This window comes from Capra hircus, chromosome 25 (genome assembly GCF_001704415.2).
Source record: "Capra hircus breed San Clemente chromosome 25, ASM170441v1, whole genome shotgun sequence".
Lineage (NCBI taxonomy): Eukaryota > Metazoa > Chordata > Mammalia > Artiodactyla > Bovidae > Capra > Capra hircus.
Genome location: NC_030832.1, coordinates 19,790,208 through 19,902,296, shown reverse-complemented (window position 1 = coordinate 19,902,296; position 112,089 = coordinate 19,790,208). Strand labels below are relative to the sequence as shown.

General features: G+C 46.8%; 2 protein-coding genes and 1 non-coding gene across 5 annotated transcripts; 1 reads left to right on the top strand and 2 right to left on the bottom strand.

Moving 5' to 3' along the window:
* On the bottom strand, positions 5,553 to 73,648 carry EEF2K (eukaryotic elongation factor 2 kinase). 3 transcript variants are annotated; one of them, XM_018040608.1, is made up of 18 exons: positions 73,521 to 73,648; positions 56,552 to 56,864; positions 40,510 to 40,610; positions 37,588 to 37,648; positions 36,655 to 36,692; positions 36,162 to 36,333; positions 31,767 to 31,916; positions 31,408 to 31,540; positions 31,055 to 31,182; positions 30,161 to 30,359; positions 28,126 to 28,193; positions 23,300 to 23,377; positions 22,416 to 22,478; positions 20,941 to 21,075; positions 20,642 to 20,830; positions 14,174 to 14,298; positions 10,103 to 10,281; positions 5,553 to 8,864 (listed from the first exon to the last, which is right to left on the bottom strand). In XM_018040608.1, exons 2-18 carry the CDS (start codon positions 56,786 to 56,788, stop codon positions 8,755 to 8,757), a joined length of 2,166 nt encoding a protein of 721 aa, XP_017896097.1. In that variant the 5' UTR covers positions 56,789 to 56,864; positions 73,521 to 73,648; the 3' UTR covers positions 5,553 to 8,754. The 3 variants fall into 3 exon arrangements, with proteins under 3 accessions (XP_017896097.1, XP_017896094.1, XP_017896095.1); XM_018040605.1 differs by having other exon boundaries at positions 30,161 to 30,362; positions 73,521 to 73,647; XM_018040606.1 differs by lacking the exon at positions 73,521 to 73,648 and adding an exon at positions 57,041 to 57,183 and having other exon boundaries at positions 30,161 to 30,362.
* On the top strand, positions 85,890 to 85,971 carry TRNAL-UAG. The gene has a single exon. It is a non-coding gene; the product is annotated as a tRNA-Leu (tRNA).
* Positions 91,091 to 110,797, bottom strand: SDR42E2 (short chain dehydrogenase/reductase family 42E, member 2). Its single transcript, XM_013974992.2, has 11 exons — positions 110,079 to 110,797; positions 109,502 to 109,597; positions 108,272 to 108,329; positions 107,486 to 107,604; positions 106,741 to 106,816; positions 102,816 to 102,898; positions 100,875 to 101,012; positions 100,282 to 100,347; positions 98,611 to 98,674; positions 96,449 to 96,522; positions 91,091 to 91,940 (listed from the first exon to the last, which is right to left on the bottom strand). The coding sequence occupies exons 1-11, from the start codon at positions 110,601 to 110,603 to the stop codon at positions 91,701 to 91,703; spliced, it is 1,539 nt and encodes a 512-aa protein (XP_013830446.2). The 5' UTR covers positions 110,604 to 110,797; the 3' UTR covers positions 91,091 to 91,700.

Below are 112,089 nucleotides of genomic sequence, written 5' to 3'. Positions count from 1 at the left end.
GAGCAAGCGTCTTTTAATTTCATGGCATACATTCTTACTTTGATGATTTTATCAAAGTTGTCCTTGTATATGATATTAATTCTATAAGGCATGTTATCAAAATGAATAGTATGCCTACCCCTTCCACTCCAGGCAACCACTCTCAACTTTTAGCTGATTCTTGTGGTGTTTATCTCCATATGTCTAAACGACGTACTTGTATTGCTGCTTTCTTTTTTTCTGTTTTAGGCATTTCCTATTGACTTCCTACTAAGGAAGATAAGAATTTAACCTTAATCACCTGACTTCTGCCATCACAAACAGCTCAACCCTCCTGAAAGAATCATACTACACTTTCATTTGAACAATAATCAGTACATGCTACTCACTAAGCTTAAGCTTAACTATGTTCTCAACTATGATTATTTTTCCTCTTCTGGAAAATATTGTTTATCTTATTCTTAATAACTGCCTTTCAAAAAATTTACCTTTCTATGAATTCATTCATAACTCAACTTCAAACTGTCCATCCTTGACACACAGAATCAAGAGGTGCTCTATTGCTTCAAATTTTTGAAGGCATTTCTCCCACAGCCTCCTGAGAGATGCCCTAAACTCTGGCTCTTCACCCTCATGTAGGGGCTGACTTTGCCCCATTCTTAGTCTGGAACCCATGCCTTCCTTATTTCCCCCACAGTGGCTCTCTTTTGATAGAACAACTCTTTCAGTGTCTTCTGGAGAAAGAGTACTCAAGAGATTACTTTTTTGCAGATTTACACATCTGAAATATCTTTATTTGACCTTTATGCTTGCTTAATAGTTTGGGCATATGATTCTCCATTAAAGAATATTTTCCCCACAATTTAAAAGGCATCAACTTCCAACTTCCAGTGTTACTATTGCATTGTCTGATGTTATTCTGATTCTAAGTCATTTGTATGAAAATTTTTCTTTCCCTCTGGAAATTTCCAGTGTCTTTTCCTTGCCCTCAGTGTTCTGAAATTTCAGGAAGATGAATCTTGGTATAGGTGTAATTTTATCCATTGTGTTAGATACTTAACGGGGCCTCTTGTTCTAGAGACACATTCTTCAGTCCCAAGGAATGTTCTCAACATTTAAAAAAGATTCTCTCAGGGATTTAATTCCCTGGCAGTCCCATGGTTAAGACTCTGCACTTCCACTGCAGGGGCAAGGGTTTGCTCTCTGGTCAGGGAACTAAGATCCCACAGGCTGTATGGCTGAAATTTGGTGTTGGATAAGACTCTTGAGAGTCTCTTGGACTGCAAGGAGATCAAACTAGTCAATCCTCAAGGAAATCAGTCCTGAATATTCTTTGGAAGGACTGATGCTGAAGCTGAAGTCCAGTACTTTGGCTATCTGGTGTGAAGAACTGACTCGTTAGAAAAGACCTTGATGCTGGGAAAGACTGAAGGCAGGAGGAGAAGGGGATGACAGAGGATGAGATGGTTGGATGGCATCACCAACTCAATGGATCTGAGTTTGAGCAAGCTCCAGGAGCTGGTGATGGACAGGGAAGCCTGGCATGCTGCAGTGCTGAGGTTGGACACGACTGAGCCACTGAACTGAACTGAACTGATGCTGCATGGTGTAGCCCCCAAAGATTCTCTCCTCTCTACTGTCTCTGCTCTAACTTGGGCTCCTAAAATATCTTTTTTTTTTTTTTTAAGCCAGGCCACGTGGGAGCTTAATTCCCTGACCAGGGATCAAACCTCTGTCCCCTGCTTTAGAAGCTCAGAGTCTTAAACACTGGATTGCCAGGGAAATGCTATCTTTTGTTTTATTTTAATTAAGGCTACATTTCTTTTTTCCAATAGATACTACTAGTATTACTCTTTAGAATTAATTTCATTTATAACTGAGAAAACTAAAATTGCGCATGAAGTCAGAAAGATAAGTATATAGGGAGAAAAAGAGATGGATTCTTCAGATGACTCATAAAAGCATTGGGGGGAGAAACACACCTGGTCATAACCAGACTTTTGAGTTCCTTTCAGTGATACTTTCTTTTTTTGGTGATCTTAAATATTAATAAGTATGTCTGTTACTGAGTCCAAGCTCGCCAATGAGTTGGAGATGAGGTGTTGAGGCAAGGAACACAACTTTATTCAGGAAGCCAGCAGACTGAGAAGAGGGCAAACTATTGTCTCAAAATAACCATCTTGTTGGGGTCTGGATGCCAGGTGATTTTATAGATCGGGGGAGGTGAGGAAGAAAAGTAAAAGGCCATTAATCTTGCAAATATCTCCTGGAATAGCAAGCCTTGGGGAGGAAATGTGTTCATTTCTTCCTTCCTGTAGCCATCCACAGATGGACAGTGTCCTGAACAGAGGCACTTTGGTTCAATATTCAGGCAGAGGAGCAGGGGTCCCAGAGGCAGGCTATTTCATAAAAACAGCGTCCTTTTAGTGAACACAAGCAATGGGAAGCAAAGGTTAAAGTAAAAGAAACAGATCCAACATGGAGTCAGTTCTTTCCAGTAACGTCAAGATAGAAGAGAAACCAAATCTTTTTGGAAACTTCATTGTATTACAGTGAAAGCAATTTCTCACTTCTAAATGATTTGCATATTGGTAGAACCGAGTTAAACTTCTTTACATTTTAATCTACATGCTGAACATAATTCAGTAAAAATGATATTTATATCTACACGTATGCTTAATTTCTATTAAAAGCCTATATGAAATTTTCAGCTATGAAACTAGGATCCTAGAATCCTGTCCCCAGATTTTAAAAAGCCAAGGAGAGATCCTTAAAAGGTTACACATACATAATCTCAGGCTGTTCTTAGCTGATTTATCCACAAAGCAAAAATGGTTAAGAATTATAACTGTTTCACTGAGGAATAGTTGTGCAGCCCAGCATGCGTGTTCCTCTGGCTTCTAGAATTTCCTCTCCTATTCTTCAGCATTTTTATTCTTTGGTTTCACTTCCTGGGAAATTTCCTCTACTTCATTTTCCAGACCTTCTATTAAGTTACTAATTTCTGTACGTTATATTCAGTTTACAAGAACTCTTTTACTGTGTGAGTTCTTAGAATCCCATCTTGTTCTTTTTGCATGGATGCAATAATTTATCTAAGGATATTGATAGTTTTTTTATTAAAGTTTTCTTCTCTAGGCATATTGTTTCCTCAAAGATGCTGTTTTCTGTTGGTTCTGTTTGTTGTATGAAATACCTTCTGTATATACGGATCTTTGGGTGGTTGTTCAAGTTTAAGAATGGGGCTCTAATATGTTGTCTGGGAATTTCTGTGTGGTTGTGGGTGGGACTTGATGGGTGAGACTTTTTTTGTGAGGTGCTCTGGCCAGCCTGTTTTGTTAGAGGGAAGTACTTTAAGTCTTTTATCTTAGGCTGCTAAGATTTACAGGAAATTTTTCCAGTTGTCTGCCCTCCATGAGGAGGGACAGGGTCAGCTGGCAGTGTGCCTGGGAGCACAGGGGCAAAGAAGGCTGGTGGACACTCTACAACAACACAGAAACTTCCACAACCCTCCTTTCAGAACAGCAGTCTTGATAGGGCCAGAGTAAATGAACAAAGTAGGTCATTAAATAGTTAATCCCACTAGAGAATTGTAAGTAAAGAAAAAGTATGGGGAGACCCCTGTAAGTTGATGATTACTCAAGAAAGTAGGTGTGCTTAACCACAAAACCAAGCAGGCTTGTTTAGCAACAGAATCATGCAGAAGTATGAGACACACCCCCAAACAATGAAACAACGGGTACATGGGACCAACATCCTGCCCACTGGAGCTCAGACATGCTCTCTACACACATAAAAAATGTTTGGGCCTTCCCTGGTGGTCTAGTGGTTGAGAGTGCCTGCCAGCGCAGGGTACACAGGTTTGATCCCTGGTCAGGGAAGATGCCACACGCCATGGAGGCACTAAGCCCAAACACAACTACTGAGCCAATGGTCTAGAGCCCATGAGCCGAGCCCATATGCCCCAACTACTGAAGGCTGTGTACCTATGCTCTGCAACAAAAGAAGTCAGGACAATGAGAAGCTGGCGTACCACAAAGAAGAGTAGCCCCTGCTCATCACAACTAGAGAAAGCCTGCATGCAGCAACAAAAACCCAGCATAGTTAAAAAGAAATAAATCTTTTTTTTTTAAATGCCAGTAATTTATGGAAAGGTGACATTTCAAAGACCCTCATTGTGCTGAGACCTGAAATAATTTTTCCATAATGCTATGATAGTGAGTCTGAGTGAACTCCAGGAGTTGGTGATGGACAGGGAGGCCTGGTGTGCTGCGATTCATGGGGTCACAAAGTTGGACACGACTGAGCGACGGAACTGAACTGAACTGAACTGAATGATAGTCCCAGCTTGACCACGCAGGGATAAGAAAACTCCTCTGCCCAACCTGGGAGGGGCTGATGATGGAAGAATGAGGAAGAAGGTCTTTTTCCTTCCCCGCTTTTTCTTTTGATTATAAACTGTAGCCCACTAAGTTCTCAGGGTGGCACTCTCTTGCCGGCCTGCTTATCAGGCTCGCAGGCATCCTATTTTAATGTCACTTTCTATCACTTTGCTTCTCACTGAATTCTTTCTGTGCTGAGACACAAAGGACTGGAGCTCCTCGGAGCCCCCTCAAAGTGCCACCTAGCAGTTCAGCCTCTCTGCTCTAGCTGGTGTCCTAGGCTTCTGCAGGGTGATGAAGGAGCAGCTGGCTGGCTACACAGGGGAGATGAGAGGGTCTAGAGGTCTGATGCTTTAAGTCTTCCAACTGAACCTACATTTTTAGCACCATTTCCCTCCCACCTTCCAGAGGCTCCTGGTGCCTATTGCTTATCGTTTCGGAGGTGTCTTCAGTAATGAAAATGTGGTTCTCAGATTTCTCTACAGCTGACCTAGGATCCAGCTTTCTTGGGCCTGCTAATTCACAGTCCATCTCCCTTCCAGCATCCAGTATTTTGTTGTTGTTGATGTCTCCTCTTCATCCTCATGGGCTTACGCCATTAAGAAAATTTCTTTCCTGTCATTTTAGTTGGGACTTAAGAGCAAATGGACCAAAACATGTGTGCTCAATATACCATGCAGAGTTATGCTAATGTTCAAATTTCTTAATATTCTTAAAATTTTTAAAGAAATTCTCATTGAATTTCTTAAAAAGCAATTAGCTTGAAACCAAATGATCATGCAAATAAGCAACATTTTTTTCAAGTTTTAGATCACATCTATCACATGCATTTTCTTTGAAACTGATGACAACTCTATTGGTAAAAATTATTGTTTTCTAAGTCAGAAAAATAAAAAAAAGAGAGGGGTACATCCTTTATATAAAGCAAATGGAAAACGTATGTGTCAAATCTGGAAGGTTTTTGGTAAGAATTTATTAGAAATATTAAAAATTGAGAAAACGTGCATTTAAAAATCCAATTATCAGCAACTTAAAAACCTGGAAAACGGGGCAACATTGAGCCCACAATCCCCATGGAGACAACCATCTGAAGCTGAATCTGAGCTGCTCCTTTCAGGTGGGACTAAGGCCTCCAATCCACTCTGTCTCCACTCAGCTCCTTCACTCATCTGTTACCAGAAGACACTTGAATTTGAGACCAGAAAGAAAGAAATCACTTTATTTGGAACGGCAAAATTGATCTTAATACATATGCAAAAATAGATCTATAATACAAGCCACTTCTCTGGGTCCCACCCAGTGTCCACCTTGTCTAGGTTAAATGGTTACCTCAGAGATTAGAAAAAATGAGTAACAGGCACAATTGCAGAGAATATGCATATTTTGTCTCCTTCCCCTTGCCCCAATCTGCACATACTTGTGTAAACATTTTGTTGATTTGTAAAACATGTCTAGTACTGCAAACGTGCTGGGATGAAAGGAAAGGAAGTCATTAAAATAGCAACAACAGGAAGTTACCTGGCTTGATTCATCAAGGTTGCATTTGATGATAAATTCCCACAGGGCCTCAGGTGAGGAGGGAATAAGGACATCCAGCTGCACTGGGGCTTAAGGATTTTTTTTTTTCTACTTCCATCCATAAAGCCTACTTTTTTTTTCTTGTTAAACCTATAGCAAAACTGAGAGACATTACACTCCAGTTCATTCCAGTTTAATTTTAAATTTTATTCCCAGGATCCTCTAAGAGTAGCTCTCAGATCCTGGCTTCAGCTTAGCCTCTACTCAGCAGGATATTTGGAAAGAGTCTACCTTTCAGAATCTTGGATTTTCCATCTGTGATTGAAGATACTGATTATATCCTTGACTCTCCTCACCTCCTGGACCTCCACCTGCTTCTTGTACTTGAAGATAGTCTCTGATGTCTTCCCAGTTGGGCTGGAATGTCCTGAGGTTTTTTGCTTTTTGGATGCCCAGCATTTGTGAAAAAAGAAGATGCCCTAGCCAATTTTAGAAGGCACAGAACTATCTTTTGAAGGTGGAGTAAGTCCTGTTGGTTCAGAAAGATTTGTGTCTTGCAGATCACTTCGCTCTCACTGGTCCTTAAAGAAGCATTTGATTAGCTGTAGTACATTCAGGCCGTTCCAGTCTCCTACAGGAGAAGGGGACCACCTGCTGACATTAAAGCCATATGGATGGGTGGAATTGCACAGGTGACCAAGCCATTCCAGACAGGCTGGAGGAACCAGAGCCACAAACACTCCATTTTTTATGAATTTACTGAGTGCTTACTTGGTGCCAAGGCACTGTGTTTTTAAGCATTAGAGACTGAAGAAAAACTGAGGTGACGGCTCAGCTTCAGGGTTTAATATAGTAACTCTTAGTCAGGATTAGAGCAGGGGCTGGCAAACTATAGCCCAGGCAGGCTGTTTTTGTCAATAAAGTTTTATTGGAACACCAGCTACACTCATTCCTTTAGGTATCATTCACCAATGTTTCTGCACTACAACGGCAAGGCTGCACAGTTGCAACAGAGACCATAAGGCCCACCAAGCCTAAAATATTTACTATCTGGCCCTTTAGAAAAAAGTTGCCAATCCCTGTGTTACAGAAAAGCACTGACATGTAACTAAGAAATGAGACAGGTGGTCAGGGAACGTAAGTGATTTGCATAATAAAATCTCAGAGAGCGAGAAGATTGGTTGAACTAACAACAGCAACAACAAAAGCATCAGTTAATGAGGTTTGATAACTTTGAAAAGTCAAAATAAAGTTGCTTCTAGCTTACATTTAACAAATGCAAATTAACTATATGCACTGGTTTAAAACACACAAACAACTTAAGGCAAGCCAACTACTTGATTTGTGCAAACAGCAAAAGGGTAATTAGTTCCAGCTTTTGGAGGAAACTGGTTATGGTGAATCCAAATACAAAAACAGGGGTACCTGTCATTTATAGGTAATCCAAAGGACTTTTCAAGGGTAATTTTGACTCTGCTTGATTTTTCCGTTAGGGCACACTCTTAACTTTGGAACCAAATACATGCAGAGGGTCATGGCTCCACAGTACTTAACACTAACATGCTGAAGGACCTGTCTTAATGAACTGGTTTGTATGTTACGCTGTTTTTGTTTTTTTTTTTTATGTTTTGATTTTTAAACAAAGAGATGTTGCTTTAGCACTTGGGGTTGATCAAAGCAGTCTGTTTTCTTTGCTATTTGAAACATCAGTTGAAATCACACTGATGTTAAATCTGCAATCCTTCTAAAGAGAACACTCATTAAATACAGATAGCCATAGCCTGGCCCTGGGGAAACCACTGGAATTAATGAGTGTTTATAGTTCTTGCCCTCTCATTCTCCAACAGCTTAAACAAATCTCAAGGGACTGCTGCTGAAAGCATCCTACTGCAAACGACAGGAAAATCAGCCAAGCTTCAAGCAGAAAATGCCGAGGATGGGGGTTGGGAGCAGATTCTTCGTAAGAACGTCAGATGCTAAGAAAATACAGAGGAATACTGTACAAGGGGTACTTCAGTCATATTGTGGATGCTGCCACTGAGATGCAGAGTGCATGTCTGCTTGGAGGAAAGGCTTCAACCTTCCAAGCCGCAGCCCTTACACGTAAAAGCTTTGAGGTGCACCCACTTCCTCACGAGCTGAGGCAGGAATCAGAGGTAGTAAAAGTGTGCATATAGAAATCAAACCTGTTTTGTAAAGCCCATTGTGGAAAACACACTTCAGAATGTAATTTGGCTGTATTCCACAAAATCAGTTGCATTTCAGGAAGGAAATTAAAAGATAAAGAGGACAGTGTGTGGGCCCTCCCCCATGGCAGAAGGGGGCCTGGGAGATGTACAGTCTCACACACACCAAAAAATGCCACACATATTCTTCCAAATGCTCTCAGAAAGACGGCTTTGCTCTAAGACATGACAATACACACCTCATGGAAAGTTAACACGCAGCTCTGCTCTTTCCTACCTCATCCTGACTCAGGAAACAGGCTCTGTGGGCCTGAGATTTCAGCCCAGCCTGAAAAGGCTTGACGAGCAATGCTTTAATATTTTCCATCCCGGGCAGAAAAGATACATTTTCTTACATCTCATGACAAACAACAACAACAATAACCACAACAAAACACAGAAAAAGAACCTCAGAAAGATACATTGGTTCATTAGGCTGCTTTTTCAATCCCCAGTGCCCTAGGGGACAGCTGCAGTGTCTCCACTGGTAGCAAAGACATTTTCCAGAATTGAAAAATAGCATACAAAAGTTGATTTACTAAAAACATCTGCCCGCTCCAGCCCCCAAACAACCCTAAATAAAAGTCTTTTTCTTTCCCCCTCTCCTAGCCCTGTAACTTGGGGCTGGCTGGCAGTGGCTTTTCCCAGCGTTATTCCTCCATCTGGGCCCAGGCCTCCTCTGCTTTCTCGTAGTACTGGTTGGCCAGCCGGCCCTTCATGGCTTCTATCGCTGCCTCGGCTGCCTGGGTGTACAAGTCACCTGAAAGAAAGCAAAGGAGGGCACAGGGAGGTGAAGAGCCTGTTGTTTTTGCTGCCCGGTATCCCCGACCCTGCTCCAGGAAGATCACACCGAGGTTACTCCTTCTGGCCTATCCCTGCACATAACCTGGGTGGGGCTCTGAGTGTGCATGTGATCCAAGCCGGGTCAATCAAAGTACCTTCCCTGTTCTTCACCAGGCCATAGGGACTGGTCAGGACTTAGGCACAGCCACCCAGAGTGAGCCACCCAGTAAGCACAGTGATTGGCTTAGGGGCCGTGGGTGATTCCAGCTGAGTCACTGAGAATCAGGCTGAGGACTTCTATTGGACAAATTGGGGCTATATGAAAGTGGAAGGGATAAAGTATCTAGATGGGTTTAGCCACCAAATGAATTTGTGGAGAACATATAAAAACACTTGGTTTTCAGTGCTTTTGGATTTAGAGTTTCAAATAAAAGATTATAGAATTACAGTATTAGTTGCTTGATTTTGTTATACTACCTTAAAAAAACTTTTAAACTTAGCCTCACCCTATACCTGCAAAACCAGGAGTTCAGTATGTCTATCATGTTATTTAATATATGTAATGTGCATTAACTTATGAGTGAATGAACAAAATGTAGTATCTATAAAATGGAATATTATTCGGCAATAACAAGGAATGAAGTACTGACCATGCTACAACAAGAATGAACCCTGAAAGAAGGAAAACACAAAAGGCCACATACTGTGATCCCAGTTATATGAAATGACCAGAACAGGTAAATCTATACTTTAGGTTACTGGTCGCCAGGAACAGCAGGAAGGGGAAATAGGGAGTCACTGCTAATAGGTACCAGGTTTCTTTCTGGCATGATGGAAATGTTCTGGAATTAGGTAGTGGTGATGATGGCGTAACACTGTGAACATACTAAAAACCACAGAACTATACACTTTAAAATGGTGAATTTTATGAAAATGTCAGCTCAACTTTTGCACTGCAAACAAACCTCCCAAATTTCTAACATGTGACTATCAAAAGGTTCATCTGCATACCAACTTCATATAGAAACCCTTTCTAAGCATCATATGGGTAGCCAGCCTTGCACAATACAGGACCAGTATGAATCTTTCTCCCAGCCAGAATGGAAAGAAGAGACTCAGTCTTGCGTCTTGTTGTGATTCCCAATGAGAGAGGAATCATGTCTCTTTCATTATCCAGCCCTGTCCCACCCCAGGGTCAGGTCTGCCAGGCGCTACCTGATCTCTGTGGGTCCTTCTCCAGCCCGCAGCCGCCTGTGAACAGCATCTCCGCCTCCCTGGCCAGCAGCATGTACCGGGGTTCGTCTTGCATCCCATCATACTCCCCACCCTCATCACAGTCAGTTGTCTCCAGGGCAGTGTTGTACCAGTGGAGAGCCTCTGGCCAGCTCTGGGACCTTGCCAGGAGATACAGAGGAAAAGAGGAAGTTACCATGGCAACAGGGCAGGAAGGAGGAGGCCCATCAGCAGGAGAGGCAAGTCAGGGATCACAGTGCGGCCACCACCTATGCTTCAGGACCCATAGTATCCAACGCCACCACATCTAAGGGCTGTCATTCACATTGTAGATCTATATATTTATTACAATAGCGGTTAAGTAGTTTTCCCTAACAAAAGTGGTATAGTACAATAAGTTTCCAACAGATGGAAGTCGAGCATCTTGAGGAAGGGGAACATTTTTCTAGTCTGCATAAAATCACCCTGCAGGAATTCCCTGTCAGTCCCAGTTAGGACTTGGTGCTTTCACTGCCATGGCCTGGGTTCAATCCCTGGTTGGGGAACTAAGATCCCACAAGCTGCACAGGGTGGCCAAAAAAAAAAACAAACACCCAAAAAACAAAAAAAAAACTACCCTATGGGTTTGCATTAGCAGTGGGTGGTGTCCCATCCAATTTGCCCTATAACTCATGCAGGAGAAGAGGTGGGTGGGATACCCTTCACCAAAGCCCCCAGAACCTTCTGACAGCAGTCATTCAGCTCTTTCTTTCTCTGCCTCTGCTGGCCAGCTCTGGCTTTCCTCCAGAAAATGGAGGGCTTATTCCAGAACAGCTGACTTCCCCCGTCTGACTCTGCCCTTCACTCTCAATTATTTCTCCTAGGGCCACACAGTGGTCTAACCCCCAAAGGCAGACACAAGTTCCAACCCAATCTGAGCAAAACAAAATAAAGAGTAAACATGGCAGTGGGCTCTTTTCCTTGGGGTGTACTAATGCATATTACCAAACACGCGAGTAACTACAGGACATCAGGAAAGAGCAAAGAGAGACGCAGAAAGAAGGTCTACATGCCCCATGAAATGTTCCTGGAGCTACAGCTGTGTATATATATACACACATATATGGACCTGGCGTCACCCTCCAGTCTTAGCTCCTATCAGCCATGCCAGACTCGCTGGGTCACTCTCCCCTCCTCGGCCCTGCCAGCTCCTGTCCGCCCTTCGGCTTTTGCACCTGCTGCTCCCTTTGCTTAGAACATCCTTCCTTGAACTCTTCCCATAGCTGGCTCCTCATCTCTCCAACCTCAGCTCAGCTTCTTCAGAGACGCTGGCCCCAAATACTCGATTTCTTTCCATTACCTCAAACTGTCATTCTCCTGTTTACTTATTCACTTGTTTATTATGTTTTTCCCAGGTAGAATGTAAGCTCTAGGAAGGCAGGGACCGTGTCTGTTTTATTCACGGCTGCATTCCCAGGGCCTGGCAAACAGCACAGACTCTGTAAGTGTCTGCTGAAGCGGCTGGCTGGGATGGTGTCAGGAGATAATCTTGACTCCATTTTATAAAGAAAGGAAGTTGTTTGAAAATTATTTGTGGCACATCCAGAAGACTGGGGTTTGAACAGTGGATTGGCAATCACTAAACTAGCTGATCTCAATTCTTTCAGCTTTGGCCCTCTCTGGTCTTGAAAGGCAAGGCAGAACTGCTTCCAACACATTAAATGTAAAAGAAGGGAAAAGGCCTAGTCTCTCCCAACGCACCCCACCCAACTCCACACCCACTGGTTAGTATGTCCACCCTGCCTTGAAATTTCCAATGACTTTTCCTTCTGCTATGAGATAGTAACTTCTGAGGGGGTCAAAACCCCTTAAATGCAAATAGCTGACTCTCATTTATGCTCCCTGAATGGAAGAGGCTGGGGCTGCTTGGAACGAGGAAGAAGAGTGAGAGAATGACTTTGGAAGATGTTACGGAAGAAAATCTTGATTGATTTAACCACACAAATATTAAAACCCAGCAAGTTCCCAGACTCAATAGTCAGTGGGCACTGTGTGGCACCTATTCTCCCTGCTGCCCCAAATCTATGGAAGCCATCTCTGAAAAAAGGTTTTAAGTCAACTCATTTACCAAAGAGCTAACAGCCTTAAAAAAAAAATTTTTTTTTACAGGGAATTCCCTGATGGTTCAATGGTCGGACTTTATGCTTCAACTGCAAAGGGCATGGGTTTGATCCCTGATTGGGGAACTAAGATCCCACATTCCACAAGGCCAAAATATATATATGTGCTGTGCGTAGTCCTCAGTTGTGTCCAACTCTTTGTGACCCTATGGGCTGTAGCCCTTCAGGCTCCTCTTTCCCTGGGGATTCTCCAGGCAAGAATACTAGAGTGGATTGCCATGCCCTTCTCCAGAGGATATTCCAGACCCAGGGACTGAACCCTGGTCTCTTGCATTGCAGGCAGATTCCTTACCATTTGAGCTACAGGGAAGTCTCAATGGGCATCACAGATGTTGGCATTTGATTTTGGACAAAATCATTTCCTGTCTGTTTTGTTTACCTCCCCTCCACGCCAGTGACTCTGAGCCCCTAAGAAGCAGGCTAATGTACAGTCCACTGGAGAAGAGATGAGAAGACCTAAGTTTTGGCCCTGCTACTTACTGGCTACTTAACTGCAGACAAGCCCCTTCACTTCTTAGAACCACACATCCATAAAATAAGCCCCTAAATGCTGCCCAGTCTGTGTCAAAGAGATGTGTTGATTCTTTCATTCAAACAACTACTGAGCCAGGCCCTGTGCTAAGCACTGGCACTGAACAGATGCAGGAAACCCAATTCTAGTTCTCAGTGAAATAAAATCACAGATATGAAAGCGCACCCAAATATAAGGAGTATTACAGTTACAGCAGGTAGCTGACACGTTTGCAGGATATGTAACTCAGACATTTTAGACCCTGAGAGCTTGACATGACAGAGCCACAGTCTTGACTTTGCTTCTAAACTCAGTGAGGGAGATGAAAACACAACCCACATAGGAGGCAAGTGCCACGCTGCCCCAATCCTGGAGGTTTGGACACTGTCCCTTCCAGAAAGCCACAGGTACCTGAGAAGAAACGGGGAAGCTGAGATCCACTGGGAGCCAGTGAGCAACAGGTCCTACTAAGAATTGAATTCCCTCAACCGTTCTCTGCTCCTGGACTTCTGGGACCTCCCACCAGCCAAGCCAAAGACCCAAGATGAAGCTGCCATTCTCCTCTCTTGCCACCGGAGAACCCAATCCTGGCATCTCTGCCAGAGGCATAAGGGAAAAGCTGTTAACACCTGTAGGGTTGTAGCTGTCAGAGATTTCAAAAAAGTGAGAAAAAAAAAAAAAGAATCAAAGTGTTAGTTGCTCAGTCTTGTCTGACTCTTTGAGACCCCATGGACTGCAGTCCGCCAGGCTTCTCTGTCCATAGAATTCTCCAAGCAAGGATACTGGAGTGGGTAGCCATTCCCTTCTCCAGGGGATTTTCCTGACCCAGGGACCGAACCTGGGTCTCCTGCATTGCAGGCAGATTCTTTACCATCTGAGCCACCAGGGAAGCCCAAATCACTCTGGAAAACTCACACCAGGACTGAACTTCCCCTTCCCTCCACTCCCTCTTAGAAGTGAAAACAGTAAAAACAAAAATAGGAAGAGTCAATTAAAATCACCCCTAATCCCATCATCTAGAGACAACTGGCTCTGGACCTGATGCTACATATCCCTTCAGACCCTTTCTCAGACAAATCTTTACATAAAATGGCTAAGATGCCATTTCTCTCTCTCTTTATGTGCCAGTGAAATTACAGGCATCATCTCATTTAACCCTCACACAAGCACACATTACCGCCCTAGGGTGCAGGTGCTATGGGTATTCTGACTTGACACGATGAATAAACTGAGGTCAGGGAGGTAGGCCTACTTGCCCACGGTCACAGGGCTGGTACTCGGGGGAGGCACACCTGGAGCCCGGGTCTGTTCTGATTCCAGAGGGGAGGCTCCCACCTGCACCCCAGGTTCCCACCAGCTCCACCTGAGCCACGGCCACAGTACCTGTCAGGGCTGAGGTTCTGGCCAGTGTCAAAGGCTCGCGCCACCAGAATCATGCACTGCCTGTCACCAGCTTCGGCTGCCTTCAGTAAGTAATCAAATCCTTTGGTTTTGTTCGCTTCTGTCTCCTGTTAATACAAACCAAAGAGGGGGAGAGAGAAAAGTGAGCTGTGAGGGGCTGCCAGAATCTCATACGTCAATCTTTTCTCTGTTTCTTGAATTGAGAGCTTCAGGTTGGGGCTGCTGTAGAACTGCACATTGTGAGAAAGAGAACAGGGCTTACCCTGCTGCAAAGAGCTCTCTGGCGGTTCCCATCAGGCAGGGAGAAATGGAAGCTTAGTCCACTCCTACCTCCTACTTCTGCCAGAGACCACATCATGTATCCACTTCCAACAGGGGCTCCTGGCTTCCAATTCTTTTAAATTTTTTAGCAACTTTATCGAGATATAATTCATATAACAACTCATTCATTTAAAGTGTACAACCCTCGTAGCTCAGACGGTAGCTTTACCTGCCTACAATGCAGAAGACCCGGGTTCAATCCCGGGGTCAGGAAGATCCTCTGGAGAAGGAAATGGCACCCCACTCCAGTACTCTTGCCTGGAAAATCCCATGGATGGAGGAGCATGGTAGGCCACAGTCCATGGGGTCGCAAAGAGTCGGACACGACTGAGCGATGTCACTCACTCACAGATTGTGCAACCACCACCATAATCAATTTCAGAATATTTTCATTAAGTCAAAAAGAAATCAAAACACCATACCCTTTAACTATTACCTCCCAATTATTCCCCATCCACCCCTACCCAGCCCTGGACAACCACTAATCTACATTCTGTTTCTAGCGATTTCCCTATTCTGGGCATTTTATATAAATGCAATCATATAACAAGTAGTCTTTTGTGCCTGGCTTTTTGCGCTTGGCATAAGGTTTTCAAAGTTCATTTCATACAGCTTCTATCAGTGTTTCATTCTCACTTACGGCCAAAAAAACATTTCATTGTATGAAGATACCATGATTTGTTCATCTGTTCATAAGTCATCAGGTGATGGGCATTTGGCTTGCTTTCATTTTATAGCTATTCTCTATGAACACTGTGTACAAACTTTTGTGTGGATGTATGTATCTATTTTGGGGGGTCATATACCCAGGAGTGGGCTTCCTGGTGGCTCAGTTGGTAAATATCTGCCTGCAATGTGGGAGATCTGGGTTCAATCCCTGGGTTGGGAAGATCCCCTGGAGGAGGGTACGGCAACCCACTCCAGTACTCTTGCCTGGAGAATCTCTGTGGACAGAGGAGCCTGGCGGGCTACAGTCCGTGGGGTCGCAAAGAGTGGAACATGACTGAGCAACTAAGCACACACAGCACGGAGTGGGGAAGCCCAGGTGGCACAGAAGTAAAGAATCTGCCTGCCAATGTAGGAGGCACAAGGGATGCAGGTTTGATTCCTAGATCGGGGAGATCCCCTGGGGTAGTCAAATGCTTGGCATCTGACTCCAGTATTCTTGCCTAGAAAATGCCATGAACAGAGAAGCCTGGCAGGCTACAGACCAGAGGGTTGCAAAGAGTTGGACACAACTGAGCAAGTGAACATGCATACACAGACCTAGGAGTAGAACTTCCGGGTCACATATGACTCTATGTTTAGCCTTTTGAGGAGCTGACCGTTTCCCACAGTGGCTACACCAGTGTATATTCCCATCTGCTTTTATTATGCTTCTCCAAGATCTATCCAGAGAGAGAGTTTAAGCTCAAGTTGGTCATATTACGCTATCAAAGCTGCTCTAGGACTTCTTATCTCACTTGGAGACAAATACAAAGCTCTCCTATCAGTCTATAAGGCCCTTCTCAACCTTCAGGCTTCAGGAAGTGTGGCAGGGACTACCAGTTGTCCCCCATATCCATTGAAAGTGAAAGTGAAGTCGCTCAGTCGTGTCCGACTCTTTGGGACCCCATGGACTATAGCCCATCAGGCTCATCCGTCCATGGGATTTTCCAGGCAAGAGTGCTGGAGTGGATTGCCATTTCCTTCTCCAGGGGATCTTCCCGACCCAGGAATTGAACTCAGGTCTCCGGCATTGCAGGCAGATGCTTTACCATCTGAGCCACCAGGGAAGCTCCTTATCCCCTGTCATATTTTTGCTGGCACATGGCTCACCAGCTAAAAACTACATTTCCCAGCCTCCCTTGCACCTGGAATCAGTCTCTTAATAACAAGTGGCCTATCCATAGGGACTTCCCTGGCAGTCTGGTGGTTAAGACTGTGCTTTCACTGCAGAGGGGACAGGTTCAGTCAGGGAGTCGGTCAGTTCAGTTGCTCAGTCGTGTCCCCATGGACTTCAGCATGTCAGGCTTTCCTGCCCATCACCAGCTCCTGGAGCTTGCTCAAACTCATGTCCATAGAGTCAGTGATGCCAGGATGTTCAGTCAGGGAACTAATATCCAAGAAAGGAGGCCTATCCACTTACTCATTCCCTGTCATATTATCCCATCTCTCACTTAAGAACAATACTTGGCACAGGAAGTACTCAATAAAGGTCAGTTATTTTTACTTCTGTTGGAAATATTTTCATTTGTTAATTATGACCTGTATTTACATTCTTTTCCATCTGAAAGGTTGGCTGTTGTCAAAAATAACCTAGGACACTGCCCAGAGTATAGGAGCGCTCAGAAGTATGTGCTGGATGAGTGAGCTTTCCAGGTGGTGCTAGTGGTAAAGAACCCTCCCGCCACCACAGGTAAACATAAGAGTCAAGGGTTCGATCCCTGGGTCGGGAAGATCCTCTGGAGGAGGGAATGGCAACCCACTCCGGTATTCTTGCCTGGAGAATCCTATGGACAGAGGAGCCTGGCAGGCTGCAGTACATAAGGTCACACAGAGATGGACATGACTGAAGCAACTTAGCATGCACTTAGCATGGATGAGTGAATGTCTTAGCAAGATAATACAAAAAGGTCCAATGGGGGCTGTCAGGAAAGTGGGAGACGGGCTAGCAGCTTTTCAGGGCACTTGCCCATGTTTTTTTGGCTGCCAGAGCCGGTCCTAGAGAGAAAGGCCTTTGAGATGGCTTCAGATAAGAAAACTGAAATAGCTTCTACATCCCTTTACAAAGGGGCTTGGGTGTGACTGGTGTAAATAGCCTGAGATCATAAGAAGAGTTACCAGGGAGTCTCAGAGAGAAGGTCTCCCCAGGCCTGGCCCCTCACCACTCATTCTGGGCCTCGGCATTCCTTTATTTAGACCTCAGACACTTCTAAGTGTCCTCTCTGCGCCAGATGCTGGCAGAACAGGCGACTGGAGCTGGCTCTACAAGCTCGTGAAAAATGATGTGAAAGCAAACCAGTCATAAAACACAGGGCTGCTGCTGCTGCTGCTAAATTGCTTTAGTCATGTCCGACTCTTTGCGACCCCATGGACTGTAGCCCACCAGGCTCCTCCGTCTATGGGATTTTCCAGGCAAGAGTATTGGAGTGGGTTCATAAAACACAGACTTTATTAAAAATTAAATTATGTTAATTTACAGTTAGATGAAAGGTGACAAACACCCAAAGCTCATCACTTCCTAATTATTTTAGTCTGCTTTACTGTTATCTGTGCTCTTGAGGTTATTAATATCCATTGCAGGGCTTCCCAAACTCAGCACTAATGACATTTTAGACGGGAAAATTCTGTTGTGTGGGGACTGGCCTGTGTGCTGTAGATATTTGGCAGCATCCCTGGTCTCTGTCCACTAGAAGCCAGCCGAACTTCCAGAGCTGTGACAACCAAAGTTATCTCCTGACACTGCTAAGCATTCCATGGAAAAGCAGGAAGCAAAGATGCCTGATTGAGAGCCACTGGCCTATGGAATCTGCATAGTGGAAATGCTATATAATGGGAATGCCATGCATTCCTTCCAACTCCGTGCTCACTGATGTCATGGTAGTACCTGGACATTGGCCACAGTGGGAGCATTTACACCAAGAGATGGCAAAAATATTAATAGTGCAGATTTATTTAAAAGTATGCTGTGTCTGTAGCCATTACATTGCGACGAGTGAAAGAAACTGGAGTCTCTTCGATATTTAAACTATCATCTGATTCAGCAAAGGGGTCTTGCTCATGTCCACAGCAAATAAATGAAGCTCCAACTCTGACAAAGAGCTTGCTTATTTCACTTCCATTTTACTCACTAAAGTAAGTGAAATTATCAACCAGTATCCACGTTACAACTTTACTCCTTCATCAACCACAACCAGAGGGAGGCTACAGATATGAGCACCACAAAAATTAGTGAAAGAATTCTGTGAGGATAAATTGACCATATGGAATTCACAATAGAATATTTTTTATTATTGTTTGTAAACTGTATGCTCCACTTTCTTTTATCACTAACTGTCTAATAAGCTTACACACATATATGAACAAACATTCCATCCCCACCTGCAAGAACCAGTCATTAAGCATTTGCCAGCATACCACTGGCTAAATGAGATATGTTCAATCCAGCCCTCAGGGAGCATGGAGACTAGAGAATGAGGGACAATTCATCTACCTGTCAAAACCCCCTCCCCTCAACCAAACTTGCTCTTTCACCATCTAAAACAGGAAATAAAAACGGGGCTTCCCTGGTGGTCCAGTAGTTAAGAATCTGCCTTGCAATGGAAGGGACACTCGTTCGATCTCTGGTCAAGGAAGATTCCACATGCCGCAGAGCAACTAAGCCTGCAACCCACAAGTACTGAGCCCATGTGCCATAACTACTGCAGCCCGCACGCCCTAGAGCCTGTGCTCCACAAGAGAAGCTACCATAATGAGAAGCCTGCACACCCCAAAGAAGAGTAGCCCCCACTCACCGCAGGTAGAGAAAGCCTGCGTGCAGCAATGGAGACCCACCATAGCCAAAAACTAAAACAAAGAAATAAATAAATGTATCTTTTAAAAAGCCTTTGAGTTATCCCTGTGCATGCATGCTCAGTTCCTTAGTCGTGACCAACTCTTTGCAACTCTCTGGACTGTAGCATGCAGGGTCTTTCCAAATAGACAGATTTAATTAGTTAAGATGAGGTCATACTGGAGTAGGGTGGGCCCTAAACTCCACAGGACTGTCGTCTTCATAAGAAAAGAGACACAGACACACAGACACACAGACAAAAGGCCATGTGAAGATGGAAACAGACTGGAGTGATGCGCCCATAGTCCAAAGAAGACCCCAGATCGCCTCTCCCCACCAGAAGCTAGAAAATCATGGGTATGTCGACACCTGATTTTGGACTTTGGCATCTAGAACCGTGAGAGAATGAATTTTTGCTGTTTTAGGCCACCTAGTTGGTGGTTATCCCTTATGAGAGTTCTAGGAAACGAATACCCTCTTGGAATTACATGTGAGGATGAAAAGATGGAGGAAAAGGTAGGAGGGGGCTTTTTCACTGTAAACTTTTCTATATTAAAGAACAATTTTAGCCACAGGGCTGTCTTCCCATACACTCTTCCAGTCTGAGACCCACGACCCTCTGGGCCATGGTCAGGCCCACAGAGAGGGCCTGGTACCCTGTGCCCATGACAAGCCCAGGCTCATCCAGCCACAAGCCCACCCTACATGACCGAGAGGATGGGGACAGATAGCTGGGAGCACACGCACACCAAGGGCCTCTCACCTTCTCCAAGGACAGAATCACACTCCCTAGGCCTGGTCAGGTCCTGTCCACTGTGCTCACAGAGCAGGGAGGCCAAGAGGGAGAAGACACCCTCATGGATTCCTATCACACCTGTCCTGTCTGGGCCCCCTCTCCGGCCTCATCTCTTCACCTCCTCTTCACACCCCATGCTCCAGCTACACTGATGGCCTCCTGTCCTCCAAACTCCACCCTGGCTGTCTCCCCAGGACCTAGACCCACGCTGTTCCCTCTGCACACACTGCTCCTCCCGCCCTGTGCCTGGCTGACTCCACTGGGTCTTCAGGTCTACCTTAGGGATCACTTCTTTCATTCGTTCCACAAATGAATGCTGAATATGGAGTCTGTGCCAGGTCTGTTCTAGCCACTAGGGAAAAACAATCAGGAAACCCCAGCTAAGGCCCTTCCCTCATTTGTTTGGAGCAGCATCTTCTGCTTCTCCCATCGCACCAGATTGTAATTGCCTGGGAACATGACTGTCATCTTTACTCAGTCCCCAAGGCCAGAGACCAATTCTATTGGTGTCAGCTAACTTGGAAGTGCCGGGGCCCAAACTGATGCTCAGGAAATTTCCCGGGCATAAACCCAGGGAGGGAAGGGTGATGGGTTGACTTGACTCCTCTGTCCATGGGATTCTCCAGGGAAAAATACTGGAGTGGGTTGCCATTTCCTTCTCCAGTGGATCTTCCTGACTCGGGGATCGAACCTGGATCTCCTGCACTGCAGGCAGATTCTTTATCATCTGAGCCACCAGGGAAGCTCACAAACCCAGAGAAGGAAGGGTGATGGGTTGACTGAGCCCCCACCCACTCACCTTCAGAGAGACATCTGCCAGGATGTGGTGGGGCAGCTGCGAGTACATGAGTCCCAGGCCCACGATGGCCTCCAGCTCGCCCAGGTCGGCTGCATGCTCCAGGTGGAAGACTGCCGACTCCCGGTCCCACTCCTCGTCCTTCTCACAGAAGCGGCCGGCCTCGTGGTAGCGCACCATGGCCAGATGGACCTGCCATATGGATGGCGGGTGGGCCTGGCTGCCTGCAGGTCGCAGCCACAGCCCAGGCCCCCCTGCCAGCTGGGGAAGCTCCGGGTTTAGTGCAGAGAGCATCACCATACCTTCCCCAAAATGGACTTCCCGATTTTCTTCTCGAGGTCCAGAGCGTTGAGCCTCTGCACTTCCAGGGCCACAGCTGAAGGTCTCGGCAGGTGGAGGCGGGAGGAGTTGAAGAGATTCCACTTCTCCACACAGACCTGGGGAGGAGCGGGCACTTACAGGCCAGAGAAGTGAGGGGCTGGGGATGGACGCACCCTCCCAGCGATGAAAGCCGGCCTGGCAAGTTAGGGGGCGTGGACCCATGTGGTATCAAGTTTCCTTGGACAAACGGGGCCTATTTCCACTCTCCCAAATGATGCCAGCTTGTGGGCACTGAGGCAAAGCTGAAGCAACAGGACGCAGAGGCTAGCACCACGCACTGGCAGTCTGGAGAAGGGTCCCCTCACTTAACCATCTGAGTCGGTCGGGGAGGTTCGACCCTGAGCTGCTCCCCACACAAGGCTCCAGAAGAGCCTGACTAGAGCCGGCAGCAAATCCACTGGGCCTTCTCTGCACAAGCCCAGGGTGCCTCTGCTGCTGGGCTGAGAAAACACGCCATGTCTCCCAGCTAAAGACACCCTTGTCCCAAGCTCTCACAGGACAGAGCCAGGCTCCCTGGTGTGTGTATACGTGACTGTGTGTGCACGCATGAGCTAAATATCATACAGTGCCCGGGGCAGCCCCCACAACAAAGAATTACCTAGCCCAGCGGTGCTGTGGTTGAACAGCCCTGACTCCACACCATGCTGCGGCCTTGACCTGATTGACAGGTACCTCGTGGTAAGTAAATATTGCATGTATTGCATGGGAAGTAAATGCCACGTGATAAATAACCTGTGTTCTGGAAGCAGCAAGAGTCAAGCCTGCCCTGGTTATCAGGGAAGGCCTCTGGGGGAGGTGCCACGAGGGTCCAGCCCGGGAGAGCAGACAGGCTTTGAGGAGATATACCCACAGAGGAGGAAGGACCTTGCAGGTGGAAGAGACTTGCCTTAGCAAAGGCTGGAGGGCCAGAGGTTCAAAGTGTGGCTCAGAGTCAGCTAGAGAAGAGGGTTCCCAAAGCTGGTCTTTCCCACACTTCCCTGATGATAATCACCTGAGCTGCTGCTTAGATCTATTAGCCGGGTAACCTGGGGAGAGTTGCTTAAGACCCTCATTTTCTCATATGTCAAAAGGGGATGAATAGGGTTAGCCTGTCTCACTGGGTGGCTGCAAGAAGCGTTCATAAATTAATGTACACTGGAAGGAGCTGAGGGGTGTGGCCTCCAGGACGGGCCATCCTAATCTTTAATCCTCCCTGCAGATCCCTCAGCACCCCACCCAGGGCAGGAGCTCGAAAAGTGTTTGCCAAAGGGATTGGCTCCTTTGCAAAATCTTCTTTTAGGAGACGTATGAATTTCCCGGGCAGGCAGAAATGACGTGACACGAAGGGGGAGAAACAGAAAGACAGCCTGGAAAAGATAAGCAGCAGCCACAACGAGGATTCCTGGGTGTGCATTACCCGTCCGGAGCTGCCCAGGCTGTCTTCATCCGACTCGTACCTCCGGTTACCGTTTGAGTGGCCCTAATGGAGGCAGAGATTAGAGTGATCCAAACAGCGGCCCTTCCTTCCAAGAGCTGCTTCCTGGGGAACTGGCCCAGCCCTCCCAGGGGGCCCTCCTCAAGGAACTGGCCTGGCTTCCCCCCAAGGAAGCTGGCACATTTGCCAAGCAGAGAGGATGCTGGGAGACAGGCGGGACTGATGCGCTGGCCTCACATGCGCATAGATGGAATGGATTCAAAGGCACAGGATCCTGGTAGGCAGGCACTGAAAAAACTGGGCCAAGTGCTTCTTCCCTTAGCCAAAGCTCCCATCACCAGTCTATATTCACAGTATCAAAGCTGAGACCAGAGGCTCCCAGCAAGGCTGCCTTGATGCCCATGTTCCATTCTGGCACTGGGCAAAACCTAAGCAGCTGATACTACCTAAAATAGCCCTCACCTGAATGCTGCTGGGAAGACCGCTTAGGGCATTCTCCATTCTCCGGAGCCCTTCCGAGGGACTGCCGGAATCCTGTGCCTTTGAGCTGGGCCCGCCCACCTATACCAGCACCATTCTGGCCCACTGCCCAGCATCCTCTCTGCTTAGCAACCAGAGGTCCCAGCTTCACCATGCGATGTGTCCACCATTTTCAACCTTGTGTCTAATCCCCCATGCCTGTTCCCTTACTAAACTTACTAGTTCCCATTACCTGTTTTATCTTCTGCCCTGCATTTATCTGAAATGATTTATATATTAATTTACTTTATGCTCTTAAGACCCACTCACATTCCCCCCTAGTTCTCTATCCCTCTAGACAACTAGGCAACAGGGGACTCTGTTCTCATTTCCTGGGGGTTCCTTACATGTTCTCTGGGCTCTGGGTCATCCAGGTCACCCCGCTTCTCACTGGGGTATCCACTGTCCCCACTGTTCTCAGAGTCCTGTGGAGAGAAGATGGTCCTACGGTCTCAGAGGTCCTCTGAATATCTGGTGTTGATACCTGGAATCTCATCCATTTGCTCTCTCTCCTTTGCCCCATCTCCTCACTTAACATTCTCTTCCTCCTACTTGTGTTGGCTGGGTAACAAGGGAGCAGTAAGAAATAGTGGCGAAGAATGTGGGCTCTAGACGCAGACTGCCTAGGCTCAAATCCAAGCTTTGTGACTTGCCAGTTGTGACCCTGGACAGTTGCTCAGCCTCTCTTGAGCTTGGTTTCCTGAGCTGTGGGAATTCATGATAGCACCTATATCAAGAGGCTCTGAGGATGAAATGAGGTGTCACACTCAGAATGTGGATCATATTAAGTGCTATTATTAAGTGCCATTTCACAGGCAGAAAAACAAACACTGGTTTAAAGGATAAGATCCAAGGATAAATCCAAAGAATGCTCAAACTACCACACAATTGTACTCATCTCACACACTAGTAAAATAATGCTTAAAATTCTCCAAGCCAGGCTTCAGCAATACGTGAACCGTGAACTTCCAGATGTTCAAGCTGGCTTTAGAAAAGGCAGAGGAACCAGAGATCAAATTGCCAACATCCACTGGATCGTTAAAAAAGCAAGGGAGTTCCAAAAAAACATCTGTTTCTGCTTTATTGACTATGCCAAAACCTTTTGACTGTGTGGATCACAATAAACTTTGGAAAATTCTGAAAGAGATGGGAATATCAGACCACCTGACCTGCCTCTTGAAAAACCTATATGCAGGTCAGGAACCAACAGTTAGAACTTGACATGGAACAACAGACTGGTTCCAAATAGGAAAAGGAGTATGTCAAGGCTTGTCACCCGCTTATTTAACTTCTATGCAGAGTACATCATGAGAAACGCTGGGCTGGAGGAAGCACAAGCTGGAATCAAGATCACCAGGAGAAATATCAATAACCTCAGCTATGCAGATGACACCACCCTTATGGCAGAAAGTGAAGAAGAACTAAAGAGCCTCTTGATGAAAGTGAAAGAGGAGAGTGAAAAAGTTGGCTAAAAGCTCAATATTCAGAAAACTAAGATCATGGCATCTGGTCCCATCACTTCATGGCAAATAGATGGGGAAACAGTGGAAAACAGTGGCTGACTTTATTTTGAGGGGCTCCAAAATCACTGCTGGAGAAGGAAATGGCAACCCACTCCAGTATTCTTGCCTAGAAAATCCCATGGATGTAGGAGCTTGGTGCAGGCTACTGTCCATGGGGTGACAAAGAGTCAGGCACGACTGAGCGACTTCACTTCACTAAAATCACTGCAGATGGTGATTACAGCTATGAAATTAAAAGACGCTTACTCCTTGGAAGGAAAGTTGTGACCAACCTAGACAGCATATTAAAAAGCAGAGACATTACTTTGCCAACAAAGGTCCGTCTTGTCAAGGCTATGGTTTTTCCAAAGGTCATGTATGGATGTGAGAATTGGACTATAATGAATTGGACTTCAGCTGAGCGCTGAAGAATTGATGCTTTTGAACTGTGGTGTTGGAGAAGACTCTTGAGAGTCCCTTGAACTGCAAGGAGATCCAACCAGTCCATCCTAAAGGAGATCAGTCCTGGGTGTTCATTGGAAGGACTGATGTTGAAGCTGAAACTCCAATACTTTGGCCACCTGATGTGAAGAGCTGACTCATCTGAAAAGACCCTGATGCTGGGAAAGATTGAGGGCAGAAGGAGAAGCGGGTGACAGAGGATGAGACGGTTGGATGGCATCACCGACTCAATGGACATGGGTTCGGGTGGACTCCGGGAGTTGGTGGACAGGGAGGCCTGGCGTGCTGCTGTTCATGGGTTCGTAAAGAGTCGGAGACGACTGAGCGACTGAACTGAAAGCCCTCTGCCAAAACTGCACAGGTCAGTTTGGCATATTTTTTATTCTTCTAGATCTGAATTCTGTTGTAAAAAGGAATCTGGTATAATTCAGAATTTCTAAAACCTCAGTCATTTGTCTATCACTGTTGAGTTGTGGTCATATCTGCACGTCACCTGCATCACTGTTCAGCTAAAACTTTTTTTTTTTTCCTTCTTTATTCCACTTAGAGACATTTCAAATGCACCTATAAGAATAGATAATTCTAAAATGAACTCCTGTGCCCCTGTTGCTAAGTTCCAACAGCTCTTAACACTAGGCCTTAGTTACTTTAGATCTCTTATTTCTAAAGGGAATTGAAACTTTTCTGTTAAAATGTAGACTTCTTATAAGTCTCCTCCTGACTCCGTTCTCTTCTTCCTTGAAATAATAAAACTCCTCTCACGAATTCATACTTCTCTTTTACCATTTTTCCTTAAATAAACCATTTTATTTTACTTAATATATTTTTAAAAGCAGCTTGGTATCACTACCATGAATGTAAAACTTGGATCAGTCTCCTAGACAGATGGGAGCCGTGGGACAGACAATGGAATCCTTGGCCTCTGGTCTGGCCAGGAATCTGCTCTACCCCAAGGAGCTGTGTTACCCTAAAAAGGCCTCTGCTCTGGTTTCCAAGCACACCCCAGGCTTCCCACTGCCCTCCCCCAGGCCTTGCTCTCTGTGAGTCAAATAGCTATTCTATTTTTTTTTTAACTATTTCAATTTTTAAAATTGAGATGTAACTTGCAGACAGCTAAACTGAAGTGTTCAGTGTGCTGAATGAAAGGCTATTTTTGAAATCAGATCACAGGCTATACTCAAAAGCTACAGGCAGCCCCCTCCTCGCACCTACTCTCTGCAAGACCTTGGGCTATGTGTCCCATCCTTGGTAACCACCCCTAAGCCAGGCAACAGAGTGCCTTACTCAAACCCCAGCTCTGCACTTGCCAGTTCTGGGACCCTGGGCAAGGCAGCCAACCTCTCCAAAACACAGTGTTCTCATCTGAGAAATGGTGGAGAATAACATGAGGGACAGCAGTATGCAGAGGGTTCAAGGCCAGATGGCCTGGGTTTGAATGCTGGCTCCATCACTGATTGACCAGGAGCAAGGAGCTTACCTTTCTGTGCCCCGGTTTCCCCATCACTAAATCAGGGATAATGAGAGCACTGCCCAAGCAGAGCTGGGGACAAGCAAGTGTCTGAGGCAACAGGTGGGAGGTAGTCTTTTCACCTTGCTAATCTTCTGAACCTTTTCCTTTTCAACCTACTCTGAATTTCTAAAATTCATCCTGATTCTAGAAAGAAAAGTGCAAGTCGCTCAGTCATGTCTGACTCTTTGCGACCCCATGGAATTCAGTCCCTGGAATTCTCCAGGCCAGAATACTGGAATGGGTAGCTGTTCCCTTCTCCAGGGGATCTTCCTAACCCAGCGATCAAATCCGGGTCTTCCACATTGCAGGTGGATTCTTTATCAGCTGAGCCCCAAGGGAAGCCCTAATCCTAATTCTAATTCTATAGTAAAACATAAAAGCTATTCTTAGAGAAGTAGAAACTATTATCTACCTCACAAGTTATGCGAGAATTAAATGATAATTATCTACCAGACTCTTAAAACTGTCTGCCTATAGTGACAATTCCATACGTGCAGCTCTTCCTACTTTCCTCTGTCACTCAAGAACTCTGCAAAGCAGTCAGGGGTGAAGCTGAACCTTCGGAGCTGAGAGGGCAGCTTAAGGTGCTATTGGCCTGTGCAAGTGTGACATTTCTGCAAAGTCTGTTTTAAAAATTCTGATGAACTTCTTTTTTCACATAACTTCTTTTTTTCTTATGTCACATAACAACAGGCATATGTGAATCTACTCTTTCAACTATATATTCTATGAACTCCAAATGCAGAATAATTATTTCTGATGAAAATAAAGGGTTTTGACTGAGATATGCTGCTGCTGCTGCTGCTAAGTTGCTTCAGTCGTGTCCGACTCCCATAGATGGCAGCCCACCAGGCTCCCCCGTCCCAGGGATTCTCCAGGCAAGAACACTGGAGTGGGTTGCCATTTCCTTCTCCAATGCATGAAAGGGAAAAGTGAAAGTGAAGTCGCTCAGTCGTGTTTGACTCTTAGCGACCCCATGGACTGCAGCCCACCAGGCTCCTCCGTCCATGGGATTTTCCAGGCAAGAGTACTGGAGTGGGTGCCACTGCCTTCCCCGTGAGATATGCTAGTAACTGTAAATTATTCACTGGATTTCAAAGACTTGAAAAAAAAAAACAAACCACAACACTTTTATTTCTTTATTTTGGCCCCATCATGCAACACATGGGGTCTTAGTTTCCCAACCAGGGATGGAACCCGTGTCCCCTACGGTAGCGGTGTGGAGTCTTAACTAACCACTGGACTGCCAGGGAAGCCCCTCTAATGAATTTTTTATTTAACACTATAACATATGTTCCTCTGAATGCAAATATGTCATCTACAGTGTCTTACAGCTGAATCATGAAGAGGCTGTAGGAAACCTGTTCTGCTCATCTGACCTGGGAGCGTCACGGCTGCCCGTGCTGTGCATTGCACACTGGACACCCAACATAGCTCCTTCTCCCCCAACACACACACATGGCAAATCAAACCCAGGCCTGAGCCCAGCGTGTACCAGAAGGTCTCACTGGGGCTGATTTGGATTCTCTGCTCTAACCACCTCCGGAAACTGAAATGGACCCTGCTCTTCCCAGAGGCTTCTGCCTGTGCCCCCAAGCAGACCTGGGCTGCCTACCTCTGAATCTGCCGAATCACCCTCAGTTCCCAGAGGAGGGCGTCCACTCCTACCCACCCCTGCTCCCCCAGCCCCTCCACTCACCCGGTGGTTGTCCAGAGGGTCCTGGTCTCGAGGTGCCATGTTATCGAGGTCGCTGAACACAGGCCAATCTGGGCAGGGAGAAGACAGAGCAAGGCAGCAGTTGCACGGCTGCAACAGTTCACAAAGTCCATCTAAGCCGTCTACAGCTGCCACCACACCTTTCTTAGTTTAAATTTATATTTATTTTTGGGGCCACACCACATGGCTTGCAAGATCTTAGTTCCCGGCCCAGAGATGAAGTCCAGGCCCTCGGCAGCGAAAGCACAGAACCCTACAGAAAGCACCATTGAAAGCACCACTGGACCCCTAGGGAGTTTCCAAGCCTTTTTTATTTGACATTTATAAAGTACAAAAACGGGAGATGAATGTTGTTGGCACTTGAGAGGCCACAGTTCTCTGAGAATTTACCCAGACTCTCTACTTGCCAGCTGCCTGTACTTGTCCTGAGCAAGTAGCTTAGCTGCTGTGCTGCCTTGGGGTTTCCGTAAGGCAAATAGTGATACAATTGTGTAACGTACTGATCAGCATCATGTGCTTGACCTATGGTCAGCTGTCAATGAGGTGCAGTTGTGAATGAAAAAAGAGGCATTTGTCCATTTGGGGTACAAATGGGAGAAGCCTTAGATGGTTTAAAACCCAACAGTTTCCTGGCAGATTCCAGTCTTTTATCTCCTGTCCCAAAGTCCCACTAACCAAATCTGGCTTGTCTGCTGTTTTTATGCTTTTTTTAAATAATCTTTTTTTTTTTTTAAGGTATTTGTTTATGTTTGACTGTGCTGGGTCTGTGGCCGTATGTGGGCTCTTTCTCTAGTTGCTACAAGTGGGGGCTACTCTCTGGCTGTGGAGGGAGGGCTTCTCTCTGCAGTGGTTTCTCTCGCTGTGGAGCATGACCTGTAGGGCAATCGGGCTTCAGTAGTTGTGGCCTGTGGGGCTCAGCAGTGGTGGCTAGCAGGCCCTCAGAACACAGGCTCAGTAGGTGTGGTGCACAGGCTCAGCTGCCCCGGGGCATGTGGGATCTTCCTGGACAGGGATCACACTGGCTTCCCTGGCATTGCAAGGTGGGCTCTCAACCACGGGACCACCAGGGAAGCCCTCTTAGATAGTTTTTAAGAAAGTTTTTCATATTTTTAAATGGTTGAAAAAAATTGAACCTACTTTGTAGCGTGAAAATTACATGAAATTTAAAATTCAGCAACCATACAGTTTTTTGGAACACAGCCACACTGATTCGTTTTAAATATTGTCAATGGTCGTGTTTATGTTGCCCACATAGAATAAAATATTTACTCTCTGGCCTTTTAAGAAGGAGTCTGTCAACTCCTGCTCCAGACTATTCCCAAGGCCTTTTGTTGGTGATGTACGGGCTTCTTTAAAAGTTCGTCCTCTTCTGCTCCCCTGGGGCTTCTTTCAGCTGAATAACTGACCAGAGTCCTGCCAGTTCTTCGGCTCAGAACCATGGAGTCAGCCTTGCCTCTCCTCTTTCCTGCTGCTCCCACATCCATATCATAAGTAAAGTCTGTCCATAATATGAGCAAACTCTGTCACTTCAGCTTCAGAAATTATGATTGCTGTTTTTCTCCTGTGACCTAATCACATGATACTAATTGGTTTCTGAACCCTGAACAACCTTCAGATTCCTGCAAAAGCCCTCTTTGGCTGTGACAGACTTTAAGATACTAGTCTTTATTTGCTAATATTTTATTTAGAATTTTTGCCTTGTATATTTATAAGTGAGGTTGGGATAAAAGTTTTCTTTTCTGGTGTTTTATCAAGTTTTGGTGTAAAACTTTTTGCAAATTTCAATCACTCTGAAAAATGTTACCTTGTTTTCTACAATACAGGTGGTTTTTATGGCATTTGGATGGCTGTGTCTTGAAAGTTTATTAAAAGAACTTATCTATAAAGCCATCTGGGCCATCAGTCTCTTTGGTTGGTATGTCTGATTTTCTAACAGAGGTAGAAGCCAGTTTAGCCCTGTTCTACCTGGTGCTTGCCTCCTCCAATCACAATGACCAGGGGCCAAACCATCACTTACGGAGGTGGTCCAGTTTCTGGCTCTGTGGCGTGGCTGAAGACGGCGAGGAAGGGAGAGAGTCAAAGGTCACGTCACTCATGTTGTCATCTCCAGAGTTCTCTGAGAGGCGAAGGAGCAGGGGGGGCCGGCTCCCTGAGAGGGTCCTCACCCGCGGGCTCCCACACTTTTCCTCTGTACCCCTTAAGATGGTCTTGGCTGACTGCTGGAAAATTAACAGGGACATGCACATCACATAGGCACCTTTTGGGAACAAGGGGTTCTTCCTGTTGCCTGTTGGTCCCTCAAAACCTGAGGCCCTTTCAGCCATAGAGACCTTAGGGACTGGCAGAAAATCTAAAAATAATCAGTGGGGGATTAATCTGAAGGCCTCTAAGAAGGGGCATCTGGAACAGGAGCTCAGAGGACTAGCACTCCCAAAGCGATGGCCACCGTTCATGGCCCTGAGCTGGGGGATGTCCTGCAGAATCCCAAGCTGGTGTTTACCAACATGGTCTTATATCTGGTCCACGTACTGGGGGTGGTAATGGGGATACAACAGGGACACAGAGAGGTGTTCAGTGAGCCAAGTTCAAGTCTCATTTGTCAACACATCAGACAAACCACATACCACACACCCCACTCACTATCTGTACACACCTGGTCCCCTCACTGTGGGCAAAAATGGGCCTAAATCAAGCAGATCCCAATTCCTCTATTAGTGGGAATACTCAGGAGGGCTGTGTACACTGGTTCAAAAGGGGTGAGGGACACAGATGGGACTAAGATTCTTCCAGCCACAACACTCTTCAATTAAGCACCGCAGGGCCTGGGCCACCAGCGCACAGGAAGCAGAGTTTTCTGGTCCTGCAGCAGAAGGGCCCAGCCAGTCCACACATGCTCATACTGGGTACCTACCAGCAGCTTGGTGTTCTGATTCACTGCATCCCTCTCTCTTGGGGACAGGTCAAAGGGAGCGAGGCCCATGCTCTTGCAAATCCGGTTGCAGGCATGCGAGTGGAAGAAGAGGGCCATCCCACGGACACCTGAAGACACAGTGGGGGATCTGGAGCATTGCTCTGCTTTGGGATGGGGGCAGGGCAGCGCTGAGCACCCTAAATATGGCAAGGGCCAGACATCCCAGGCTCCCATCTCCACAGTCTAGGGCAGGCCCATATACCACCTTGGCCTGCTTGCCCAGTTGAACAAAAAGCCTGGAAATTTTGCAGGGAATCGTGGTCTCTGAGGCCATGCTGGCTTCCCCGGCCTACCTAGATTTCCATCTCCAAAGTCAGTGCCCCTCTCAGTGTGGATCTGTGGGTCAGTGTAGAGATCACCCACACCCTGGATGTCCACCACAATCAGCTGGTGGCCGGAACGCTCAAACGTGAAGTGGCTGAAGGCCTGTGGGGTGAGAAGGAAAAGGTGACTGCAGAGACGAGGCTGTGGGCTGCGTGGACACCGGCAGGCACTGCTCTGATGGGCTGCGGGACCCCAGCTCTGCCCACGTTGGGGGCCTTTCTCTGTAGGGAGGAGTGTACAGAGGCAAGGACAAAAAAGGAAGCCCTATTGTAATTTGGAGGGGCCCAAGGTCTGCTGAGATGGGACACGGGGCTCTGCAGGGGCCTACCTGCGGCGTTAGGCGCACGTTGTCATCACGGACGAAGCCTGAGTTGGAGTTGTACTTGATGTACTTGCCCTCGATGTAGTGTTCCAGGTGGAACAGCGGCCGGCCCGGTCTCTCCTTCAGCTCTATGACGCACATCTGCATGATGTCCACCTGGCGGGAGGGCGGGAGGAGTCAGGGGAAGGGCAGGGCCCAGCGGGCACCCTCCTCTCATAAGAGGCTGGAGCAGAAAGGCTGAAACTGCTGATTGTCCCCAGAACACATTCTCCTTTTTCTTTAGAATGAAAACCCCTGCTATGGCATGAATGGATCCCTCCAAATTTCATCTGTTGAAATCTCAAGGCTCACAGGTGATGGTATTAAGGAGGTGGGGCCTTTGGGAGGTGATAGGGTCAGGAGAGAAAAGCTCTTGTGAATGGGATTAGTGCCCTGAAAAGAGAGACCTCAGAGAGCTCCCTCACTCCATGCAGACTGTGACAGCAAGAAGGTGCCAGCATGACGCTGCAAACCCATTCTCCTGTATTTTGTTACAGCAGCCCAAATGGACTAAGACAATCTGAGTTGTAACACGATGCACAGCCAGCCAGCAGCGATGGCATGGCTTGGCTTCCCTTGCAGCTAGATGTGGCCATGTGACTAAGCCCAGCCAATAGGAAGAGAGCAGCAAGGATGATGCAACTCCAGCCTGCCCTCTCCTTCTCTGGCCTTCCTGAGGCTGTAAGGTGGACATCTGCCAGTGAGCCAGAACTGACCATGCAGTCCAGGACAACTCCTGGCAGATGGCAAACAACAACACAGAAGGAACCAGGCCTCTGGATGACAAGGAGGTGAAGCAGCAGCCCACCCTGAGCCCCATCTAAGTGAGGCTACTCGATGAGATGGAAGGAAAGCATTTTGAGTTAGCACACAGATGTGAGTCTGCCTGCTATGCAACTTAGCCTGCACCTTGTGCTAATACAGAGAACTTGGGCAAGTTATTTCCCCAGTTTGTGCCTCAGTTTCCTCACCAGTGGAATGGGTATAAGGATGAAATCTGTTGGTACAGGAAACAGTCTGCCAAAGTTTGCTGATGTCATTATCATCAGCAGACACAATTCTAGAGTGATACATACCAAACCATAACAATGGTTCTTTCCCTATAAAGGGGAATCACTGGGAACTTAGACATTCTTTGCTAAATTTTGCACCAAGAGTATGTTTAATTTTGTACTCAGAAGAAACTGTGTAAGTACTGTGTATGTTTGCAACGTAGGATAGGGAAGAGCTGCGCCTCTAACTTTGACCTGTTACACAAGGTCACACACATGGTACCTTGTCCCGTTCGAAGCCACCCACAACAGGAGCCACGTCTGTGTTTCCCAAGGAAATGACCACCCGGGAAACTATTTGGCTGAGTCAAGGAAGACAACAGCTGCAGAGGCCAAAGGGGTCCAGAGCTGGGAGCTGAGAACCTCCCCAAACATGGCCTCAGTTCTGAGAACCAGCCAGAGGGGAAGGAGCAGCTGGTTCCCAGCGGATTCGTGTCCCCAAAACCGGCTCTATCCCTACAAGGAAGCATGCTGCAGGGCCACTGGCTTGGCCAGGAGGCAATTGGGAGAGGGTCAGTGGCAGAGACACATCCTCAAGGCGACGGCCAGTTCCTCCTCAAACAACCACATTCCTCTCCCTTCATCAATTCAACCACCTTATTATTCACTGAGCACCTAGGCACTGGGATAGAGCAAATAAGACAGATAAAATCTTTGTCCTCAGGGGAGAGAGGCAACTGAAGTATACATGAATAAATACATGAATAAGACTCTTTCAGATACTGCCAACTGCTCTGAACAAAAGAAACCAAAACAAACAAAATGACATGTCAGAGGGTGCAGCAGTGGAAGGGTTACTTCATCTTCATTTAGGATGGTCTAGCACAGCCTCATAGCTCAGTCGGTAAAGAATCTGCCTGCAATGCAGGAGACCCGGGTTCGAATCTTAAGTCGGGAAGATACCCTGGAGAAGGAAACAGCAATCCACTCCAGTATTCTTACCTGGAAATTCCATGGACAGAGGAGCCTGGTGGGCTACAGTCCATGGGGTCGCAAGAGCTGGACATGACTTAGCAACTAAACCACCACCACCAGCATAGCCTAGCTGAGGAGGTGACATGAGCTGAAACCTGAAATGTAAGGACTGAAGGGATCCAATGATGCAGCCTTGGGGCACAGCCAGTTCAAAGGTCCTGAGGCACTAACAAGCTTAGGGAAGAAGGGAAAAGGGGCCAGGCCTGAGTGCATGGAGTCACAGCCCCTGAGGGTGGGAATGTGGCTTCCTGTGTTCACACCAAGTATGCTTAATCAAGGGCTCTGCAAACACTAGGCACTCAATAAATTCTGCTGGTTGCCTGGAAATACGGCTCTCCTGAGGCACTCAGAAGATGGTACCTTATAGCTAGCAGGTGCACCAACAGTAGGAGAGCTGAGCTGTGAATTTAGGCAGAGCAAAGGCCTAGCTCTATTTTCTAGCTATTTCCTCAAATGCATGCAGGCAACAGGAAATTCTGCTTGGCCTCAGGTCACCAATACCCTGGGGGCTCAAGTGAAGAAGCCAAGAGCAGGGGCTTGGAAAGTCTGAGCTTTCCAGGAATAAGCCCTGGCTCTATCCCTGCCTGTTTGGGCAAGAAACTTTACCCCTTTGTGCCCTAGGTTCCCCAGGGACAGATAAGGAATCCATTCCCCATGCCCTCTCCTGCTTCTTCTTGGGAGACACCAATCTCAGCCCACCTAATCTAACAGGAAAGGAACCATAACCCTGGCTCTAAGGGTGGGTACAAGGCTCAGGCCTGCCCAACTAACTGCATATTCCCGCCTCCTGGCCATCATGATTGGCTCAGTGGGATAGGCATCTAACCTAATCAAGCCAATGAAATCCAGTTCTGAGACTTTCATAGAAACTTATGGGAAAACATGTCATTCCATCAAGGTTGCTAAGAAATAGAAAGGGAGCCTGCAGCTACTGGGGTCAACATGTCACTGCAAGTTGAAAAGCTGCCTAAGTGATGCCAACACAGAAGAACATTGAGGCTAGAGCTGGAGGAAGACTCCCAACAATCTCAATTTGGTCCTGGATCCAGCTGTGTCTGTGTGTATGCATGCTAAGTCACTTCAGTTCAGTTTAGTCGCTCAGTCGTGTCCAACTATTTGCAAACCCATGAACTGCAGTACTCCAGGCCTCCCTGTCCATCACTAACTCCCGGAGTCCACCCAAACCCATGTCCATTGAGTCAGTGATGCCATCCAACCATCTCATCCTCTGTCATCCCGTTCTCCTCCTGCCCTCAATCTTTCCCAGCATTAGGGTCTTTTCAAATGAATCGCTCTTCGCATCAGGTGGCCAAAGTATTGGAGTTTCAGCTTCAACATCAGTCCTTCCAATGAACACCCAGGACTGATCTCCTTTAGGATGGACTGGTTGGATCTCCTTGCAGTCCAAGGGACTCTCAAGAGTCTTCTCCAACATCACAGTTCAAAAGCATCAATTCCTTGGTGCTCAGCCTTCTCTATGGTCCAACTCTCACATCCGTACATGACTACTGGAAAAACCACAGCCTTGACTAGATGGACCTTTGTTGACAAAGTAATGTCTCTGCTTTTTAATATGCTATCTAGGTTGGTCATAACTTTCCTTCCAAGGAGTAAGTCACTTCAGTCATATCCCATTCTTTGCAACCCCATGGACTGTAGCCCACCAGGCTCCTCTGTCCACGGGATTCTCCAGGCAAGAGTACTAGAGTGGGATGCCATGTCCTCCTCCAGGGGATCTTCCCAAACCAGGGATTGAAGCTGGGTCTCTTATGTCTCCTGAATTGGGAGGTAGGTTCTTTACAACTAGTGCCACCTGGGAAGCCCCAGCTGTGCCTGCAGTCAGCCCTATTTCTCAATTATAGGAAGCAATCCAATCCCCTTTAGGATTAAGCCTGTTTGAATGAATTTCTGTCATTTGCAAACAAAAATCCTGACGAATAGACCCCATGTGTAAATGAAATAAAAATATTCCAACTTCCACCAACCTCAGAGCTCTGGGTTTTTTAAATTTTCTTTTTCTCCTATTTTTTGGCCATACTGTGCAAGCATCCAGGATCTTAGTTCCCCAACCAGGGTTTGAACCCACGGCCATTGCAGTGGAAGCATGGTGTTTTAACCACTGGACCACCAGGGAAGTTTCAGAGTTCTGTTTTTAAGAATAAATAACTTTTGGCATACAGAGCACTTGACCTGTCAGGCTCCATAAACAATGGGTTTTATTAGCTGCTGCTAAGACAGAAAAGAAGGGGGCCTGCTGACCAGCACCTCCATTACCCTCAGCTCCAGATCTGGGCTGCGCTGGTGTGGCAATGTGGAAGGCAGGGGCGCCACACACCTGCTTGGGGGGCTTGTGCCGATTATACTCCTCTCCCCAGAGCTTGGCCTCCATCTGTAGACGCACGTCCTCGAAGTACACATCCCTGTCCACGGACTCGATGTAGCGCTTTGCCACGTAGTTGGAGGCCCCCTTCCACTGCTGGGTGTGCAGGAAGTTGGAGAGCTTCTTCCTGAGGGGAGAGGCATCAGGGAGCCTGCCTGATGGGGCTCACTGGGACCCCAGTCCTAGTCCTCAGGATGGGGAGACCCTGCCTGACCTGGCTGACAGAGTCAGGAATAAAATGCAGGAGGTCAGAGGGGCTTCCCCACCCCGCAGCATCCTTCAGAGATCTGGGAAGGGGGCTCAAGGGACAGACTCCCTGTTCTGCCCACACCCATCCCGACAGCCTGGCCCAATGTGTGGTCCAAGAAGAGAATGTCACAGAGTCCCTGCTCTCAGGAGCCTGAGGGCATCTGGGCAGGGCCCCCCAGAGGCAGGCTGAGTCACTTACGTCCTGAAGCACTCCCTCATTGCTCCCCGGCCGAAGGGCTGAAAGACATGACGCAGATATGTACAAACCTCATGGACAAAACGGTGAGCTATACATGCACTGTATGTGTATGGAGCTGCATTTATATAGAGTGCAAAAATAGGGAAACCAACCTCAGGTAACAGAATTCAGAGCAGTGCTTACCCTTGGGAATAAAGGAGAAGTAACTGGGGCTGAGAGGGTCTTCTAGGGGTGCCAGTGATTTTCAGTGTCTTGATATGGGTACTGGTTACACGTGTGTTCCCTTGGTGAAATTCAACAAGCCATACACTTTTCTGAGTGTGCAACACACTACAAAATGCTTCACAAATCAACCCGGCTGCTTCCTATGCAGGAACTTCTCTATTTCCTAGTTGATTCTTTTTTTTTGCAACCTACTGAGTTCATCTTGTTAGATGAACAGTATTAAGTGATGACTTGCAATTTCTGAAAACTGATATACACGTTCACAGTTCATTGATTTTCAACAAGAGTGTCAAGAAGAATCTTTTAATATATATGATCAATATACGAAATGTCCAGAATAGGTAAATAAACACAGACAGAGGTTAAATTAGTGGTTGCCCAGGGCTGGGGAAGATGAGGGAACTGGAGCCTGATTGCGAATGGGTATGTATGAGGTTTTTTCTAGAGATGGTGAAAATGTTCTGGGACTGATCGGGGTGATGGTTGCACAACTCTTGACTATACTAAAAACCACTGAGCTGTGCACTTTAAATAGCTATGTGACATGGTGTGTGAATTATATTCAATAAGGCTGTTACAAAAGATAAAATAAATACACAACAGAGAGTTCCCTAAAGCTTAAAAAAAAAAAAAAAAGGATGTGGAGGAGAGGGAGCGGGCACTGCAGCTGGTCAGCCTGGACCGCACTGGGCTTCAGGCTCTGCTCACCTGAGACGCCATCTTGATTAGGACTTCATCCTCCACCCACTCGCCGGTGACAGCGTTGTACCTGCAGAGACCAGAACCCAGCCCAGGGCGCAGTGTCCATCACCTGATCCTGTCACTCACTGGCTAAAAGCAGACTTTTCTGGGCTTCCTGCTGCTCTCAGGATCAAGCCCACTCTCTACCTACAGGCCCAGCTGACCTCCTGGGTTCAGTCTGTGGACAAGCTCCCTCCTTCCCAAGTTCCCACCACACTGGCCTCCTTCCCTTTCCTCAAAAGCAGCTGTTCCTTCACCACGTCCCCCCCGCACCCCCATGCTACTGCTGGGCTGTGGGTAGGCTACGGCTCCCCCACTGGACTATAACTCCACAAAGACAAGCCATGTCTGTGCTGTGTACTGTAGGGCCTGGTACTGGGCTTGCTTAATAAATGCATGCTGGATGAACAACTGAATAAATAAATTTCTTTATTATAACTGGTCTAGATAATGAATGATGTGTCCCAGGAAGGAAGGCGGCAGCACCCTTGGTCTTGCCACTGTGAGGCCCAGCCCAGGTTGCTGGGCCAGTCTCCTAAAGCCTGTCCCAGTGCAGACAGCAGTGGTGGAGGGTCCTACCTCTGAGTCCAGCCAGGAAAGGGGCTGCTGGCTATACACCCAAGACAGAGAAGCACGGAGAGGGTTCCAGAACATTTCCATCTCTCTCTTTCCCAGGGATCCTCTTTCCCAGAGCAAATCTGCCGCTAGGCCTGGCTGGGCCTTAACAGGTTTGCCTGGTAGAAAGTTCTTCAGTTCAGTAAATCCCAAAAATCTAAAACCTCCCCAGGGCTGAGGTGTTCTCAGCTCTAGCAGATGCCTCCCTCGTCCACCCTTGGTGGAGACAGACTCCAGAACCTCCCAGTTCCTGAGAACAGCCTCCTCAGAGCCTGAAACCTCAACCAGGAGAAACAAGCAGAGGCTTGGCAGGTAAGCTGCCCCAGGCCTGGGGGGTGGGGTAGGGGAGGAAGGCTTGTCAGAGCCGCATACCTGCTGGCAACAAGCTCATGGCAAGTATTGTCTTCAATAAATAATGGCCATCATTATTATTAATTTTATTACCATGTAGGTGCCAAGGTAAAGGAAACAGTCTTCCCTCACTTCCAAGTAGACTGAAAGCTGAGAGGCACCCAGAAGGTGGGGGAGGGTGGAGACATGCAACATGGGAAGGATCTTAGCTGTCCTTCACAACCACTGACCTCATAGAGGACAGAGGCGCTCTAAGTTCACTGAGCGTTCACCGTATGCTGAGTGCTTACACGGAACTCCTCAAGAACCACCACTCAGCCCAGTGAGAGCCATACAAATACTGTGTTCACTTTCCAGATGGAAGAACTGAGGTTCAGAAAGGTGAAATAACCTTCCTGAGAGCCAAGATTCAAACCCAGATCAGTTTCAATTTGACCTTTACACTTAACCAGTCTGGGGACAACTCACATGAATAGGAAATCTGTCCCAGTAAAGGGCCAGCTTGCAGCAGATCTCTCTAAAGACCAGGAGTGGAGGAGGAAGCCTCCAATCTAGAAATCTCTGGTCATTCTGGGCATCAATGTCTGACCTCCCTCTGCTGGTAGTCAGAGCAGTTGAAATCATCAAGTTTAGTTAGGATATCAACACAGTTTGGTGTGGCCCCTGGTCCCTGTTCCTGGGGAGCTTTGGGATACACAGAACTAGCCCAGCATGTGAGTCCTGTTTCCCAAGGGCCTCCCTGTTGGCCTGATGTCCTCAGCCTGGAAGCCACTGGTCACCAACCAGCCACCACACTGCCCTTATAGGCAGGAAGAAACAGAGTTCCCATCCTGGCCTTCTGGGGCACCCACAATACCGAGCTGCTGGAACAGCCCCCAGGGCCTGCTAGGTCACCCTCCAAAATGGGGAAGGGGTGCACGCCAGGCTCTGAGCCATCTCCTCACAAGGTGTGAGCAGGAATATGTTGCAGAAAGGTGGAGAGGACTCCACTGTTTCTGCCTGCCCAGCATCCACTCTTCTTTCTTCTGGTAATAGCAGCCTAGTTTTCCTTTGGGGAACCACCATCCACCATTCTCAGAACATACGGACTGGGTGGAGCTGATTCCCCAGCACTTTCTGGTGTGTGGTATGTGACCTAGACTTGGCTAATCAAAGCAAAGCTCCTGGCACAATGACTGGTTTAGTGTTATAACCAAAGCCAGGCCAATGAGATTCAAATGTTAAAAACTGAGTAAGATTCTTTTCCATTTGGTGAGATGAAACATGGGGCTCCGATGGCCATCAGTACCATTAATGCAAGAGAGTCTATCTGGTGTCAAAGCGAAACGCATCCTTGGAGCACCTGGAATAAGCTATACCTGAAGTCCACATAGATAAGTCAACCATTCCTCTTTGCTTAAGCCACTGTGAACTGGGTTTCTGTCACTTGCATTTGGGCCATTTGTTACTGCAGCGTAGCTCACCCTAGCCTGTTGAATACTGTCTTATAGGAACACTGTGAGGATTAAATAAGATAATGCACAGTGCTTGTCTGTGTATGTGTGTTAGTCGCTCAGTTATGGCCCAACTCCACGACCCCATGGACTGTAGGCCACCAGGCTCCTCTGTCCACGGTATTCTCCAGGCAAGAATACCAGAGTTGGTTGCCATTTCCTCCTCCAGAGGATCTTCCCAACCCAGGGACTGAACTCAGATCTGCTGCATTGCAAGTGGGTTCTTTACCGTCTGAGCCTCCAGGGAAGCCCTGCACGGTGCCTAAACATATGTAAATGCTCAAATATTGACCAATATTATTATTATATTCCCTTTTCCTTGATCTCCAGGGGTACTTAAGCCTCACTGATTACAAGCAGAAAAAGGTCCCAACCCCCAAGGACCCCTAGAGAACTGGGGTCATACAGCACCTGCAGACAAGGAGCTGACCTGTGGCGCGTGGCGCATTCTGTGGCAACGTCTTCCAGGTGGAACTCAGCCCAGGGGTCAGGCATGTGCTTGGCTTTCTCGATTGCATGCTTCCAAGCTTCCTGCAGAAGCAAACGGGAGTGTCAGGCTTCTGGGACAGTGCAGGCCAATTCCTCCCACCACGCGATTTCCCAAGTGTCTCCAGCCTCTTGGGAGGCAGACAGTATTACTCAGTCAGAATTATAATCACCTATTATCCTTGTAGGAACACAGTTCCCAAAAGACCTCACAGGGGCATAGCCTTCCCATGGCCAAAAGTGACCTGCCTCAACTATAAAACTGAAGAAGAAAATGTAATACCCATAAAAAAACACATACTGCTTTGCTTGTTACCAAAGAGTTGAGAATGAAAATCTTATTCCCTACCCCTTTGTTCAGATTGGAAGGCATTTTAACAGCTGATAACCAGGAGTCTGACCAGGATGTGGGAAAATGAGTTCTCAGATACCGTCAGCGGGTATAAACCTCTTCTAAAGGTGGCCTGGCAATGTACTAAAATGGGAAAAAAATGCATTCCTTCATTTTTTTAATTAATTAATTTTTGTTTTTGGCTGTGCTGGGTCTTTGTTGCTGCAAGCAGGGGCTACTCTCTAGTCCTGGTGTGCGGGTTTCTCACTGCAGTGAGTTTTCTTGTTATAGAGCACACGCTCAGTACTTCTGGGGCTCAGGCTTAGTTGCCCTGCAGCATGTGGGATCATCCCGGACCAGGGATCGAACCCCTGTCCCCCGCGTTGGCACACAGATGCTTAACCACTGGGCCACCAGGAGAAGTCCCTATATTCCTTTATTTTGATCCAGCAACCCTATATCTAGGAATGTACCACATAGGAAAACAAACATAGCGACTTCTCTGGTGGCCCAGTGGTTAAGAATCGAATTTGCCTTCCAACGCAAGGGACCGGTTGGGGAACTAAGATTCTACACGCCACAGGGCAACTAAGCCTGCACATCACAACTAGAGAAAGCCTACGCACCACAAGGAAGAGTGTATATGCTGCGACAAAGACCCAGAGAATACAAAAAACAGAAAGAAATACAAACACAAGTGTGCACACTTGTGTACGAGGGGTATTGTGATTGCACCAAACTGAATTCAACCCAAATGTCTGTCTGTGGAGACTGGTTAATACACTTCGACTATATTCATTTAAAATGTTAAATAGCCCTGTGGTGAGAATTCTGGACTCTTACCTGGTCCAATGTCACTTTTTTAAAAATCATAAATACACTCTATAAATCATAAATACAGCCCATTTTACCACCCCCCAAGGAAATTTATAGACAATATAAGCTTCTCAATCTCAAGAGTGTATCAAACTATGCAAAATATACATTGCCTTTTGCATTAACAAAAGGGTAAATTCTCAGTTAACTATGAACAGATTCCCAGGAGACGTTCCAAGGTCCTGGGGTGCAGGACCACTTCTTGTGCAGATCTGCTCTGCGGTTCCAGGGTTTAGCATCCCTGCCCTCCACCCATCCAGTGCCTCAGTGCCTGCCACTGTTGCACTGCCCAAAAACACGTGCCCCCAAATGTTCAAACCCTGTTGAGAACAGGGCCTCTTGAGCACTAACTGGGAAAGATGACCAAAGCACATGATGGAGAGAACACACCGAGTATCAAAAGCATCACAGTATGGCTCCACCTTTTTTTGTTTTAAAAAGCTCATTTTACTGCTTTTATAATCCCAAGGCAGAATCCTTTCCTTGCCCCTCCAAACAAATACTCTGACACTCAAACTGATAGTTATCCCCTCTCCATCTTTCCCTAGAGCTTGAACTTCTGCCTGACAGCCTCTACAGAATCCATGAGACCAAAACTCCCTTCCACGCCACAGGTCTGAGCCACAGGAAGGGGCTGGATACTGTCTGGGCCAGGCAGATTCTAGACCTCCTCTTCCCACAACAGCCTCCCTCAGCCTCCTGGGCCAGCTCTTAGGAGCTCTTCCATGGATTTGGGTTCAAACAGGACAGCTCCCCAGCCATGGCCCCGCCCAAGTTCCACCCCTGGGAGTTGCTCAGAGGACGGGAGGTAGAGGGGCTGAGCTCATCAAGAAACTCATACAGAGGGACTTTCCTGGGGGTCCAGTGGCTAAGAACCCGCCTTGCAATGCAGGGGACATGGTTCAATCCCTGGTAGGGGAACTAAGATCCAACATGCCTCAGAGCAACTAAGCATGTGAGCCCTAACAAAGATCCCACGTTAAGATCCAACACAGCCAAATAAATAAATATTAAAAAAAAAAAGAAACTCGCACACATACAAGTACATACACACACATAGCCCAGGGCCCCCTTACTGTGGCTTTCTAATCTCTGCAAAGTCTAAAAACTTGGAAGCTAATATTTCACACTTAATGAAAACTCTTGGGAAATACAGAAGACAAACAAAATTCAAATTTGCCACAGGCCATCCACTCAGAGCAACTGTTAACATCATCAATGCTTTGGAAATTAGTTCTTTTCCAGATCCCTTACGTGCATTTTAAAATAAAATTGGAATCACACTGCAGATATAATTGACAGCCTTTCAGGAGAGTGTTCTGCATCTTCCTTTTTTCTCCACTTTACACCGGATCTTGGATCCAGTCTTTCCATGTCATACGTGCAGACAGGCTGGGGTGACCTCATTCCCTTCCTTGGTTGTAGGATATAATATAATTGCATAAATGTACCTTAAGGTAGGGCTTCCCTTGTGGCTCAGCTGGTAAAGAATTCGTCTGCAACGTGGGAGACCTTAAGGTATTTCTCAGACCTCAGTTGATGGCTCAGAGAAGGCAATGGCACCCCACTCTAGTACTCTTGCCTGGAAAATGCCATGGATGGAGGAGCCTGATAGGCTGCTGTCTATGGGGTCGCTAAGAGTTGGACATGACTGAAGCGACTTAGCAGCAGCAGCAGTTGATGGCTATTTGGATTCTCTCCAACGATCTCTAGTGTAAACAGTGCTGAAGGGAACATTCACTTCTCTAAATCTCTGCGCTTGTGCAAGAGCTCAGTAGGACATATTTCATGGGAATGCAATTGAGAGATCACATTTAAAATTTAGAAGTTTGGAGTTCTCTTCCAGAAAGATTCTCCTAGGTTATACTCCAAGAAGCGGAGAACAAACCACTCAAATTTTTTGACACAAACATTACATCATGAATTTACAAGTTAGCTGTAACAGCTGCACAGTAATCCACTGCATGGGTTTATTATTATTGACTTAACTGTTCATTCACTTGTGGTTCTCCACAATGAGACGTTGAGCTGGTCACTTATTTTTCGCTCTTATACATAACCTTGCAGCAGACATGTTTACAAGGAAAGCAGTTTCCGGATTTCTGTAATTTAAAAATGTGCCACAGTCCCCTCCTGTATTCCAGCCGCTGTGAACGGCAGGAATGGCCTTCTGATCCCCGCAGCTGCCAAGAAGCCCGCAGAGTTCTGTGTAGTCTGCAGGCTACCCTTCTGGGCACGTCAGGTGCCCTGTCCTCTGCCTGAGACATACAACTTCCCAAATGTACTTCTCTCAACCGGTGACTAAGACATGCCCTAAGCCACCTAAGACAGGCCCCTCAAACAATGAGGATTATCAACAGAAATCACGTGCTGGCTGGGTGCTGTGGCATGAACCAAAAAAAGTCAAAGAAAAAAGTATTTCAGAATTAGAGGGCATGATATGTCACAAGGTCAAAATCACCCTTTTTTAAAAAAAAAAAAAAAAAACAAATCCAGAAAAGAGTCAAGCCAGACCTTACTGGCAACAGGTATGTTTAATGTAACTGACTTTTTTTTTAAGCACAATATAAAAGGTCCTGTACTAAGACTCAGTTCCCTGAGTTCTGGTTCCAGCCCACTGCTGACCCACTGGGGGAACTTCCATCTCCTCATTTACAAAAGACAGGGAAGAATGTTTTGACTACTAGTGGTCAACTTCTTTCCTGTCCCCACCCCGGGGACAGACATGTTCCCACTAGAAATAGTGTCTCACTGAGCCCCAAGTGATCTTTACAGGTGAACAAACTCAGCTGAGCTGAAATCACTGGTCCTGCTTAATCCCATCATGTTAGGAAAAACAGGTGGTAACTGTGGCCTGGGAAGTGAGTGATCTCAGACACTGTGAGTGGAAGCAGGTATCGCCACCTTTGAGGGCCATCTGCTTATGCTAGATGGTTGGCCAGCAATAATGAACATTCTTCATTGACTTCTGACCCACCCGTTTTGATCACCTAGCAGGTGTGTCCAGCTGAGCCGCCCAAAGATGGCTGGTGCTCATAATGCTATGTAACAGGCAAACACTGAGAACACCCTGCTCATCCACAGTGGGATAATCACACACACTTGGCAAAATCCTATGCAGCGTTTAAAAGACGATGGCACTGATAGGGGCAATCTCTAAAAGCTATTGTTTGAGTGGAAAAAAACAAAGTGCCGAATAAAGCAAGCAGTATGACACCCGTTTACTGGTGGAGGAAACCACTAATCAATACCATAGCTTTCTTAGACTCACAGACAGAGATCAGACTTGTGGCTGCCTAGAGGGAGGAGGCGGAGAAGGCAATGGCACCCCACTCCAGTACTCTTTCCTGGGAAATCCTATGGATGGGGGGGCCTGGTAGGCTGCAGTCCACGGGGTTGTGAAGAGTCGGATACGACTGAGCGACTTCACTTTCACTTTTAACTTTCCACTTTCACGCACTGGAGAAGGAAATGGCAACCCACTCCAGTGTTCTTGCCTGGAGAATCCCAGGGACGGGGGAGCGTGGTGGGCTGCTGTCTATGGGGTCACACAGAGTCGGACATGACTGAAGGGACTTAGCAGCAGCAGAGGGAGGAGGGGAGGAGAAGGATGATATGGGACTTTGGGGCTGGCAGATGCAAACTATTACATTTAGAATGGATGAATGACAAAGTCCTACTGTACAGCACAGGGAATTATAGCCAATCTCCCGGGGTAAACCATAACAGAAAAGAATATATATAAAAAAGAATGTATATATGTGTATAACTGAGTCACTTTCCTGTACAGAACTGATTAGCACAACATTGTAAATCAACTGTATTTCAATAAAATATATATATGTGTGTATGCTGCTGCTGCTAAGTCACTTCAGTCATGTCCGACTCTGTGCAACCCCATAGACGGCAGCCCACCAGGCTCCCCCATCCCTGGGATTCTCCAGCCAAGAACACTGCAGTGGGTTGCACTTCCTTCTCCAATGCGTGAAAGTGAAGTCGCTCAGTCGTATCTGACTCTTAGTGACCCTGTGGACTGCAGCCCACCAGGCTCCTCCATCCCTGGGATTCTCCAGGCAACAGTACTGGAGTGGGGTGCCATTGCCTTCTCTGGTGTGTGTGTGTGTGTGTGTATATATATATATATATATATATATATAACTATATGGGCTTCCTTCATAGCTTAGTTGGTAAAGAATCTGCCTGCAATGTAGGAGACCTGGGTTCAATTCCTGGGTCAGGAGGATGCTGTGGAGAAGAAAACGGCAACCCACTGCAGTATTCTTGCCTGGAGAATCCCATGGACAGAGGAGCCTGGCAGGCTACAGTCCATGGGATCACAAGAGTTGGACACAACTAAACCACCACCACCACCGTGTGTGTGTGTGTATATATATATATATATATATATATATATATATATATATATATAATACTATCAGATTTCTAAGGATGGGTATGTCTGTAGATATAAGCAAAAATGTACATTTATATATAAATGTATTTTAAAAGGTCTGAAAATCGTACAGCACAGAGAATATGGCCAATATTTATAATGACTTTAAGTGGAGTATAATCTACAAAAATACTGACTCACACGTTGTACACCTGAAATACAATATTATAAATAAACAATACTTGAATAAAATGTTTAAAATTTAAAAAAAATTTAAAGGTCTGAAAAATTATTTACACTAAGTTGAACAACGGCTATCTCTGGGAATAGAACAGGAATAAGAGGTTGAACAAGGTGAATTTAGCTTCATCTACATTGTTTGCATTTTTTTACCATGAGAATGTCTTCAGGCATTGCAGGTGTACCAAGATCACTGGATTAGATGATCTTAAGGTCCTGACAGCTCTAACATTCTCTAGTTGCAAAGATCCTAAAACTCAGCTGAGTGGACTAATTACTCTTACATAAAACAGAGGCCTAGGGGTTTTCATAAAGAGGAAAACATAGTCCTGGAAAGAGAACAAAATGACTTTGGTTCCTCAAAGTGTGCGAGCACAAAGTAAAAATAAATAAATACAAATATAATGGTAATAAAAAAAACTTCCTGCTGTGTGGGTAATGTGTTTGTACAAGCGATGTTATCAGCTACTGCTGCTAGGTTTTTTGTTTTTGTTTTTTCAGTATTTACTGACTGTGCCAGATCTTAGTGTGGAGCTCAGAATCTTTAAGTTGTGGCATTCTAACTCTTAGATGTGACAGCTGGGATCTAGTTCCCTGCCCAGGGATCTCACCCGGGCCCCCTGCATGGGGGGCACAGAGTCTTAGCCACTGGACCACCGGGGAAGTCCCTATTGCTGCTGGGTTGCTTGTTTTTAAAAGATGCATTTCAGTTTCTGGGCTGCGCTGGGTCTTTGCTGCTGTGCTCGGGCTTTTCTCTGGTTGTGGTGAGCGGGGGCTACTTTCAACTTGTGGATGTGCAGACTTTTCACTGCGGTGGCTTCTCTTGTTACGGCACACAGGCTCGGGAGTTGTGGCTGAGGGGCCCTATCGGGTGGGCTTGGAAGCTGCGGTTCACATGCTTAGTTGCTTCTCCACAGGTGGGATCCTCCTGGACCAGGGATTGAACTCATGTCCCTTGCATTAGTGGGCAGATTCTTAATCACTGGAACACCAGGGAAGGCCCTTTTTAAAAATTAATGAAAATGTTATTCTTACCCTATTTTACTCCCAGATATTACCAAAGAAAAAGGAAAATCTTTCTTCACTCAAACTTATGTGTTGAAATGGCCAAAAACTGGTCAGGTTAAAACCCAAACTTTTTGGCCAATTAAATATGATTTGTTTTCTTATCATTGAGTTTTGAGAGTTTTTCTATATATTCTGAATATAAGTTCCTTTATCAGATATATGACTAGTAAATATTCTCTCTCCATCTATGGCTTGTATTCTCATTCTCTTAATAGTGTTTTTTTTTTCCAAAGAGCAGAAGTTTAAAATTTTGAAGTCCAACTTATATCAATTTGTTCCTCTACAGACCTTGCTTTTTGTGTCATCCAAGAAATCTTTGCCTTACCCATATTCACATAGGTTTTTCTCTATCTTTATTTTTAAATTTTATTTTACTGAAGTATAAATGAAACTGTAAATAAGCTGACTTACAATTTGCGTTAATTTCTGCTATACAGTTAAGTGATTCAGTTATACACACATACATTCTTTTTCATATTCTTTCCCATTGTGACTTAGTACAGGATATTGAATAGAGTTCCCTGTGTAAAGCTTTGTTCTTGAAACAACTGCTACATTCACTAAGTGTTAGTCCATCAGTCATGTCCAACTATATGCGGCCTCATGGACTGTAGCCCACCAGGCTCCTCTGTCCATGGGATTCCCTAGGCAAGAATACTGGAGTGGGTAGCCATTTCCTTCTCCAGTGGATCTTCCTGACCCAGGATCGAACCCAGGTCTTCTACACTGTAAGGCAGATTCTTTACCGTCTGAGCCATCAGAGTGAGCATTAAAAGAATGTTATAAAATGTTTTTTTTCCCCCATTATCACTTCTGTAGACTTTAAGCATATAGGCCTTAAGTCAGCCTTACTTGCCTCTCCTGACTAATAGTAAAAAAACAAAACTTAAACCACAGCCAAGGGCAAATAAAAGAAGCAGGAAGAAGTGGGGATGCACAGTCACACTCCATGATGGGAGGAGGCCTCTGTGCTGTGTGGCTTGCCCCACTCTGGGCCACACGCATTTAGAGGTTTCGTGCAATTTCCATGGAACCCAGCATTGACTATAACAGCAAAGACTTGGAAACTGCCTCCGGGTCCTACAAGAGAAAATGCTTAAAGAAACAATGGGTTGCCATGGGGCCACTAAAAAAATAATGGACTAGATCCACACTTCCTGATGTGGAAAAATATGCATCATTTCTTGTTTGCTGAGGAAAAACTGTTATTAGAAAGCATACATGGCATAATCCTGTTATTGTAAGAAAATGTCCCTGTTTATTTAGTTGTGTCTATATATTGAAATACACACTAAGACCTTAACAGCAACTGCACTTTCATTGTTTTCTGTAAGGAACAGTCATTACTTTTATAAGTAACCAAACAAATAAGTATAAAAGAAACAAAGTTAAAAATCCTCAAGGAATCTTTGTTGAAAACAGTAGCTTTAGTTCATCTCCCCTGACCAGTAGGATTCAGAGAGGACAGGATGAGAAGGGTGGGAAAATAACCAGCAAAGTCATAACACGCCCTATGATTACAAAATGCCCTATTCTCCTGGAAATCTTTCCTTAGACAGGCATCCTGGCCGGCACCTCCTGACAACCTTGCCAAGGACAGACGGACGGGTAAGTTAGTTTTCTGATCCACTGATGAGGTACCCAAGGCTCAGAGAAGATGGAAGAAACTCACCTATGGACCTGCAATAACCACGAAATGGCAAACCCAGGACTCAAATCCAAGCCTGTCAGGCCCCGGTTGCAAGAAGGTGGACTAAACATAGAGTTATCATATGCCAGCCACTCCATTCCCAAGTACCTACTCGACAGAAATGTAAACATGCCCACACAAAGACTTGTGTAGCATTATTCGTAAGAGTCAAAAGGGAGAAACAACCAAAACGTCCATCAGCTGACAAATGGATAAACAAAACTGGTGTATCTATCATCAAAAAAAGGAATGCAGTACACACTTCAACATTGATGAGCCTTGAGAACACTATGCTGGAGCTTCCCTGGTGGCCCAGTGGTTAAGCCTCCATGCTTCCAAAGCAGAGGGTGTGAGTTCAATCCCTGGTCTGGGAACTAAGATACCACGTGCCATGCAGTACAGCCAATAAATTAATTAATCAACAGATTTTAAAAAAACACACAACCATAAAACTACGCTAAGTGAAAGAATCCAGACACAACAGGCCACATATCACATAATTCTATTTACATGAACTATCCGAAGAGGCAAGTCTACGGAGACTGAAAATACACTAGTGGATACTGGGGTCTGTGTGGAATAAGACGTATGGGGTTTCTTTTAGGGTAATGAAAATGAGCTAAAATTGGCTGTGGTAATGTGGATGCATAATTTTATAAATACACCAAAAGCTACTGAATTGAACATTTTAAAATGGTAAATTGCATGGTATGTGAACTGTATTTCAGTAAACCTTCTAAAAAATTACAAAATAAAGTTTAAGAAGGGGGACTCCCACTAATGAATATCTAGCATATTTCCATAAAGGGTCATGTGCTTCTGAAAGATGAGTCCCTCCGGCCAGTTTTGACTCTCCTCAGCCTCTTCCCGTCTTCCAGACGCCAGGTAACCAATTGCCAGAAGCAATCTCTTTTTGCTTCCACCACCCAGCAGGCCCTTGTTTTGCTGGAAGTCCCAATCTTTGTGGGCCCAGGACACACCTAAATTTCCCCTTCCAATTCCGTATTCCCAGAGCAGTGGGCGGAGCACCTAAATGGTCACCAGCTCTTTGTATGCACAGAGCTTCCTGCAGTCAGCGGCCAAAAGCTGCCAGGCGAGGGCCTTCCAGGGCTCAGGTGAGCAGGGACATCTCTCTTCCCAGTGAGTCAGCGGACGTTCATCTACCTCCTTCTGGGGTGATCAGTGTACTTTGACCAAGCTGCCAGAGCCACCCTGGGTGGGTTGAAAGTATCAGTTTAATCAGAAGGGCGTGGGAAGCAGGCGTGCCCACTATCATGGGAGCACCAATGCCAGCGCAACCTCTTTGAAGGGCAATGGCCAACCCTCAGCCAAGTTCAAACCCACGAAGCATTTTCTCCAGCCATTCCACCTCTGGGGATTTACCCGGCAGGTGCACCCTGTATAGGCACCAGGACACACACACACACGTAAGAGACACAAATCAGAGATGCTTATGGAAGCACTGTTCGTGGTAGCAAAAGCTTAGAAATGACCTTCACACCTACCCACGAGGGACTGGCTAAATACATGACGGTGCTTGCAGATAATGTCAAGATATTCAGCCATTAGAAAACTAAAACAAAATAAGCAAGACAACATACTGCCCTCAGGAAGGGCACCAAGCAACTAAGATCTGAGAACCTCGGGTTTACTATATGTCAAAACATCAATCATAGGACTGCTGCACAGATTCAATGAGTTGATATGAGTAACCGCATACAGAACAGGCCTGCTCGACCCACAGAGCCGGTTATGTAGGTTCTAGCTGATGTCAGCTCATATGTGCCAACATGGGAAGACGGCACAGGAGTGCAAAACAGGAAAAATAACATTTCTGCGAAAAAGACAAGGAAGAGATTCACATACGTACATATGCTTATATTCACAAGAGCATTTCTGGAAGGACATTTCCCAGGGAGACAGGGTCAGACGTGGGAGGGTTGCTTTTCACTGTTTATCATTTGTCCAAGTTGAATTATTTCTACAAAGTAGGTATATTATTTACATATTATAAAATATATGTATTTCAAAGTTTTCTCAGATATACATATAGGAGATTTATTATAACACTGTAATAGAAAAAAAGGGGAACAACCCAACTGTCCCCTAAGAGGAAGGGCTTCCCTGGTGGCTCAGACTGCAATGCAGAAGACCTGGGTTTGATCCCTGGGTTGGGAAGATCCCTTGGAAGAGGGAATAGCTACCCACTCAAGTGTTCAGGCCTGGAGAATTCCATGGACAGAGGAGTCTGGCAGTCCATGGGGTTGCAAAGAGTCGGACATGACTGAGTGACAGGCTGGCTAAATAAACCCCTGTACATCAAGTGATGGAATCCAATTTAATTCACTAAAAAAAAAAAACAGGTGATGTCTATGTTTTGATAGGAATAATCTCCAAGATATTCTCAGACCAGGAGAACAATTCTTTTAAATACAAATTTCCACTTCATTAAAAAACTGAAAACATAGTATATGCTACATAGGTTAATGCTAGAAAATGCAGAGATTGTGAAACAGAAGCAGAAAAGGAAAATCCCATCCAAAGACAATCTCTGTTGGCATCTTGATGTACTTTCTTTTTTTTTTTTTCCTCTTCTACAAACTTTATTAGAGTAATTGAAGGGAAGTTAGAAAAAACTCCAAGTCTCTTCCAAACAAAAATGTCACATAGAAATGATTTGAATTATTGGTAAAATATTTGGAATATATTTTAGAGCAAATGTTTTATATTATATAAGTAAATCTGATTAGTAAAAGAGGGTCATTCAGAGTTATGAAAAAAAATTGAATGAGAACTATGAATAACAAACATAAACATTCAACAAAACAAGATTACAAAAACAAGTCTATATGCAAGTACCTGTGAGAGCACATATATTACCATATGCATATATACATAAGCATACATCTATGCATGTGAAAAACAGCATATATACACATACTGTGAGCAAAAACTGGAAGAAAAAATATATTCAGGTAAAAGTACTTATATAATATTGTACGCAGAGACTTGATGTACCTTCTTTTAGGGTTTTGCTCTGTGTGTGTGTTTATAGAGGTATAATCATACTCTATACCCTGTTCTTTAAAATTAACTCCAGAATGGAAGCACTTTCCCATGTTATGATAGCATCTTCTATAAACATCCTTTTGTTGGCTGTTGGATATTCTACCCAAGGCAGGGCCCCCTGAGAGAGTCTGCTACCATCCCCCTGGGGATTCAGGCAACATTCCCTGGCCTTGACACCAACAGACTCAACAGTTCACAATACATGCCTGGTACCTGCCAGGGTGGTGCCACCTTGGAGGAACGCCAGGTGGTCATTTTGATTCAATAACCCAAGTTGCCATGTCGACAGTAAATGAAAAACCACGTTCGGTTTGTTGAGTGCCAGGGAGAGCGAGGTTTGGAAAACTGAGCTGCTACCTCCCTCTGAAGTCATCACTGGCAACAAGAACCCCATAGAGCCTGCCTTCTATCACCTAGGAGAGTGGGCAGCCCAGAGCTACATCTTGTCCTTAAATGGCCCTTCCGCTGAGTACAGGGATGGGAAGTGCAACGGGACACAGGCCCTCGCCTTGCAGTCAGGGGCTGACTCATAAACAGAACAACATTCAAGAATGACAGATGTACAGAAGGGTCTGCTATGAGCCTCAGAGAATGTGGAGGAGAGAGCCAGGGTAGGATGCCACGGGAGCTGGACCAGGAGCCCGGTCATTTTAAAAGACCCATGTGTCAGCTGAAAGAGGTTTCAGGCAGAGGTGAGAAAAGCAATGCTTGTTGCAGGAGCAGGGAACGGTGCAGGGTCCCTGGAGGTCATGAGCTCCCATCCTCAGTGAGGATTTTGACTTGCACAATCTCAGTTTTGTGCTCACTCAGTTGTGCCCAACTCTTTTGTGACCTTGTGGACTGCGGCCCGCCAGGGTCCTCTGTCCATGGGATTTTTCAGGCAAGAATACTGGAGTGGGTTGCCATTTCCTCCTCCAGAGGATTTTCCTGACCCAGCCAGGGATCAAACCTTAGTCTCCTGCATTGCGGGCCAATTTTTTTTTACTGGTGAACCATCCGGGAAGCCCATGAGTTTTAAGGACAGCCAAATACTGATGTTTCTTCGGGGGAGGAGTGGTTACCTGGTTGTGTTGCTCTCTTTATTTTCCTTCTTCTAAAACTTCCTTTTGGGTACACAAGTAATACACACATGTAGTTTTATAAGTTTCAAATGTTTTAAAATGTATACAATGTAGGGACTTCCCCAGTGGTCCAGTGGTTAAGAAACAGGTTTGATTCTTGGTCGGGAAAGATGCCACGTGCCATGGAGCAACTAAGCCCACGCACCGTAACTACTGAGCCCATGCTCTAGACCCCAGGAGCCGCAACTGCGGAAGGCCACACGCCCTAGAGCCTGTGCTGTGCAACAAGAGAAGCCACCGCAACTAGAGTAGCTCCTGCTGATCGTAACTAGAGAAAGCCTGTGTGTAGCAACAAAGACCCAGTGCAGCTAAAAACAAATTAAAAATTTTAAGTAGCATCTGTTTAAAAGATATAGATACAAAATATTTATATGCAATGTATTATAATAACCACAGTCCCCCTCAAGATCACTCTCTCCCCCAGAGAGAATCACCACTGATTCTCTGTTGGATATAAATTCCCTCTTCTCATTAGTAATTTTTAACTTTGCTTATAACATAAGTGTTTGCTAAGAAAATACTGATATATGTGTATCTGTGTTTTCTGATACAATAGGAATCATATTACATATTTCAACTTGCTTTCTTACTTCTCAGCACATAAAAATAAAAATAGCTAACATTTTGTTCTTATTATGGACCATCACTATCCCAAGAGCTTTTCATGGATTTTGGTTTCACCCCACAAAAAAATATATCTTGTGTATATCTTGGCACTGTTTCAAGTCAATTCACAGAGAAACGTCTTTGGTTTAATGTAAATAAAGCATTCTGCTAGGACCGTGGTCTATAATTAAACAGGCCCCTCCTCAATGGAATATTTTAGTGGTTTCCATTCTTTGTTTATTACAAACAATATTGCAAAACACATCTTTGAATATGTAAACCTCAACACTTGCACAAATGTTTCATTGCTTGTTCTCAGCTGAGGGTGGTATTCTCTCATGTGGCCTTAGCAAATGTACAGTGGGGCACATTCTGGGTCGTCATAATAAATAGGGAGGAATATAACCTAATGAGTAGGCAGGAATCTGATGTTTAGTGAGCTGGGATGAGACATGCTGAAAGTCCTACAATATAAGGGACAGTCCCACCAAATAAACAATTGTCCCCACCTGAAACTAATAGTCTCTGTTTACTATAACTCTGACATAGAAATACTTTTTACTTTAATAATGATTGTCAAATGGCCCACAGAGATTTCTGTTTTATGTAAATACCATCTATCTGTCCTCTGATGAGACAGCACCCACAGTAAAGTGAGTTTAGCACTCATCCATCTCTTCACTGATTCCAAATGAAGCACCTACTAAGGGCACGGCACTAGGGATGAGTGATGAGCAGGCCACAGGATCCTGCCCTCATGAAGCTTCCTTCCTAAGCCAGACCTATAGACAAATAGGTCTGGATTTGCTGGATCACTCACCTGTGTTTCCTTCAAAGGATTCACCAGACTGCGTTTTGGGGTCACACTGTCTGAGCCCCTCCAGCTCTTGGGCCCACAGGCAGCTGCTGAGGGCAGAGCCCTTCTGAGGGGTCTTCCCCATAGGAGGCCACCAGGATCCTGCTTCTCTGGAAGCAGCCCCCTGTTCTGCGATCCCCACCCTGTGCCCTGGGCCAGAGGTAAATGGACCAGAGACAGTGGACGTGTGACTCAGGCCGGACCGAACAGGTTTTCTCCTCTCGCAGCTGGGATGGAAGAGGGTCAAATCCATCTTTGCATGTGGCTCTGTCTGTAATAAAGGGACCCTTGGGGATCCATTTTCCCACCATGTAGACTGAAGGGCAGAGAAGAATCAAGAATAGACAAGGAGATGGAGGAAGGAGCCAGAGAGGCAGTCCTGTGGCCTTCCAGGCTCCTGGATCTGTCCTCAGAGACCAGATATCACTTCTGCCCCTCGGTCTCAAGAAACACTTCTTGACTGTTAGAACAGATTTCCTCTTTTCCCCCTTGAGCTAGCATGAGCTGGTTTCTGCTGCACAAGCCCTGACCCCTCTAGGCCCCTCTGGCACCTGGATTCCCTTGCACAGGGTACAGGAGCTGCAGGGATCAGGGTTTCCGTGTGCCTCCCTGACTCACGTGAACAGACCAGGGGCCAAGCTGCTCTCCCGTCTTCCCACGCAGCCCTCTGTGGGTGGAGTGTGTGCTTCAGAAGCTGCCTTAGGACAGGAAGGCAGGGCAAGCCGCAACCTGACCCTGCAGGGGCCCCCCAACCTCAGAGGGGACCCACAGGCCTATTTCTGGAGCTGCCTGCTCCTGAGAGACTTAAGCTAGAACTCTGGCCTGAAAGGAAAAAGTATCCAACTGTCTGAGAACTAAGACCATTAATTTTCTAAAAACAGATTAATTCTGCAATTAGAGAAGAGTGACTCCAATTTCAAATCCCAAAGTGGTAATAGGCCTTCTGCTCACAGTACAAACTGATACTTATTGTTTGCGAGGATTAAAAAAGGATAACAGTATTGTATTTTTAACTTTTTCACCACCAGTTACTATACAAAAGTCCAACAATGTTTGCCTTTCTCCTTCATCTCTATAACCAGCTTTGCCAGGGTATGAACATAAATTCCTAATAAAATAAGCACCCTATTCCTCAATCCAACTTATGGATCCAATCCATCCTCTGCTTAGGATGTCCAACTCTAAGCAGAGGCTCTTTTGACCTCAACCAACATAAAAAACTACATTTTACCCCCTATCTCTGGACCCACATACACACACACACGGAAGAAAAAAAATACTTAACATCCCTTATGTCATGAGAACCTGGTTATCAACAACCAGTTTGGTCACTGCACATGTGTGTGTAAAGGCATGTGTACATGTCCCTAAAATATTATCACGACTGTCAGAGCTGATATTTTTTTCCCTCCCTCTTCCCTCTCCAATATTTTCTACTCTGTTCTATTCTGGGTCTTAAAAAAACTGGCCAAGGTTCCCACAACCCACACTAGTGGGCCCAATGCAGATATTGGTAAAACACTGCTTGCTGGAAAGGAAAGAAACTCGTATTGAAACAATGATTCAAGGATTGAAACAAACAAAAAACTTGTATTGAAATCTTCCCACTTAACAGACACTGCCTCAGATCTAGAATTTAGAGCATTGGCAAGAGTCTGGAAACGACCTCAGCCAGCGACCTCAACTCCCCATTCCGCTCACCTGGGGTGGAGAGGGTGGCACCAGTGACCACTCACCTTGAAATGGAAGGAGCCGGCCGGGGACCCACTGGAGCCGTAGCGCTCGCTCTTTGCTAGGTTGCTGTGGCAGTTAACCTTGAAGTTGACATTCTGGTGTGCCCCGGGGTCATCGGTGATGGAGCAGATGAAGTAACCCTCCTCATCATCGTCGCTGTCTGTGTCTGAATCACCAGCCCGGGAGGCTGGGCCGCCATCCACGCCTTCCAGGCGGAAGATGAGGTCTTCCTCGGCCATGGTCCTGGGGTGCCCGTCTTACCCGAGGGCCGGGCGGCACAGCCAGAGTTACGGGGCAGATGCAGAGGAGAGAGTCCTGTGAGAGAGGCAAGAGAAAGGCGGGTGCTGGGCCCAGGGGCTGAGAGGCGGCTGGGCACCTCACCCCAAATACCACTGGCACAAAAGGAGCCGTCACCCTCAGACAGAAAGGGACAGCTAGCAGGGGAGACACTTGGCAGGCAGCCGCGAGGAACATGTTAAAGGTACACACACCCCTCCACCCAGCGATTCCACTCTGAAGCGCTCAGAGCTTCAAACGGAAAATAAATGCTTCCTAAGTCACAAGGCTGATCTTTTCAGAACATAAGTTACATCAAACCATTTTTCTGCCTAACACCCTGCGGCAGCTTCTCTTCACATTCTTAACAAAACCCAAATGCCTTTTAAGGCTACAACGCCTGTGTTAGGCTGGCCCCTGTCCACTTCCCCTCTGGCCTTGGCGGCTCTCCCAGCCCACGGGCTTTTTCTTTGTGTTCTGTGAGTACTGGGCACCCATTCCCACCTCAGGGCCTGGGTACTTGCTGTCCCCTGTGCCTGGAAAACCTTCCCAATCTCCCCACAGTGGGTCTTTCTCATCATTTGGATCTCAGTTCAAAAGTCACCTTTCCAGAGAAATCTCTGATTTAATTCAAAGAATCCCTCTCAAACGCACATCCAGTCACTCCTTAGCACCTCACTCTGTTCTGTTTTCTTCACAGAGATTTCCCCAAGCTGAGATCCTCTCATTTACTTCTTTATCATCTGTAGCCCTGGTGCCTTAAATAGTGCCTGGCAGAGAGCAGGCCCTCAGCACACGTCCCCGGAATGGATGAGTGGTCTGAAAAAGTGTTCTCTGTAGCATAATCAGTAACAGCAAAAAGAGGGAAGAGCCCACAGTGACCATCAATGGAGGCGTGTTACATAAACTACAGTTTCTCTACACCATGGAATACTATGTGACTGACACCAAGAAAAAGGAATCTAGATATACAAAGACGTCCAAAGACTGTCAAGAAAGAGTTCAGCAACACTGTAGGATACAAAAATCAACAGTCTTTCTATGCACTAGCAATAAAAACTCAAAAATGAAATTAAGAAAACAACTTCACCTATAATAGCATCAGAAAGAATAAAAAGCTTGGCTAGGGAATTCCCTGGCAGTCCAGTGGTCAGGACCCCATGCTTCCATGACAGGAGGTACGGTTTGTTTTGATCAAGATTCCAGAAGGCACTCAGCCAAAAAATTAAACCAAAAAACCTGACAAACAGAAGTGCAGGACTTGAACAGTGAAAAACAAAACACGTCAGAAGAAATGAAAAAAACAAAAGACTAAAGTAAGTGTAAAGATACCCTGTGTTCACAGATCAGAAAATTTAACATAGCTAAGTTTGAAATACTCCCCAAACTGATCTACAAATTCAACCCAATCACTATCAAAATTCCAGTGCCTTTGTTGAATAATTTAACGGACTGGTCTTAAAGTTCATATGGAAATTCATGGGGCCCAGAATAATCAAAAGAATCTTATAAAAGTTGCAAGAATCATACTTTCTGAATTCAAAGCTAAAGCTAAAGTAATTAAGACAGTTAGCAGTGGCAAGAGGACAGACACAGAGATCAACGGAATAGAATTTAGAATCCAGAAATGAACATTTACAGCCAATTGATTTTTGAAAGGGGTGTTAAGACAATTCAATGGGGAAAGAATTATCTATCCATTAGGACTTTTTTCATTTTTGCTACACCATGTGGCATGTGGGATCTTAGTTTCCCAATCAGCAGTAGAACCCAAATCCCCTACGTTGTAAGCAGAGAGTCTTGACAACCAGACCATCAGGGAAGTCCCAAGAATAATCTTTTCAACAAATGGTGACAGACCAAGTGAATAGACACATGCAAAGGGATGAAGCTGAACTCCTTCCTTACATTATACAGATTAACTCAAAATGGATCAAAGGCTTAAATACAAGAGCCGAAACTCTGGGAAGAAAACACAGGAGAAAATCTCTGCAAAGCTGAGTTAGGCAAAGCCTTAGGATACTAAAATTACAAGCAACAAAAGAATAGATACATTGGACATCATCAAAATTAAAAACGTTTGTGCTTCAAAGGACAGCACCAAGAAAGCGGAGGGACAACTCACATATTGGAAAAAAAATTTTTGGAAATCATATGTCTGATATGGGACTATGACTCATACTATTGTTGTTGAGTTGCTAAGCCCTGTCCAACTCCTTTGCAACTCCACAGACTGTAGCCTGCCAGGCTCCTTTGCCCATGGAATTTTCCAGACAAGAATACTGGAGAAGGTTGCCATTTCCTTCTCTAGGGGATCTTCCTGACTCAGGTATCAAACCCGTGTCTCCTGCAATGCAGATGGATTCTTTACCACTGAGCCACCTGGGAAGCACCAGGACTCATACTACTTAACAATAAAAAGAAAAATAACCCAAATAAAAATGGGCAAAAGATTTGAATGCACATTTCTCTAAAGAAAATACACAAGGCCAATAAACACATGAAAAGATGCTCAACATCATTAGCCATTAGGGAAATACAAATCAAAGTCACACGCAGTAGGACAGTCCAGTGGTTAGGCCTCCACACTTCCACTGGAGGGGGCAAGGGTTCAATTGTTGGTCAAGGAACTGAGATCTCACAAACTGTAGGGTGCAGTCAAAAAAAAATTTTTTTAATGGAAAGTGACAAGTTTTGGTGAGGATGTAGAGAAACTGGAAACCCTCATACACTGTTAATAGGAATGTAAAATGTTGCAGTCACTTTAGAAAACAATCTGGCAATTTCTCAAAAAGTTAAAACACAGAATTACCACTTGCTCCAGCAATTATGTCTGTGTACTAAGTTGCTCATGCTCGTGTACGACTCTTTACAACCTTATGGATCACAGCCGGCCAAGCTCCTCTGTCCATGAGGTTTTCCAGGCAAGAATACTGGAGTGGGTTGCCATCCCCTGCTCCAGGGGATCTTCCTGAGCCAGGGATCAAACTCATGTCTCCTGCGCCGGCAGGAAGGTTCTTTACCACTAGCACCACCTGGGAAGCCCTCCAGCAACAATACTCCAAGGTATAATATACACAAGAGAAATGAAAACAGGTCCACAACAAAAACTTGTGACATGTGTTTCACAGCAGTATTATACAAAATAGCCAAAAGGGAAAACAACCCAAATATCCATTAACTGATGAACAGATAAATAAAATCTATACAACAGAACCCTATTCAGCCAGGAAAAGGAATGAAGCACTGATGATACTAAGTGAAAGAAGACAGTTCAAAAAAAGACGATAAACTGAATGATTCCATTTACCGAAAAATTCCAGAAAAGGCAAACCTATAAGAAAGTATATGAGTGGTTGCCCAAGGATAGGAGAGGGGAGAGTTGGGAGGAAATGAGGAACAATCTCAAAAGGGTTTCTTTTGAATTGATGGAAATGTTCTAAAATTGATTGTGCTGGTTGCATCACTCTAAATAGATTTAAAACCACTGAACTGTACACTGTAAATAGGTGGGCTGGAAGGTTTGTGAATTATATTTCAATAAAACAAAAAGTTAAAAAAAGAAAAAAAAATAAGATAGACAAGGAAAACCATTAAATTTAAAAAGCAAGTTGCAGAAGAGCAGTTACATTATGGTGACCCTATCTGTGCTAAAAGAAAAGGTACATTTGTAGCTCTGTTAAAACTTCCCTGAAGGGCCTGTAAGAGCATTACCAGCACTGGGATGGGCAGTGGGACTGGGAGCTGGGGGGTGGAGGAAAGTTTTTAACATTTTGTACACCTCTATATTGTTTTAACTTTTTATAAAGCTGGGTTGCTGTCAATATAAAATAATAAATAAGTGAAAGACAAAAAAAAATTTTTAAGATCAAGTCAGTAATTCCAATTCTTCTTAACAGCTCTTTCCATTAGCAGGCAGGCTTACTGACCTGAGGCTTCAGCACTTTTTCTTTAAAAAAAAAAAAAAAGATGCTTACTTAAATATATTTTTATTCATTTATTTTTTAGCTCCACTGCACTGCACCTGTGATCTCAGTTCCTTGAGGAGGGGTCAGACCTGTGCCCCCGGCCATGGAAACACAGATTTTTAACCACTGGATCACCAGGGAAGTTCCCTTCAGCACTTTCTTGACAGTCATCAAGAAAGAAATATATTTATATTCTAACCCAGTGCATACCTACGAAATGTAAGTTAAAATGTCAGGAAACTGTACTTAGCTTTACTCTGTACAATGCACTCTTGCTATTTTCTGCTCTTCTTGTTTTGCTTTTCTCTTTCTTTTTTACTCTTTATCCTTAACGCACCACCCACACTGATTTCTCAACTCAGTTTGAAAATCGCTGCTCTGGGTGTCAACTGCCGAGTTTGTCTCTGACCCTCTGGGCAAGACAGTCACCGCCTGGATCTGATGCCAGAGCCACCTGATCCTGCTTGTTACCAAAATCGTCCCCAGGCCCTGTGCCCACTTCTCTCCACCCTTGGCCACTCCTAGCCCCAAGGCCTACTCTGCCCTGGTCAGCCCTTGGCCACGGTCCCTGCTGACCAAGACAGATGGTTGCCTGGGGCTGCACCCAGCCAGGGCACTGGCCTCTGGGGCCACACCCGCGCCAGGGGAGGGGCCAGAACCACAGCTTCAGCTTCAGACCGCCGGGCAGTGTAGCCCAGTGGTTAAGAGCCCGGGCTCAGAAGCCAGGCTGCCAAGGGTGCAAATTCCAGCTGTGCTGCTGGCGACCCGGGCTACATTAATTCATCTCACTAACTCCCCCATCTGTGAGGGCAGCTGAGTGGGGAAACAGCCGGACTGAGGTTCCACGGTGGTTCACAGGGGAATTCGGACCATTACCCCAGCCCTCGGCCACGTCCCACCGCCGATCTGACCTTTTCCTGGGAAACAAAAGCAGACAAGCAGCTGTGACCCTGGCTGGCACAGTGCCTTGTACTCGGCAGGCACTTGATAATGGATTCCAGAACTGAGTGAGGGGGATCTGCTTTAAAAGGCTGTTCGGTGATCATAAATTTGCTCTTAAGGCAGCTGTGGCAACGCCTGCTAACTACCCCCTAACAGCTCTTCTCTCCTTCATAATAACAGAACCATGGCTTTTCGGCCAAGCATGTGGCCACTCAAAACAAAGTCTACATTTACCAGATTCCTTTGCAATTAGGGATGACCATGTCACCAAGTTCTGGCCAAGGGGGTATGAGCAGAAGGGCTGTATGCAACTTTAGGGAAGGGTTTTTTAATTTTATTTTATTCAAGTACAGTTGATTTACAATGTTGTGTTAATTTCTGCTGTACAGTAAAGTGATTCAGTTATATATAAAAATTCTTTTTCATATTCTTGTCACAGGATATTGAATATAGTTCCCTGTGCTACACAGTAAGACTTGCCTGGTGGTCGGGGGGCGGGGTTAAGACTCTGCATTCCCAATGCAGAGGGCCTAGATCAGGGAACCAGATCACATATGCCACAACTAAGACCCAGCACAGCCAGATAAATAAATAAATATTTTTTTAAAAAAATTAAGAGAAACTATCACAACACTGTTAATTGGCTATACCCCAACACAAAATAAAAAGTTAAAAATGAATAAATAAAAATTTTAAAAGAGGAAGTATACCTTTCTGCTCTCTCTCCTTCCTGCTGGCTGGAATGCAGGTATGATGGCTGGAGCCCAAGCAACTAAATTTATCCATGAGAAGGAAGCCATGTGCTGAGGATGGCAGAGTCATGAAACAGGGAGAGCCTGGAACAGCATAATCTCACATCATGGGGAGCATAATTATCCTGGACTCACAATCTTCAGAGTGTGCTATCTAAACTTATATAACACATTATAGTTTTCTTTTTTTCCTACAAGTTGCTAATTCTGTCTGGTCCAGGAGCCCCTTCTCTTCCCTGTCATAAAAAGCCATATCATATCTCTTATGACAAACTGATGCCTGGGGAGGTCAGCCTGGGAAAACTGTAGTCTCAGTCCAGAGCCCTAATGTGGTAGCTGCTTCCACATCTGCCCATAAAGATGGAGCCCCTGGGGGATGTTGGATTCCCGTAAACAAGCAAGGAGCCCTCCCTGGCCCATAACTCAGCCCCACGATGCCTGTTTCAACACCTACCCTCCTAGGAATCTCCATCAAACCTGGGCTTTGTTTGGCCCACAAAGGGCTTCTGTGTGAGCAGAGAGACTGAGACTAGGAGCAGAACCTCGGTTCCCAAGACGTCAGGATTCTCAAGAAGCTCTCCTCTGTCCTCACTCAGACATCCACATCTTTCCTTCCTAGCCCGTGACACATCCTGGGAAAATACTTCTATGGCGAGGCAGCTGAACAGAGCTCTGAGTCAGGCCTGAGTTCAAGACCCAGCTCTGCCACTTCCCAGCTGTGTGACCTTACCTCTTAGGCTCAGGTTTCTCACTCTAACCTGGGATGCAGAGCTGCACTCACCCCTCTAACTAGACAGGGCTGGCACAGAGCAAGCATTAAGACTATAATTACCATCATCATTTTTATTACCATCACTAAACAGGGCCGAGTCCTGGGTCCCAGCCAGACTGGTGACCTGGATGCCTGGTTAGCAGCCAAGCCAAGCTTCTTCAGGGGTCCTCAGGGAGCAGGCTATCTTAGGCTCTGACTGCCGAACCACTGCTCACTGTGTCCTGCCATAAAGGGCTTCTTTGGCAGCCACAGGGGAGGAAATGATGACTGCAATGCCTAGGTCAAGTCCTGTGGGCCAGGCCACAGTGACACCGGCCCGCCCTGGGGCTCCCCTCACCCCTTGGAGCTGACTTCCTGCCATAGAAATGAGCTGGAATCTTCCACCTACCACTCCTGGGAGCCAGCACCCCAGAGCCAACATGGGCCATGCTGAGCTGCCAGGATATCCACTAGTATATGCCCAACACAGCAGAACTCACCAGTCCTTAACTGAACCACAGTGGGCCGGGTGACTTGTGGGTCACCTCATGTCGTACAACTGTTTCTGTTTGGGGATCTGCTTGTCCCCAGCTCTCGGGTCATGTGGTTGGGGTTGGGGATTCAGCCCCAGGTAACAGAGTATGTCACATGACCCTGCTAAGCCCATCACAGCATGCATGTACTGTTCAAAGTGACTGACTCAGGGATGGGCATGTGACTCAAGTCAAACCACTATGGCCCAATCCCAGGTAAGCCTGGGGCTTTCGCTCGAGCAACTAGAAGAGAGGATCAATCATTTTCTGCAGCATGTTAATCTGAGACAAGGGCTGAGGTCATCTGAGAACACCTGGTTGACATTTGGTGAAGCTGACATTTGGTGAAGAGCAGAACAAGACATGCAGAGAAAAATGAATAGTGATGATACCATTTGAGATCCTGAATCCAAACATGCTTGAAGCCACACTGCCTGCCTGGACTTCTGAATTATACGACACAATAAACCCTTGCCCTTTGGGGTATGTGGGGGCCAATCTGGCTGAGTACACATAGATTTTGAGTTATCTGCAATAAGAAAAGTCCAAAACCCAACCAGGACTTAGGGTCACTGTACGTTATTAACACATAATTTTTAAAAATCTTTCATTAAAACACTGGAGAAGGAAATGGCAATCCACTCCAGTATTCCTGCCTGGAAAATTTCATGGAAAGAGGAACCTGAAGGGCTACCGTCCATGGGGTTGCAAAGAATTGGACATAACCGAGCACACACACGCACCTTAAAGCACAGGGTTAAAAACAACACCCCCTTCCTGTGAGGGCCACTGTGTGCGCGCACAGGTTAGGTATGCTCAATTCGAGTGAACAACCTGTGCAACAGCCCACGGGCAGCTCTGCTTCCCACCTCCAGGGGCAGCCGCTTCCAATTTTCTAGACGTGACTCTTGGTAGATAACACCATCTCTCTAAGTAACATGCTTTCTCTGTTATTTCTTTTCTTACTTTTAATTACTTATTTTTGGCTTCACTGGGTCTTCGTTGCTGTGCACGGGCTTTCTCCAGTTGCAGCATGTGGCCTTCTCACTGCGGTGGCTTCTCTGGGTGCGGAGCACAGATTCTATGGCACATGGACTTCAGTGGTTGTGGTGCACAGGATTAGTTACCCTATGGCACGTGGGATCCTCCCCGACCAGGGACCGAACCTGTGTGCCCTGCCTGAGCAGGCAGGTTCTTGACCACTGGATCACTAGGGAAGTCCTCTCTGTTATTTGCTATCTATCGAGTTTCTGATGTGATAAATGAAACTGTAGTTCCACTTCCCCTCATTACTTCCCTCCCCCACTCTGCCACTCCGACTGGTAGGTCTTTTGCTGCTTTCTTTAGAGACCATGCCAAGAACTCTCTCTTTTAAAATTATTATGAGTATAGCTGATTTCCAATATCATGTTAGTTTCAGGTACATAGCAAAGTGATTCAGTTGTACATATATATTCTTTTTCAGATTCCTTTCTATTATAGGTTATCACAAGATACTGAATGTGGTTTCCTGTGCTACACACTAAATCCCTGTTGTTTAGCTAGTTTATATACAGTAGTGTGTATCTGTCAATCCTAAATCCCTAATTTATCCCTTCCTTCCCTTTCCTCTTTGGTAAGTGTGTTTTCTGTGTAAGCTTATTTCTGTTTTGTAAATAAGTTCATTTGTATCTTTATTTTAGATTCTACCTATAAGTGATTTCATACCATATTTGTCTTGCTCTGTCTGACTTACTTCACTTAGTATGATGATCTATAGTTCTATCCAGGAACCCTCTGTCTTATCCCACTAACCAGAAGGAACGATGGATTTCTCATGAGTTCATCTTACCCAAGACAGATGTGGTTTTTATGCTGCAAATGAGTGATAAGAAAGCAGAAGAGGCCTTTGCTCCCACTGGCCACAAAAATGCACAATGTTTACTGAACTAAGACAGACAAGTACATGTGGACAGCTTACGGTGTCGAAGGCACCATGCTAAGCTCTCAACGTGGACTCTCCCTTCTGGCAATGACAGGTGACACTAGGCAGAGAAATGACTGCCCATCTCCGACAGGGCCACTCCAGGGAGGGAAACTGAGTGGACCCAGGCTGCCCTAGACTGCTCCTGGCTTGCTCCAAGGATGTCCTGAGCTCTAGCTTGAGTTCTCAGTTCCCTTCAAACAAGAAACACAAACTTACCTTGGTGCATTCCCGGGTTCACTGCAGCATTATTCACAATAGCCAAGATATGGAAACAGCCTAAGTGTCTGACACATGAATGGGTAAAGAAAATGCGGTATATCTATTTGTTGTGTTGTTTAGTCACTAAGTCGTATCTGGCTCTTTGCAACCCCACCGACTGCAGCATGTCAGGCCTCCCTATCCTTCACTAGCTCCTGGAGTTTGCCTAAGTTCATGTATTATGTACACAATGGGATATTATTCAGTCTTAAAAAAGAAGGAAATCCTGTCATTTGCAATAACATGGAGGACATTATGTTAAGTGAAACAAGCCAGACACACAAAAATATTGTATGATCTCACTTACACGTGGAGTCTGTAAAAGCCGAACTCAGAGAAGCAGAGAGTAGAATGGTGGTTGCCAGGGGCTGCGGGTGGGGTGGGGGAAATGGAGAGAGAATGTCAAAGTGTACAAAGTTTCAGTTATAAGATGAATTAAGGCCTGGAGATCTAGTGTACTGGCAACTATAGCTAATAATACTGAATTGTGTACTTGAAATTTGCTTAAGAGAGTAAATCTTAACTGTTCTCACACACACACACAATCAAAATAAAACAAATGGTAACTATATGAGATTATGGATGCATTAATTAGGTTGATTGTGATAACCATTTCACAAATATATGTGTATCAATTCATCACATTTTATACCTTATGTGTACAATTGTAATTTGTTAATTATACCTCATAAAGCTGGTGAAAAGGCACATAGGATGCTCAACATCACTAATTGTTGGCGTGTGCGTGTGCTTAGTCACTCAGTCGTGTCCAACTCTTTGCAACCCCATGGACTGTAGCCCACCAGGCTCCTCTGTCCATGGGATCCTCCAGGCAAGAATACTGGAGTGGGTTGCTATACCCTCCTCTAGGGGATATTCTCAACCCAGGGATCAAACTCGCATCTGCCAGGTCTCCTGCACTGCAGGCGGATTCTTTACCCACTGAGCTACCTGAGAAGCCCAATCATTGGAGAAACACAAATAAAAACAACAATGAAGGATTCTTCCAGTGGTCCAGTGGATAAGAATCCACCTCCAATGCAGGGAACGTGGGTTTGATCACTGGTCAGAGAACTAAGATCCCACATCCCACAGGGTAACACAGCTCACCAGCCACAACTAAGACCCAACACAGACAAATAAATAAACAAATATTTTTTTAAAAAACCCACAATGAGATACCACCTCACACCTGTCAGGATGGCTATCATTAAGAAGCCTACAAATAAAAATGTTGGCAAGGATGTGGAGAAAAGGTACACTTTTGTGTGGGAATGTAAAATCACCAATTTGTAAATATGTAATACAGTATAGACTGTATAAATATGGAATACAGTGTAGACTTCCTCAAAAAGCTTAAAATGGAACTGTAATAGGATCTAGCAATTCCACTCCTGGGTATATATCCCCAAAAAAAGAAAACAATTCAAAAAGATACAAGGACCCAATGTTCAGCATTCATAGCAGCACTGTTTACAACATTTACAACAGGCAAGATATGGAAGCAACCTGTGTCCATCAACAGGTGAACAGATAAATAAGGTGTAGTGCATGCGTGCATGCGCGTGTGTGTGTGTGTGTGTAGTGGTGCTGGTTTAGTTTCTAAGTCCAGTCCAGTTCTCGTGATCCCATGGACTATAGCCCACCAGGCTCCTCTGCGGAGAGGATTTTCCAGGCAAGCATACTGGAATGGGTTGCCACTTCCTTCTCCAGGGCATCTTTCCACTCAGGGATCAAACCCAGGTCTCCTGCACTGCAGGTGGATTCTTTACTACTGAGCTATCAGGGAAGCCTATATAAATATATAAAAACATACACATGTATACATACATATTACACAATGGAATATTACCCAGCCACAAAAAAGTGACGAAATTCTGCCATTTGCAGTAACGTGGATGGACGCAGATATTATTATGCTTAGTGAACAAGTCAGAGAACACTGTATGTTAGCACTTATTTGCTGAATCTAAATATAACAAATGAATGTTTATAGGAAAACAGAAACAGACTCACAGACACAGAAAACATAGTGGGGACAGGGAAAAACAGAGAGGCACATTGAAAGATCCTGACTGCTATGTATAAACTAGACAAACAACAAGGATACATTTACAGCACAGGGAATTATAGCCATTATCTTGTAACAACTTTCAATAATCTATAAAAAAACATTCAATTACTATGCTGTACACTTGAAACTAATACAATACAGTAAATCAACTATACTTCCATTTTAAAATAGTTGGGAAAAAAACCAAAGCTCAGTGTCGTGCCCAAGACCCTGCATTCTGCAGTCACAGGACCCAGCTTGAATCCTGGCTCCCCGGCTAGAAGCCTGAAGTGCTCATCAAATGCCTTTCCAGGCTGCGTTTCATTTATTTGCTGGGGGAGGGGATGGCAACAAAAGTGTCATATCAGGAGTTACTAAGTCAAGCCTCCAGCTAAAAATTCAGGTCAGTGTCTACCGTATCCGCAGCATAGGGTAGGTATTCATAAATAAACATTTATTAAAACTATCTCAAGAAATAATACAGTTCATGTCAGAATGTCAGAGTAAAAGGACTGATTTACAGATGTCCCCACCCAAGAACCACTCACTATTCACGACCAAGTCCTCATGTCCCGGTCCCTGCACCTGAAGGACCCTCTTTCCGGAATGCCTCTCCCAACTGCTGCCAAATTCTTCTCTTCCCTTCAAAATCCAGCTCAAATTTTTACCCCCTCCAGAAAGACTTCTCTGGGTTTCCATTATACCCAGAAACCCCAAAGTCCGTCGTGGGCAGACTAATGCCCCCCTCAACAAAGATGTCCACACCCTAATTTTCAAAGCCTGCAAATATACTCCCTTACGTGGCAAAATCAACTTGGCAGGTATGACTAAATGAAGGGTCTTGAGATGAAAGATTATGCAGGATTATCCAGTGAGTCTTTATAAAAAGGAGGCAGGAGTCAGAGCAAGAGACGAGACAATGAAACAGGAGTCATAGAGAAAAATTTGAAGATGCTATGCAGCTGGCCTGGAAGACAGGGGAAGTTATGCCATGCTGGAGGCCTGCAGAAGCTGGAAAAGGCAGAGCAACAGATTTTCCCTGCAGCCTCCAGACAGAACATAGCCCTGCTTTTGAACTTGGCTACCTTGGCTTTTGAATTTCTCACCTCCAGAACCATAAGGAAAGAAATCTGTTGTTTTAAGCCACTAAATCTGTGGCAATTTGTTACAGTAGCAACAGGAAACAAATGCAGTCTAGACAGTAGGGCAGGGGACACTTGGCAATGACTGGAGACACCTCTGGCTGTCACAAGATAGCTCCCACAACAAAGAGCCGTCCAGCCAAACTCTCAATAGTCCTGAGGCTGAGAAACCCTGCTCTAGAATGACTCTGGTGCTATTCCAAGGAGACGTCCCCATCCTCCTTTCCTCCTCTTCTCTTTTAAAAACACGTTTCCACGCATACCAGAAAGAGACAGAGAAATCAGCTTACTCACTGATGAGAGCAGCAACCCACAGCTGAACCCAGGAAGACAAGTCAACATTCACTCTGCTAAGGCTCATAAAAACAGTCACTGTGCTTCGTTCATATGAAGCCATTATGATTCAAAGGTGATTGTTTTAAAAACCAAAAATATACCTTTTAGAATACAAAGCACAATATTGTAGGTATAACTTCAATGAACAAAATGCACAAGAGGGACTGAATTTTAATTTTTAATTATTTGCACCCTTCTCATGTTCCCAGGACACTCTGTACTCTTGGTGGGTCAGACCAGAGAGACAGCGTGTCTCATTTCTCAGGGGAACTCTGTGTTTACACAGCCTCTCGGTGCCCAGACCATGTGAGTGTCTGGAACAAAAGGGGCCGTGTCTTGGTCCTTCTAGCTCCTAGCCCAGAGTACAATGTCTGGCACACATGAGGTTCCCTAGAAATGCAGGGTGCATGAACGAATGATTAACTGGGGAAAGGTGGGCCATTTCTGCAGATATAATGGGCATTGTAGGCATGGAGGAATAGAGGGACTATCAGGTTACAATTACAAGGCATCTAGGGGTTACTTAGCCAGGAGACACAGCTGAGGATGTGGGAAAACCTGAGTGGGAAAGCCTGGATCATGGGGAGGCCCTCAAAAAGCAGCCAAGACCAGAATTGGGCCCAACAAGCTTTGGAGATGAACAGATCTGGGTTCAAGTCTGGGCTCTGCCACTACTAGCTGAGTGCCGTTGGGCAAATTAGCTAACCTCTCTGAAACTTGGCTTCCTCGTGTGTATAATTCACTCATCTACCAAGTGGGGCAGTGTGAGCAAGGTGGAGAAGAGGTGAGAGAGCTGGTCTGTGGTGCAGAAGCCAAGCTGTCCACTGTGTTTTGCATACCCCTGCCCAAATCCTTTGCATCTAGGTGAGGCCAGGGGGCTACACATGAAGCGGTGGAATGCGGACAGAAGTAACTTGCGCTGCTATCAGGCCCATCCCATCCCTGAGGCCCGTTTTCGGCACCCTGGTCAGCCTCCCTTGCACTGCAATCCTGTCCTGAGACATGCAGCCCAGAACAGAGTCACAGCTTTCCAGCACCACTCACAAAGCTCCTGCTCAGCCCCCTGGAGAACAAGGGTTCCCCGCTCCCTGGGCTCACCCACACAGTGCCATCTGTTTGGCACACGCCCTAACCTGCTCTCCCTACCCATCCCCTAGCCAGTTCTGCTCATCCCTCAGGTCTCAGGTTAGATAGATGTCACCTCCTCCAGGAAGCATCGCTGGAGCCCCAGGAGTCTGGCGCCATTAGCCTCATCCTACAGATGAGGAAACTGAGGAACAGAGAGGTGAAGTGACTTTCCCCTAATCACGCGGCTAGAAGGCAGGGGAGGTGGGTTTGCAGCCAGTGCAGATCCATCCAGGATTTCGCTCAGTCCTGACTTCCTAAACCACTTTCAAACTGTGATTCCTGGGACCACTAGCAGGTCCCACTTTTACTGGTCACTTGTGCAAATTCTGGGGCCCCGTGCCAGTCCTGCTCAAGTAAACTCTGGGGGTGGGCCCGGCAAGCTGTATTTAAACAATTCCTCCAGGTGGTGTAGATATGCACCGAAATTCAAGAACCACTGGCCCAGAGACATGTTCTCAGTTGAGCCTCCTGCCTTTTGGCCACTCCCTGTGGAATCCTTGCAAGGTCTAGAAAGTGTCCCAGCTGGAGAACTAAACACTGTCTGCCCTCTGATTTTCTAGCCATCTGAAATGCTTCTCTGGGTGTTCCACGGCCCTGGGTCTTTGGACAAGACACTGTCTTCTACTTTATCATCAAGCCTGTTAGTGACTCACATCTTCCTTTGTTGGAAGCCTGCTTCTTGTGCCCATCAGCCTTGGTGGCAGGAGTATAATTCAGCAACACTTGAAGGGCCAAGCCACTTTTATATTGCAGTGAGCACTATAGCCACTTTCTTCTAGAACATTCTCAGTTCACTGGGGTTACGTCTGCAGCTTCTTGATCAGCAGAACTGATCTCCCCAGCACAAAAATGTTTATTTTTAAGTCAGTCCAGCAAGCCACTATTACATTGAATGCGGTCCTGGTCATCAACACTTCCTGAATCAGCTTTAAGAATCAGACCAGAAAGAGTAAATCTTAAGAGAATGAGCCTGAACAAATCCAAGTTTCTGCTGGTGACCCTCAGCTTTCTTCCATACTGCTCTCTGTGTCCTGGCACCTGGATGTCAACCCTGCCAAAGACTGGACCAGACTTCTTTGGGGAATCTGATCAATGTGAGAAAAAGGGCCTAAAGACACCCTCCCCTGCGGAACACCAGATCACCCCGAGGGGAAAGCCACAACCGAGAAGCCCCTCTCATACCTACAGATGTTTCATAGGGCTTCCTGGAGCCCCAGTTTCTTCAGCAGATAGTCACAGACCACCCGAGAGGTGGAAAGGAGAGCTCCCGTCAATCAGGGGCCCAGCCACCTTCCAGGGTGTGGCTCTGCCCTCTGCCAGGCCCTCACAGTCCTCTCAGCTCTGCTGGTAAATAGGAGAATGGGGGAGGTTTTTAGGGTCCAGTCTTGGGGGAGACACACACTATTTCTGCTCATATTCCAACAAGCCAAAACTTAGTCATGTGGCCCAACAAATTATAAGGGAGCCCACGAAACGCAACCAGGATGATATCCCAGAAAGAGGAGGACATGGTGACCAACAGCCATCTCTGCCCCATAATACATTAAAAATGTTTAAAGATCATATCAGTGATACATCCTTAGTCAGCCAGAAAGTACTGTCCTGTCACCCAAAGCACACACACACACACACACACACACACACACATGCACACACACACACCCTGCTGCAAATCACAGAATGTACACAAGTGACCATATGTAAACAGATAATTTCAAGGGATCCTCAGACCCTGACTTCCTCTCTCCCCACTCCCTACAAAAGATAATTTGGGACAGCAGCTCACATCCCTTCTTGAAGAATAGGAGAGGAGGGGGGATGGCAATTCCAATCAGCTTGTTACACCTGAAATCCCAGCAGCTTTATTGTATTTGTTGAATAAATGCCTGGAGTGAAAAATGAAAGGTGCTCTGGAGACCAGGGAGAAGGACACCTAGGAAACTCTAAATCCCACTTCCTCCCACAGGCATCCTTTCCATCACCACCTCCAGGAAGCCTTCCCCAATGACCCTTCACAAGACCTCCCCCCTGCCCACGACACACACGGCATTATCAGCTCCCACCTGCTTGCTCTGTATTCCTTCACTTAGCCCAACTTGCTCATTAGTACCTGCTGTTAGATTACTCTGGGCCTCAGTTTCCTTCTCTGTAAAATCAGAGTGGTAGACAATTTCCTGTTTGAGCGGCCCCCAGGCAGCAGCTTCCAGGGCCGAGAACCCAGAAGTCAGGCTCCCACAGAACTTCCCCTCCTGCAGACTAGCCACCCTCCTCCCAGCAGCCCATGTGTCTCACCGGGGCGCAGCTGGGCGGGTTCCCCGCAACCCCCGAGGCCCGCGCAGCGGATCTAGGCCGGGACTCACCCGGGGAGGCCCCCGCCCCGCCACTCCGCATACTGACGCCCGGCCCCTTGGCGCACTTGCCCACGGGGCCTGCCAACACCCGAAACTCTCGCAGTCAACACTGCAGCAAGGGTGCGTCGACACTGTCCTTGAGGTTCCTGGAACTGGGGCCTCTTGTTCGGGGCCCAGGTGGGGGATGCGGCTTCGGGCTCCGCGGGGAAAGGAAGGCAGCCCTCCCCCACTTCTGCGGGCCCCGAGGCGCCCCAGGCGGAGGCCCCCAAGCTGCCTCTCCCACACCAAGGAGTGCCAAGTATTTTCCCAATAGGCTCTGCCGTTAATCGGCACGACGCTCCCATTTTACAGAAGCAAGCAGTGAAAGCCGAGGAGCTGAACCCTCACATTCTCCTTCCGCCTCGAGCCCCGCTTTAAGCACCGGACTCTGAGCGCTCCGGACGCCGGCAGCACCGGGGCGCGCCGGCTTGCAGCGCCGGATCCCGGCCCCCTTGGCCAACCGCGGCCCCACTTACCTGCCTCGGGCGGCCCGGCGCGGCAGCCGCTGCTCACGGCCGCGAGGATCCAGAGGAACTGGCAGAGGCTCGTGGCCCGGTGCTCCAGGGTGCAGGGCGGGCGGGCCCCCCGAAAATGCCGGGGAGCGGCGAGCCGGGCGCGCGGGCCGGCGCTCGGGGGAGGCGGCGGCGGCCGCAGGAACGGTCCCGGGGCGCGAGGGGTGCGCGGAGCCGCTGGAATGATCCCGGGGCGCTAGGGGAGCGTTCCGAGGGCGACCGTCAGCGGGGCTGGGGCAGCTGCAGCGGCAGCGCGACTTGCGGGAGGCGGATCCCCACACTGGCAGAGCTGGGGCTGGGGCCGGAGGCGGCGGGCCGGGGCGGGGCCGCGGCGCTCACGTGGCCGCCCCCAGTGGCCGCCCGGGCTCCTGCCGCCGCGTGGACCTCCCGGCGCTGCGTCTGCGGCTCACTAGCCAGCTGAATACAGAGCTTCCGGATCTAACGCCTGGGGCGGGCCTGGCCACCTACTGGCAAAGGGGGCGCCCGCCCAGCGGGTAATTTCAGAGGGGACGGCTAATCCCTTGCTCTCGTACCGCACCCTCCCATTCTCCATCCGCTGCCTGTCTAGTTCCTGTATTCTAATCCTTTCCAAAATCAGTAATGATCCGGTCTCACTGTACGCCTCAAATCGCTTTTTTTCTGATCTCTGCTTTGCAAAAACTTAGGTATGTATGACTATGGCAGTTATTTGTGTAATTATTTGTATAGTACGTTGCTTTAGTCCTCAGCGCACGACTTGGCATCTGCGTGCGTGCTAAGTTGCTTCAGTTGTGTCTGTGACTCTGTGTGACCCTATGGACTGTAGCCCGCCATGCTCCTCTGTCCATGGGATTCTCCAGGCAAGAATACAGGAGTGGGTTGTCATGCCCTCCACCAGGGGATCCTTCCCGGCCTCGCACCTAGCAAGTGTTTAATAAATACCTGGGAAATGAACGAATAAATATGGAAAAGTATAACGAAGAAAAGGAAATAAAACTAATGATAACCACTGTGAACAAGTTCATATTATATCTTCCTATTTTCCTAGTGAAATTTTAGAATTTCATAACTCTTAAATTTAGAAATAAGACTTCGTTGGTTGTCCAGTGGTTCAGACTCTGGGCTTCCACTGCACGGGGCACAGAAAAAAAAGAAATAACACTGATATGTATCAAGCGTTTTTTCTCATACTATCTTCATGTCAACCTTTGTAGCTGTATTGTACAGATCATAAAACTGAGGCTTATAGAGATACACTTGCCCAGAAGATTTCCAAGGTAGGGGCCCCAGGCAAACACAGAGAAACAAGTGCATGCAGGCAGGCCAGAAACAGAGACAGGGTTACCTAAGTATGATTGTGGGAGTGTTTACATTTTTCCTAACAAGAGTGGACTCTTACCTATTTCTCCTATCCACTCAACACTGGATTGTAAACATGTTTCTGTGGTCAAGGGCTACCTGTCATTTGCAATGCCTTCTTGGATGAGCCCTTTTGGAGTTGTGATAAGAACTGATATTTACAGGACATTCACTTTGTATCAGGCACTGCGGTAACTGCTTTATAGACATTATCTTTTTTAATTCTGGTCATAATCCTCTTATTGTCCCCACTTCATAAACAGGGAGACTAAGGCAGGTTAAGTGACTCTCCCAAGTTTACATAGGAAGTCGCAGATTTTGACCTAGGTCTCAGTATATATTGACCACTCCCTAGAATGTCCTGTCCATTAGTCTTGACTCTTCAGTTTTGTGTGTGTGTGCTCAGTTGCTTGAGATGTCCAACTCTTTGCAACCCTAAGGACTGTAGCCTGCCAGGCTCCTCCTTGCATGGGATTTCCCAGGCAAGAATACTGGAGTGGGGTGCCATTTCCTAATTTAGGGCATCTTCCCAACCCAGGGATCAAACCCCTGTCTCCTGCGTCTCCTGCACTGGCATGAGGATTGGTTATCATTGCACCACCTGGGAGGGCCACTTCAGTTTTTGTGGCCCCTGAAAATTCAGATTCTGTTGGGAGAGTGCAGTCCTTCAGCTAACCAGCTGCAATGGTCTCTAGGGAGTAGGTACAAGTTTATGAGGCTTGGGGAGAGGGTGACATTCAGGCAGCACCTCATAAGGTGGTGAAGGGAATGGAAAAAAAAGAAATGGTCTTGAAACCATTGGTCTTCGAGTGTTTTACCCTTTGGCCTAAATACTACAAGTTTCAGAAAATGCAAGATCTAGAAGATACATATCATTTTTGTTTAAAATATTGGTTCCATTAGTCACCTTCAAAAAACTTTGGCTTTCAGCATAAAACAAAATTATACCTGGAAATTTTAACCACGGGAAAGCTGGACAAGAACAGAGTCTGAGCTAATCTGTTCAAGCCCAAAGAAAGGCAAAAAAAAAAAAAAAAAGACTGCTCTACTTATAGCTCTGTGGCTCTAGACAAGTTATTTGGCTTCTTTTTTCCTCTCTATGGTGTATGAGCATCTTTTGTTTTTAAGGAACCAGTACACCCTATTCTCGATTCATGAGAACAGCCCTCTCCACTCTCCTGGCTCTAAGACTGGACACATGACTAGACCTGGTCAGTCAGTATATTCCAACACTTTTGCCCCATTCATTGGTTCTGGGAAGAGCATGTGACCCAAGTCAGGCCAATGAGATACTAATTTGGGTCTTTTATAGCAGCCATTTTAAAAGGAAATCTCTTTGAAGTAATCTAAATGTCCATCAGCAGATAAATGGATAAAGATGTGGTGTGTGTACACATACACACACATGGGCTTTCCTGGTGGCACAGATGGTAAAGAATCTGCCTGCAATGCCAGAGACCTGGGTTCAATTCGCAGGTCTTGTCTGGAAGACCCTCTGAAGAAGAGAATGGCTACCTACTCCAGTGTACTTGTCTGGAGAATTCCATGGACGGAGGAGCCTCGTGGGCTACAGTCCATGGAGTCACAAAGAGTTGAATAACACTCTGAGAGTAACACTTTCACTTTTCATATATGTACATACATAATAGATTATTACTCAGCCATAATAAAAAATGAAATAAGGCCATTTGAAGCAACATGGATGGATCTGGAGATTATCATACTAAGTAAGTCAGAGAAAGACAAACATGATATCACATATGTGGAATCTAAAAAAAATTGTACGAATGAACTTATTTACAAAACAGAAATAGACACACAAACATAGACAACATACTTAAGGTTCACTTCAGTTCAGTTGCTCAGTCGTGTCCGACTCTTTGCAACCCCACAAATCGCAGCACGCCAGGCTTCCCTGTCCGTCACCAATTCCTGGAGTTAACCCAAATTCATGTCCATTGAGTCAGTGATGCCATCCAGCCATCTCATCCTCGGTCGTCCCCTTCTCCTCCTGCCCCCAATCCCTCCCAGCATCAGAGTCTTTTCCAATGAGTCAACTCTGCATGAGGTGGCCAAAGTACTGGAGTTTCAGCTTCAGCATCATTCCCTCCAAAGAAATCCCAGGGCTGATCTCCTTCAGAATGGACTGTTTGGATCTCCTTGCAGTCCAAGGACTCCCAAGAGTCTTCTCCAACACCACAGTTCAAAAGCATCCATTCTTCGGCGCTCAGCTTTCTTCACAGTCCAACTCTCACATCCATACATGACTACTGGAAAAACCATAGCCTTGACTAGACGGACCTTTGTTGGCAAAGTAATGTCTCTGCTTTTCAATATGCTCTCTAGGTTGGTCACAACTTTCCTTCAAAGGAGTAAGCGTCTTTTAATTTCATGGCTGCAATCACCATCTGCAGTGATTTTGGAGCCCCCCAAAAATAAAGTCTGACACTGTTTCCATTGTTTCCCCATCTATTTGCCTTGAAGTGATGGGACCAGATGCCATGGTCTTCGTTTTCTGAATATTGAGCTTTAAGCCAACTTTTTCACTCTCCTCTTTCACTTTCAAGAGTCTTCTGAATTCCTCTTCACTTTCTGCCATAAGGGTGGTGTCATCTGCATATCTGAGGTTATTGATATTTCTCCTGGCAATCTTGATTCCAGCTTGTGCTTCTTCCAGCCCAGCGTTTCTCATGATGTACTCGGCATATAAGTTAAATAAGCAGGGTGACAATATACAGCCTTGATGTACTCCTTTTCCTATTTGGAACCAGTCTGTTGTTCCATGTCCAGTTCTAACTGTTGCTTCCTGACCTGCATATAGGTTTCTCAAGAGGCCGGTCAGGTGGTCTGGTATTCCCATCTCTTTCAGAATTTTCCACAGTTTATTGTGATCCACACAGTCAAAGGCTTTGGCATAGTCAATAAAGCAGAAATAGATGTTTTTCTGGAACTGTCTTGCCTTTCCCATGATCCAGTGGATGTTGGCAATTTGATCTCTGGTTGCTCTGCCTTTTCTAAAACCAGCTTAAACATCAGGAAGTTCATGGTTTGAGTATTGCTGAAGCCTAGCTTGGAGAATTTTGAGCATTACTTTACTAGCATGTGAGATGAGTGCAATTGTGTGGTAGTTTGAGCATTCTTTGGCATTGCCTTTCTTTGGGATTGGAATGAAAACTGATATTTTCCAGTCCTGTGGCCACTGCTGAGTTTTCCAAATTTGCTGGCATATTGAGTGCAGCACTTTCACAGCATCATCTTTTAGGATTTGAGATAGCTCAACTGGAATTCCATCACCTCCACTAGCTTCGTTCGTAGTGATGCTTACTAAGGCCCACTTGACTTCACATTCCAGGATGTCTGGCTCTAGGTGAGTGATCACACCATCGTGATTCACACCATCGTGATTATCTGGGTCATGAAGCTCTTTTTTGTACAATTCTGTGTATTCTTGCCACCTCTTCTTAATATCTTCTGCTTCTGTTGGGTCCATACCATTTCTGTCCTTTATTGTGCCCATCTTTGCATGAAATGTTCCCTTGGTATCTCTGATTTTCTTGAAGAGATCTCTAGTCTTTCCATTCTATTGTTTTCCTCTATTTCTTTGCATTGATCGCTGAGGAAGGCTTTCTTATCTCACCTTGCTATTCTTTGCAACTCTGCATTCAGATGCTTATATCTTTCCTTTCTCCTTTGCTTTTTGCTTCTCTCCTTTTCACAGCTATTTGTAAGGCCTCCTCAGACAGCCATTTGGCTTTTTTGCATTTCTTTTCTATGGGGATGGTCATGATCCCTGTCTCCTGTACAATGTCATGAACCTCCGTCCATAGTTCATCAGGCACTCTGTTTATCAGATCTAGTCTCTTAAATCCATTTTTCACTTCCACTGTATAATCATAAGGGATTTGAGTTAGGTCATACCTGAATGGTCTAGCGGTTTTCCCTACTTTCTTCAATTTAAGTCTGAATTTGCCAATAAGGAGTTCGTGATCTGAGCCACAGTCACCTCCAGTCTTGTTTTTGCTGACTGTATAGAGCTTCTCCATCTTTGGCTGCAAACAATATAATCAATCTGATTTTGGTGTTGACCATCTGGTTATGTCCATGTGTGGAGTCTTCTCTTGTGTTGTTGGAAGAGGGTGTTTGCTATGACCAGTGTGTTCTCTTGGCAAAACTCTATTAGCCTTTGCCCTTCTTCATTCCGTACTCCAAGGCCAAATTTGCCTGTTACTCCAGGTGTTTCTTGACTTCCTACTTTTGCATTCCAGTCCCCTATAATGAAAAGGACATCATTTTTGGGTGTTAGTTCTAAAAGGTCTTGTAGGTCTTCATAGAACCATTCAACTTCAGCTTCTTCAGCGTTACTGGTTGGGGCATAGGCTTGGGTTACCGTGATATTGAATGGTTTGCCTTGGAAACGAACAGAGATCATTCTGTCGTTTTTGAGATTGCATCCAAGTACTGCATTTCGGACTCTTCTGTTGACCATGATGGCTACTCCATTTCTTCTGAAAGATTCCTGCCTGCAGTAGTAGATATAATGGTCATCTTAGTTAAATTCACCCATTCCAGTCCATTTTAGTTCGCTGATTCCTAGAATGTTGACATTTCACTCTTGCCATCTCCTGTTTGACCACTACCAATTTGCCTTGATTCATGGACCTAACATTCCAATGCAATATTGCTCTTTAGAGCATCGGACCTTGCTTCTATCACCAGTCACATCCACAACTGGGTATTGTTTTTGCTTTGGCTCCATCCCTTCATTCTTTCTGGAGTTATTTCTCCACTGATCAACAGTAGCATATTGGGCACTCACCGACCTGGGGAGTTCCTCTTTCAGTATCCTATCATTTTGCCTTTTCATAAAGGTTATCAAAGAGGAAAGGGATAAATTAGGAATTTACAGGTACATACTACTATATATAAAATAGAGAAACAATCTGAAAAATAATATATATATGTATAACTGAATCACTTTGTGTAACAATTGTGTTAGTTTCAAGTATACAGCAAAGTGATATATATATATATATTCTTTTTCACATTCTTTTCTATTATCAGTTATTATAAAATATTGAATATAGTTCCTTGTGCTATCCTTGTTATTTATCTATGGATATTTGTTCGTAAAGCAATCAAGCAGTCATGATTCCCAGTACAAACTGCAGGGTGTGCTATGAGAGAGAATTGTAAGGGGCAATAAGAGATTATAAAGGCAAATGCAGTCAGAAAGGATTCTCTGATGAGATGACATTTGAGCTGCACTCTGAAGGCTTCCCAGGTGGCTCCAGCGGTGGAGACTCCACCTTCCAGTACAGAGATGCGGGTTTGATCCCCTGGAGTAGGAAGATCCCCTGGAGTAGGAAATGGCAACCCACTCCAGTATTCTTGCTTGGAGAATCCCATGGACAGAGGAACCTGGCAGGCTATAGTCCACGGGGTCGCAAAGAGTCAGCACTGAAAGTATCACTTCCAGGAGCTTCAGGTGCCCGGGAACCAGAAGCAAGGAGATGTGAACCAGATCATTCTTGGTTTTAACTGGATCCTTAATCACCCCACTTAACCACCACATAAAGCTGTTCGGACTTTACTGAAGAGTGTGGAATAACAAAGAGAATTAAACATAGGAAGATAAAAATGAAACTGTACCCTCATTTTGATAGTATCCAAGAGGAAAAATAAACCATTCACAGCATTTCTTGGCGCACTCTAGTTCCAAGCCTTACTTCATGTGCTGAAGCCCGCCCCTTCTTCTCTCACGTGGACAAACATCTCCTCTCCAAGCACTGAAGAACAAAATCCCCACTTGTATTAGAAAAGCCCCTCTCCCTGCCCACAGGATATTTTTCCCTCTCTTTCCCTCCAGCAGAGTAATCACGAGACTCACTAACCCACAGGATGCAAAAAATATCAAGAAAGTGAAAAAACAATTCAGAGAATGGGAGAAAATATTTGTAAATCATATATCTGATGAGAGATTTATAGCTAGAATATATAAAGAATAACTCAAATAATAAAAATATACCTCAATTTCAAAATGGGTTAAAAATTTAAACAGTCTACAAAGAAGATACACAAATGGCTAATAAGCACATGAAAAGACCCTCAACATCATTAGTCATTGGAAAAATGCAACTCAAACCTGAATCCACTAGGATGGCTATAATAAAAAGTCAGATAACAAGTGCTGGCAAGGATGTGAAGAAACTGGAAAACTCATTCACTGCAAGCAGGAAAATGGAAAGCCACTTGACAGTTTCTCAAACAAATTAAACATGGGGTTACCATATAACCTAGGAATTCCACTCCCCAGTATATATCCAGGAGAAATGAATACATATGACTGCACAAAAACATCTGTAAAAATGTTCATAGCAGCATTATTCATAATAGGAGAAAGGTGAAAACAACCCAATGTCCATCAACCAATGAATGGATAATTAAAATGGGGTATATTATTCAGCAATAAAAAGGAGTGAAGTACTGATAAATGCTAACACATGGATAAAACTTAAAAACAATATGCTAAGTGAAAGGAGCCAGACATAAAAGGCAACAGATATATGATTTCATTTATACAAAATGGCCAGAGTAAGGAAATCCTTTGAGATGGAAGGCAGATAAGTGGTTGCCTGGGGAGCTGGGAAGGGAGTTTGTGGGGAGTGGAGAGTGACTACTAACAGGTGTTCCTTTTTAGATGAAAATATCTTAAAATTGTGGGGATGGTTGCATAATTATGTGAATATACTTAACAATAAGCTATACACTTCAAAGAAGGATCTTGTACGGTATGTAAATTATATCACGATAAAATTGTTACCCTCAAAAAAGGGTTCCCCATATCTTCACGGTGCTTCAGGGTGTAACTTAGAGGAGCGCTCACCGGGAAGAGGACTCTAGCCCAGTCTAGGTACGTGGCTGCTCCCCACTTCAAAGGATGGGAGTAATCCGCCCACAGGCTCAGGGAGGGTTGGAGAACCGCTCTAGCCACAAATGCCATGGGAACAAAATGCTTCTAAGTGCAGGCTGCTCGGATTCCCTGTCCACAGGAGGCCGTAGGAGTTAGCAGTTTTAGGTTCACGGTGGAACTGAATGGAAGGTATGGGAGATTTCCTGTGTCCATCCTGCCCCCACACAAGACAAGAATAGCCTCCCCCATTATCAACATCCCCCACCACGTGTTACAATTAACGAACCTACACTGGCACATCGCAGTCAGGTAGAGTCCACAGTTTATATTAGAATTCACTCTTGGTTGTATGCACACCATACAACTCTTGGTTGTATGCATTCTGTGTGCACGTGTGCGCAGTCATGCCTGACTCTGCAAGTTGCAACCCCATGGACTGGAGCCTGCTGGGACTAGCCCATCAGGCTCCTCTGTCCATGGGATTTTCCAGGGAAGAATAGTGGAGTGGGTTGCCATCTCCTACTCCAGGGGATCTTCCCCACCCAGGGATGGAATCACATCTCTTGCATCTCCTGCGCTGGCGGAGATGGAGGTGGATTCTTCACCCTCTGCCACCTGGGAAGTCCTGTACATTCTATGAGTTTGGTCTAATTTACAGTGACATGCATCAAGTGTTATGTTTAGTATCATACAGAGCAGCTTTACTGTCTTAAAAACTCTTTATCTATTCATCCCCTGCATCCCCCTCACCCCCCAGAACCACAATGGGATGCTTTTAAGCAGAAGCTTTAAAAAAAATCCTTGGAAGTCCTCCTTGGCTCAGGAGGTCTAGGGCCTACTCTGTACAAAGCCATCACAGGGCCATTCAGTGACAGACCTGTAGCTACAGAAAGACTACCAGAAGCTATGAAATGACCACTCTTCTATCTTTTGGACAGTGTCTTTCTCTCTTTCCCTTGCACAAGGCAAATTCCAGGATTAGGGTGGGGCGTGTGTGGACCTTTAGATACATTTGCTCCTGTACTGTTATAGGCTTGCTTGATGGTTCAGGCTATAAAGAGTCTGCCTGCAGTGCAGGAGACCCAAGTTCAATCCCTGGGTTGGTCCCCTGGAGAAGGGACCGGTTACCTATCCCAGTATTCCTGCCTGGAGAATTCCATGGGCAGAGAATCCTGATGGGTCATATATAGTCCATGGGGTCACAGAAGTTGGACATGTCTAACACTTTCACTTTTTTCACTGCATAGGAAAAGATCTAGCAGGATACAGCTAAACTGTTACTCATTACAATGAGTTGTGGGATTTGGTTTCGAAGGAGGGAAGTGGTGAAGAAGAGAACTTCCCTTTAACTTTAAATAGATTTGACATTTGAAAAAAATTTACAATGAGCATGCATTACATTATATTTCACATTTAAAAAGACAAAAAAAACACCTTTCTTTACCGAAGTGTTGGCAGAGTTTAACTGTGTGGAGAAATTAAAGATGATTTTATTCTTTTATTTGCACTTTTATTTTTTAGCTTGGGGTTTCGATAAGAAACACATATTTATTACTTAAGCAAAAGTTATTTTTAACTGTCACTTAAAAAAAAAAAAAGCAAAAGATAAACAGAGTCCAGTTGCCCTGGTTTCCATGGCCTCCCTACCCTTGCCTGCCTGGGCCTGGATTTTGCATAGGAACTGTCCTCCCAGACTCACCCTTAAGGCAGAACTCAGCAGGGAAGCTGAGTCAGCACTTCTGCGGAGGCCTGCAGGGAGTCAGGCCTGCTCACTGGAGCAGATAAGCTCATGGCCTTGCTCCCACTGGATTTTTGTTCTGTTGAAGCAACTGGCATAAGTGTTCTGAGGCAGCTCTGGAAACAGCTTTTCTCCCAGAAGACCTGATTTTTGCCTTATCTGGTCTAGGAGGTGCTGGATAAATGCTCACTTGAATTATCAGAGAGAGAGTGGGAAGGGCTAGGGTTGTGTTATGGAGTCCAAGTTCATACTGCTCACACACAAAACAGGCCAATAAATCGAGAGAGGAGGTTCTGGGCCAAGGAACAGCAACTTTATTTGGAAAGCCTGCAGGCAGAGAAGATGGTGGACGAGTGTTCCAAAGAACCACCTAACTCGAGTTAGAATTCAGGTTTCTTTTATCCTAAAAGAGGAGGTGGGGCATGGCTGGTTGTTGCAAACTTCTTGGCACCAGAATCCTTTGTTCTTGCAACTGTTCATGTGGGTCAGGTCACAAAGTTCCCATAAACCTCCAACAGGACAAATGTTATTCTCTGTTCTGCAACTTTCTCTTGCCTTATGAATGGAAGCATGTTATACCTTTAAAGATCAGAGCCTTGAGAAGGGGATAGCCTGCATATTTCAGGTTATAGGCAACAACCTTTTACAAAAGATGCAGAGCCATTGTGACTAAGCACAGGACAGAACACAAAGGTTAGAGCCAAAGGAATAGATTCAATATGAAGTCAGGTTTGTTCTTCACTGTTACAGTTGCTGCTAGCAAATGGTCCAACTGCTGGAGAAGGCTTTGAGTCATTTGTTGGGGGATTACTCAAAGAGGGGCTTCCCTGGTGGCTCAGATGGTAAAGAATCTGCCTGCAAGGCAGGTAGACCTAGGTTGGGTCCCTAGGTTGGGAAGATCCCCCGGAGAAAGGAATGCCTACCCACTCTAGTATTCTTGCCTGGAGAATTCCATGCATGGACAGAGGAGCCTGGTGGGCTACAGTCTACGGGGTCCCAAAGAGTGGGACACAACTGAGCAACTAACACCTTCACTCACTTTACCCAAAGAGATCTCTGCTTCCTCCTTGTGGCCACACCGGGTGATCTTTCAGAAGAGTTGAACAAAATGAATTCTGGGTGGCAGGAACTGGAAGTTGATGTGTTATGTATTTGCTCTGAATTTACTGCATGTTATTTTTATAAGGAAAACCACCATTTTGGTTCCCAATATTTATTCAAGATCTTACACAAAATATTTCAGATAATTGAGTTTTGGTCCTCATTTTTCTCCTCTTCATTTTTGATTAATCTGTAAGTAGCAATTTGTAACTTCGCTGTTAGCAACTAGACATAACCAAGCACGTAGATTATTCTTCAAATATTTTTTGGTGAGATATTTCAAATACCTTTTGGAAAAAGGCACCATTACAATAATTTTGCTTTCTTCGCTTCTTCGATTGTTACCACCCCTCCACCAGGATTCCCAGCTTTCCCATTCACTTTGATTCTCTCCTGAAAAAAACTACTCAAAATTGGCAGCATTCTTGATTCCATCTTCTCCAGGGTTGGTACAGTCCAAGGTAAACTTAGGACAGGACCTGCTCCTTTTTTTGTTGACACGCTTCCCCACAGGATTTTTCACCGGCTCCATGGCGGCAGTAGAGACAGAAAAGGCTACTGTTTTAAAAATCTCACTGAAAATAGTCTTCTACGTGGAGAATACTGGATCTCGGAAGCGTCAGGAATGCTGGCTCTACCTGGGGCAGCTAACACAGATTTTTTAGCCTCTCTGAGCCTCAGTTCCCCGCTCTGTAAAACAAAGTGGATACTCGTGATGACCGAGGGAGCCTACACAAGTCAATGGTCTGTAAAAGCGTTCAGTGGTATTTCTTCCTGGAATCACAGTGGCAAGTGCCAGGCCACGGGGCCGCCCAAGGCTGCAGAAGGACTACAGAGTCCACAGGATGGGGACCCTTAGTTCCCCGAAAACCGGGTTCCGTGCGGACCTGCAGCTCGGCCCTGAGCAAGCGCCGGTGCAGCACTGCCCCCACGTGGTCGTAGGCAGTATGTTGCCCTCACGGAAAACCAAACGCAAACATAGATGGCGATTGAGTATTAACATTTTGGAACTCTTTTTTTTCCTTTTTAATGCTGCGGCCCGACTGTATTTACTACTGCGGATAACGAGAGCACTCCGTTTCCGAAGCCCGGAAGGAAGCCACAAGGTCAGTACGTGGAAACTGGCGCCAGAGACGCCGGGCTGATATCTGGCAAACAGAACAATGGAGGGAGGCAGGGTTTGTAGAGAGCGAGGCGCCGCGTCATGAGACTAATATAGTACGTGTGGAAGACGCTGCAAGCGGGAGGTAGCGTGGCCGAGTGGTCTAAGGCGCTGGATTTAGGCTCCAGTCATTTCGATGGCGTGGGTTCGAATCCCACCGCTGCCACACCTTGCGGGTTTCACTTTTTCAACTTCTGAATCATCCTCTCCCAGTTACTCTTAGCATTTTTCGGTGTGTGTTTGTTTTTCAACCTTCTGACGCTTTCTTTTTTAAAAATGGAATGAGGAAGAGAGGGGGAAAGGAGGAAACTGCAGCTCGGGGCCCCTCACTCCTTTAGCCTAATATACAAACCCACCAATCCTGCCACCTAAAAATACGAAAACGTCTCCCTATTTGCATGGTAAAGCATCTGAGATACTTTAAGAAGCTCGCATCAGACTGCGCCTTTGATTTAAGGCTTCAAAGCCTGAGGCCCAGGGAGTGGGCCTCTTTACCTTCCAGCGACAGAGTAGGTGGGGGGGATTTTAATCAAGACTTCACTTAGGAAGGGTCCCTTTCTGGCCTCTCTGGTCTGCAGAGAGCTGAGACTGACTCCATAAATCCCTGTTGGTAGAAACTGTGTCAGGTGACCCTATGGAGGGTCTGGGGGCTCGAGATCCCCGCCCTAGGCGGGCTTATCAGCCTAGAAGTCCCAGCTTCATTGATCCACCTCTTACCTTGTTTTTGTGCTCGTTTATTTACTCATTCAACAACAATTTATGAAGGGCCTACTATTAATATTTAGTCCTAGATTGGGCTTTCCAGGTGGCTCAGTGGTAAAGAATCTGCCTGCCAATGCAGAAGGTGAAAGAGACACGGGTTCAATTCCTGGGTCGGGAAGATCCCCTGGAGAAGGAAATGGCAACCTGCTCTAGTATTTCTGCTTGGGACACTCATGGACAGAGGAGCCTGGCTGGGCTACAGTTCATGGGGTTGCAAAGAGTCGGACACGAAACAGGAAGATCAACCTGAGGCTAAAGAGGAACAGGGCAGGTCTTGACACGCTCGAAGTTCACAGCCACTGAACTTTCTTCCATTATACCTGTGAGGATTATTGAACAGCATGAGGAAGCGGATCCCTCAGAGGAGATTACATTTAGTCATTATATCTCCTTAGACTTCTGTTGGCTGGGACAGCTTCTTAAACTTTCCTTGTTTTTGATGACCCCCAAGTTCTGAGTAAGGCATTTTGTAGAGAGTTTCTCAATTACTTTGATTTCTTTTCATAATTAGGATTTGGGGACTTAGAACCTTAAGGGATTTTGAAAGGAAGACCACAGAGCTAAAGCGCCATTCTCTTCCACACCAAGAGTACACGCTATCAGGACTTCTCTGGAGGTCCAGTGGTTAGGACTCTGCCCTTCCAATGCAGGGGGTGGCAGGCTCTGTCCTTGGTGGGGAACTAATATCCCCCAAGTATGGCTAAAAAAAGAAAAGTACACATTATCAACATGATTTGTTACTGTTGATGTTAACCTTGATCACCTGGCTGAGGTCTTCTTTGCAGTTTCTCCACTGGAAACTCACACCCCCTCCTCAGTGCTGGAATCTTTGGAATGAAGTCACTGTATACACTTAAATAAATTTTTTTTATTGGAGTCTAATTGATTTACAACGTTGTGTTAGTGTTTGCTGTGGGGCAGGTGAATCAGTTATACATACACACATATCCACTCTTTTTCAGACTCTATTCCCATATAGGTCATTGCAGAGTACTGAGTAGAGTTTCCTGTGCTATTACAGTAGGTTCTTATTAGTTATCTATTTTACATATAGCAATGTGGAGTTGTGATATTCTTAAGGGTGAAATGTTTACATCAGTTAATTGAAATACTATACAAAGAAATTGGTCTCTTCCCTCATTTATTAAATTTATTTATTCCACACGACTGAGCAACTTCACTTTCACTTTTCACTTTCATGCATTGGAGAAGGAAATGGCAGCCCACTCCAGTGTTCTTGCCTGGAGAATCCCAGGGACGGGGGAGCCTGGTGGGCTGCTGTCTCTGGGGTTGCACAGAGTCGGACACGACTGAAGCGATTTAGCAGCAGCAGCAGGACTCCTGGATATTCATTTTGGGAAATAATCCAGTAATAATTTGTTCAAAGTGTTGTATCTTTAGCCACTGGGAGCTCTTACAGCTGGCTCAGGTGTCCTTTCAAATACCTCCATCATTGCATGGTTGTTGTTTTTAAACGTTCTCACTTTGTGGCACCAAAAGATGCTCCAGGCTCATCTTACATGTTTCCTGTTCCAGAGTTTGCCGTTTATCTTAGGCATCAGGGGCCCTTTTTTGGAGAATGGTATAAGGAAACAAAATCTGGGTACCAGATGTAGTCTAGATACTGAGGTATTATTACTTCTAGGCCCTGTCAACTGATAAAACAATGAAATTTCCCAGGTGGCTCAGGGGTAAAGAATCTGCACTCAACGTAGGAGACGTGGGTTGGATCCCTGGGTTGAGAAGATCCCCTGGAGAAGGAAATGGCAACTTACTCCAGCATGCTTGCCTGGGAAATTCCATGGACAGAGGAGCCTGCAGGCCTACAGTCCATGGGGTTTCAAAAAGAGCTGGTCACAATTTAGCCACTAAATAACAACAACAAGTGCTTAAAAAAATAAAAGGAATAGAGTCACAGATGTAGAAAACAAACTTATGGTTATTAGAGGGGAAGGGGGAGAGATAAATTAGGAGACTGAGATTGACATATGCATGCTACTACATATAAAATAGATAATAAGGACCTACTGTATAGTGCAGGAAACTCAATACTCTAACAACTGATACAGGAAAAGAATCTTAAAAAGGGTGGATATATGTATACGGATAACTAATTCACTTTGCTGTACACCTGAAACTGATACAACATTGTAAAACAACTATTCCCCAATAAAAATTTAAAATGAAATAAAATATGAAAAGTATTAAAAAAAAAACAAACTCATGAAGGGTGGGTTATCTGGGAAGCCTCTAAAACCCTCATGGGGACTTGGTTTCTCTGCTGGGTGGAGGTGCCACCTCCTTTCCCATTGGTTAAAGACACTTGAGAGGAAGGAAGCTTTCTGATAGAGTGACCCATACTGCCCCCATCCCAGGGTTTAGACATTCTACTACCAGGGAAAGAGATGATTTAGAGAAATTCAGAAAACAAAGAAATTGATTTTGCTTTTGAGTTTCACAAGCTGAGGTTTGTCAGTAGAGAAAAGATTTAGATTATGTCAACAGTAAAAGCCTTCTGCTAAGAACAGATTTCTCAGAGAAAGTTCAGAGGGGAAGGTGAATTTAAATGCAAGCATGTTACTGAGAAGAAACAAATCCCAAGGGCTGCCAGTCCCAACTAGCTGAAGGTTTGTGGATCTCAGACTGAGATATGTCCCAGAGCTCAACCCAAGCCGTGGTCAAGGAGCAGAAAAGCAGAAATAACCCATGGGTCATGCTTAGGTCAGTGGGCCTGGGGCATCTCATCCACCTGCAGAGCAGTAAGCCCCACCTTCCTCCACTCTTTCAAGTTAGACAACCCCAGTTTCCTCATTTAAAAATGAGAATAATAATAAGCCCTATGTAAGAGTGGTCCTGAGAATTCAGTATTAGAGCATGTAGATGAAAGCTCTTTCACACTGTCAAGCATTAAATAGAAAGGATGAAGTATACACAAAACATAAAGGATTATTGTTTTAAAAAGTTATATATACACATGCAATTCAACATAGTAAATAGGAGCACACATTTTTGAGCTGCTTCACAGATTTTCTTAATTGTTCAGCAGAGGACACCCCGCTGATACTCGTGCTGGGGCCATGTTGGCCCTAACTAACATATTTACTCCTCCCCATCACGGGTTTCTTTAGGTTTGTGATGGTTTCCTTCTCTGCTAGGACCCATAGTTTTATCAGCCAGTTCCACCTGGGTATATTATGATATATACACAGGTGTATATTATGATATATACACAGGTGTATTTACACACTAATATTTTGGTATCCACAATTGAAACCAAGATAATAGGGAGGCACTGCGTCTGTGGAGAGCAGAGCTGGATTAAGAAATATTGTGGTTTAAACATTAAAGACTATGGTGATCACTACTGGCCCCCTCAGGAACAAATAGAAGCAATACTAAATAAAAAAAGTATGACCAATTAATTTCTAAAAATGCCCATTATAATTTACTGCTATTTTCCCCAGAGATTTGATTTGTTTTTAAATTTATTTATTTTTAATTGGAGAATAATTGCTTTACAATATTGCCTTGGTTTCTGCTATACAACAGATTCAGTTCTTTTAAAAGGGTGGGGTTTTTTTTGAGATTTAATTGACATGTAACATTATATTAGTTTCTGGTGTACAGTATAATTATTTGCTCTATGTATATGTTGTGAAATGGTCACAATGTTTAGTTAACTTCCATCACCACAGTTACAATTTTTCTTGTGATAAAAACTTAAGATCTACTCTCAGAAACATTCATATACACAATATAGCATTATTAGCTATAGTAACCATGCTGTATATTACACCCCCGGGATTTATTTACTTTTAACTGGACGGTTTTATCTTTTTATCACCCTAAAAAATATATTTTTTTCCTTTTCTGATGTCCCTTCTGGTACCGAAATCTGTGCTTACTAAGCTGAATCATCCCCAGACTTATACCCTGGAAACCCAAAAAGGCCAAGTAGGGCTAGGCAGAAGCCCGGGTCTCAGGTTTCCTTCCAGCCCTGGCTATCAACACACAGGAGATCTGATGAGTGAGAGAACCCAAAACGTAAGCGTAGCAGAGGATGAAACACAGTGCTCCTAGAATGGGTCTAATCCAAGATCCCAATCTGAGGACAAGCCCAGGGAAGTTAGAGCAGCAAGGAGGGTCTGTGTCCCTAGAGAGGTATAGCAACAGACAGCGAAAACTTGCAAACGTATGCCCAGCTTGCGTAAGTGGCTGCAGTTCAGTTCAGTCGCTCAGGCCCTAAGAACTCGCCTATGAGATGTGACTGGAGGGGGTGGAACCAGACGGAAGGGCGCGGGGCTAGGACCGAATCTCAAGCAGAAGAGGGGAAGGACCCGACCCAGAGGGGTAGGGCGTGCCTGCTTGCTCAGTCGTGTCGGACTTTTCGCGAAGCTATGGACTGTAGTCCGCCAGGCTCCTCTGTCCATGGGATTCTTCAGGCAAGAATGCTGGAGTGGGTTGTCATTTCCTTCTCCAGGGGATCTTCTCGACCCGGGAATCAAACCCAGTCTCTGCATTGGCAGGCGGGTTCTTTACCACTAGCGCCACCTGGGAAGCCCCTACCCAAACGGCTAAGGCTAATTCCCTGGGGAGAAACCAGGGGGCGGGCTCAAGCTTACAGGTAGGAAGAGAGCGGAACTACAGCAGGAGAGAAAACTGGGGCGGGTCAGACCTGGGTAGGGACGGGGAGAAGGCCTGGAAGGCGCAGCAGGCTGAGGCTAGGACCTTCTGGTGGCATCCTCTCCAGGCCAGAGGGAGCTCCAGACCCGAAGGGAGGAGCAGGGGCGTGGTCACGACTCAAGAGACGGGGCAGGGGCGTGTCTAAACCCAGGGGGCGGGGAATGGGCGGGGTCAGAACGCTGGGCCCAGATGATGACGATTTAGTAGCTAAGTCATGTCCAACTCTTGCGACTCCATGGACTGTGGCCCACCGGGCTCCTCTATCCATGGAATTCTCCAGGCAAGAATACTAGAGTGGGTTGCCATTTGAGCCCCGGGCAGATCCAAGCCCAGAGGGCGTGTTAGGGAGAAGTCCAGGACTCCAGGGTGCGCCCAAGTCCGGAGGGCGGAGCAGGGTCTGGTCCGAGTACTGAAGGCGAAGCGCGAGCAGGGATGGGCCGGCGACGACGGTCAGAGGACGGACGGCTGCAGGCCTAGGAAGCGCAGGACCAGGACTAGCAGGCCAAGGAACAGCAACAGCCCGAGCAGCAGCCGCAGGAGCGTCCGCGCGGTGGAGCCGCGGGTCCGCCCGGCTGTTGACTGCACATATCGCTCCACTGCGTCCGCGAAGCTGAACTTGTCTGGCACGTAGCCAAGCTGGGCGCGGGCCTTGGCGATCTGGAAGGTGTGTGTCACGGCCACACTGCGCACCTGCGGGGAGAGGCGGGACAGCCGCGGAGCGGGACTAGTGGGCGTGGGAGGCAACCTTGTTTCACTGGGACGGGAGATGGTAGGGATTCCCCTTGCATCGCACAGCGATTTAAAAGGACCTCCCAAAGTGTTGGATCTTGCGCCTTCGATGTCCTCATGGGGAGGACTTTCTTTCTCTCTTCTGCCCCCATTTTCTTTGAGGGTGTCGCCTCCCCGATGTCTTTTAGGCATCTCCTCTCCCTACTGAATTTCTCAGTGCCCCCAAAGTAAAGGCCCCACCTGTGCACTCCCTTCCCTGCCCTAGAAGATGCTGGGGCTCAGGAGGACCTTGATATATTCTGCCTGTAGCCTGGGTGCAGCTCTCCGGAAACAAGTGTCTCCAGGGGACACCCTGAGCTTTTCAGCCCACAGCTCCAGATCGAGTCTGGGCAGGCAGGTCCCAGGGCACAGTTTTCACTCCCTTGCTGATTAACTAATCTTCCCTAAGAGAGGAATTCAATTATGCAGAAGTGATAACTCTCCAGGGTCTGAGCAACCTTCCCTGCTGGCAGAAGTCCTGGGGTCCACAGGCTTCAAAGGTAGTACTGACAGCTAGCAACTGCTGAACTAGCACCCTGTGCCTGTCGGACTAAATTCTTTCTGGGCCTCGTCTCATTTAATCTTCTGAAATGCTAATACCACCGTCTCCTCTTGAAAATTGATCAGAGAGGTTAAGTGACTCGCCCAGGGTCACACAAGGGAGCCAAATTCTAGCCCATGCCTTTCCCTGCTATGTTAGGACTGGGAGGATACCGTCCCACTTGATTCATTTCTTCTGCTTTAGTTCCTCAGCTGAACACTGGGAAGGAGTCCACTAGCTGCTTGATTCTGCTGTGGCCCTGTAACAGCCCTTGGGGTCAAGCCCCTGATTTTGGATGCTAGTGTGGGGAGAGAGGGAGAGAGGCCAGTTCTTGTCTCTTTTTGCCTCAGTTAGCAAGTTCAGGGGTTTGGGGGATACAGCTGTGAACTAGATAAACAGTGGTCCCAGATCTCAGGCTTGGATATCACCTCCTTTGGGAAACCCTCCCTAACTTCCTCAGAATTGGTTTATGTGCTTCTTTTGTGTACTCTGAAGTTTCTCATCACTTCCCCTGATATAATCCTTATCACAGTGTGTTTAGTTGCCTGGTTGTTGGGCGGTCTTCCTCTTTGGATGGACTGTAAGCTCGTCATTAAATGAGATTATAATCTTTTTGCCCTTCCTAACTTACCAGAGCATCAAGGACAGTCAAATCAGAGAGTGGACTGGAAGGATTTTGCAAATAATACCAAACCCCACTTGTTGCTTTACTGTTTATGAAAGTGAGAGTTAGTCACTTAGTCATGTCCAACTCTTTGTGGACTGTAGCCCACCAGGCTCCTCTGTCCATGGAATTCTCCAGGCAAGAATACTGGAGTGGATTGCCATTTCTTTCCCCAGGGGATCTTCCCGACCAGTGGATCGAACCCAGGATTCCCTCATTGCAGGTGGACTCTACTGGCTGAGCTACCAGGGATTAACAGATTATTACTGTTTATAATCTGCATTAAAACATCCTCTCTTAATAAACAACAAGGGCCTGTATAGCACAGAGAATTATGTTCAATATTCTATGATATGGACATCCCTGGTGGTACAGTGGATAAGAATCCACCTGCCAATGCAGGGGACATGGGTTTCACCCCTGGTCCAGGAAGATTCCATGTGCCAAAGAGCAGCTAAAGCCCGTGGGCTCCAACTACTGAGCCCGCACTCTAGGGCCCACAAGCTGCAACTACTGAGCTCCTCTGCTGCAACTACTGAAGCCTATATACCTAGAGCCTGTGCTGCACACAGCAAGAGAAGCCACTCCAGTGAGAAGCCTGGAAGAGTAGTCCCCGTTCATTGCAAATAGAGAAAGCCTGCATGCAGCAACAACGACCCAACACCACTCCCCCCAGACTATATATATATTTGAAAGTCGCTCAGTCGTGTCCAACTGTTTGCGACCCCATGGATTTATACAGTCCATGGAATTCTCCAGGCCAGAATACTGGAGTGGGTAGCCGTTCCCTTCTCCAGGGGATCTTCCCAACCCAGGGATCAAACCCAGGTCTCCAACCCAGGTCTCCTGCACTGCAGGCAGATTCTTTACTAGCTGAGCCACAAGGGAAGCCCCAAACCATAATGGAAAATATTTTAGAAAGAAGGTAAGGATATATAACTGAATCACTTTGCTGTATAGCAGTAATTAAGACATTGTAAATCAACTATTCAACAACAACAAAAAATCCTCTCTTTTAAACAGTATATGCGAATAGGAAGTAAGGTCAGTCCTACCTTCATTCCTTAGAACAATGGCTGAAATGAATGAAAAAAGGCTATGAAGTCAACTAGAAGGCTGGTTAGTATGTTATAGCCTGGCCAGCAGAGGGCGCCAGAGCCATGGTGCCCAGAAACTTCACAACTAACTAGGGTCCTTTACTCCAAAATTGAACAAGGAAACCTCAAGTAAGGAGAGAGAAAGAGGAGCCAGCTCCCAGCCCGACCACAATTCAGCAGTACCTTGGCAGCCATTTTATGTGAATATGATTCCTGACATTTCACAAGCTAATGGTTAAGCTTGGAATCTTTTAGGTCTGGTCTGGGTTCGAATCTCAGTGCTGCTACATAAGCAAATGGTGATGGGCAGTTTATTTTACCCTCTCCCCCTACCCTAGCCGTGGGTTTCATTTCCTCTCTGTACGTGGAAGTGATAACAGAATCCACAGTGCATAGTGGTTGTCAAGATTAAATGAGAAACACAGTGCCGGGTATTTCATCATCACACAATGCTGCTGCTAAGTCGCTTCAGTCGTGTCTGACTCTGTGCAACCCCATAGACGGCCTCCTACCAGGCTCCTCCATCCCTGGGATTCTCCACGCAAAAACACTGGAGTGGGTTGCCATTTCCTTCTCCAATGCATGAAAGTGAAAAGTGAAAGTGAAGTCACAAAAGTGAAGTCACTCAGTCGTGTCCGACTCTTAGCGACCTCATGGACTGCAGCCTACCAGGCTCATCCGTCCATGGGATTTTCCAGGCAAGAGTACTGGAATGGGGTGCCATTGCCTTCTCTGCATCACACAACAGATGGTCCCTATTTTTATTTTTCTCTTTTCTCTGCTAGTCCAGATGGTTAAAAGCAGAAACCATAGGGAACTGCTTCTTTCCATGGCCCATTTTTGATTCTCTGAGGTGGGGAGCACTGAGCTTTGAGTGTGAAGTCAATTCTAGGTGGGACCTTGGTGCGTGTATGCGTACTCAGTTGTGTCCAACTCTTTGGGACCCTACGGATGGTAGCCTACCAGGTTCCTCTGGCCATGGGATTTTGCAGCCAAAAATACAGTGTGGTTTGCCATTTCCTCCTCCAGGGGATCTTCTCAGCCCAGGGATTGAACCCACGTCTTCTGTGTCTCCTGCATTGGCAGGCGGATTCTTTACCACTGAGCCACCTGGGAAGCCTTGAACCAATCAGTGATTGGTTCACTCTCATGCTCACAGTTTTTCCACCATTAAATAAGATACTAATCTTTTTGGCCTTCCTAACTTAGCAGTGCATCAGGGACAGTCAAATGAGAGAAGAAGGATTTTGAAAATAACACCAAACACCACTGTTGCTTTACTATTTACGATCTGCATTAAAACATCCTCTCTTTTAGGACTTCCCTGCTGGTACAGTGGATAAGCATCTGCCTGCTAATGCAGGGGACATGGGTTCAATCCCTGGTCTGGGAATGTTCCACATGCCTCAGAGCAACTAAAGCCCATGTGCCCTAGGGTCCATGAGCCACAGCTGCTGAGCTTGTGTGTTGTAACTACTGAAGCCCCTGTACCTCGAGCAGGTGCTCCTCAGGAGGAGTAGCCCCTGCTCATCACAACTAGAGAAAGCCTGCATATATCGACGAAGACCTAGTGCACCTAAGAATAAAGAAAGAAATGAAAAAGTAATGTTTAAATAAAAACAAAACATCTCTTTTAAACTCTATATGCAAATAGAAAATGCATCATCATTATTTGAGAACAGTGTCCTTAACACAGTAGGTCCTTAATTAATATATACTTATTCAGTGAGCAGGGATTGTGAGCCTCAAACTGTGAGCCTTGAATCAACAGGCTGTGTGTGCACAGTGACAGCTGTTGGGGAGTAGAGACATTCCAGAAGAATGTCGTGGAACCTGCCTTCAGGAGCCTCCAGTCTGGCTGGGAAGGCAAGCTGCTTATGAGTGAAATGACAGTGATGAAGAAAGGGCTTGGAGCTGTCACCCTTCAGATCAAGAGAGCACAGCCTAAGCCAAAGGCCAGAGGCTGGGACATGATAAATGAGATGGCCCTAGATTTGGGTGCACATAGGAGGTTCTGAGACCTTAGACAAGCATCCAGTTATGGTGTCAGAGTGGGAGTGGAGAAGGGGCAGGAAGGCAAGTGAGGGGCACCAGGGCACAGGGGCTCCCCTCACAGCAGCCCACTTACCTCACTCCGGGTGAGCAGCGGCGGCAGGCTGCAGATGGGCCTCAGGGCCAGATGCAGATACTCCATCACCGTGGCTGTGTGGGGAGAGAGGGACCGTGAACAGGTGCCTGCTCTTCACAAACTCCAAGGAGGCTCTCAGGGGCAAGTCAGCTGGGGGGCATTGTTGGCTTTGCTAGGGGTAATCTTCACTTTGCCAACATTTTCCTGTCCTTGGGATTCCTTTATATCAGTTTCTCAGCACAGCCTGGGGCACCTTGCTTGGTGATGAAATATGTCACAAGTAAGTTGTTATTAATATTAAAAGCCTGACATCTTAAAATAAATCTGAGCGGATTCAAAGTGATATCTACAGGCATGTCTCTCTCTCTCACTTCTATTCCAGTATGCTCTCTCGAGTCAGAGAGAAAGAAGTTGGGGCAGTGATTGAACTCAACATGAGCTTTATACTGGATCACTTTTTAAAAAATGTTCCAGCTTCCCCTACCCTTTTGTACCTGCAGAATGCTGAGATAATAGGTCTGGGATGTGGCTGAGGCATTTCTAGATTTTAAAAGCTCCCAGGTGATTCTACCGTGCAGCCAAGGGTAAGAAGCACTGAGTTACAGTTAGCTCACTGGGAACTGGGAATTTATAGATAATTCACTAAAACTGCCAGAACCTGCAGTTGAAGTTTTCTCAGCTGGGGGTCAGGAGTGTCACTCTTGGTGGCGATGCTGTGCAGGGGAAGCCATTCTGTGCCAGTGCCCTGGGGGACAGAAGTCTGTAAACCCCAGCTTTCAATGGCAAGCATCCCAGTGCTCTTGAAGAGCAACAGATCCAGCTGAGATTTTCCAGGAACTCAGTTATCTGTGACTGAAGGGCCACTTATCCCCTGGGGCTGATCACTCCATGCCTGACACACGCTCAGCATTCCAGCTGGAAGGAGGCCAGCAGGGAGACACTGGGGCGTGAGAGCAGAGACTGACCTTCAGGGTGAGGAGGAGAAAGTGAAAGTGTTGGTCGCTCAGTTGTGTCTGACTCTTTGCAATCCTATGGACTGTAGCCTGCCAGGATCCTCTGTCCATGGAATTCTCCAAGCAAGAATACTGGAGTGGGTTGTCATTCCCTTCTCCAGGGGATCTTCCCCACCCAGGGATCAAGCCTGGGTCTCCTGCACTGCAGGCAGATTCTTTACTGTTGAGCCACCAGGAAAGGGCCAGGGTCAAAACTGAACCTCCACATGTCCCAAAGCAGCCTTAACTCCAGGCTGACCTTGGTGGATGGGGCAGCCTCTCTTCCGCCTGGCTTAGCACCTTCCAGCACAGCAGTGGGGCTGGGAGTGGGCTATGGAGTCAGCCGAGCCCAGTGTGAATTCTGCATCTCCTGCTTTCTCAGCATGGCACTGTGGGCAGGCTGCTAACCTCTCGGGGCCTCAGGTGCCTCATCTTTACAATGGGCCTAATCACACCTACCTGGCAAGTGGGATAGAGTTTAAACAGGGCCAGGACTAGGGTGAGGGGAGTAAGGTGCCTCGAGGGCAAATTTAAGGAGGCACTTGCTCTCAGGGCTGGGCAAGTGCAGATCAGGCTTAGAGCATTTGACTCCTGAGAGTGTAGGTTTCCTTAAATTTTGCACCCTCATGGGCCCCACTCATTTCAGCTAGGTCCTGGCTCTGGGTTTAAAATGAGGTAATGCATTGATGCTTTCTGAACTGTGGTGTTGGAGAAGATTCTCGAGAGTCCCTTGAACAGCAAGGAGATCAAACCAGTCAATCCTAAAGGAAATCAATCCCGAATATTCATTGGAAAGAGTGATGCTGAAGCTGAAACTCCAATACTTTGGCCACCTGATGTGAAGAGATGACTCATTAGAAAAGACCCTGATGCTGGGAAAGATTGAAGGCAGGAGAAGGGGATGACAGAGGATAAGCTAGTTGGATGGCCTCACCAACTCGAGGGACATGAGTTTGAGCAAGCTCTGGGAGATAGTGAAGGACAGGGAAGCCTGGCATGCTGCAGTCCATGGGGTCACAAAGAGTCTGACACAACTGAGTGACTGAACACGGGGACAACAATGCATGTACCTCTGGCACATGGAGGGTTTTCACACACACACACACACACACACGCACGCACGCACGCACACACACACACACACACACACACACACACACACTCCCTTACCTGACAGGTAAACCCAGGAAGTAGGAACCTGGATCCAGGGCTGGCTGTACCCCAGCTTCTCAAACTGCAAGGAAACATGGCTTGAGGCGAGAAAACAGAACCTGAAGGGCTAGCGTTGCAGAGGCCACACACTGCCTTTACCCCAGAGTCATCAGAGCACCTCCTGGCCCCTCCTCAGCTGCCCACCAGAGCGGGCAGACCCCACAGCCAGCCCTACGTTTACACCAGTCAATAAATGAAATCCATGCTATAACCTGGAAAACTAAGTGGGAACTGGCTGCAGAGTGGGTTTTTTTTTTTTAACTTGGGCTCATTCCCACCATTTAGTTTTTTACATCTGCTTCACCCAAACACACTCTAAGGCACTTATATAGAATTCACGGTAGCCTGCCAGGCTCCTCTGTCCTTGGGGAGTCTCCAGGCAAGAATACTGGATGGGTTGCCATGCCCTCCTTCAGGGGAATCTTCCCGCCCCAGGGATCAAACCCACATCTTTAGCACTGGCAGGCAGATTCTTTACCACCAGCACCACCTGGGAATGTATGACCCAGGAATTCCACGGCCAGGTGTAGACCCAAGAGAAATGAGAACGCATCTCCATACAACTATTTATACACAAATGTTCATAATAGCATTACTGATAACAGCCCGCAAATGGAAAACTGAAATTTCTATCCACTGATGAATGGATTAACAAAATTTGGCATATCCACTGAATGGAATTTTTTTTTTTTTTGGTAATAAAAAAGAATGCATCACTGACAAGACACACCCACAACATAGATGAACCTTGAAAACATTATGCTAAATGAAAGAAACTTAGCACAGAGCCCAAACGTTGTATGATTCTGTTCACAGGAAATGTCCAGAACAGGCAAGTCTATAGAAGCAGGGAGGAGGTTAGCGATCGCCTGTGGCTAGGGGTGGGGTGGGATGGGACGGAAATAGAAATGACAGCCAAAGAGTCTGGTTTTTGGAGGGGTGCTTTTTGGGGAAGGTGACGAAATGTTCTAAAATGTGTTTCGGTGATGGTCAGACAACTCTTAAATTACTAAAAACCACTGGCTTGTATGCTTTCAATAGGTGAACTGTATGGTCTATAAATAATATCTCAATAAAGTTGTTAAAAGTTGAGATGCAAAGAGCCTGAATGCCCCTAAGATATATATCCTCCAGTGTGGGGTTTCTGGTCGACTGCTTCAAGGAGTCTGTAAGCTGCTGGGAGAGGAGGCCGGGATTCTCGGAGTGGGGAGGAGAGTGGGCAGCGCCTCCCTTTGTGCTTTGTCCACCTTCTACTTAGCTCTTTCAGTTCAGTTCAGTTCAGTTCAGTTCAGTTCAGTCGCTCAGTCGTGTCCGACTCTTTGAGACCCCATGAATTGCAGGCCTCCCTATATAGTACGGAGGTGGGGGGCCCACAAGCCAAACTTCACAAGACATCCACATAAATCAGGACACAGGCTGAGAAGGACTGTGGCAAACTCGGGGAGCTCCTGGCCTCCTGAAGGGGTGGTCATGACCCAGTTCCAGTGCCTCCCAAGTGGACACGGTTGCCAGAGCTGGCCTTTAATGTGAAACCTTCTGAGCTTTTGGAAGGAGGAAAAGTGACAGGGAAAGAAGACGTGGGGATCCTGGAATTCTCACTTGGGTTGGTGGCGTTGTCTGGGCACCTACCAGTGGAGCCATCCACTCGAAGAGGTTGACGCTCTCCCCGTCATTGATGTAGTACGCCTGCCCACTCTGAGGGGACACGTGGGGAGGGGGATGTCAGGCACAGGGCCATCACTGGACCCCGTCCTCCTGATGGCTCCTAGCAGCTGCCCCAACTCCCCATTCTCCCGAGCAGCCCTGGAGAAAGATCTGGACAAGTCCCTTTGCATTCTGGGGCTGCCAACTGACTAGCTGTATGACCTCGACGGAGTCACTTAAACTCTCTGTGCCTCAGTTTCTTCATCTGAGAAATGGGAGCATAATAATGGGATCTCCCTCTTGGGCTGTTCTAAAGGTGAACTATAACAATATATGTAACATGCTTAGCATTTGGTGACTGTCACTCTGGGATCAACAACACCTGCCTCCCAGGGTCATCAGGAGCTAACGATGCTCTAAAAAGGATCAGCCACCCCTCAGCTTTCCTGGGCTGAGAAGCCCATGAGGCAACTTGAGCTGGGGAGATCTGCTGTGTGTGAGCCAGGAATCCCCTAGGGATGGGGGGCGCCTACCTGCAGCCTGGGGGGTAAGGAGGGGGAGCACTGCAGGAGACTCACGGCCACGTGGCCCTTGGCGGCGGTGAGGGCTTCGGCGGCCAGCACGTGTGCCTGCACCAGATTGCGAATGTGGACCCAGTTCATCCGAGACCGTCGGTCCCCAAATCGGAACATGAACAACCTCTTCTTAATGTAGCTCTGGTGGAGAGGGCACAGGGTAAGAAACACAGATGAAGCCTGGAATGGCTTTTAATTCCATCTCCGTGCAGATGGCTCCCAAATTTCTAGCTTCAGGCCAGACCTCTCCCAGCCCCACTAAACCTTCCTGACAGACATCTCCACTTGGTGGCCCATTTGGTTGCCAGATAGACGGGGCAGACTTGCCCTGTCCTGTGAGTGCCCGACCCCAACTGGCCACCCCTGCTTCCCCTCAGCCCACAGCACCCAGGGCTAAGGCCAAAGCTCCGCAGCCCCCTCTGGCTGTCGCCTCCCTCCCTCTCTGCACCCAACCCATCTGTAAACCCAGCTGTCTCAGCTGTTACAATCAGACCAGCATCTAGCCACTCCTCCCTGCCTTGACTGCCACCCTCCTCTCTCACCTGGACACTGAAATAGCCTAACTGGTCCCCCGCTTCCACCCTCAGCCCCTGTGGGCTGTTCTCCATGCAGCTGGGGATCTTTTTGAATCCGAAGTCAAACCACGTCTCCCCTGCTCAGAACCTTCGGGACGCCTTGCTGGCAGGTCAGATGGCTAAGGAGACCCTTCTGCTCTGGACCCAGCTACTCTCTGATCTGTCTCCCACCGAACCCCGTGGTCTCACTCAGCTCCAGCCCTCGGCCTCCTGCCTGGAACATGCTAGCAGGTTCACGCCTCAGGGCTTTGGACCTCCCGTGCCTTCTGCCTGGAAGGTTCTGCCTACCTGTGTGATAGACCGGGTCACCTCAAGGTACTCAGTGTCCCTGCTCAAAGAGGCTCCCTGACTGTTGGCACCCTCGCTTTCCCCCACCCCATTGCACTTTTCCTCCTTCTCCACAGTCCCCAGCACCTTCGAATATTCCTTGTCATGAAAGGTGTTTATTCTGTCTCTCCTCCTGTGAGAATATAAAGCCCACAGGAAGGGGGGCAGAATTGTCTATTTTGTCGACTGTTAGTCACTCAATTGTGTCCAGCTCTTTCTGACTCCATGGACTGTAGTCCACCAGGCTCCTCTGTCCACGGGATTTCCCAGGCAAGAACACTGGAATGGGTAGCCATTCCCTTCTCCAGGGATCTTCCCGACCCAGAGCTCGAACCTGGGTCTCCTGCATTGCAGGCAGGTTCTTTACCGTCTGAGCCACCAGGGAAGTACATCCACAAACCTGGAACTGGTTTTCACTTCCAGCATTGTGCCCAAACTCTCTCCTCTATTTGGATCACCTTCTCTTCACTACCCACTTTGCTTGGTTAGCTCATTCCCTATTCAAACAGCACAGGTATCACTTCCTCCAGGAAGCCCTCCTGGACCTCCCCTGCCAGGCCCTCTCTGCTATCCTCCTGTCTTCTCCCTCTCACCTCAGCCCTTACCACTCTGAATCTGTGACTGTGGCACCTGTCTCCCTGACTAGGCTGTGAGAAATCTGAGGACAGGATCCAGAGCCCCTTGCAGCCATATCCCTGGCACCCAGCCTTGTTTGGAGAGGGGCTTTCTGGGTGAAGACCCTGGTGCCAGCAGCATGAGATGAGCCCTCTGGCCCTCAGGGAGCCCACATCTGAGCAGGGCAACAGTTTCCTCTGCCTCTCTGGGGTTGTAACTCCATGTCTTCTCTATGGGTACCAGGCCTGGCTGGAGTACCCTAAGAGCTCTGTTCCTGGTGGGCCTGGTGGGGGCAGGAGTGCTCCCAGAACTGAGAGTCCCCCGCTGGGACACTGACCCAAGACTGACATGGGGACCATGGGTCCTCATTCACACAATTTCAGCCAGGATCTCCCCGTGCCTCCGGCCTCTGGTTGGAACAACGTACCGCCACACGGGGCAGGTGCCTCTGCTCTTCGGGGCCGTAGATCCCTGGGGGTCGGAGCACGCATGTCCTCAGAGAGCCTCCTCCTATGACACAGGGGAGCGCAGTCAGGGGCCTAGAAAGGGGTGGATGAGCAGGAAGGGGGATAGAAAGGCTGTCCACATTTCTTGGTCCTTACCTGGACAGGTTAGTGGGATAGGCAGGTCCTTGGAGTTTTCTCATTCAATTAATTATTCTCTCAGTAGATCAGCTAGTCATTCAACAAACACTATTGAGAATCATCCCCCTCCCCACCTGCTCTGCACTGGGTCCTGGGATGCTGTGAAGAATCCCAGGAGGACCAAGAAATGGTCCCTGAACTCACAAAACTCACAGGCCAGTAACAGAGGCAACACCTGTGTGCGTGGCCTATGAGAGTTTAACCAGCTCTGATGGACGTGATTGCCTTTGACTCCCACGAGAGTCCTACTGTGCCCATTTTACAGATGTGCACAGACCCACATGCCCTCATGCCAATAGCTGTAGCTCTTTCTTTCTTCTAGTCACAGGTAAGGTCCATAGGGCTCTCAGAGAGGTTTTACTATGCATCTGGCGCTCTCATCTGGTGCTCTGGTAAGCCTGGAATTTTCCCCTCCAGGCAGCCCTATGAGGTGGGAGATGTTATTATCCCTGTTTTATGGATAAAGGAGCCAAAGCTCAGAGAAGAGATGTGATTTGCCTAAGGGCACACAGCTCAACCTAGTAGAGCTGAGATGGAGATCCAGGTTCAAGCTCTTTCCACCAACACCTCTGGTGACACAATACTAACAACTCAGCTCCCTGACCTTCAGCTCTCTCAGTCTTGGTCTCTTCACCTGGAAAATGGATGCTTTGTAGCCAGTGGTTGCAGTTACCCTTTCCAGACAACCAGAAAGGAAAAGACTAGAGCCATCAGCATGAAAGCTGGAGGTCTGTTCCCCCTCTCTGCTGTATCAGCAGAGTATCCAGACTAAGACAGAGCTTGGTCCGGGGCTTCCCAAATTCTCTGTTGAGGGGTCCCCATTGGTGGAAGTGGGAGCCTGTCACCCTGTTGGGGGAGGTCTAAGGGTATATAACCTGAAGAGCTGTCCCAAACATATTCAAGTCTTAAGAAAGTCTACAAAATTTTCAATTTATTCTATTTTTTTGTTTGTTTAATTTATTCTAATTCATTTAAAAAATTTTTTCAGTTACTATTTGTAAATTATTTGACTCCCAACCCCATCTCCTTAACTGAGATAGTGCCTCCTGGTAGATGTTCCACTACCCCAAGGCTCAGGTTCCCCAAGCAGCCTGTTCCCAGTTTGGGGAGCTGAGTGTATGCCATCCTCTGGGACCAGAAGCCCACCTTTCTTTGGGAGCTCCTTCCCCTTTGCACCAGATCTGGGGGTGGAGGGGAATGTCAGTCTAGATACACTTCTCTTCTCTGAGGTGGCATTCCAGGACCCAGGCTGAGCCAATGCCATCTTCTCACCCAGGAACATAATTCTGTGCATCCGACTAACGTGGGATCTAAAATCCTAAGAGTGGGCTCACCCTGAGAGACTGATCACCAGCTCCTGCCTCCCAGGTCCCTGGAATCACCCCGACCCTGTCGCTTCTAAACCCTGGTGGTCATTTTTCTGGATGATATTTTCCAGAAGCTATCACATATCGTTCCAGTATAAATTCCCTTTTCTTCATAAATTAGCCAGGGACGGTATCACCAGGTCATAGCCTGCTCCTGACTGCTCCATAGCCACCCTGACTGTTCCTTCTCCAACACCCTCACTTAACAATGAAGCCCAATATAGTGGGTTGAATGGTGGGCCCCGAAAAGTTATGTCTGTGTCCTGGAACCCATGGATGCTACTCTACTTGGAAAAGGGGTCTTTGCTGATGTAATTAAGAATCTAAACACGAAACTATCCTGGATTATCCTGTTGAGCCTTAAATCCAGTGTCAGGTGGCCTTATAAGAGACTCACAGAGGGAGAAGAGGAGAGGCCACATGAAGACAGAGGCAGAGACCAACACCAAGTGACGCAGCCACACACCAGAGATAGGACCCCAAGCTCCTGGAGCCACCAGAAGCCGGAAGAGTCAAGGAAGGATTCTCCCACATGCATCTGGAGGGAGCGCAGCCCAAATGACACTTGGCTTTCAGACATCTGACTGTGAACTATGGGAACCATGAGAGAAGAAATTTCTGCTGTTTCGAGCCACCACGTTAGTGGTGATTTGAAATGGCAACTCACTCCAGTATTCTTGCCTGGAAAAATCCATGGATGGAGGAGCCTGGAGGGCTACAGTCCATGGGGCCGCAAAGAGTCGGACACGACTGAGCGACTTCTCTTTCTTTCTTTTCTTTCTCCAGGACACACACGCACCCAGAGACGTGAAGACACAGCGCCTTCACGTGGAGCTGGGGTCTGCAAGTCTCAAGACTGTGCTATAGGGCCCAGGCTGCTCCATGCCAGCCTAGAGGCAGAGTCTCTCAGGGACCAGCTGGGGGAGCAGGGACTGGAAATTACCCAGGGAGACTGTGGCAGGCCTCCTGTGAGGCAGGTATCAAGTGAGCTTTTCTGTAGACAGCCTGGAGCTAATTTTAAACTCTGGGTCACCTGGGCATGGGATGGGGGGTGGGGGAAGGCTGGTCGGGCTGCAGCTGACATTGACCAGTGGGGCACTGGGCGGCTACATCACAGAGGGGTGGGGCCCAGGGTATCCATGACTGTCCTGACCATGGAAAGCTGGGGATGCTTGTATAAATAATTCTCAGCTGGAGGATTAGGTGTCTGACTTGTAGGAGCACTGGTCCAACCCTGATAGAATTCTACTGCACAGGCCCAAACTCCTGGGAAACCCAGCTGGATGTTCCCTCTGGGATAAATAACTGAGGTCTGACAGGCCCAGGGTGAGGGGGTGAGGTGGGGAGGATTTTAGGGGAAAGTGTTCATGTTCAGAGACCACAGCCGCAGCTAAGTGGAGCTCAGTGGTTAAGCCCCAGGCTCTAGTGTTAAACTCCCCTGGGGGGGACAGGGTTTTTTTCAAACCCCACCTCTGCCACCTAAGAGCTGTGTGACCTTGATCTAGGTCAGTTAACCTCTTAGCCTCAGTTTTCTCTCCGGTAAATTTGGGGATTATGATACTGAGCAACCTTCACCCTCTAAATCCACTTGGCTCCTGAGTTTAGATAGTGAGAGAAACCAGCTTTTCTGATTCTTTTTAGTTTCTGAATTTCAGAGAGCAAATATAATTTGGATAGCAAGGACTTTATCTGAATATATTTGACTCCCGAGTTTGGAAAGAAACTGGGTCTCTTATACAAATGCTGTCAAGAGATAGAAGACTTTTGCTGAAAGGTGGTGGAGCTAGGATTTGAACTCAGTTCAGTCTGATGCCAGTATGTGGGTGTTTAGCCACTGCACCATGCTGCCACCTGTCCTTATTCTATTATTATTTCTTTATGACAGTATGATAAGAAGAGGCAATCCAGTTGGGCGGCCGAGGCCAATTTTTCTGGGAGTTCCTGAAGCGTCCTTCACTTGCACAGCCCTTCCAAAGCGCCACACCTCACTACATATTCAGAAATTTGTACTCTTTTTATCTAGAAGAGGATTCTCCCAAACTGGATGCCCTCCTATGTGGCAGAAAAGAGGGCTAGACTTGGGCTAACCCAAGTGTCTCCCCACCAGACCATGAGCAACGTGAGGGCAGAGACTGGGTCTGATGTTTTCCAGGCTGTATCCCTGTTGGGTGTGGATGCTCAGAATTTGTCAGATGATGAATGTCCAAGGCCCTGGGAAAGTGTCCTTTAGAAGGAAGCTGGGCCTCAGAAACATACCAGCTAAAAGTGAGAACAGCTCATGTGCTTCAGGGAGGCAGTAGGGGACACACATGTTGGCTGTGAGCAGGCCCCCAGTACTTACCTGGGAGAGGCGTCCCATTGGCCATGAGGATCAACTGGTCAGCGATGGCTTTGGTTCGGGAGTAGTGGTCTGTGTGCTATTCAAGGACAGGGAGAACAGAGCCACCAGATGGGGTCAGGGATACTGCTGATCACACTGCCCAGCCCTCCTGGCCCCAGGGCTGCACTTTTGCTTCTGACCATACGGGAGGGAGTTCACTTCTGGGACCCCCCACTGGGAAATGGCCAAGGAGCCCTACCGCCGTTCCTCTCCCTCCAGGTGGGAACCACAAACAGAGGAGAGAGTTCAGAGCAGTAACAATGGAGCTTCCCGTCAGCCACATCGCCTGCCCTGGGACATCGGCTGCGTTGGGATGTGGATGCTGGATGCGTGTCAGATGGACCATTTACATGGAATCCTCGTGCTCACGTGGCATTTTCACATAATCGTCTCGTTTCCAGCTCTCCACATCCCCACAGAGTGGTGTTATCATGCCCAGGTGAAGAAGGAGAGCCTCCAAGTGAAGTGATTTTCTCAGAGTCCCACAGTAGAAAGTCGCTTTGCTATTTCAAGCCCAGGTTGGTGTGATTTCAAAGCCCTTGCAGGCATGACTGAAGTAGGAGAGGGCTTGAACCATGTCGTTTGGGGACTCTTTGTTCCTGGGTCTCACCCTGAGTTGTGAAGTTGACCCTGGCTCTGCCCATCCCTGCCCTTTGAACTGTGGGTCCCAGGTCCACCCTGCCCACCTCTCCCAGAAGCCAGATACCTTCTCCAGGGGGAAATATGGCACAGAGTCCTCATCACCTTGTTCTATAGGCTTCCCGCCGAATGCGACATTGACGGTGCTGGTGTAGACAAGCCTTGGAACCCGCTGGCGGACACAAACTGCAGCGACAGGTCACACAGCAACACACACACACACACACACGGCACTGATGTGAGCAGAGAGTTGTCTGAGGGGTGCCCCTGGGGACCTCCTTGGATGAGGCCTCCACCCACCCTCCAGCACACATCCTGCCTCAGGAGGGAAGGGCCTCCTTCCCTTAACTTGGGGAGGGGTCACCCCCCTGCTCTGAGAGTCCCTGGGGGCCAGGCTGCCTCACTCTTCCTTCTCAGTGTGGCTGCCTTGCCAGGGACAGGTCAGAAGAAAGTCTCACTCAGTGGGGACATAAGGAAAATACACTCTAGAATCAGAGAGAAAAACAGGATGGAGGACAAGGCAGGACATGCCCAGAGAGCCCCGAGGTGGGTCTTCTCATTTGGAATTTCAGCAGCTTTTCTTGCTCCCAACCGCTAAGCCCTCTGCACAAACTCCACTCCTATGCCCCCAGACACACTGAGGTCACACTGAGCCCCATGCCAGGGCCTGGGCACGCCTGCAGAACAGGAAGGATGTGCTGCCCACAGACCCTCCACGGGGGAGGGCAGGGGGTGGGAGGAGGTTCCCACCTTTGTCCCCCTGCTCTGTCCCCCAGAGCTGGGCCTGCAGCAGCCCAGGTGAAGAAAGAAGCGGCAAACACACAGCGGGTCACACTCTGCTCTGAGCGCCTACCATCGATCACTAGTTTGGTGCCTCCAACGTTTATAGACTCAATCTGCTCTTTTTGCAGCTAAAAGGCAAGACGGCGGTGCGAGAGTCGAGGTGCTGTCTCAGCCCTGTAGCTGTGGCTGTGTGGCTGGGCTTGGGTGGGGCAGGGTAGGGGGCTGCAGCTCAGAGGCAGGGGTTCCCAGGGGCCCCTGGTAGTGTGGGGGCCCTGGGCTCTAGTGCCCCTCTCTCCTCCCATTTGCCTGGGCTACTGGGGAGTCTCCACCCCCCATCTGGCTGTCAGCTCCCTCACCTATAAAGTGAGGGAAGAGTCCCTTGGATGGTTGGCAGGATTTAATAGGCCCCATGAGAGGACCTGATGCAGGGCTTCACACAGAAAAGAGCCTCAAATATGTTGGATTGCTTCCTGGCTCTAGATGTTTCAGCTTCCTTATCCACAAGACAGAGACAGTAATACTGCCGTCTACCCCAGTGAGAGGTGTGAAAAATAATATCAATTGGGCCACAGTGAGAGTTGCTTGTGTGTCAGGGACACAGCGAAGCCTTTACATCTCATTTAATGCCTACAACCACACAGGGAAGTGGGTTCCATACTGATTTTCAAGCTCTATTTATTCTTGTTGCAGTTGTTAACTATTCAAACAGTAAAACTAGTATGCAACGAAGAAAAATTCCTCTCCCGTTTCTAATACAAATGTGAGTATATGCCTTTTATTGAAAAAAAAAAAGTGTCAAATGTGTTTTCATACCTTGGAAATTGTTCTGTTATCAGCACATATTAAGTTACCTCATTCTTTCGCCTTCTTGTGAATGGCTGCATAGAAGTTCATTGTTAGGCTATATCACAATTTATTTAAATAGTCCCCAGTAGTGGGGCATTTTGGTTAGTTCCTATTTTGTTATTGAAACCAATGCTGCAAATACATAAGTAAGTGTAGTTTCTGAGTCAAAGGCTGTTGTATGCTTTGACAGACACTGTTACACTGCTCTCTGGGGAGGATGTGACATTAGCTCTAGCTGTGTCTTCACTTAACAGATGAAGAAACAGAGGCTCAGAGAGGTTAACTTAACTTTCCTAGTCACACAGCTAGACAATGGCAGAACTGCCACTTGGTCTCATGAGCCAAATGTAGCCCAGACCCTCCCAGGAATAGGTGAAGAGGATAATGAATGCCCAGGGATTAGGGGGGCGGGCAGAGCCAAGACCTAAGCCCATAGTGTGTGGGGGGGTCTCACCTGCTCAGCACCAGACATTCCGTAGGAGGCCACGTGGAAAACACAGTCCACCCCTTTGAAGGTATGGTACAGGGCTTCTGCACTGCGGACATCAGCCTGGAACAGCAGAAGGACACGGAGGTAGGAGGTCTGGGCCCAAGGTAATCAGACGTTACAGCTGTGGCAGGTCCCAGAGCCAGCCCCCTGACCCCACCCAGGCCCAGCATCTGCAGAGCCCGAACAAGCTGTGGGGCAGGATTTACTAGATAATTCCACTGGGCGTCCGTCTTCATCATCATCAGCCCCCTCTATGGAGCTAAGTCACAGAGAACGTGCTCAGAGTTTTACACGCACTGTCTCCTCAACTCCCCACAAGTCTCTAGTGAAGCAGATACTGTTGGTGTCCCCTTCCTGTGGATGAAGACACGAGGCTCAGAGGTATGGAGCCCTGTGGCCGTGGCAGCCCAGTTGGGAGCTGGAGTCTGACTCTAGAGCCTGTGCTCTTCACTACCAGCCACTGGTTACACATCAGACACCAACCCCTGACCTCCACCACCAGCCTGCCCCCCGCCTGTCCCCCAAGACCTCATCACTGCACCTGGATGAACTCGGTCCCTGGGCACAGCTCCCACTGGGGTCTGCGGAGGTCGAGCAGGATGACAGAAGTGCCGCTCTTGGCCAGGCTGGAACCCAGGCTAAAGCCCAGGTAGCCTGCTCCTCCGGTGACCACAACCTTCTGCCTCGAGGCCTGCCCAGGGGTGGCCTGAGTCTTCTGCTGTTGATCTGGTGTTGGGATTGTTATTGGCTCACTGGGTCTTTGCCCAGCTCCTGATCCCTGCCTGGGTCCAGGCCCTACCTCTTGGCCAGGGGAAGGTGAAGCTCCTAAATTAGGCACTGACCCAACTCCTGAAACAGCAGTAGGCCGCTGCCCAGGACCCGACACTGCTCCAGACCCTTGTCTGGGTCCCAGAACATCACTAGGCCCCTGCCCAGGGCCCGACATTGCTCCAGACCCTTGTCTGGGTCCGAGAACATCACTAGGCCCCTGCCCAGGGCCCGACACCGCTCCAGACCCTTGTCTGGGTCCCAGAACATCACTAGGCCCCTGCCCAGGGCCCGGCATTGCTCCAGTCCCTGGCCCATGTTCTGTAGCAGCACCAGGCCTTGATCCAGGTTCTAGAACTACACCAGACCCCAGCCCAGGTCCAGACACATTCCCCAGACCTGAGACCCCAACCCAGGCCTGGCAGACAGGGCAGCTCTGCTGGCCCCGTCCTGCAGCTTTGCAGGCCTCTGGGGAGGAGCCTGCCGGGTTGGGCTTCATCTTCTACTGAGCCATGTGGACGCGGGATCTATCCACCTGTAGGGAAAAACAGAAGAGCATATGCTCTAGAGCTGTCTTGAGTCCTGTGGATTATCAGACTCTTGGGGGCCTAGGGGACTGGCTGGTGGGAATTAGAGACCCTCTGAGTTCCCAAATCTATCCCTGTTGGAATCTTGAGAACTTCCAAGGTGGCTGCTGCCTTCCTCAGAGAGTCAGAGACAAAGCAGCCAGGGTCTTGGGATTCACAGCTCAGGAACCCAAGGCCCAAAGCCACACCACATGGCTGAGATTTACACCAAGCATTCCCGACTTCTCTACCAGCTCCTTAAAAGCCCGGTTCCCATGCAGTATTAGAGGGAGATGGATCAAATTGCGCCACCTGACTGGGGAGGGTGGGGAGTGGCGCGGTGGTCACTGCTTTTTGATGGGGAAATGGGGAGAGCTTCCTGGAGGAGGAAAGAAGGGAGGAGCCACATGGGATCCAAAGGGCCTTGGTAACTTGTACAAGGGCTGGACCACCTCTGCCCTGGCAACTGCTGCTTCTGGTTCTCCCAGGTTCCCAGTAGTACAGCTGGCTGACACCACAAGGCTTGCCCAACCCCCTGCAGGCTTCAGGATATGGTCTGCAGTCCTTGGGGTCCAGCTCTGAGGATCCTGACCTCCTCACTCAAGACTTAAAGCGAGCCAGGCTGTCAGTCACTGTCACCATCATCTCACCCCCTACCTCCTGCTCCACCTGAGGATGAGGCTGGACCACAGGCTGGATCACCATTATCATCATTAATAACAGCAGCAATGTGTACTGTGTACTCTGGGTCTACCAGAGTGTGCCAGGCCCTGTGGATACAGAGAGAGGTAAACTCTGCTCCGTGTGGCACATAATGGCTATTAAAAAAAGAACAAGTGTGAGGGAGGGGACATATGTACACCTATGGCTGATACATGCTGCTGTATGGCAGAAACCAACACAATATTGTGAAGTAATTATCCTTCAATTTAAGATAAATTAAAAAAAGAACAGGTGCAAATGTGTGACTGAGCGATGGGCCCACAGGTGTTGCTGGTGGTGGTCACAGGGCAGAGTCTGGGACCGCTGTATGGTATCTTCTAGTCTCCTCTGCCACTGTCCTGCTGGCCATAGTTCTGAGTGAGCGATATAGTCAGGCGCCATACAAGCCCTGGCACTCACGGGTGTAACAGGGAGGGGAGACACCCCAGATCTCAGTCGTCACAGAGTATGAGTCCAGGTCCCCCAGCAGGAGGGGGAATGAAACCACAGAGTGGA

What these genes read in the sequence shown, in the direction of transcription:
- EEF2K (XM_018040605.1), bottom strand. Translation starts at nt 56,788, where the DNA reads ATGGCCGAGGAAGACCTCATCTTCCGCCTGGAAGGCGTGGATGGCGGC. An exon ending in ACCCAGAGCCCAGAGAACAT is followed by an intron (nt 22,479 to 23,299) that starts GTAAGGAACCCC and finishes TGCCTCCATTAG; the next exon opens with GGCCACTCAAACGGTAACCG. An exon ending in GAAGGACCCACAGAGATCAG is followed by an intron (nt 8,865 to 10,102) that starts GTAGCGCCTGGC and finishes GCTTTCTTTCAG; the next exon opens with GTGACTTGTACACCCAGGCA.
- SDR42E2 (XM_013974992.2), bottom strand. Translation starts at nt 110,603, where the DNA reads ATGCCGGGCCCTGGGCAGGGGCCTAGTGATGTTCTGGGACCCAGACAA. An exon ending in GAATGTCTGGTGCTGAGCAG is followed by an intron (nt 108,330 to 109,501) that starts GTGAGACCCCCC and finishes CTTGCCTTTTAG; the next exon opens with CTGCAAAAAGAGCAGATTGA. An exon ending in CGCTGCTCACCCGGAGTGAG is followed by an intron (nt 91,941 to 96,448) that starts GTAAGTGGGCTG and finishes CTCTCCCCGCAG; the next exon opens with GTGCGCAGTGTGGCCGTGAC.